The 132,002-nt window shown below is 35.7% G+C and overlaps 9 protein-coding genes and 2 pseudogenes across 34 annotated transcripts in view; 8 read left to right on the top strand and 3 right to left on the bottom strand.

Moving 5' to 3' along the window:
• The first annotated feature begins 10,437 nt into the window (after positions 1-10,437).
• Positions 10,438-15,489, top strand: LOC110810049 (phosphoinositide phospholipase C 4-like). The gene is made up of 9 exons (XM_022036091.2): positions 10,438-11,064; positions 11,897-12,093; positions 12,411-12,546; positions 12,626-12,862; positions 12,967-13,199; positions 13,369-13,486; positions 14,614-14,766; positions 14,840-14,926; positions 15,084-15,489. The coding sequence occupies exons 1-9, from the start codon at positions 10,747-10,749 to the stop codon at positions 15,378-15,380; spliced, it is 1,776 nt and encodes a 591-aa protein (XP_021891783.1). The 5' UTR covers positions 10,438-10,746; the 3' UTR covers positions 15,381-15,489.
• Positions 15,490-16,422: 933 nt separating this feature from the next.
• Positions 16,423-23,699, top strand: LOC110810050 (phosphoinositide phospholipase C 4-like). 4 transcript variants are annotated; one of them, XM_088214194.1, is made up of 10 exons: positions 16,425-16,971; positions 17,260-17,456; positions 17,749-17,884; positions 17,966-18,202; positions 18,309-18,541; positions 18,708-18,825; positions 22,338-22,490; positions 22,564-22,650; positions 22,807-23,063; positions 23,379-23,699. In XM_088214194.1, exons 1-10 carry the CDS (start codon positions 16,639-16,641, stop codon positions 23,476-23,478), a joined length of 1,851 nt encoding a protein of 616 aa, XP_088070320.1. In that variant the 5' UTR covers positions 16,425-16,638; the 3' UTR covers positions 23,479-23,699. The 4 variants fall into 4 exon arrangements, with proteins under 4 accessions (XP_088070323.1, XP_021891785.2, XP_088070320.1 ...); XM_088214195.1 differs by having other exon boundaries at positions 22,807-23,119; XM_022036093.2 differs by lacking the exon at positions 22,338-22,490 and having other exon boundaries at positions 16,424-16,971.
• Positions 23,700-24,864: 1,165 nt separating this feature from the next.
• LOC110810059 (phosphoinositide phospholipase C 4-like) lies at positions 24,865-44,291 on the top strand. 7 transcript variants are annotated; one of them, XM_088214180.1, is made up of 10 exons: positions 24,870-25,447; positions 25,838-25,851; positions 25,935-26,048; positions 26,790-26,943; positions 27,025-27,258; positions 27,360-27,595; positions 38,082-38,199; positions 42,355-42,501; positions 42,582-42,665; positions 43,936-44,291. In XM_088214180.1, exons 1-10 carry the CDS (start codon positions 25,094-25,096, stop codon positions 44,224-44,226), a joined length of 1,746 nt encoding a protein of 581 aa, XP_088070306.1. In that variant the 5' UTR covers positions 24,870-25,093; the 3' UTR covers positions 44,227-44,291. The 7 variants fall into 7 exon arrangements, with proteins under 7 accessions (XP_088070307.1, XP_088070306.1, XP_088070308.1 ...); XM_088214182.1 differs by lacking the exon at positions 25,838-25,851 and adding an exon at positions 43,503-43,573 and having other exon boundaries at positions 24,871-25,447; positions 25,852-26,048; positions 43,936-44,077; XM_022036108.2 differs by lacking the exon at positions 25,838-25,851 and having other exon boundaries at positions 24,871-25,447; positions 25,852-26,048.
• A 2,641-nt stretch (positions 44,292-46,932) lies between these two features.
• On the top strand, positions 46,933-63,714 carry LOC110810062 (phosphoinositide phospholipase C 4-like). Of its 15 annotated transcripts, none has more exons than XM_088214186.1 (8): positions 46,949-48,870; positions 49,276-49,472; positions 50,229-50,345; positions 50,428-51,001; positions 51,162-51,280; positions 60,231-60,380; positions 60,460-60,543; positions 63,361-63,714. In XM_088214186.1, the coding sequence occupies exons 1-4, from the start codon at positions 48,535-48,537 to the stop codon at positions 50,465-50,467; spliced, it is 690 nt and encodes a 229-aa protein (XP_088070312.1). In that variant the 5' UTR covers positions 46,949-48,534; the 3' UTR covers positions 50,468-51,001; positions 51,162-51,280; positions 60,231-60,380; positions 60,460-60,543; positions 63,361-63,714. The 15 variants fall into 15 exon arrangements, 14 of the variants coding, with proteins under 14 accessions (XP_088070312.1, XP_088070313.1, XP_088070314.1 ...); XM_088214187.1 differs by having other exon boundaries at positions 63,349-63,714; XM_088214188.1 differs by lacking the exon at positions 63,361-63,714 and having other exon boundaries at positions 50,428-50,660; positions 50,766-51,001; positions 60,460-62,708.
• A 1,497-nt stretch (positions 63,715-65,211) lies between these two features.
• Positions 65,212-66,235, top strand: LOC148268987 (phosphoinositide phospholipase C 5-like; annotated as a pseudogene).
• A 2,934-nt stretch (positions 66,236-69,169) lies between these two features.
• On the top strand, positions 69,170-73,473 carry LOC110810060 (phosphoinositide phospholipase C 1-like). 2 transcript variants are annotated; one of them, XM_022036112.2, is made up of 9 exons: positions 69,170-70,388; positions 70,729-70,925; positions 71,018-71,153; positions 71,229-71,441; positions 71,639-71,847; positions 72,036-72,153; positions 72,668-72,820; positions 72,915-72,995; positions 73,075-73,473. In XM_022036112.2, the coding sequence occupies exons 1-9, from the start codon at positions 70,077-70,079 to the stop codon at positions 73,375-73,377; spliced, it is 1,722 nt and encodes a 573-aa protein (XP_021891804.1). In that variant the 5' UTR covers positions 69,170-70,076; the 3' UTR covers positions 73,378-73,473. The 2 variants fall into 2 exon arrangements, with proteins under 2 accessions (XP_021891804.1, XP_021891803.1); XM_022036111.2 differs by having other exon boundaries at positions 69,174-70,388; positions 72,915-73,001.
• A 2,282-nt stretch (positions 73,474-75,755) lies between these two features.
• On the bottom strand, positions 75,756-79,884 carry LOC110810068 (putative serine/threonine-protein kinase-like protein CCR3 pseudogene; annotated as a pseudogene).
• Positions 79,885-80,017: 133 nt separating this feature from the next.
• LOC110809994 (Ribosomal protein S18) lies at positions 80,018-82,690 on the bottom strand. The gene is made up of 5 exons (XM_022036015.2): positions 82,480-82,690; positions 82,065-82,396; positions 81,320-81,415; positions 80,773-80,832; positions 80,018-80,682 (listed from the first exon to the last, which is right to left on the bottom strand). Exons 1-5 carry the CDS (start codon positions 82,580-82,582, stop codon positions 80,482-80,484), a joined length of 792 nt encoding a protein of 263 aa, XP_021891707.1. The 5' UTR covers positions 82,583-82,690; the 3' UTR covers positions 80,018-80,481.
• Positions 82,691-107,991: 25,301 nt separating this feature from the next.
• On the top strand, positions 107,992-113,302 carry LOC110810001 (protein SMAX1-LIKE 6). The gene is made up of 4 exons (XM_022036026.2): positions 107,992-108,305; positions 108,646-109,849; positions 110,847-111,093; positions 111,246-113,302. Exons 2-4 carry the CDS (start codon positions 108,663-108,665, stop codon positions 113,133-113,135), a joined length of 3,324 nt encoding a protein of 1,107 aa, XP_021891718.2. The 5' UTR covers positions 107,992-108,305; positions 108,646-108,662; the 3' UTR covers positions 113,136-113,302.
• Positions 113,303-125,503: 12,201 nt separating this feature from the next.
• On the top strand, positions 125,504-128,961 carry LOC110810020 (zinc finger (CCCH-type) family protein). Of its 2 annotated transcripts, none has more exons than XM_088214177.1 (2): positions 125,504-125,734; positions 126,450-128,961. In XM_088214177.1, the coding sequence occupies exon 2, from the start codon at positions 126,487-126,489 to the stop codon at positions 128,563-128,565; it is 2,079 nt and encodes a 692-aa protein (XP_088070303.1). In that variant the 5' UTR covers positions 125,504-125,734; positions 126,450-126,486; the 3' UTR covers positions 128,566-128,961. The 2 variants fall into 2 exon arrangements, with proteins under 2 accessions (XP_088070303.1, XP_021891740.2); XM_022036048.2 differs by having other exon boundaries at positions 125,505-125,734; positions 126,401-128,961.
• A 1,537-nt stretch (positions 128,962-130,498) lies between these two features.
• LOC110810041 (uncharacterized) overlaps positions 130,499-132,002 on the bottom strand; it is a 2,159-nt gene continuing 655 nt past the window's right edge. The window contains exons 1-2 of the mRNA XM_022036077.2: positions 131,279-132,002; positions 130,499-130,947 (exon numbers count right to left, since the gene is read on the bottom strand). The exon at positions 131,279-132,002 is cut by the window's right edge and continues 655 nt beyond it. Coding sequence (XP_021891769.2) covers positions 130,598-130,947; positions 131,279-132,002 — 1,074 coding nt within the window. The 3' untranslated portion in view covers positions 130,499-130,597. The remainder of the gene's footprint in view (positions 130,948-131,278) is intronic.

Here is a 132,002-nt window from a genome sequence, read left to right as displayed (position 1 = left end):
CGGTCAGAGGTGGCTTCGATGAGGTAGAAGTCGACAGTCGACTATCTTTTTCAGTGACTGGTTTTTCTTCTCCAGTTGGAGGCTGGCGGCTAGGGTTCAGGTTCAATGTGATGCGAAATATTTATACTCAGCTCGCGTTAATCTGGACTGTTCATCGCATTTGATCTCGACCGTTCGATCACGTTTAAGAATAAAATAAATCTAAAACTTTCATCGTGATTTGATCTTAACCGTCTGATCACGTTTAAAAAAAATGGATCTGAAATGTTCATTGCGATTTGATCTTGACCGTCTGATCGCGTTTAAAGGGAGAACAAATTCGGGTAATCCATGCGCGCTGGATCGATCCTAAACCGTTCGATCGTGGGGCACACGGATCCCCCACGTGGCATCCTGCGTGACACCGACGTTAGTGTGCTTTGCCACACAGCGTGCTTGCTGACTAGGAAGTCCTACGTAGCAAAAATTTTTTTATTTGCACTATGACCTCTAATTTTCGATATTTCTTTCAAAAACATCCTCCAAACCCAAATTTTTACCCATTTTTTCTCAAAATTATTTTCAATTTTATCTCTAACCTATTCTTTTTTCATAAATTCAATAAAAATTAAAATAAAATTTTTATATATTTAAAATGCTAAAATTGATCTCATGCCAAATTCTGGACCCGAGTATTACAACTCTCCCCCCTAAAAGAAATTTGGTCTTTCAAATTTATTTTCCTATCACTTAATCAAACAGTTGAGGATACTGAGCTCTGAATTCTGATTCTAGCTCCCATGTGGCCTTTCTTTATGTGTGATTTTGCCATAGGACCTTAACGAAGGAAATTTTTCTGTTGCGGAGTACTTTACTTTTTCAGTCTACAATACCTACTGGTACATTCTCGTATGATAGATCCTCCTATAGTGAAATGAGTTCATGGGCCAAGATGTGAGAGGGGTTCGAGTTATACTTGCGTAGCATTGACACATGAAACATATTATAGACCCTAGATAGCTCTAGAGGTAGTGTCAGTCTGTAGGTCAATTCTGTCTAAGATCTTAAATGACTCAATAAATCGGGGATTTAGTTTTCCTCTTTTGTTAAACCTACTATTCCATTGAAATGAGTGACCTTGAGGAACACTCGATCACCTTTCTCAAATTTCAAATCCCTCCTTCGAGTGTCCGCATAACTCTTTTGTCTATTTTGAGCCGTCTGGATGTTCCTCTTACTCTTAACTATTTTGGTTGTAGTCTTTTCCATAAGATCTGGACCGAATAATTTTTTATCACCCACCTCTTCCCAACAGATTGGCAATCTGCAGGGGGCGGTCATATAACATCTCGTACAGAGCCATACTAATACTTGTTTGGTAACTGTTATTATAGACGAACTCTATTAAGGGTAAATGATCATTCCAATGGCCCCCGAAGTCAATAACATAAGCTCGGAGTATATTTTTCAATATCCGAATCGTCTTTTCTGATTGTCCATCGGTTTGATGGTGGAATGCAGTACTAAGAGACAGTTTCATTCTCATGATTTACTAAAAACTAGAACAGAACCGAGAAGTGAACCTGGGGTTCATGTTGGATATTACTGTCACTGATACTTCATGTAACTTGACTATCTATCAAATATACATTCTTGCTAACTTGTCTAAGGGGTCGGTTATCTTGATGTCCAATAAGTGAAAAGACTTGGTGAGCCAGTCAATAATTACCCAAATGGCATCATGTTCTAAATGTACCCTAAGTAATCTTGTCACGAAATCTATTGTGATGTATTCTCACTTCCACTCCGAAATCAGTAATGGCTGAAGTAGCTAGTTTGGGCGTTGATGCTCTACCTCGACCTGCTGATACACTATATACTTAGAAACAACGTCGGCCATCTCTCTTTTCATCTCGTTCTATCCAAGCCGGAGTCATATACTTTTATACATTTTAGTGCTTATAAGATGCATAACAAACTTTGAACTATGAACCTCTGTCATGATGTCCAATTTCAGTTCATTGTCACATAAAACACACACTCTATCCTGAAATTTGAGTAACTCATTGGTAGATACTCGACATTCTGAATTTACTCCCTGTTCTGCATTTTTTCTGAGAGTTGCTAGGATGAAATCGGCGGATTAAGCTTTTTTTATTCTCTAGATAAACTCAGGTTGACCAATCAGCTGGGTTAAACACGTAACTCTCTCCAGGTCCTGAAGTCGTATCTGTTATGCGGCCCCTATTACCTTGCATTCTAAAACCATTAGGTGAGCTAACATATCTGTACTTTTTCTGCTGAGTGTGTCGGCTACCACATTGCCATTACTTGGATAATACAAAATGTTACAATCATAGTTCTCTAGGAGTTCTATCCATCGTCTCTGACGCATGTTGAGATCCTTTTAAGTGAATATGTGTTTCAAATTTTTATGGTCGGTAAAAATCTAAAAAGTCTCTCTATACAAGTAATGACACCAAGTCTTCAAGGTGTGGATAATCGCGACAAGTTCTAAATTGTGGGTATAGTAGTTTTTATCGTGACTCTTCAACTGCCTGGATCTATAGGTTATGACCTTCCTATACTACATCAGAACACAACTCAACCCCAAGTAGGAGACATCACTATAAACTGTATATCCACCTGTCCCGCTCGGCAAGGCGAACACGGGTGTAGTAGTCAATCGCTCATTTAATTCTAAAAAGCTCCTTTCACAGTTCTCGTTCCACTCAAACTTGACGTTCTTCTTTGTGAGCTGAGTCAAAAGAGCAATTAGGTTAGAAAATTCTTTTACAAACCTGCGGTAATAACCTATAATTCTCAAAAAACTACGAATTACCTTGACCGATGTCAATTTCTCCCAACCAAACACTGTCTCAACTCTTTCAGGGTTCACTGACACTTTATCCATTGATATGATGTGCCCTAAGAAGGTAATCTGCTTGAGCTAGAACCCACACTTACTCAACTTTGCATACAATTTCTTTTATCTGAGAACCTGCAAAACCTGAATCAGATGGTAAATGTGTTCCTCTCTGTTTTTTTAATAGAATAGGATATCATTGATAAATACAATAACGAACTGATCCAAGAATTATCTGAAAAACCTATTCATCAAATCCATAAAAATGACTAGTGCGTTGGTTAGTACAAATGACATGACCAGGAACTCATAGTGTTTGTACCTAGTTCGGAAAGCTGTTTTGGAAATGTCTTCTGTCTTGATCTTTACCTGATGGTTATCTGAACGCATGTCTATTTTGGAGAAGACCTGAGCGCCCTGTAACTGATCAAAAAGGTCATCAATCATGGGAAGAGGTACTTGTTCTTGATCATGACCCTATTTAATCCCTTATAGTCAATACATAATCTCAACTTCTCATCCATTTTTTTTGTAAATGTGACTCCAGTACCCCAAGCAGAAATACTATGTTGGATGAACCCACTATCCTGCAGTTTTTTTATTTATTTCCTCAACTCTTCCATCTCTATATGACTCATGCAGTAAGGAAAAACTAAGGTAGGGTGTGTGCAAGCTGAATATCTATGGTGAACTCAACTTTTCTGTCCACTAATAGTCTGAGAAGTTTATTAAAAAATACATTCGGGAAGTCTCGAACTACTTGGATCTCTTGAATACAAATTTCTTTATTAAATTTGTCCAGTGTAGAGAAAACAATCGAGCTAAAGAGCTATGTAATAAGGAAATTGTTATGAGGGAATAATATTCCAAACTTCTATTAGCTTGTAAATGACTATTCGTTAGGAGGCTTAAATTCAATTTTTTTTCGTGAAAACAATCCTCAGTGGCTTGATACATCGCTAACCAGTTCATTCTTAGAAATACATCAAGGTCCCCCATGTTAATCTCTATCAAGTCCATCATGAGTAAAACCGAGTCCCATAGAAGAGGGGTTAGATGTTGCTGGGAAGGGACTGGGTGGCCCTGTAATGGTGCCAGATGATACGGTGGGGGCTCCAAATTGTATTGTGATGGTGTCGGATGATATGACGAAGGAGCAAGGTTGCATCGAGGCGGTGTTAAATTCTCTCGTTGTAGGGGTGGCTCATATTGTGGAAGTGGTGGAGGGTCATACAGTTCTCTCCTCTTTTTCCTGGCCTACTAGGCAGAATCTCTAAAATCTCGAAGAGCCGATCGACATTCTCTCGAAGTGACCCGTCTCGGACTACCCTGTTTAGTAAGGGACCTCTTCTACTCGTGTCTTTGTACTTATTTTTTACAAGCAAGGGTTGGACGATCGTTTGTATTTAGTATTTTTAAGTCTTTGTATAAGGAATGGTTTCGAGAAACGTGACTATGATACCAACTGTAAAAGTCCAGAATTTAAATAGAAATAAAGTTAAATTAAATGTGGAAATAAAATAATAAAGTTATGGTTTATATTCCTTACATAATACTTTAGAATATCCAATAAGATTATAGAAATGTCCATTCTAAAAGAACAAACGAAAATCAAAGAAATAAACGAAAAACAAATAACTAAGCAATCATAGGATGACCTTCACTAGCTTTTGAAGGGAGTCCAGGTAGTGAACTATTCACAACCCTCTTGTTGATTGAGATATGAATCTTGATCATTTTGATTTGAAATAGTTAATGAAATGGTGAGCTATACTAGCCCAGTAAGAATATCACACTTGTAACGGCCCCGGAAATATTAAAATGAAATGAGTATTTAAATATATCAAATGCGGAAGCGAGATCAAAATTTCAGTTAACATCCCTTACACGAAAAATCAAAAACGTACTTAAAATATAAAAGATTAAACTAACTAAGAGAGAAACTCGAAAATAAAACTATGAGTATGACTACAGAGTCTCTAGGCATCCCATTCGTCGTCCTCCTGCGGAACGGGCTCGGGAACCATGTCTTCCTGATCTGAAATGGTTAAATAAGGAGTGAGCTACACTAGCCCAGTAAGAACATCACGATATCTCACCGTCACGGAGGTAAAGGTGGGTAGAAAAATACAAAAAGACCAATAGAGCATAATTTACAACAAACTCGTTTATTAACATGAAAACCTTTACCATCCACTTACCTCGGTGGAATTTATGAAAACAATATAAGAAAAACAATAACATTATCATAATCATTGAATAATATAAGCTGTAAAACATAACACTTATCACGCCTCTTGTAATTCAATCATTGTACAACATATTTTTTTCTCATTTACCAGTCTACTAGTATCCGTGGGGGTCCATAGGGGTTCCGCTACCCGTTAACGTTTAACATTCATAATCAGTTTCCAGGGCCGTCCCCATACCCCGTCCGGTATGGGCGCCAAAACCATGAACCTCAATACCCTGTCCGGTATGAGGGTGAAACGGGCCGTCCCCATACCCCGTCCGGTATGGGCGCCAAAACCATAAACCTCAATACCCCGTCCGGTATGAGGGTGAAACGGGTCGTCCCCATACCCCGTCCGGTATGGGCGCCAAAACCATAAGATCTCCATACCCCATCCGGCATGTGAGACCACAATCCCGGTAGGGTTCCCTACGGACCCGGTCCGTCCACCATCTCCCAGGATATCTAGTCAGGCTGACCCCCATAATACAATTATCAGTCTACACAATCTTTCATTTTCCTTTTCCTCAGTCAACATCATCAATTCACATACAAACAAGCAAAACAGTAATTCATGCCAAACAGACAACATACAGTATCAGTTTTTCAGTCATTCAACCCATGATTAATAAAAACGTAGTATATGCACACAAATCTGTAAAATGAACACATCAAACCTCATTTTGCATTTAAAGCTGTAAACAGGCCAAATAACAGTAAATCACCAATCACACTAGACTCGGGCTCCATTAGCCACCTTAAGCAATTTCACACATTCGTTAATTCAAGAAATACCGTTTTATCATTTTGAACTTTAATACCGTGATAGGAAATAGGGTGAGGGGTCCTTACTTGTTTTCGGGATCCGAATACGATTCACAGTGCGCCTGCAGGCCGTCCCTAATTTTTCCCTGAATTTTTCCCGGGGAACTGAAACACACTAACAGTACCTGCACGTGTTCCAAAAAAAAACCCAAATTAGGCCCAGGGCCTCTTTCGGCCCAAATCGCAACTCCGGCACGGCGGCTCCGCCGTGCTCCGGCGACGGCGCCGCCGCTGGCGGCGGCGAGTCGCCTTGGGTTGGCTGTTTTCGGCCAAATTCGGCCACACTCGCATTGGTCCTTGTCAAAAAACAACCCTAGGGCCCTAGGGGGGCAAAAAAATCACGGAAAAACGGAGCTTACCGGCGGCGGCGCTCTCGGGTGCGGCGGCTCTCCGGCGAGGTTCGTGTTTTGGTGATTCGGCTCCGGTCAACCTGTAGAGAAAAGAATGGTGATCACGGTGATATAAAAATTGCATCGAACGGAGGTCGGGAAGGGCCTCGTCGGAGGCAAAAACCGAGAGGGGGCATGGCGGCGCCGCTGGGCTTCGGCCGCGTATTCCGGCCGTTTGGCCGGGATTTTGGCCTCGATTTGGCCATAGGAGGAATCAGCGGGGAAAAACGAGTCGGGGGTATGAAATTTACCTCGATCGGCGGTCGGAAATTTCCCCGGTGCGGCGGCGGGTGGCGTCGGTCAGCCTCTGGTTCGTCTTCTCCGGCGAGCGGCGGGCGGCTAGGGTTTGTGGTCTGGTGTGGGGGTTCTATTTATAACCCCTTGCCTTTTGATCTCAGCCGTTCATTTCGTTTTAATCTGGGCCGTCCGATCGCGCGATTGATCTGGGCCGTCGGATCGCACCCACGCGGATCGCCAACGTGGCTCCTTTCGGAGTGACGCGGTCTTGCCACGTGGCAGGCCCCGGTTAGCCGGGACTGCTGACCGGGCCTGCTGACGTGGCTGCTGACGTGGCCCCCCCCCCCCCCCCTTTTTTTTTTTTCCTCCTTTCCGGGTGCTACAACACTAATCACATATACGAAAAACTAAAAATTAGTAAATTAGAAAAATAACTAATAGAGCTATTAATTTACTATAAAGAAAGTCATTTATTCCATATTTATGTAATAAGTTTTTTCCAACAATAACTTATAAAAATTCATATTCATCCACTCTTATTTATCACATAGAAGATAACAAGAAACGATCATTTTATATTTTTTCCTGCTTACAAGTACCTCTGGGGTCCATAGGGATATCATCCTACTCGTAAACCTAATATCCAATTAAACAGTTAACCAGCCGTCCCCATATCTCGTCCTGTATGGGTGTAAAACATACCACCACCTTGATACCCCATATTGTATGAGGGTGAATCATATCTCCCAAACCTTACTAGTAAGGGACTTCCCAGCCCTGTTCGAGTGAGGTAATATTCATAGTAGAGTTTCTTATGTACCAGGTCCGTTCGCCCTTTCCCGGGTACCTAGTAAGTCTTTCTTATACAGATTTCCATCAGCATAACAATCAACCATGTAATAACCATATTTCATTTAATACTCACTGTTTACTTAAATAACAATATACTTTAATACAGCTAAATAACCAATGACCAGAATACCGACACACAATACAGGGGAAATAAATAATAAAATAACCAAAAAAACCCTAAAAACTATCAATTGAGTTATGCATAGTATAACAGTAAAAAAATATAGGCAATATAGAAAAATAAACAAAAAATCAAAATGACTGTGAACTAACCGGTTCTCGCTCAACTAGTGACATGTAATTATTTTTAAGGTTCTTTAATTTTTCACAAAAAATACACAATTATTATTTATTAAGCTTCAATTTGCTGTAACGGAGAAAAGAGTGAGGAATTCTTACCCAGATCGGTGTTTCGGGATGTCGCGCTGTCTACTACACTTTCTAAAGGGTACCGGATTTCCTGAATTATTTCTCAGAATCCAAAACACTTGTTACGTACCTAAAAATTCTATAGGAATCCAAAATCAGTGTCTAAAATTTATTTCGACCAATTTTGGGGTCCTGACACGGTGGTGGTTCGCCTCAGCCTAGTCGTTTTTTGCCACTTTTGGCCGGTTTTTGGACGATTTTGGCCGTATCCCTGCAGAAAAACATGTGAGGGACCTTAGTTGACTGAAAAATCGTATAAAATCGAACTCACCAGCGGGCAGGGGGGAGGGACCTCCTGGTGCGACAGCTCCGCCAGTTCTCCTTCGCGGCTGAGATTTTTTCTTCGGTCAACTTGCACATAAAAAAGGTAGTGAACATAATGGTCAAAAAATCACGTGAAACGAGAATTGGAAAGAGGCTCATCAGAGAGGTTTTGGGACTTTGATTGTGGTGGCTTTGCCGAGTTTCACCACGATTTTTGGCTCACCTGCCGTCTCTTTTGCTTTGATTTGGTCATGAGGATGTTTGGAATCAAATTCCAAGTGAGTAACAGAATTTTTACCTTTTTTGACGGTTGGAGGTGGCTCCGGTGTGGTGGCGGTCGACTCCCTTCTCCAGCAACTGGTTCTTCTTCTCCAGCGGGAGGTTGACGACTAGGGTTCGGATTTAATGTGATGCGAAATATTTATACTCACATCACGTTAATCTGGTATATTCATCGTATTTGATCTTGACCATTCGATTGCGCCTAATGAAGAAACGAATTTAGGATGTTCATCGTGATTTAATTTTGACCGTCCGATCGTATTTAAAGAGGAAATGAATCTGGATCATTTATCGCAATTTGATCTCGACCGTCTATGTGTACGGGATCAATCCTGGACCGTTCGATCGCAGGGCACGCGAATCGCCTGCTTGACATCCCTCGTCGCACCGATGTCAGCGTGCCTTATCACGCGACGTGTTCTGGTTCGTCGGAGTTGCTAACTGGGCGGTCTTAGGTAATCAATTTTTTTTATTTGCACTATAACCCCCCACTTTCTGATTTTTTTTTAAAAAACACCTATCGAATCCAACTTTTCACATTTTTTTTAAAATTATTTTCAATTTCATCCATATCTTATTTTGTTTTCATAAATTTAACAAAAATTAAAATAAATTAATTTAAAAATAAATTTTTTATATATTTAAACTATTAAAATTGATTCTAGACTAAATTCTGAACTCAAGTATTACATATATAAATAAATTAAATTAACACTCTCATTATATTATAAATTAATCATGTTATACACAAAATTAGGAGCTATATATATGTATGTTACACGCCTTCCTTATAAACTTTTGACATAATTTTCATTTTAAAAATATGTCATAACTCCTGATGCCAGCTAATCATTTTTAAATTCCAAAATAGAACCTCATTTGGTCAATTTTTAATGTGAAAGTCAAAAGCGTGAAATTAGTTTTTTAAAAATAAAAAATTTCAGACAATATTTTTTAAATAATTTTTTAATACACATAAAATTCTCGTTTGGTTAAATGCCAGCTAATCATTTTTTAATTTAACGTTAATCACGAGAGTCAAAAGTTTAAAAATAATATATATATTTTTTTTAAAAAAGTAAATTAGTTAAATGCATTGTCAACATTTTATTTTGTTTAATAAAATGTTAACGTTCTTAATCATGTCTAATTTGTGTTTTCACTTAATTATTGGTCAAATTTTTTTTATACCTAATGACACGTTATATTAATAAAAATAAACATGTGTTATGTTTATTATCAGCCAAATTTATTTCATATTTACTATAACAAATAATTTATGCAAACTTATTGATTTATATTGTTGAATACAGAAATTAAAAAAGTTCAATATGTATATACTTAAAGAAATTCACATTATATATAAAATGCTTCAATAATTTCCTGGTAATTAATATTTTTTAAGCTATCTTTTTTTATATAATAATTAAATAAGTGCTCATTCCTAGACTTACTAGGAATCGGGACGTCATCAAACTCATAATTTGGCTATGAAAGGATGCGATACATGAGTTGGGCCATAACTCTCGTAAAGAATTGGATAGTTCAAAAAGCATGACTAATTTATTTTAAATTATATTATAATATTTTTATATTAAATTTTATTATTGGAAGACACCCAATAAAATTTATTTAACTTAATAATTTTTTTAAAAATAAAATGTGTACTCTTTAGACTAAATCGTAATAATAGTTGATTTTTAATAAATTAGATATTATTTAATTAATTTTTTAAAATAATATTTTTTATATATGATTAAATTAATCAACAATATAAATAAAAATAAATAATTTTTTACAGGTAGTTAATTTAGCACAAGCCTCTTTTTTATTAAAAAATACAAATTTTGAATTCTCTATAACAAATTTGATTAAAAAATTAACTGGTATTTATTTTATTTAAAAATATAATAAATTAATTAAATATTTTGTTAATTTATCAGCATTTCAGAAAGTAAAAACAAAAAATAGGTAGGTAGACTAAATCTGAAAGCAACAGAAGCCAAAATGTGAAAATAAAAATAAAAATTAGATAAAATAACGAAAATAGATTGACGAAGATAAATCGAAAACTGAAAACCAAAATGGGGAACACATTCCAATCTTTTCTTACGCGTCTCTGTCGATTCACATTGTCAACGTCAGTTTTCAATCTTGTTATAGCTACGCAATCAAAGCTGATCTTCACTAAGCTAAAGCTTTTTTATAAAAAAAACTGACTCCGCCATTTTTATCAGTCAACAAAGAATCTTAGATAATTCCTGTATTAATGGATATTTATATCTAGTCTAGTCTTTGATCTGTGCTTACAGCTACACAAGCTCGCATATTTAGTATACGATAAAGTTTGAACCCGAGTTACAGGTTGAGAAACTGCGAGAGAGAAGGAGATGGGTAGTTACCGAATGTGCCTCTTATTCAAGCGGAAGTTCAGGGTGACGGAAGCGGGGCCGCCGGAGGACGTCAAAAGTATTTTCAGGCGGTACGCAGACGGAGGGACCCAACTGGGGGCGGAGCAACTGCGGCAGTTTCTAGTTGATGTTCAAGGGGGAGGCAGCGAAACGTCGCTGTCAGATGCGGAGAGGATCGTGGAGGAGGTTCTGAGGAGGAGGCATCCCATTGCCAAATTCACCAGAAACACTCTTACTCTCGATGACTTCCATTATTACTTGTTTTCTGCCGATCTCAATCCTGCTATCAATGATCGGGTGGGTACTCATCCTTCTTTCTCTCTCTTCTTTTTTTTTTTTTTTTCCAATTTCTCTCTGGTTCTTTGTTGTATGGTTGCTGAGAAAATGAGGACGAGAAGTGGCAATTTGGACGCTGGATTTACTTGTTAATATCATTTATTTGTTTGCTTGAGTTCATCATCCACCCTACGTTAGAAACTGAAACTTCGGTATTTAATATAATAGCGGATAAATTAGCATAAAAAGATGTTAGTTGTCTTCTTAAATTGCTGTTGTATTGGTGTTACTATAAGTTCCTTCGTTTTCTGGATCTGAATTTTTAAAATTAGGATGTTTCAGTTATAAATTCAAAGTATGTTTGAACAAGAACTTATTTGGAAGCGGTAGTTTCATGAAGTCATTTCCATTTAGCTTAGTTTAAATTTTATTAATTTTGATAGGGTTTAAGAGAAAAATATCCCAATACTGCTTAGAATTTATTTATAATTGAATTTTTAAATTTTCAAACGAGTTCCATAAACATAAATCTTTTGCATAAACATTGATCTTTTGTTATGAACATTCTGGAACAAGCATTCAACGGATTGATAACATTTGAGAATTAATACTTGATTTTCTTCATTGGTTGGCTGCTGTCTGTGGATTCATCAATACTTGAATAATTGTTGTTTCTGTAGATAGGATATACACACACACATATTTACTCTTGGCATGGAGTTTGCTATTCAAGATGGGGTTATTTATATGTTGTTTTTGGTTAACGATAGAAAGATGATTCTGGTTTTACTTTTTTCCATTTCGTCTACACTCGTTGAGCCATGCTAGATATCTAACTACATCTTACATACAGGTCCACCATGACATGAATGCTCCTTTGTCTCACTATTTTGTATATACTGGGCACAATTCATATTTGACAGGAAACCAGCTCACTAGTGATAGCAGTGATGTTCCGATAATAAAGGCGTTGCAGAGAGGGGTGAGAGTAGTCGAACTTGATATATGGCCAAATTCTGCAAATGATGATGTGATAGTTTACCATGGAAGGTAATCTTTTTTAAGCTCAGTTTTTTTGGATGAAAAGGAATAGGTTTTTGTTTTTATTTTTTTCCTCGTATGGACAAAAGGAATAGCTTCGAAATTAAGGCCATTGGCTTAGATAAAAATATAGAGTATCTACAACTGTTTTTAGCTTCAATTAAATTGGAGGGTGTGATTATTGTAGTGCTTTGCTTGATGCTAATAGAGTCAAGCTGGTGCTTTTCATATTTAGAGATATCTCATTGCAAAATCTTTTTGTGATCTCCTTTCAATTTTTTTTTGTTATCCTCCCTGAGCCGTCCTTGATATGTGTTCTGATCTAGGACCTTGACATCTCCAGTGGACCTCATCATATGTTTGCGATCAATTAAAAAGTATGCTTTTTCTGCATCACCATATCCTCTCATAATCACTCTTGAAGACCATCTTACACCATATCTCCAAGCTAAAGTTGCAAAGGTTCTTTTTCTCCTGTAATTCTAGCCACTTATCTTACTTATGACTATATTTTACTGATTAGGAAATTATACTCCTGTAGATGCTTATTCAAACGTTTGAAGGTACACTATTTTACCCTGAATCTGAATCATTAGAAGAGTTCCCTTCCCCAGAAAAGCTAAAGCACCGGATTATAATTTCAACTAAACCTCCAAAAGAGTACCTTGAAGCTAATGGTAAAAACAAAAGAAGTAATTTGGAGAAGGAAAAGGATTCTGATGATGATGCATGGGGAAAGGAGGCAGAAGATACAGCTGAAGAAGAAGATGACGAGAAGGTTAGCTGTGAACTGAAATGAATTACATACTGACTATGTATTTAACCTAAATTTTGCATTTATCCTAAGGTGGTTACTTGAAATCTTGTTCTACTGGCTTACAGAGTGATAGCGATGCAAGTGCAATCAATCAGGATTATGATGTTATGAGCTGTGATCCTGAATCATGCCAACTGGCTGCACCTGAATACAAACATCTGATTGCCATTCATGCAGGAAAACCCAAGAATGGCTTGAAAGAGGCGCTTAAAGTCGAACCTGGTAAAGTTAGACGTCTTAGTCTGAGTGAACAAGCACTTGAAAAGGCTGCTGAATCAAATGGTACAGATGTTGTGAGGTAGTTTTTCATATTAATTTTTATTTCGGGGTTTCTGACATTATATGCTCAGCATCTACATTCTTGAGATTTTCTTCTACTTCTTTCCTTTTATGGAACCGGATAGTAGTTATCAGGTTTGAGACTTTCCACAAAATTTTAAATATGATTTATTATCTGAAACATTCAGATTTACTCAGAAGAACTTTTTGAGGATATACCCCAAAGGTACTCGGTTTAATTCCTCTAACTACAACCCACTAATTGGTTGGATGCATGGAGCTCAAATGGTTGCATTTAACATGCAGGTTTTGTCTCTACCTTCACTTTTTTTAATATTTTTTTTTCATTTTTGAGTTTACTAGGTCAAGAAATCATATATTCTACATCAGAGCTCCACGCTCATTGCATACGGTTTAGCATTTATGCTTCAGAAAAATTTCTCTGTCCTTTCTGATCTGCTAAAATTTTAAGATCTTATTACCATATTGAAATAAGGTTGTAGGGTTTTCAGACAATGAATTTAGCGTTGATATACACCTTAGAGATCTCAGTATTTTATAGCTTTGGTTGCTTTCTAATAAGGATGCTGGAGATGCTGATCTTCATTTGTTCTATCAATCCAACTGAATCTTCTTCAAAAGCTAAAAAGCTATATTTGACCTCAGAATAGCCATTCTTAGTATTATTCTCGTCTGCCAAGGATCAAGTCAAGTCCTGGATCTTAAGCTAGAAGTTTCCAGTTTCCCACCTAGAACTTAGGCAGTATTTGGGACAAATCCAGAATTTTGTCCAGTTCGTTTGTAAATCCACACTTAGTTTAACTAGAAGATGGTAAAAATTCTCACTGAAACAATAATTGGTAGGTGAAATTTGGAGTTAATTGCTTCCAATATATGTAGAATTTCCAAATTATGCCATTTTTTATCATCTTGTAGTTGGACTTGGTTTTGCAAATGAATTCCACAAATTCAATAGATATTTTCTCCAGCTAACCTTAAGGTTGCTACTGTATGCAGAATGTTATTCACCAGTTAAGAAAGTCTAATAAAATGCAAGAAACTTTATAAGACTAAACAAAGGAAACAAAGGAACTGGAAATTTGGAAGGGGATCATTGGTAAGCTTGAACTTGCTTCTTCATTTATTGCTTGCAGATTTTGAATAGACAAGCAAAGTAATCTATTGATGGTAAACTAGAAGAAATGGCAGGAAGAAGGAAGTTATCCAAATTTGTAATGTTAATTTTGGCTTAGATAGCTTCTTCTTCTTCTTTTTCTTCTTTCATTTTTTTAAAAAAAAAGCGACATAGACTTATTATCTACAAGGCACCAAGGAGGTGCCATCTTTAACTTTGAATTGAATGTTAATTAGTTTACATGCATTACAATAATTTTTTTATTTCCAAATATCAACAAGTTTAAGTCCAATGGCAGGGATATGGTAAATACCTCTGGATGATGCATGGAATGTTCAAATCAAATGGGGGGTGCGGCTATGTGAAAAAGCCTGATTTTCTAATGAATGTTGGCCCACATGGTGAAGTTTTTAATCCTAGAGCAAAATTGTCTGTGAAAAAAACTTTAAAGGTGAATATTTTGAAGTTAAATTTGTTCTGCCTCCCAACTTCTTTTATTTAATATCTTATTTGTTATTTAACAGGTGAAAGTCTATATGGGAGATGGTTGGCATTTAGATTTTAAAAAGACACACTTTGATACGTATTCTCCTCCGGATTTCTATACTAGGGTAAGTTGACATTCATTACACAGGACTTTATTTTTCCCCCAGAAACCCTCTGGTCTTATTTCAAGATTTTTGCATTTAAAAGCCAAGCCTCAGCTTGCTGCTCAAGAATGAAATTGTTTTAAACACTTGGTGACTTGATCTTTAATTTGTTTTGCAGATCGGCATAGCAGGTGTACCTGCTGACAAGGTAATGAAGAAAACAAAAACGAAACTGGATCAGTGGACTCCTGTTTGGAATGAAGAGTTCACATTTCCATTGACTGTTCCTGAATTGGCCTTGCTTCGGATTGAGGTCCATGAATATGACATGCATGAGAAGGATGATTTCGGTGGCCAAACTTGTTTGCCAGTCTCTGAATTGAAGACGGGAATTCGTGCAGTTCCACTCTATGACCGTAAGGGAGTTATGCTCAAATCAGTGAGGCTTCTTATGCACTTTGAATTTGTGCACTAGGAGTAGCTTTTGTGATGTAGGGACACTTCAGATGATTTTTTTTTTTTTGTAACTTGTTCAGGTGTCCATTTGCTGGCTTATATTCAATCTTGGCTGCTGTTTTTTTTTTTTTTTCTCTTAAATTCTTTCTACTGTTTTCTTGCGAAGAGGTTACTTTTAGACATGAAAAGAAAGCGCGAAGCAGGGATTCGTTTGTCCTTGTTTCATGCTCCCTTGGTATTATTTGCTTTATAAAATTACGTAATTGGGACAATTATTAAGATGGGAATTTCCAGCATTCCGCCAAATAATGTTGCAGTCAACTCCGGGAGTAGAGGCGTGTCAGGCATAGAGCTGTAACACAGTTCTTGATCATTGAGGGTTCCATGGTGATGAAGGAGGTGTACAAGGCACGAGGCATAGAGAAAATAGAGCAAGTTTTGAGGAGGAATCGCAGATTTAAATTCGTTAGGCCTACATTGCAGAAAGCAGAGAAATAATAAATATTCTGGATACTTTAAAAAATATATATATATATTTAAACCAAGAGTTAGTACTTATCCATTAATACATATACAGTAAAATTTTTGCATTTACTACCTTTAATTAGGAATCAGAAATCAACCCTTCTGTATATTCAACATCTGCCATCTACTCATTTAATTAACCATCTGAATAAGAAATTATTTGTGAAAAGATAAAAAGAGTAACTGAAAAACATTAAAAGGGTTTTACGAAGACAGTGGATCATGGATGGGGCAAAGTTTAAACTAAAAGTTTTTCAAGTCATTTCAATTATTTATTTAATTTTTAGGAGGAATTTAATATTCACATTTCCCTACCAATTTAGCACGTCATGTTAAATTATGTATCATGAATTTAATGACAGCTATGTCGCAAGAGGGAGACTTCGAAGTCAAGTGGTTCTGCTGACGTGGATATTTATTATTTTTAACAGATTTATTAATAAGAAAAAAAAAAAAAAAAAAAAACAATGAAATGTACAGAGACTCATTGAAAATATGAAGAAAATGTGGAATGAAGCTTCCTATTTATTTATTTATGTTTTTTAAGGGCCAGTTCTGCAGTGAGCGAGTGCAAGACAGAGACAGAGGCCCCATCTGCTATGTGCTTTGACTTCTTCTGCATAATTCATCCACCTGCAAGAAAGATAACTGGATTAATCTCTAATTGCCCGCAAACCCTAATCTGTCGGGCAGTGAACCTGAGTGACTTCACCGGAAAAAAGTTGCAGAAGCACATGGCGTGAGAGACAGAGATGGAGGCAAGCTATAGAACAAGGGGCTGGTTCAGAAGTAAACTCCGAGTGACAGAAGCAGGCCCACCGGAGGGAGTGAAGGAGGCTTTTGAGAGGTATGCTCAAGGTGGGACCGAGATGAGTGTCGAGCAGCTGCGGCGGTTTATGGTGGAGTTCCAAGAGGAAGGCGGCACAACGCTGGCCGAAGCCAAGAGGATCGTCGAGGCCGTCCTGCTGAGGGGGCATCGCCACATTCCTAACTTCACAAGGAAAACTCAGAACAACACTCTGACTCTCGATGACTTCCATCATTACTTGTTCTCTGCCAGTCTCAATCCTCCCATTGGTAATCAGGCGAGTACTTGTTTTGTCTTGGATTTTTCTCTTTGGTTTCTGAGAAATATGGAGGAAAAATAAAATGAAAGGTCGAGGAGTGTTTGTTAATGTTTATCATTAGTTTTAAATCTGAGGAACTTCGTGATTTTGATGCTAGTGGAGAAATTGGCATGAGAAAGATAATGTTTGTATTTCTAAATTACCATGATCTAGCACCAAATCAGAAAGCTGAGATGGTTTTACGTTGTTACATTTCGTCTACAGTCATCGAGCCATGCTAGGTATCTAACTATATCTCACATACAGGTCGACCATGACATGAATGCTCCTTTGTCTCACTATTTTGTATATACCGGGCACAATTCATATTTGACAGGAAACGAGCTCACTAGCGATACCAGTGATGTTCCGATAATAAAGGCGCTGCAGAGGGGTGTGAGAGTCATTGAACTTGATATATGGCCAAATTCTGTAAAAGACGATGTGCTAGTTTTCCATGGAAGGTGATCGTTTTTTGAACTCCATTTTTTGGATGGAAAGGAATAGCTTTGCTCTTTTTTTTTTCCCCGTATGGAGAAAGGGAATACCTTAGAAATTAAGGCCATTGGCTTAGAGATCTACAGTTGTTTTTACCTTCCAATTGATTATTGTTTAGGGCTTTGCTTGTTGCTTGCTTATAGGGTCGAGCTAGTACTTTTCATATTTAGAGAAATCTCATTGCAAGATCTTTTTGTGGTTTCCTTTCAATTTCTTTTATCCTCCCTGAGCAATCCTTGATCTGTGTTTCTTATCTAGAACCTTGACATCTCCAGTGGAGCTCGTTACATGTTTGAGGTCAATTAAAAAGTATGCTTTTTCTAAATCACCATATCCTGTCATAATTGTTCTTGAAGACCATCTTGACCCACATCTCCAAGCTAAAGTTGCGAAGGTTCTTTTTCTCCCATGAAGTTCTAACCACTAATCTTACTTATGACTATATTTTACTGATTAGGAAATTATACTCCTGTAGATGCTTATTCAAACGTTTGAAGGTACACTATTTTACCCTGAATCTGAATCGTTAGAAGAGTTCCCTTCCCCAGAAAAGCTAAAGCACCGGATTATAATTTCAACTAAACCTCCAAAAGAGTACCTTGAAGCTAATCGTAAAAACAGAAGAAGTAACTCGGAGAAGGAAAATGATTCTGATGATGATGCACGGGGAAAGGAGGCAGAAGAGACAGCTGATGAAAAAGATGACGAGAAGGTTAGCTTTGAACTGAAATGAATTACATAATGGCTATGTATTTAACCTAAATTTTATGCGTGTATTCTAAGGTGGTCACTTGAAATCTTGTTCTACTGGTTTACAGAATGATAGTGATGCAAGTGCAATCAATCAGGATTATGATGTCATGAGCTGTGATCCTGAATCATGCCAACTGGCTGCACCTGAATACAAACGTCTGATTGCCATTCATGCAGGAAAACCCAAGAATGGCTTGAAAGAGGCACTTAAAGTCGAACCTGGTAAAGTTAGACGTCTTAGTCTGAGTGAACAAGCACTTGAAAAGGCTGCTGAATCAAATGGTACAGATGTTGTAAGGTAGTGCTTCATGTTAATTTTCATTTGGGGTTTCTGACCTCGTATGCTCAGCATACCCATTCTTGAGATTTTCTTCCGCTTCCTTCTTTTATGAAACCGGATGTTTGTTATTTGGTTTGAAACTTTCCGCAAATTTTGAATACGAATTATTATCTGAAACATTCAGATTCACTCAGAAAAACTTTTTGAGGATATACCCCAAAAGTACTCAGCGTAAGTCGCTCAACTACAACCCACTAATTGGTTGGATGCATGGAGCTCAAATGGTTGCATTTAACATGCAGGTTTTGTCTCTACCTTCACTTTATTATTATTATTATTATTATTTTTTATTTTTGAGCTTACTAGGTCAAGAAATTATGTATTCTACGTCAGAGCTATATGCTCATTGCATATGGTTTCGCATTTATGCTTCAGAAAAATTTCTGTCCTTTCTGGTCTTCTAAAATTTTAAGATATTATTATCATATTGGAATAGTAGTTGTAGGGTTTTCAGACAGTGATTTAGTGCTGATATACATCTTAGAGATCTCAGTATTTTATAACTGTAGTTGCTTTTCTAAAAAGGATGCTGGAGATGCTGATCTTGATTTGGTCTATCAATCTAACTGAATCTTCTTCAAAAGCTAAAGAGCTCTCTATTGACCTCAAAATAGCCATCCTTAGCATAATTCTCGTCTGCCAAGGATCAACTCAGATCCTGGATCTTAAATTAGAAGTTTCCAGTTTCCTACCAAGAACTTAGGCAGTATTTGGGACAAATCCAGAATTTTGTCCTCTTCGTTTGTAAATCCACACTTAGTTTAACTAGAAGACGGTAACACTGAAACAATAATTGCTGGATGAAATTTGGAGTGAATTGGTTCCAATTTATGTAGATTTCCAAATTACGCCAATTTTTATCATGTTGTAGTTGGACTTGGTTTTGCAAATAAATTCCACGAATTCAATAGATTTGTTCCCCCACCTAGCCTTAAGGTTGCTACTATGAGCAGAATGTTATTCACCGATTAAGAAAGCCTAATAATATAACGATCCGGAAAATCTAAAAGGAAATAGATAATAACTTAAGTGCGCAAGTAAAATAAAAGGTTAAAATTTACATTTCTTACACAATAACTCAAAAGTACTAAACAGGATTATGAAATTCATTTTTTGAAAAAAACACAAGAAATAAGGAAACTAACGGAAAATAAAAAATATTTAGCATCTATTCGTAATCTTCTTGCGGATCGGATTTTGGAATCTGGTTCTTTTGATCTGAAATGGTTAAATAAAGAATGAGTTACACTAGTTCAGTAAGAATATCACACTATATTATCGACACAAAAGTAAAGGTTGGTATAAAATCGAAAACCACTAATGGAGTATTAAATTTAGTAAATTCATTTATCAATCATAAAATCATTTTTCGTTCACTTAACATAGTGGAATTTATGGAAATAATCTGTAAGAACAATAATATCATACAGACCAATATTTCATGTATAATCAGTCATCATAGTATATATTATAAATTCATATCCATTATCAATAAACCAAATAATAACTATTACTCTTTTCACCAACCTGCTGGTATCTATATAAGTTTATAGGGATGTTCCAGCTACACATGAACCCTTTCATTTATCATTCTCAATTATGGGCTGTCCTCATACCTCGTCCGGTATGAGTGTTAATTTATCAAAGTTCAATACCCTGTCCGGTATGAGGATGAAGCGGGTCATCCCCATACATTTTCCGGTATGAGCGCCAAATTATCAAGTCTCTATACCCCGTCCGGTATGGAGACAACGTTCACGGTAGGGTTCTTTATGTATCCTGTCCGTCCACCATCTCTCAGGATATCTAGTAAGACTGCATTTTCATTTAATCATTTAATCACACCATTTCTTTAACGTTTAAATTTCATTTTTTTCAATTCAACGGTAAACACATGAAATAAACCATGCATGCGTTCAAAGCTATAAAATAAATAAATAAGATATCATCATGCAGGTAAACTGTAAAAACAATTAACAACAACAATAGATAATTTTCAGTTCCGATTCCATTAACAACTCGTAATTAATTATGCATGTTTATTAAAATTACACAAAATACCATATTATTATTTATTTAAATTTCAGTTCTATGATAGAGAATAGAGTGAGGGATCCTTACTCGATTTGACGTCCGAAAAGATAAACTGTTTACTGTGCCTACAGGCGGTCCTTGGTTTTCTTGAATTTTTCTACGGGAACTGAAACGCGCTAATAGTACCTACAAATATTCAAAATAAACCCAAAATCAGTCCCAGGACCTACTCGACCAATTTCGGAATTCCGACACGGCAGTCTGCCTCGGGTTAGCCACTTTCGGCCGATTTTGTATCGATCCCTGTGAGAAAACATGTTAAAGGGGTTCGGTTGGCCGAAAAAATATGAAAAACCGAAATTCACTGGCGGCGGGGCTCTTCGGTGCGGCGGCTCCTCCGGCTCACGTTGTGGTTTGGTGTTTTGCTTCAGTCAACCTGTAGAAAAGAAAACGGTGATTACAACGGTGAAAAAATTATACGAAACAAGAATCGAGAAGGGGTTCATCGGAGGCGTTTTGTGAAATTTTCCGCGGCGGTGAGTTTCGCCAGTGTTTTTCGGCCAATTAGTCGGTCTTTTTGCTCCAATTTGGCCATGGGTGAGTTTAAAATTGAATTATGTGCAAATGGGAAAATTTTTACATTTTTTGGCGGTTGGAAAGGGTTCCGGTGCAGCGGCGAATGGCGGCGGTCAGCTCCCCGACGGCTGGGTTGTCTTCTCTGACGAGGGGTTCTGGCAGCTAGGGTTAGGGTTTGGTGCGGATGGGGGTTATATATATTCATCCGTTTTTTATCTGGTTTGTCCATCGCGTTTGATATGAACCGTCCGATCGCGATTAAATAAGAAGTGAATCTGAGCCGTTCATCGCGATCCAATCTGGACCGTCCATCACGATTTACTATGGGTTGTCCAATCGTGTTTGAATCTAGCTGTTCGATCGTGTTTGGGAGGGAGTGCCTCCAGGCCGTCCGTGCGTGCAGGAACGGACCTTACTTGTTCGATCGCGGGCACGCGGATCGCCTACGTGGCCTCCCACGTCAGCATATCTACCACTTGGCGCGTCTTGGTTGGTTAGGGCTGCTGACCAGGCGTTTGACGTGACATAACTTTCTAAAATTGTAATTTGGTTTATTTTTTTCGATTTTTCTTTCAAAAATATTAATAAAATCCAAATTTTCTCCCATTTTTTTGAAAATTATTTTTAATTTAATTCTCCATCAATTTTTTTTTTCATTTTTTTACTCTAAATAAAATAAAATAAAATAATAAAAATTATATTTATCCTTTGTTTAATTAAAAAAAAAAAAATTGTGGGTGTTACCATGCAAGAAACTTAATAAGATTAAATAATGACACAAAGGAATTGGAAATTTGGAAGGGGATCATTGGTAAGTCTGGACTTGCTTCTTCATTCATTGCTTGCAGATTTTGAATAGACGAGCAAAGTAATCTATTGAGGGTAAACTAGAATAAATGGCAGGAAGGAAGGAAGTTATCCGAATTTGAAATGTTAATTTTGACTTAGATAGCTTCTTCTCCTTCTTCTTCGTTGTCTTCTTTTTCTTGTTTCTTTTTTTTTTTTAGTAAAAAAAGCAATATAGACTTATCTACGAGGCATCAAGGAGGAGCGTTCTTTAACTTTGGATTGAGTGTTAATTAGTTTACATTCATATAATAATTTTTTTAGTTCGAAAGATCAAGAAGTTTAAGTCAAATGGCAGGGATATGGTAAATACCTCTGGATGATGCATGGGATGTTCAAATCAAATGGGGGTTGCGGCTATGTGAAAAAGCCTGCTTTTCTAACGAAAGTTGGCCCAAATGGTGAAGTTTTTAATCCTAGAGCAAAATTATCTGTGAAAAAAACTTTCAAGGTGAGGATTTAAAACTTAAATTTGTTATTCCTCCCAACTTCTTTTATCTAATATCTTATCTGTTATGTGACAGGTGAAAGTCTTTATGGGAGATGGTTGGCATTTAGATTTTAAAGAGACACACTTTGATGCATACTCTCCTCCAGACTTCTATACTAGGGTAAGTTGACATCCATTGAACAAGATTTTCATTTTCCCCAGAAACTCTCTGGTCTTATTTCAAGATTTCTGCATTTAAAAGCCAAACATCATCCTGCTGCTCAAGAATGAAATTGTTTTAAACACTTGCCGACTTAGTCTTTAATTTGTTTTGCAGATTGGCATAGCAGGTGTACCTGCTGACAAGGTAATGAAGAAAACAAAAGTAGAACTGGATCAGTGGACACCTGTTTGGAACGAAGAGTTCACATTTCCATTGACTGTTCCTGAATTGGCCTTGCTTCAGATTGAAGTCCGTGAGTATGACATGCATGAGGGGAATGATTTTGGTGGCCAAACTTGTTTGCCAGTCTCTGAATTGAAGACAGGAATTCGTGCAGTTCCACTCTATGATCGTAAAGGAGTTATGTTCAAGTCAGTGAGGCTTCTTATGCACTTTGAATTTGTGCCCTAGGAGCAGCTTTTGTGATGTAGGCACACTTCTGATGATTCTTCTTTTTTAATTTAATCAGATGTCCATTTGCTGGCTTATATTCAATCTTGGCTGCTGCTTTTTCTTAAATTCTTTCTACTGTTTTCCTGAGGATACTTTTATATGTGAAAAGAGAGCACGAAGTAGGGATTCGTTTGTCCATGTCTCTTGCCCCCTTGATGTTATTTGCCTTATATAATCACCTAATTGGGAGAATTATTAAGATGGGAATTTTCTGGATGTTTATTTTTTACTAGGAAATTTGAAGCGATCATCGGAAAGCATCTGCCAGATGATGTTGCACTCAACTCCTGGAGTAGAGGTGTGTCAGCTATAGAGCTATTACAGGGTTCTTGATCGTTGAGAGTTCCATGGTGATGAAGTAGATGTTCAAGGTAGAGGCTGATAGAAAATGGAGCAAGTTCTGCCAAGAGGGATCATATATTTAATTTCATAAAAAGTTAATATTCACATTTTCTCCCAATTTATTTCGTGAGATTAATTAATTGACATGATAAACATCAGAAAATATTATTTGTAAGGGTTAAATGAAACAATTGTAGGCGTAGAAAAAGGAAGTTTGTGACTCTTGCTACTTAAATACAAGTTACAATGAATGTCAAGAGGGAGAATAAGATAAAAGAGAATGTTGACATAATATGTTAAAGAATATGTGAGAATGAATGACCTAATTTTGAGTGCCACTTTGAGAAAATGGTCTTAATGTTAGTAAAGGCAACAAGTGGAGAAGACAATTTTAGAGAGGTTGGCTACTCATAGACACCATCTTTAGTATTTACTGTCAAAAGAATTGTCTCCGTGTTGAGGTCTTTCGCATGAAAAATAATAAGTTAAAATCCTATAGAAACATGATTAATATTGTAAAATTAATAGATAGAAATAAAATTTATTTTTATGTCAGGTACGTAAAAAATATTATATAAATTAAAGGTATAAGTATAGAAAAAAATAGTGAGAGAATCGGTAAAGATAATGTAAAGATTTAAATCATCTCTGATCATAATATTATCGGATTCTGCATAATGAGTGTGAAGTAAAAGATTATTTAAGTCTGCAGTGACATGATACAACGTTTCACTATCAAATATCGATGTTAAGGGTGTCGTTGGTTCCAAGAGATGCAAAATGTGCACGTGATAGTTATAGAAAAGTAAAACATAAAATATGTGGACGTGTTAATAAAAAAAAACCAATAATGACTAGATATTTTGAATGATAATATGAGCAACAAAAAGTGTAGAGATATCTTTGTAAGTCATTATAGTTAAAAAAATATAAAAAATTGTAAGGAAAAAGAAAAAAAAATAAAAAAAATATCAGCAGCATAGTAACTGTGATATCATATTAAATTGAAAATAATAACTTAATTTTTATTGAATAAAAGTGAAGTATACACACACGCACAATCTTAATTAACGACAATAAAATATTTTAATTCTAATTAGTAACCTAATTTGATTGATTACCAATCACTTAATTTGCAAGATTTTATTTGATTTATAGTAATTATACAGTTAATTCTTCAATTAATATTAAATTATGAATTATGAAATTGTATAATTTAATTAAGTATGGTGAATTAATGATAAATAACTTTTGCGTGCATAGAACCCAGTGCCTGCGTTTATGGAGCTGGCGAGTTATGTCGCAAGAGGAAGACTTGGACAGCCAAGTGGCGAAAATTTATTATCTTTAACAGATTTATTAATAAGAAAAAAAACAATGAAACGTGCAGAGACTGATTGAAAAATTTGAAAATATGAAGAAAACGTGGAAGCTCATTTTTGCAATGAAGCTTCCTATTTCTTTATTTATTTATTTAAGGGCGGGATCTTTTGACCATTCATGAGCAAGTGCACGACAGATGCCTCATCTGCTATGCTTTTACTTCGACAATATTCATCCATTGCAAGAACCTGCGTGACTTTATCGGAAAAAGTTGCAGAAGCTCATGGGGCGAGAGACAGAGATCGAGGCAGTCAGCTCTAGAACGAGGGGCTTGTTCAGAAGTAAACTCGGAGTGACGGAAGCGGCCCCACCGGAGGACGTGAAGAAGGTGTTTGATAGGTATGCGCAAGGTGAGACCGAGATGAGTGTCGATCAGCTGCGGCGGTTTCTGGTGGAGTTCCTAGAGGAAGGCGGCACAACGCTGGCCGAAGCGAAGAAGATCGTCGAGGCAGTTCTGCTGAGGGGGCAACGCCTAATTCCTAACTTCGCCAGGAAAACCCAGACTAACACTTTCACTCTCGATGACTTCCATCATTACTTGTCCTCTGCCGATCTCAATCCCCCTATTGGTGATCAGGTGGGTACTTGTTCTGTCTTGGGTTTTTCTGTTTGATTTCCGAGAATTATGGAGGAAAAGTAAAATGAAAGGTCGTAGTGGGTTTGTTTAATGTTTATCATGAGCTTTAAATCTGAGGAACTTCGTGATTTTTATGCTAGTAAAGAAATTGGCATGAAAAGATACTATCTGTATTGTTAAATTCTCATCCTCTAGCACCGCATTAGAAAGCTGAGATGGTTAAGCCATATACTCAAACAAGTATACCTGATTAACTACACTTGAGAATTAACGATGGATTTTCCGTTTTTATTGATTGATTGTTATTTGTAGGTTTAGAACTTGAAGAATTGTTGATTTCATAAACAAAGAGGCATATATTATTGCAAAGGGTCCTGATATTCTACATAGGGTGGTAATTTCAGGTCCATCATGATATGACAGCTCCTCTGTCTCACTATTTTATATATACTGGCTACAATTCTTATTTGACTGGAAACCTGCTCAGTGGTGAATGCAGCGACATCCCAATCATAAATGCACTTAAGAGAGGTGTGAGAGTGGTGGAGCTTGATTTATGGCCAGACTCTACCAAGAATGATGTCATTGTTTTTCATGGAAGGTAACTGGTTCATAACTCTACTTGTAAGATGAAATTGAATTAGCTGACCAGTAAGACTGTTGGCTTCTTGAAAAAAACAATTCGGGCAATCTACAATTGTTTAAATGAACGTGGAGGGTGCGATGTTCACAATTTCTTTCATGTTGCTTATGGAACGTGGATCAGTTAATACCTATCACATTGAGAAAAACTCATTTCTTTTATTGATGATTAAGTTTCTATTTTATTGTAAGTAAAAAAGATAGGACCAAGTTGAATTCTCGTCATATGAAGACTGTAATTCAGTTTGATCTCACAGTGGATGCAACTTTTGGCTTACCAGAAATTATGGTGGTTGAATCTTTGTCACTTTAGGCCTTTACCATGAAAATGTTTGTATTTATGAGGGGAACCAGGAGCCCCTCATTCAACTTAATATGGGGAATTTAACTGGGGGGATGACAATTTTTTGTTAGACATTTGGGGTTGCTGATCCCAGTTATTTTAGTTGAAGTCTATCCACCAGCTAATAATCTTGAATCTGGATTGAGACATACCAATCTAAGCTTGCATTTCTTCAGAAGATTTGTATTCTCATAGAAGGACCTGTAATATTTAACAAAGAACAGGGAAGGAAGCATCCATATATGGTTTCTGGTTTCCAGGTTTTCCTCACTCACATTGTTGTTATAGTTGTGTTTTGCAAGATGTTTTAAGTCATTTCCTTCATTTTGTTTTTTTTTCCTCCCGGAAATCTCTTAGATGGTTTTCCAAAGTAAGTACCTCAACAACTCAACTGTCACTCATCAAGTGTTTGAAATCGATTAAAGAGCATGCCTTTTCTGCATCGCCATATCCTGTCATAATTATTCTTGAAGACCATCTCGCCAAAAATCTTCAGGATAAAGTTTGTCAGGTTGTTTGCTTCTTCTATGAATTCTGACCATCCAGGTTTCTTTGACTGTTATTAACTGATTGGAAAATTTTACTTCTGTAGGCATTCCGTGGAATATTTGGAGATATGCTTTTTTCAGGAAAAAATTTACAAGAATTCCCTTCACCAGAAGACCTGAAGCACCGGATTATCATTTTAACTAAACCTTCAACAGAGTACCTCGAAGAAGCTAATATTAATTACCAAAAAGATAACTCTCAGACAGAAAAGGCTTCTGATCATGATGTACAGAGAAAGAAGCCAGAAGCAAGAGCTGATCAGGAGGACAATGAGCAGGTTTGCAAACTAAATGAATTAAATGTCAATTTTGTGGTTATACGTGAACTTATCTGCATATCATATGATTTCACCTCATGCCTTATTCTAATTCCCTACAGGATGGTAGTATCATGGATCTAATCAATCACAATAATGAAAATATCGAGGGCAATGATCCAGAATCAGACTCAGTAGCAGCTTCTGCATACAAGTCTTTGATTGTGGTTAATGCAGGAAAACCCAAGGGTGCCTTGGAAGAGGCACTAAAAGTTGAACCTAATAAAGTTAGATGCCTTAGCCTGGCCGAACAAGCTCTTGAAAAGGCTGTTTCGTCTCATGGTGCACATATCGTGAGGTATATGTTCATGTTTCTTTCTTGTTTGAGGCATATCAGATCATATGTAATTGCTTTGCGCAAGGATCTTGGAAGTGGCGAGGAAGAAAAAGTTCCGGCATTTCCCTAATCTTCTCTTTCTCTATAAAATTCTCTCTCTATCTCACTGAATCCCAACGTCCACTCTCATCCAAACTCTCTATTTTCCCTCTTCCTCTGTATCCCAGCACAAAACCTAGCCCTTGAGTCGGCCGCAATGGCCGGAGCAACCTAGACCCACAAAATGACCTCTTCCCATTAAGAAAAGTTTATCTTTATTGGAAATAAATCCTTCAACATTGCCTATGATGGGAAAAAGCTCGATGGTATCAAAATCAGTGAAAATGGTCGCAACATTAGAGTAACTATTACGATGAGCAAAGAGGAAGTTTCTTGGATTGTGAATGCATTGAGTGATTTTTACTGGAAAAAAGGCAGACGAATGTGCGGGAGAAATTTCAAAGGCCGATTCCATTATCTTTCTTTGGCTCTTGGCTGGAATCGAAGGAGTTGATTCTTTGTCCTCTCAGAACTGAAGGATAACTCTGAGAAAAGAATCTTCATCCCAAATGGCTATGAAGCTAGTGGGTGGTAGCACATCATGAGATCCATATTAGAACTTGCTGAGCTCCCTATGGTTAACCCCTTCAAAAAAAGTGACTCTGCAATAACTACCCGAAGTTTGACTACCTCATCCATGCCTTTGTCATCTCGAAAACCTACCATAGTTATCTTCTGCTGTCCAAAATGCAATCACAACACCCATTTTCCCCTTTTAACAATAGAGACTTCTTATGCGGCAGTTCTTGCTTCACTAACTGAAAACCCTACTCGGGTGAAGAAGAATCGGCCCGACCCGACCCTTAACGACTCGACATTTGAAATTCAAAATCTTTCATCTGTCGGGGGAAAGATTGACAAGGCAGCAAGTGATCCGACCCAATCGATGGCCCAAAAACACTCTAAGCGCGAGACTACAATGCAGAACAAAGGGCCCAAATACACCTGGGCGGAAAAAGAGAAATGGACAAATCAAGCCGGGCCAAGTTATAAATAAATTGTCCAGCCCGATGGGGTTCTCTAAGAAGATCCAGTTGGTCTGGAGGAAAAAGAAAAAGCAATTAAGTCCCACTAAAAGAAAATTCTCAGCCAGATCAAAAGAACTTGAGTTGAGTTCATGCCCTAACTTGGCTCCCAATTGTGTTGTAGTTGAACTTAACGACATGGCTGCTTTAGTTTTCTGCTCCAACACCTGGACTTCTTCTCCCTTGTCTAACAATATGTCGATTTTGGAAGAAGAATAGAGATCAATCACGGGAGCTGAGATGGTTGTTCATAGTCTTGACAAGGAGAACATATTGGATAATGATTCACAGTTCAAAAATGAAAGATCCCTACCGGATATATTACGTGCTTTAAACACGCTTATCAGAGACAATCCAAGGTCTGACTCAAAACTCTTCTCTTATTGGTTTTTTAACAATATTTATTGCATCAGTTAGCATCTCGGTGCTTCTTTTCCTTCTCAAGTAATAGGTGCAAGAGAATTCTTTGTTGAGTGTGCAAATGAAGCGGGAAATGCCAATATTGAACCTCTATTGCTGGAGCACAATAAAAAGAAGCAGAGAAACAGTGGCCCAAGGGAACTCAAAAGACTTCAATATTTCATTAATTACGATGGGAGAAACAAGAGGAACAAAGAGGGCGGGGCTGAAATTCAGTGTAGAAAATGCTATAATTCTCCATTCTGTATAACAGAATGGAATAATCCTAGTAGGTGAGATATCATTCTTCTAAAAGGTTAGATGGCATGGTAACAACAGAAATCTATTATCACCTCTTCCTCACATTCCTGAAAAGATGACTAGTTTTCTTCTATAAATAGCACCTTTTGGTGCCTGAAATTAATAAGAGAAAAAAGGGAGAATTTTCTTCACAAAATCTCCATTCACAAAACTTTTCATGGTATCAGAGCTCTGATCTGATAGCTTCCTTTAGCTGAGCCTGAATTCAAATGGCCACAAACGAGCTCAATTCCTCTCCTTCCGAAGTCTCTTCGAGTTCTTACCTCCCCGCAACTCCGAACCACAGCCTAGTTGAGCAAGCATCATTGTTCATCACGGGGTACAAACTGAACGGATAGAAATACCTTCAATGGTCAACCTCCATCTTATTGTTTATTCACGGCAAGGGCCGTGACGATTACCTCACAGGTGAAACTATCCCTTCCGCAACCAGCGACTCAAGTTTCCACGTCTGGAAAATAGAGAATAGTATGGTAATGTCGAAGCTTATTAACTCAATGGTGCCTGACATTGGTGAGAACTTCATGTTATATGAAACAACAAAGGAAATCTGGGAAGCGGCTCGTGAATTATACTCCAGCAAAGATAACATCTCCGCCATCTTCAAGGTGGAGTCGACTCTCCATGAGCTGCATCAGGGTGAGCTTTTTATTACCCAGTACTTTAATTCACTAACCTGAAGCTGGCAGCAACTGGATTCCTTCGAGGAGTATCAGTGGAGTTGTCCAAATGATGCTCGGATGTTTAGACTCTTTGTTGAGCATAAAAGAATTTTCAAATTCTTGATGGGGCTCAACAAAAGTCTGGATGAGGTTCATGGACAAGTGCTGGGAATGAAACCACTACCTAGTATTCGAGAAGTGTTCGCTAAAATCCGGAGAGAAGAGAGCAGGAGGCGGGTGATGATGGGAGAAGCGTAGCCTACCTACTCTACCGAAAGTGCATTTGCACTTACCACGCGGTCTGAATCCCGTGGAAAGAAGGGAAGACCGTACTGTGATCACTACAGGAGACTCGGCCACGTTCGCGAGAAATACTGGAAGTTGCACGGGAAATCCAATGAGAATAAGGCAGAAAGAACAGAGAGCAATGGAAATCGTCAAGGAAATATTGCTGCTTCCACTGTTGAAGAAAATGTTGTAAAAAGTAGTCCGTTCAATGCTGCACAAATGGAGGTCCTTCAACAATTATTCAAGAAGAATTGTTTATCTACTCAGCCTGTGCGTGCTTCAGTGGCACAAAAAGGTAAAACAACAATTGGTTTGACAGCATGTTTTTCAAAACAGGACACATGGGTGGTTGATTTTGAAGCATCAAACCATATGACGGGTAATGTATCATTATTTCAGAATTACAAAACATCATATGAGAATTTCACAATTAAAATTGCAGACGGGCCAATCTTCAGAGTGGTTGAAACTGGTTCCATTGTTTTAACACCACAGTTGACCCTTCATTCAGTACTTTATGTACCAAAATTGGACTGCAATTTACTATCGATTAGCAAACTTTCTGTTGATCAAAACTGTGTTGCTAAATTTGGTTAAAAAATGTGTGAATTTCAGGACTTGGAATCGGGGAGGACGATTGGTAATGTTAGGATGCACTCAGACTTTTATCTCTTTTGAATAGATCCTTCTGGAAGACAAGCTCAAACAGAAGTATGTACAAACTCTGTTCTTGAGAGTTAATCAAATAATAATCATGATATTATATTATGACATTATCGCTTAGGCTATCCAAACTTTTTGTATCTACAAAAGATGTTTCCCTTGTTGTTCAGAAATAAAAATTCACTTTTGTTTTAATGTGAAATATGTCAAATTTCTAAACATAGTTGAAATATTTTTGCAAGTTTGCTACACAAGCCTTCCAAACCGTTTGCATTAATTCACAGTGATGTTTGGGGACCTTTCAGGATTACCAATATATCCGAAAATAAGTGGTTTGTATCTTTTATTGATGATCACACTAGAATTACTTGGGTCTTTCTAATAAAAGAAAAATCCGAAGTAGAAGCCATTTTCAAAAGATTCAATACTATGATCCAAACCCAGTTTCATACCACTATACAGGTACTTAAAATTGATAATGACTGTAAATATTTTGAAATCATTCTTGGGAAATACTTTGAGGAACATAGCATTATTCACCAAAATTCTTGTGTATACACCTCTCAGCAAAATGGCATAACCGAACAAAAAAACATACATATTCTTAAAGTCGTCAGATCCATTATGTTCATTATCCATGTTCTTAAGTTTTTTTGGAGAGAGACAATACTCACTGCGACTTATTTGATAAACCAAATATCTTCCTGTATTTTGAATTTTCAAACACCCTATGATCTTCTCTATTAGAACTTTCCTGATTCACATACCTTACACTCACTGCCACTTAAAGTTTTCAGGTGTTCTGCTTTCGTTCATAGCCACTCACATCTTCGGGGGAAAACTTGACCCAAGAGCCCTTAAGTGTATCTTTGTTGGATACTCATCGAATAAAAAATGATACAAATGTTTTTTTCCATATACACGACGATTCTATAATACAATGAATGTCAATTTCTTTGATAACTAGACTTTTTATCCCACTATTGATATTCAGGGAGAGCATTCTATTTAGAAATATCAAGTGTGAGATGTTAGCATTCATTCCATCTACCCACAAAATTCACCTCCTCTAGAGTCTGATCCTGAACCTAAACCTGTAGCAAAAATTGAGTGTACACTACCTGCAGTAAATGAACTACGTGTTTATACTAGAAGGAACAAAGTTCGTGGGGAACAAGTACTGAAACCAACCAGGACTTGCCATGAATCCGTACCCACTCCAATAGTTAAGGAATCAACAGGTAATGAGGTACTTGTTACTGACTTTACTATTGATATTGACTCACCTATTGCTGTAAGAAAAGGTACCAGATTATGCACAAAATATTCCATACAAGATTATGTATCATTCGGCAATCTATCTCTGAAACATCTTGCATTTGTGAGCAAAGTTGACAACAGTTCTCCAGAACCAAAGACAGTGCATGAAGCTCTTCAAATACCAGAGTGGAGTACAACTATTCAAGCAGAGATTAGTGCTCTTGAAAAAAATGGGATATGAGAATTGTCTGAGCTACCTCTAGGGAAACGACTAGTTGGATGTAAATGAATATTCACGGCCAAGTATAACCCAAATGGGAGTGTAAATCGACTCAAAGCACGCCTTGTGGTCAAGGGTTTACTCAGTCCTATAGTATAGACTATCAGGGGACCTTTGCTCCAGTCGCTAAGCACAACACAATACGAGTACTACTGTCTCTTGCAGCAAATCTTGATTGGCCCCTTTATCAACTAGATGTAAAAAATGCATTTCTAAATGGTGATTTAGAAGAAGTGTATATGGATATCCCACTAGATTTGGAAATAGAAGATCAGTCTCACAAGGTTTGCAGACTCAAGAAATCACTGTATGAACTCAAACAATCCCCAAGAGCTTGTTTTAATAGATTCATTAGGGTTGTAAAACATATTGGGTATAAACAATGTCAATCAGATCACGCTTTATTTGTCAAACATTGTATCTCAGGTAAAAGATCAATTCTGATTGTGTATGTAGATGATATTATCCTCACAAGAGATCATATTGAGAAAATTTGAAAACTTAAAGAGTTTCTAGCTAAGGAATTCGAAATTAAAGATCTTGAAATGCTCAAGTACTTCCTAGGTATGGAAATTGTCCGGTCTAAGAAAGGAATTTCCGTATCATAATGGAAATATGTCATGGATCTCCTGAAGGAAACATGTATGCTTGGTTGTAAACCTGCAGATATGTTTATGGATCCAAAAATGAAACTGGGATCTATAGAATGTGAGAAAACTGTTGACGAAGAGAGGTATCAGAAACTGGTCGGGAAACTAATATATTTGGCACACACAAGACCAGACATTAGCTTTATAATCAGTACAGTAAGTCAATCCATGAATCAACCGTTAGAAATACATATGAAGGCCGTGTACAAAATTTTGATGTACCTAAAAAGGACACCGGGTCAAGAACTAATTTTCCATAAGAAAATATATAGGGATATTGAAGTCTTTACTGATGCTAATTGGGCAGGATCGATAACCGACAGGAGATCCACTTCTGGCTACCGCACATATGTGTGGGGAAATTTGGTCACATGGCGCAGCAAGAAGCAATTTGTAGTATCTCGTAGCAGCATAGAATCTGAATTTCGAGCACTTGTACATGAAATTTGTGAAGGAATATGGTTGAGAAGAATACTACTAGAATTAAAGGCATCTATTGATACTTCTATGAAAGTGTGGTGTGACAATCAATCAACAATCAGCATGGCCAAATATCTAGTGCATCATGACAGGACCAAGCATGTAGAGATAGATCAACATTTCATCAAAGAAAAAATTGAAAATGAAACCATAGCTCTTATGCACATCCCTTCAAATCAATAAGTTGCTGACATCCTAATAAAGGCACTACCAAAACAGATATTTGATAATGTTGTATCCAATTTAAGTTTATTCAATATATATATAAACTAGATTGAGGGAGAGTATAGAAAATGCTGTAATTCTCCATTCTGTTATACAGAGTTGAATAATCCTAGTAGGTGAAGTATCATTCTTCTAGAAGGTGAGGTGGCATGGTAACAACATAAATCTGTTATCACCTCTTCCTCACATTCTTGAAAAGATGCCTAATTTTCTTCTATAAATGGCACCCTTTGGTGCTTGAAATTAATAAGAGAAAAAAGAGAGAATTTTTTGCACAAAATCTCCATTCACAAAACTCTTCATTCAGAATACCAAATGATTAATAAAATTCTTTCATGAAATGTACGGGACATAAACGACCAAAGGAAAAGAACAATCATTAAAGGCTACCTTAACTGATGGAAACCCTCAGTGATTTGTCTTCAATAAACCAAAATGGATACGATAAATAAGAAAATTATCGGCGGTTTCTAGAGGATGGAGGATGTTGGTTGGAATTTTCTTCCAGCCAAAGGTTCTGCTGGTGACGTTCTGATAATGTGGAGGAAGGATCGTATGATTTGCAATGATGTAATTCCGGGCGAGACCACTCTATCTTGTCTTTTCTCTAATTTACCTAATGGAGACCATTGATATTTTTCTAGAGTTTATTGCAGAGGCAACAGTGAGGAACGCAGCATGTTGGGAACTAAACTTGCACATATTAAGAACTCTTGGGGTGACGGGAATTGTGGGGGTGACTTCAACATGGTCCTGAAATGTTCTGAAAGATCAAGTGGTTACATAAGCCCTAAGGACATTGCGGAATTTAGCTCACTCCTTGACAGTTTGGATCTCTATGATCTTCCCTTACTGGGGGAGAAATGGACTTGGAGCAACTTAAGGGAGCATTCTTCTTCTTCAAGAATTGACAGGTTCCTCATCACCACCAATCTTCTTGCTATTCTCCCTAACCTAAACCAGAAAATTCTCTCCAGGCCAACATCTGATACTTCTCCATTCTTTTGTCGTCAGATGGGATTCAATGGGCCCTATCTCCTTCAGAACTGATAATAAATGGCTGGTGCTGGACAGTTTTAGAAAATTGGTTGCAGATACATGGTGTAAGTCAATTATAAAGGGTACAATTAGCTACAGAATTGCTACAAAACTTAAGCTCCTCAAAAGCCGAAATCAAAAGTTGGGCTAATGAAACTGGCAGAAAAGAAGAAGATGACATTAGTGATATTCTGGTAGAAATTGAGGAGTTAGACTGAAAAGAGGAAAGCTTGTTGCTATCTGCTGATGACAGAAAAAAAAGAAAATGAAATTATTGCTCTCCAACAAAATCCACATGGAGACCATATCATGGAAACAAAAAGTCGGAGAAAAATAGATTAAAGATGGTGACAGAAATTCAAAGTATTTCCATGTGCTTTCAAACCACAGACGACATATCAACTTTGTGGAAGAACTCACCATTGGGAATAACAGAATCAAATGAAATAAGGCTCTTAGGGAAGGTGCAAAAAACCATTTTCAGAACCTATACTCTGAACAACATGAACACAGACTGCAGTTGGATAATTTGTCTCTTAATTGCATATCTGAAAGGGACAGAGAATATCTTGAGGATAATTTCACTGAAAATGAAATTCTGTACTGTTTTCGTGAATGTGATGGTGATAAAGCCCCCGGTCCGGATGGTTTCAACTTCAACTTCCTTCAAACTTTCTGGAATGTAATCAAAAGTGATATTACTAAATTCTTCAATGATTTTTATAGTCACAGTACCTTTGTGAGATCTCTTAATTCTACCTTTCTGGTTATGATTCTGAAAAGATCTAACCCTGAGAATATCAATGACTTTCGGCCAATTAGCCTTGTTGGGTGTACATACAAACTTCTGTCAAAAATCCTTACTAAACGACTCTCTAAAGTTCTTGGTAAAATCATTAGTGACTGTCAACATGCTTTTGTTCCCGGATGACAGATTTCATATGCTATTTTGATTGCTAATAAGATTGTTGATGATATTACTAGAAATAACAAAGAAGGTGTTATGTATAAGCTTGACATGGAAAAAACTTTTGAAAATGTTCACTGGGATTTTATTGACTACATGTTTAGAAGAATGGGTTTTGGCCAGAAATGGAGAAGCTAGATCAGATTTTGTATCACTACCTCCACCTTTGTGGTATTGGTTAACGTAGGACCTTCAGCATTTTTCTCTGCTTCAAGGGGGTTAAGGCAGCGCGATCCACCTTCTCCACTCCTTTCTATCATTGTTATGGAGGCCTTACATAAATTAATTGAGCAAGCAAAGAATCTGCATATGCTAAAGGGTATTACTGTTGGCAAGCGAAATAGAACAATTGAAATCTCACTTATTTTTCGCCAAAAACACCCTTATTTTCTGCCAACCGGAGACGCGTTCTCTTATTCTCTTGAGATGCATTCTAGCTTGTTTTCAGGCAGTCTCTGGACTAAAAATCAACTTACACAAGTCTGAACTTGTTATTTTGGGTGCTGGTGATGATGATATGGGCTACCTCAATGCTACACTAAACTGCAGAAGCTCAAATCTGCCTATCAATTACCTTGGTGCGCCACTGGGAGCTAAACATAATGACAGCAAGAAATGGGATCCGGTTATTGGTATGGTGCAAAACAGATTAGCAACATGGAAAAAGAAATTTTTATCCAAGGGAGGAAGACTTACTCTCATCAAGAGCACACTCTCCAACTTGCCTATTTATTATCTTTTGGTGCTCAATTTAGCAACCAAGGTTGCAAAAAAATTAGAAACAATTCAGTGCAACTTCTTATGGAGTGATGTGGACAATGAAAATAAAAAATACCATCTTGTCAATTGGAAAGAAGTAAAAAAACCGGTGTGGGATGGCGATCTGGGATTGAGAACTCTTGCCAAACTAAACAAAGCCCTCATTGGGAAATGGATTTGGAGGTGCTGGAATGAACCAGAAGGTTTATGGAAAAAAATTATTGACTGTAAATGGTCTGTTGACGATCAAAGGAGCCTATCACACATAAAAAAATATAAATATGGCACAAGTCTCTGGAGGAACATCATGAATATCAGCCCAGCTCTTCTAAACTGTACTGACTAGATCATTGGTAATGGTAACAAGGTTCAATTTTGGAATGACATTTGGTGCGGGTTAGTTTTTCATAAGGACAAGTTTCCACAAATTTATGCCATCTCTAGCTTCAAAAATGGTCTTATGAAAGACGCAGTCTCTCCTAGCAGCCTTCACAATTGGAATGTCACTGTTACGAGGAATTTACATGATTGGAAAATTGAAGAATGTGAAAACCTGCTTCACACACTGTCCCACATCCACCTAAAACATCATGATTACAGGCTGCGCTGGAAATACAAGAGCAATGGCTGTTTTATTGTCAGCTCATTTTATGATTTTCTGGATGACCGGATAAATTGCAACCAAAGGAAGTTCCCTGCCAAAATCATCTGGAAATCGGGTGCCCCACCCAAGATATCTTTTTTCGCTTGGGAAGCAACAAAGGAAAAAATTTGAACTTTGGATAATCTAATGAAAAGAGGAATACCCATTGCAAATAAATGCCACCTTTATAAAATGGGTCTGAAATTTTGCAGCCACCTTTTTCTGTGGTGCCCGATCTCTCATAAACTTTGGGCAATGGTCCTCGGCCTATTGGGGTTATCCTGGGTCATGGATAACACTGTCTACGGTGAATTACTTACTTGGGAAGGTCTCGGTAAAAGAAATAAGTTTTTCCAACTCATTCCTCTTACTATATTTTGGGTCATTTGGAAGGAAAGAAACAAGCGTGCTTTTGATGGAAAAGAACTCGATTTTAATACCTTAAAAGACAATTGGTTCAACTATTTTGGTGCTACTATATTAGGCCACGATATTGATAGTAACGTAGACTTTGTTTCTATTGTAGATATAGTTATTGATATGTAATTTTTGTACATGGGTGGTGCCCTCTTGGCACCTGTCATTAATACACTTCTATACTTTTCTTTAAAAAAAAAAAATATCAGATCATATATTCAAAATTTAAATATTCTTGAGCTTTTATTTTTCTTCAACAGATGTTAGTTATTTGTTTTGAAGTTTTGCCTAAAATTCTCATATGATTATTTGCTTGAAATCATTGTCTTAGATGCACTCGAAAGAATATTTTGAGGATATATCCAAGAAGGAACCGGTTTAACTTATCCAACTCTCTGTCACTAGTTGGTTGGATGCATGGAGCTCAAATGGTTGCATTTAACATGCAGGTTTCATCTCTATATTCACTTCTTTCAATCTCCCAGCTAACATTGGGACAGTATGCATTACAGATATTTACTTGCTTTGTTTTTTATACTTATGTGCTGTAAAAAATTTTCTGCTATCCTCTCTCCATCAAAAATATATTGGATGATGATTATATTTGGTTCAATTTTTAGAAATTCCATGTAGTTTCCTGTTACATGTTTTCCTAGGACACTTTGCTTAGTCGGATCTAGTGATATAATTGTAAAAGTATCTTGAGCTCAAGAACTACTAGCTTGCAAAAGTCCAAACTCAAGTTGAGACCCTATATGGAGTTAAACAATCACATTTTCTTCCATAGCAGGATTGGAGTATCACAGTCTTCATCCTTCAAGTTTTTGTGTCCTAATTGAAGCCACATGTTAGGAACTTGGCTTGATTTATGAAGAAATTAATGAAGGAGAGTTGTAGCAGAATAAACCTTGCCTCAAGGATTTATATTAACCTGAAGTTAATCCACCAACATCTTGATCATCACATTTTCTTTAGACCTGCTTACTAATTTATATTATTATCACCACACTTCGCTATGATCTTGTGACAGGTCATCTTGATATAGTGATATTCCATTCATATAGGCCAAGTCTACCTTGAGCGGAATCCATCATAGACTTCTCTTCATGTGGACTTTGCGATCCAAGAATTGGGTCTTGACTTCCAATCATATGGACCTTGCTGTGAGGATCTCCCCTTGTATGGATCTTGCCGTGACCTTCACCACTCATATGGCCTAAACCATGGCCTCTTGAGCTCATGATATCATGAGCTTCTATGTGATCTCTCATGAGGTGGTGAGTTCGAATTGCGTCTTGGTTGTGAGCTCTCATGTGGCCTATTATGGATTGTGCCGCCTTGATCTCTATCATTAGTGTTCCTCTAATTGGGAATCACCACTTCCATCAACAATTCTTTATCTTACCATTAAATGCATTTAAGGCATTCTTGGGAGTCAATTGGCGAAGAATGTCTGGATCTATTAGTTAGGATTTTGGATCACTAGGGAGGTCCCTAAAGCATGGCATAGAGGTTTGCCTATAAGGCACCCACCCATAACTCTTATAATTCTCCCCAGTTAAGAATGATTTTTGTGTAAACAAATAGGCATATGGAGTTTTAAAGGGTCCTCGTTGCCTTTTCAAGATATTTTTAACTTCGCCTTGGACTATTATTGTAAAACTTTACTCAAAGTAACTCGGGCCCATAACACCATCGACCATCAACTTTTTTGGATTCAAAACACTGATGCTCAAAATCTCAAGTTGAAATTTTTGATAGTTTGTGATTTCTTATATATAGTTCAATAATTATATATTTTTTCGATGTGAGATTGAAATATTACAGTATTAATAGTGTAGGACAAAGAGATGTTGAAGAGAAAACTTAGAGAACAGTTATTAGGAAGCAAACTAGGAGTCAGATCTTAATAATCAAAGCAATATATCAATATTTGAATAATAATCATGGATAGTCTACTAAACAACTAAACTGGATCATAACTTATTTGTAGTATGCCAGGCTCCTTAGGAACATGCTCAAGCAAGGAGTCTGGTTGAGAGTCGTTTTAGGGTTTTAGTAGTAGGGAGAAGGAGAAGAGTAAGGAGGTAAGATAGTAATGAAAGGAGAGAGAGAGAGAGAGAGAGAGAGAGAGAGAGAGAGAGAGACAAATAGACAAAAAAATTATGAAAGATTAGGAATTCGATTAGAGAATTTTTCATACAAATTTACATACCTATTCTATTTGAATTTCTCTATTTTTCTATTGATCTCAAGACAAAAGAAAATAACGAAAAACAATGAGAGAAAAGCTGGAAAAGAATCTACCAAAAGCAGTAAAATGACTAGGACAAACCTAAACTTATCTGGGATTATTGATTAATCTCTTAGTTAACTAAGGTAGTACCGACTAATTACTGCAGACCAGGTGATAGCGTACTAGGTTATTGTTGCAAGACATGGACATCTCTGGTATACCTTTCATTGGCTTTACATAGTACAAAAATATAATTAAAATAGGAAATTTAAAAAATATAAAAATAAGTTGAATAGAAAGAACTAGGAGAATACTCAAAAATAAAATTGATCTTTAGAAATTTCCCAAACTTTTATTTCTACTATAAAAGAGAATTAAACCTTCGACCTTCTTTTAGTATAAAACTCCTCGTAATGTTTATTTTCTTTTATTGGTTATGAATTCATGTCTCTTATTGAAATATGCCCATTTTAGGATGTTCATGTTCTGCATCAATTATTTTGTCAATTATGTATACATACAAGATGAGTCCACTGATATTGAAAACTTCCGGTTGTTAAATATAAATGTGAGTAGGGCGTGATACAATTACATATATATATATATATGTAATTGGAATCATGCCCCCTCAAGCTAATTGTAGGATCTCATAGAGATTAGACCTTAATAATTGGAATCATGCAGAAGCGAGCCCTTTAGGAATACTCATATAGGAATTTAGTAAACTTGCATTGTCCGGCAAGAGCTCTGTTAAAAAAGAAGTAAATAAGGATATTAAAAATTAAGTCAATAAGTGTGTTAGAGACAAAGTAAATCAGGTTAGGTAAAAGAGTAAAATTACTCCATCTATAATTAATTGTAATTAATTGCCAATTTTCATTTCTTGTTGTGGAAAATCTGTATATATAAGATTGTAATATTCAATGTATTGACGAAATAGAAAAGAAAAAACCGTAAAAAGGGTTAGGTCAAGCTTCATAGCTGACCATTATGGAACAACCTGCCAACCAACACCACTGACCACCATCAGCAACTGGTCGGCCTTCATTGCTGAAGCCAGAACCCTAAGCTGCATGTCTAGTTGCACATCCAGAACCCTAATCCCAGGGCCAGAATCTTACTGTGTTGCAACTTTGTGACATGATCTCCTCCGTCACCAAATGTAGTTGTGACTAGACGTGACCCTCTCTGGGCCATACAACCAGGCGGTGCTCTGTCAGTCGTGCTCAGATGTGAAGTGCGGTCCCGACTGATCTCTGTCCTGGCGAGATCCCGATGAGAAGCACGATTCCGATGCAACTAGACGTGTCTTCCCTCTTCCAAGCAGCTGCGGAATGCCCATTTGCCCAACAATGATCATGATGCTATGCAGATGCAGTCACCAGAACCCTGACTCTTGTCTATCGCGACTCTCTACAATCAGACACGTGTGCCGATGGCTGGTGCCTCTGTCCCCTGCTGTGCTCGTGACTCTGGTCCAGATCTAAGGTGAGCTGAGTCAAGGTGCCAATAATTAGACCCAAGGGCATCTCTTAATGTGCCAATAATTAGACCCCATTTGTTTTGGGTGAACTGGATGCCCAAGGAAAAATTGAAGTTTCGTTTATAGCAAATTGCAGCTTCAATTGGTTGATCAGTATATGCAAAAGAGCTTGTGAATAAGTCGTCAATATTATATCATCAACATATAAGAGAAGCAAGCCCAAGGCTCCACCTGTATATAAAAATAAAGGGCTTATAGAAAGAAATGAGGGAAGTTGATATCATCAAGCTTGAGGAGCTTGTTTAAGACCATGTAGGGCCTTATGTAGCTGATGAACATAATCTTGGTTATTGGCATCCTCAAAATGAGACTGGCACATGCAGACAATTTCCTTGAGATGACTATTTAGGAATATGTTCATAATGTCCAGTTGGTGAATCAACCACTGATAAGAAAGTGGGAGAGATAAAACATGTACGCAGGTTGCCTTCACAATGTAACTATATATCTTGGAGTAGTCAATCTCTTCAATATGGGGCTTGTGCTGGAATTTTCCAGTTTTCTATCTTTAACTTAAGTTGCTTCCTTATGCTATCAACCGCTAGGATAAGTGTAATAAAGTCAGTGGGGCTTTATTAGAGCAAATCCTGAATGGTGGAGCGGAACATTAGAGGGTATAGATTTGATTCTTCATATATTGCATGTTGATTTTCAACTTTTACCAAATTTATAATGTTTGTTTGGAATCAAAGATAACCCTCCTGATTAGGAATAAACTTGATTCTTCAGCATGTTAATCATGGTAATTTATTTTGCAAACTTGTTATTACATGCATTATAATAATTTTTTAGTCCCAAAGTCAGCAAGCTAATGTCCAATTGCAGGAGCATGGTAGAAGCCTTTGGTTGATGCATGGGATGTTCAAATCGAATGGAGGATGTGGCTATGTCAGAAAGCCTTGTTCTCTATTAAAATTTGGTCCTCGCCAAGTTTATCTGAAAGCAGAAGTGCCTGCGAGGAAAAATTTAAAGGTGAGGATGATTTCAAAATTTGAGAGATCATTCACCACTTCTCTTTTTCTTATTTGCTTTGCTATCTTTTCACTTGACAGGTGAAAGTCTACCAGGCAGATGGTTACCATTTAGATCTTAAACAGACTCGCTTTGAGACACGTCCACCAGACTGGCATGTTAAGGTAAGTTGCTGTCATTAACTATCTTTTGAAATAATTATGATATCTTCATCTGTCAGGATCCTAATCCTGATTTGGATGAAATTGAGGAAGAAGGAAGAATTGCAGCAGAAACAGAGAAAATAAGTGAGAAATGAGAATTTAGAACTGCCGGAAAGAGAATGCAGAGTGGAAACTGAGTGACAATTGATAATTTTTGTATTGGGAGTGTTGATTAGTCTCTCCATACAAATGAGGACCTTCTATAAATACTCTCTTGGCCAAAATAACCCAGAATCAACTAACTGAAGAATAATAAATGAAAAATAGATGTTGAAACATTGTAACAGATACTAATAACAAAGTATTTAACAATAATTAATTGAATTAACAGTAATCATATGTTTAAAACTGCCATATCCTTCTCCTTATCTCTGCTTCTGCCACCTCTTCCCTAACAACCTAATGTACTGCATGTACTGGCGGATCCTGTCATTACCCTCTCACGAAAATCATCCTTGTCCTCAATGATGTGTAATAGCTAGAAGGGATATTAAGCAATCCACCACCATTTTTGAATTCCCCATTCCATTACACTCCACTTGACAAGTTTAAGCATCTGTGATTTACAAAAGTGACATCATATGTACTTGAACATCCTTCTGTAGAGCTCAATCGATGTTGTATTCCAAATTTAATGTTTTTGGAAAACAACCACCTTCCCCAATTGGAGTTCGGATTTTAATTGAATTTCAAACTTCATAAGATTTTGTGTTTGTGGCATCCTTTGTTTTATTTGTTGCCAACACTTGCCTTAGATGACACATTTGATTGGAATTGTGAAATGTGACCTTGTCATAGAATGGAGGTCCGCAGAGCACCAAATAGGATGATGCAGATGGTGGAGCCTCGTAAGGGATCTGTGTGTACATGTATGTGGAGTTTGTATATAGGTTTATACAAATGGGATTGGTGTAGAATTAAGGTTGGGAGAGAAAAACTTATATATATATATATATATATATATATATGGAGCATGTCAGTTTTCCTCTCCCATATAAATGCTTTCTTTTCTTTGTATCGAATATACACAAAGAAATAAAAACAAAAGAAAATCCTGATTAGGGTTTCCTTAAACCACCACTTCTCTATCTTCTTTGAGTCTTCATCTTCATTCTTGCTTCTCTGTGTAGCTTTAGATCAGTCTTCACAATCTTTCTTAGCTAAATCTGATAAATACATCAAATATTAAAGATATCATTGGTGTATATTTACCTTTTAGTCTGTAATGCAGGTTGAAATTGCAGGTGTAGTTGCAGATCAGGCAACAGAAAAAACCAAGATTTGCGAGGATAGCTGGACACCTATTTGGAATGAAGAATTCACATTTCCATTGACTGCTCCTGAATTTGCTTTGCTTTTGATTGAAGTCCATCAATCCGGTCTGTCAGAGACTGATAACCCCTGGAGCCAAACTTGTTTGCCTGTATCTGAATTGAAGAAAGGCATTCGTGCAGTTCCACTCTATGATAAGAAGGGAAATAAGTACAAGTCAGTAAGGCTTCTTATGCGCTTTGAGTTCTGATAATAGGGTATTGTATTTACCAAAACGTAAACAATTAATGCCTAATTATCGTATTCTAGGTTCTATCATGGTTGTTAATTTCAAATTAATTATATGTTTAGGGAAGACCAATATGCTGATAAAATCTATACAATTCATCTAATTAACATGCTTAATCTGGGTGGTTAATAAAGTCAATCGATCAGACGGAAAAACAGATAGAAAGGAATTCACATATAATTTTTTAGTCAAATATTGCAATTAAAGAATATATTTTTTATTTTTTTAAAAAAAAATTATTTTATTTTGTACAGTACTTTAAATCACACAGAAACAATAGTATAAATTCTTGAGTTTTATATACGGAATGAAAGTACATCTTAATGTCATTAAAATTAATTACGAAATTCAACCCCAAAAAAGTAAAATTAATTATGAAAAAACAGTGTATGTATGTTTAATTAAAATCATGTATTCTTCCAATAGTGACTGGAAAATTATCAACATACACTGGCTTTGGAAAAATTATAATATTAGTGATATACACAAATCATAATCGCTTGAGAAATTCATGAAGCAAGAATCCTACTAATAGCCTAAACATCATTTAAATGATATTATATATATGCAGTTTATACATGATATCACAATCTACCACTTGGAGGCAAACAATATGAAAATGAAAGTGATTCCATTGACCAAGAAGCAGCCTTCAATATGATTTTCATTTCTGCCTATATAGGAATATGAGAAAGAATGGAATATATACACAAGGGATTGGTGATTAAACAAAGTATAGATATAAAGGGAAGTTGAGCTGGTTATAAAAATGGAAGATCGTGTCACAAAATGCATTGGAAATACAATGAACTAAGGCCACATTGATTTTTCATTTCTTCGACTTTTGAGATTTTACTGCAAATTTTGAAAAAAGTAAGATCGTGTCACAAAATGCATTGGAAATACAATGAACTAAGGCCACATTGATTTTTCATTTCTTCGACTTTTGAGATTTTACTGCAGATTTTGAAAAAAGTAATTAAAATTAAGCAAGAATCATGAAGATCTTGAAGATGCGTTTACTAGCAAGTTGATCAGGATCACTGAACAAGCGCCACCAAGTGATTTGAAAGCTAATTTTTATGAGTACACAGGTAGTGAGACCCACATGACGTCAGAGCAACTAGGTCGATTCTTGGTGGAGTTTCAGGAAGAAGGAGGCTATGTGTTTGAGGTCGAAGCAGAAAAGATAATAGAACAAGTCTTACAGAGGATGCATCATATTGCAAAGTTCACAAGACGTAGTTTCTTCACTCTTGATGATTTTTACCATTACTTATTCTCACTAGACCTCAATCCACCTATTGCTGATAAGGTCAACACATATTTTTCTTTTGTTTCTTACTTACATTTCCTGTTTGGTTGCAAAGAAAATTATTTTCAGATTTATCAAGGCATGATTGCTCCTCTTTCTCACTCTTTCATTTTCATTGGACATAATTGATATTTTATTGGCAATCAACTCAGCAGCTAAAGCAGTCATGTCCCTATCGTAAATGCGTTAGACTGACATTCTATTTGGATAAATTTTAGTAATAGTTAATTAATATATGGTAATAACAGTAATTAAATGACAATGACGTAGGATGAGAATGACAAAATTTTTTTATATTTGAATGATTGTATATTAATATATATTAATGATGTATTTTTATTTGAATAATAGAATGGTATGGTTGTATTTTCAGTCAAATTACTAATTTACTCATACCTATTATATATAATAGAAAGTAATATATAAAAAGTATATAATAAAAAAAAATTAAATTGTTTATCAATATAATTATATTTATATTTAAATAAATAATTATTACAAATTAAATTTTTATATTTAATAAAATAAATAATAAATTGTGAGAATAAAAATATAATTAAGTATATTATATACGAGTATAAAGGAAAAAAAATTAACATGCTAGTCACATATCACTGATTCGGTAGTTTTAAAATTTATTATAAATTATCGGTCAAATAACGTTTATTATCATTAAAAATTAAAACAAATATGATTTTTTCACATTCGTAAAATATCGTACATTAAAATTCTATTATGTACCACGATCCAAACATGATGTGAGGCGTAATAGCCATATAACTTGATTTATGGCCAAATTCAACAAAGGATGATGTACATGTTCTTCATGGATGGTACGCAGCTGATAGGTCCCAATCGGAAGACAAAGTAAATTAATAAAGAAATTCTCTTCGAGTGAGAATAAACTACAAGATTTTAAATTCACTAATTGTCTGCCTTCCTTACTGCTTGGGAATGGTTTAAATACATAAAAATACAATCACAAACTCCTACTTTTAAGCAACTAAAGATAATGGAGGAAATGGAATAGTGCAGAAGTTGGCCAGAGATCGTGTAGGTTGGGAGTGTAGAAGTTGAGCGGGAGTTGTGGGGGTTGATCCTGGAGTATTGATTGTTTTCTAAGGATTCCTTTTTTTTTGGGTTGCCGTTGGGATCTTATGATCCTATCATTGCCTCCTCTTTTTTTAGAACCTTGTCCTCAAGGTTCAGGTACCTTTGGTCTCTCCGTTCAACTAGGTTTCGCAGGATCATCATTCTCTTCCTCTTTGTTGCCTTCTAGAAGTAATAGTTGGAATCGACGTTATCTATGGCCGAAGGTAAACTTTTCGTCACAGTGGAAACACAGATCTTGTGCTCGCCGACACTGTGCCTCTTCCCAAGATAATCGCTTGGGAGCTGCGACTGTTTCTGCTAGAGCTCGCAGAGTCTGGTCGGATAGGGAGCGCGATCGTGGGTCGGGTTGATTCCGCCCGCCCTAGTCGAGCCTACCTTGACAGCCCAACTGTTCCTCGCGCATGCAGGCCAGACTTATTGCATCCTTCAAGGTCCTAAGCTTGAACATCCTTATCCCTTCTGTTATCTCGGGCTGAAGTCCGCCCATGAAGGTGCCAATTAAAGCCTTTTGGGTCCACCCGTGGACCCGATCGCCAATCCGTTCAAACTCCTTTTGATACTCTCTCAATGGGCCGAGCTGTTTAATTTTAGATAAGGCCTTATCAAAGTCTTCTGCCTCTGTTGGCCAAAAACGTACCCAAAATTCTTTTACAAATCCGGTCCATGTCACCATTCTTCCTTCTTCTTGATAAGTCCGGTGAAGCCATTGCCACCACTGGTTGGTTTCGCCCTCTAGGTGGAAAGAAACTAGTTGGACTTTCTGCTCTTCGAGAATCCCTTGATACTCAAAGAATTGTGCGACGTGGTTGAGCCACTCGGTCGAGTCATCTCTGAAGAAGATGGAAAATTCCAACTTGGCGAGTTTAGAGAAGAATGGCTGTTGGCCATCGTCACTTCGCTCAGCTCCTTCGTCGCGGCTTAATCGTGCTCCTCCATTTCAGTTTGGGGTGTTGCACCTGGAGCCCTCACGATTGATTAACAAGGTCTCCGTTATTCGTTTGAGGGTGTCCTCCATCTGGTGCAACTTATCCGCGACTCCTAGCTCCATTCTACTTAAGCTATCTTGCAACCCCCCCATGCTTGCTTCGAGTTGTTCAATCATCTCCTTATTAAAGATGACTCTGATACTAATTGACAAGTTCCAGTTAGAAGCCAAAGTAAATTAATAAAGAAATTCTTTTCAGATAAGAATAAACCATAAGATTTTAAATTCAATAATTTCATGTCTTTCTTGCTGCTTGGAAATGGTTTAAATACATAAAAATACAACCCCAAACTCCTACTTTTAAGCAACTAGAGATAAATGGAGGAAATGGAATAGTGCAGAAGTTGGCTAGAGATCGTGGAGGTTGGGAGTGCAGAAGTTGAGCGGGAATCGTGGGGGTTGATCCTGGAGTGTTGACTGTTTTCTGGGGATTCCTTTTTTTTGGGTTGCCGTTGGGATCTTATGATCCTATCAGCAGCATTGTTGCTACATAATATATATGCATATATATGTTTGTACATATATAAACTGGTATACAGATTTACTAATCGGAAAAAAAAAAAAAGTAAACGCGCAGAGAGTGGTTGAAAATTTTGAAAATATTAAGAAAATGTGGAACCTCATTTCTGCAATGAAGCTTCCCATATATTTATTTAACGGCGGGATCTTTTGACCATAGGGCAAGGCAGATAGATGCCTCATCTGCTAGGCTTTACTTATTTCGCACTATTCATCCATTGCAAGGAAGATTAGTGGACTAATCTCTAAGTGCCTGTAATATCCTAGTTTGTTGGGCAGTGGACCTGAGTGACGTTATCGGAAAAAGTTGCAGAAGCGCACGGGGCGAGAGACAGAGATGGAGGCAGTCGGCTATAGAACGAGGGGCTTGTTCAGAGGTAAACTCCGAGTGGCGGAAGCGGCCCCACCGGAGGACGTGAAGGAGGTGTTTGAGAGGTATGCACAAGATGGGACCGAGATGAGTGTCGAGCAGCTCCGGCGGTTTCTGGTGGAGTTCCAAGAGGAAGGCGGCACAACGCTGGCCGAAGCCAAGAGGATCGTCAAGGCCGTCCTGCAGAGGGGGCATCGCCACGTTCCTAACTTCACTAGGAAAACCCAGACCAACATTCTCACGCTCGATGACTTCCATCGTTACTTGTTCTCTGCCGATCTCAATCCCCCTATTGGTGATCAGGCGAGTACTTGTTTTGTCTTGTGTTTTTCTGTTTGGTCTCTGAGAATTATGGAGGAAAAGTAAGATGAAAGGTCCGGGTGTGTTTATTAATGTTTTTCACGAGCTTTAAATCTGAGGAACTTCGTGATTTTTATGCTAGTGGAGAAATTGGCATGAAAAAGATAGTACTTTTCTTCTTAAATTACCATGCTCCAGCACCGAATCAAACAGCTGAGATGATTAGGCATATAAACCGGCAAGTATACCTGATTAACTACATTTGAGAATTAATGATGGATTTTTCCTTTTCTATTCATTGATTGTTATTTGTAGGTTTAGAACTTGAGCCATTGTTGATTTCATAAACAAAAGATGCATACATTGTTTCAAAGGGTCTTGATGTTCTACATAGGGTGGTAATTTCAGGTCCATCATGATATGACAGCTCCTCTGTCTCATTATTTTATATATGCTGGCTACAATTCTTATTTGACTGGAGACCTGCTCAGTGGTGAATGCAACGACATCCCAATCATATTTGCACCTCGGACAGGTGTGAGAGTGGTGGAGCTTGATTTATGGCCAGACTCTACCAAGAGCGATGTCATTGTTTTTCATGGAAGGTAACTGGTTCATAACTCTACTTGTAAGATGAAATTGAATTAGCTGACAAGTAATGAAGAAAACAATTCCGGCAATCTACAATTGTTTAAATGAATGTGGAGGGTGTGATGTTCACAATTTCTTTCATGTTGCTTATGAAACTTGGATCAGTTAATACCTGTCACATTGAGAAAAACTCATTTCTTTCTGAGAGGGTGAAGTTTCTATTTTATTGTAAGTAAAAAGATGGGACCAAGTTGAATTGCCTTTACATGAAGACTGTAATTCTGTTTGATTTCACAGTGGATGCAACTTTTGGTTACCAGGTTAATGGAGCATAAGGTTCTTTTCAGAAATTATGGTGGTTGAATCTTAATCACCTTAGGCCTTTTTTCCATGAAAATGTTTGTATCTACGAGGGGAACCAGGAGCCCTCTCTTTCAACTTAATATGGGGAGTTTAACTCGGGAGACGACAATTTTTTATTAAAGACATTTGGGGTTGCTGATCCCTGTTATTTTAGTTGAAGTCTATCCACCAGTGAATACTCTTGAATCTTGATTGAGATACACCATTTTAAACTTGCATTTCTTCAGAAAATTAGTATTCTCATAGAAGGACCTGTAAACTATTGAACAAAGAACAGGGCGGGAAGTATCCATATATGGCTTCTGGATTCCAGGTTTTTCTCACTTACATCGTTGTCATACTTGTGTTTTGCAAGATGTTTTAAGTAATTTCCTTAATTTTGTTTTGTCCTCCCGGAAATCTCTTAGATCGTTTTCCAAAGTAAGTACCTCGACAACTCAAGTGTCACTCATCAAGTGTTTGAGATCGATTAGAGAGTTCTTGAAGACCATCTCACCCAAGATCTTCAGGCTAAAGTTCATGAGGTTGTTTGCTTCTTCTATGAATCCTGACCATCCAGCTTCCTTTGAACTGTATTTAACTGATTGGAAAATTTTACTTCTGTAGAGGTTGCTTGGAACATTTGGAGATATGCTTTTTTCAGTAAAAAATGGATAAGAATTCCCTTCACCAGAAGAATTGAAGCACCGGATTATCATTTTAACTAAACCTTCAACAGAGTACCTCGAACAAGCTAATATTAGTTACCAAAAAGGTAACTCTCAGAAGGAAAAGGCTTCTGATCATGATGTATGAGAAAGAAGCCAGAAGAAAGAGTTGATCGGGAGGAGAATGAGGAGGTTTACTGTAAACTAAATGAATTACATATTAATTCCGTGGCTAAACATGGACGAATCTGCATATTATATGATGTTCACCTCATGCCTTATCCTACTTCCCTACAGGGTGGTAGTAATATGGATGGAATCAATCACAATAATGAAAATATCGAGGGCAGTGATTCAGAATCGGACTCAGTAGTAGTATCTGCATACAAGTCTTTGATTGTGGTTCATGCAGGAAAAGCCAAGGGTGCCTTGGAAGAGGCACTAAAAGTTGAACCTAATAAAGTTAGATGCCTTAGTCTGGGCGAACAAGCTCTTGAAAAAGCTGTTTCGTCTCATGGTGCACTTGTTGTGAGGTATATGTTCATGTTTGTTTCTTGTTTGAGGCATATCAGATCATGTACTCAAAGTTTAGATATTCTTGAGCTTTTGTTATTCTTCAACGGATTAACGTTCTTCGTTTTGAAATTTTGCCTAAAATTCTCATATGATTATTGCTTGAAATTATTGTCTTAGATATACTCGAAAGAATCTTTTGAGGATATATCCAAGAAGGAACCTGTTTAATTTATCCAACTCTATGTCGCTAATTGGTTGGATGCATGGAGCTCAAATGGTTTGCATTTAACGTGAAGGTTTGGCCTCTATATCACTTCTTTCAATCTCCCAGCTTATAACATTGGACAGTATGCATTAAAGATATATACTTAATTTTGTTTCGGTATTTGTGTGCTTTTTAAAATTTTTTGCTATCCTTTTTAAATCAGAAATATATTGGACATTATTATATTTGGTTCAGTTTTTAGTAGTTCCATATAGTTTCCTGTTACATGTCTTCCTAGGACACTTGGCTTACTCGGATCTAGTGATATAATTGTAATAATACCTTGGGCTCAAGAACTACTAGCCTTCAAAAGTTCAAGTCAAGTTGAGACCTTGTATGGAGTTCAACAATCTCATTTCCTTCCGATGTGGGATTGGAGTATCACAATTTTGATCATTTAAATTTTTGATGTCCTAAATGAAACTACATTACAGACCACAATCACAAATTACAATAAAAAAGCTTACAAAATCCAAGATTGCACTAATATGAAGTCACTAAACTAACATATATTTTGACACTATTTGTAACGTCATGAGCTCAAGAACCATTTAGCCAATAATTTCTAATTCAAATTAATGGCTATTTGAAACTTAATCATCATATATATTTTTGATGTATGATTGAGGTATCACAATCTCAACTACTGAAATCTTTGATGTCTTTATGCTACAAATGACAATTCGAAAGTCCACATAGTCAAGGTCACGTTAGCTCAGGATCATTGGATAAATTACAACAATCAAATTCTTATTGGAGCAAAGGCGATGACCTCTCCACAACAACATTAGTTAACCAAATTTTTGATTTTGTAATTAAGCAGGAGGAGAGAATGTAGTGGAAAATACCCTATCTTGAAAATTTTTTATTGGTGCATTCAGATTAATCTCCACACTCCAACTCGATTTTTCTAATGCCATTTTAAAGGAAATTGCTTCATCTCCCACCTTATTGCAACATCCGTGTTGGTGTTTAAGGACAATCAGCATGCCAAGGAGGGTGTGGGAGGAGAAATTTTACAACAACTATAGCCACATTTTGGAAAGGTTTACAACCACAAGGGGACCCCAACACCATCAAAGACTCGTCGGTTTTGGACTCCTCTTCCAAGTCAGTTGGGAATTAGAATTTTTTGTTACGATTCTTCATTTATAAGAAATATTTAGCTTACAATTCTTCAATGAGGACTCACTGGGTTTTAAATACCACTTATAATGTCCTGTATCTACTAACCATTAACCCAACAACTCTCGTATTTAAACCAATGACCTCAAAAACTCAATATTAAGTTGTTACTCTAGGTGATTTGAGCCCTTATGTGGAGTTTGACCATCATGTATCTTTTCAATATGAGATTGAGGTATCACAATCTCTACCACTCAAATAATTGATGTCTTCATCTCATAAATCATAATCTATAGACTCATAAGATATAAGAATCTATCAGTTTATAGTTACTAGAATGGCACATCTTTTTATACCCATTTGTAAACTTATCAAGTTCAAGTATCACTAGCCCAACAACTTTTTTTATCCAAACCATTGGTTTTCAAACTGTTAGTAACGAGAGTGACTTGAATGATATATGGAATTCAATAATTACATATCTTTCTGACGTGTGATTAAAATATCACCAATCTTCATTAATGAAGTCATTGATACTCTCATCTCCAAATGTTCACAAGATCCAAGATTGTAGCAGCAAAAATCATTATGGTGGTACATGTTTTAATAATAATTATCACGCTTTAGTCCCAATAATTATTGACCTAACCACTTTCAGACTCAAAGCACCTATTTAAAAAACTTAACTCAAGTTGTTAGTAATCTTTATATGAAACTCAACAATCACATTTTTTTTCTGGCATGAGATTTGGATATAACGACAATTATTTGGCCTAGACTTTTGCATTATTGTTGGTTAAGAATTGCATATCAGGTTTTCTTTAGGTTTGACAAGGAAATTACTTACTTTGATCTTAAAGAATTGGAAATCTAAATGTCACAGCTTGTATATATATGCTATGTACTTCGAAAGATGATTAAACCATCTAGCATATGCTCTGTGCTTTGAAAGATGATTAACCATCTAGCAAATTACTACTTGTCAAGAATGGTTTGATATATATTATATTTAATATAACAGTCCTATATATACATGTTTTCTAGGACGGAAAAGAAATAGACAATCAATTATAAATTGTGTAATTTACCTTGTACTTTTTAACCTAATTTATCATCTCTTTGACACTCCTCAAGTTGGAGAGTCCATTCCCAACTTGTCGATAAAATATTGTAATATTATATTGTTTAAGTATTTAGTTAGCACAACTGTTAGTTGAGAATTGATAGGCAAGTATGGAGTATATATTAGATTGCTATCAAGTTTTTTTTTTTTGATAAAATATTTATCGATCTCGATATATTTGATCCAGTCGTATTGCACCCACTTGTAAGCGGTGCTTATGATTGACTTGTGATCAAAGTATAGATGCGTGGGGTTTTCCCACTTGATTCTGGGGTCTTTCAAAATTTTTTTTATCTATAATAATTCACATACTTATTGTGCCATTGTCCGAAATTCTAGTTTTACACTTGATCTTGCAACTACATTTTGTTTCTTATTTCTTGAAATCATAGTAGTTGTTTGAGTCCATACAATGCCTTCTTTAGTTTACATGCCTTATTTGATCATGCTTCGTTGTCAAAGTTTGATGGAATATCCATGTAGATTTCTTCTTTTAAACTTTCATGAAAGAAAATATTTTTTAGGTCAAATTATTGTAGTTGTCAATTAAAGTGGACAACTGATGAAAATAAGATTCGCATAGTATTCATCTTGGTTACTAGTTCGAATGTCTCTTAGTAGTCTATCTCATATATTTGTGTATAACCCTTTATCACCAATCTCGCTTTATATCTCTCGATTGTCCCATTTGCTTTATATTTGATTCTACGAGTCTATTTGCATCCCATTGGTTTCTTGACTCTCAGTAAATCCATCATTTCTCAAGTTTAGTTTTTTTCAAGTGTCTTCATTTTCATACACAGTATTTTTTTCATTTTTAATAGGATAATATTTCAAATACTATGTTAGAGATAGAATCATTATTTAAACTTGTGAGAAAATTTCTATGAGTTGATGAATACTTATCAAATGAGACGCACTGTGAGATAGAATACAGATGATGATTAGTGCATTTTCTTGTACTTTTATGAAGTGCAGTGTATATATCATTATCAAATTGTATAAATTTTTTAGGACTTACCTCAATTCCAAGATTAAGGTCAAATTTTTGGACCAATGTTGGCTCAGTACCTGGCATCTTTCTCCTTGTATACACCTGAGAAAACTTAGAGTCTGGTGTGATCTCTTGAAATAATGAATTTCGAAGGTTCTCTTGTGGTAATGAGTTTTTTGGTAGGTTTCAAACATTTTTTTGTGTTGATGGTTTTAAAGTGTGTGGTAAAGGTGGCAGGTAAAAACCTGTTAAGAATTCTAAATTATTATCTTCCAATATTGTCTGCTCTTGAAGATAAGATTAGGTGAAATAGAATTCTTATCCAATAAATATGATGTTCACAGATACATAAAATTTTTAGGTGGGTAGGTGGTAACATTTGTATCCTTTTTTAGATGATCAGTATCCTACAAATACACATCATCGCACCAAATAATAGGCCAAGCTGTGGGGGAGAAATGCAATTCCCTTAACTAATTGGTAAGACCATGTGATGTTCGTGATTGTTGTGACTACTACAAGGTACTTTGGTTCAGGATTGTGTGTGAAAAAATGGATTGTTTCGTAGTGCACAAGATAATAAATTTGGATCCAACAAATATGAAGTATCCAGTTGTTCAACATGTGTTCAGACATTCAATCCAATCGGCATCAGAAAATCTAGTAGGCTATACAGAGGAATAAGAGTATGGTTTTAAATGAAAATCAATAGTACCATGAAATGTAGGAAGAATATGCTTTATGGCTTAAAGAGGGGTCTACACAAGATCTTGTATGAATTGACAAACCTGATTAATAGCCAAACAAATGTTTTGGTCTTGTAAAAGTGTGGCACTGTAGAGCACCGAACAATGCTCTGTGTGATATAGGATCAACTGTAAGAGTACTAGTTCCTTGGACAACTTCCCATGAAGCAGACACAGGGCAGAAGCGGCTTGCAGGGTTCAAGGCCATTATGTCACAGCAAGCCAAGGGATGTTTTAATGTGCCAATAATTAGATCCTTTTTTATATATAAAAAGTATAAAGTATGTGTTAACATGGTACGAAATGAACGGAGGTACCACCAATGTACAAAAGCATTTACATAGAAGTTAATGTGTCATTGACATCTCCATCGCTAGTGATATCATGACTTAGTATAATCGACCCAAATAAATGTATTCACCTATCTATTAGTCTATTAGTACTACTCTCAATGCTATCAAAAACTCTGTTATTCCGCTCCTTCTAAATGACCCAAAAAACAATCAAATGAATAATATTTTTCATATTTCTTTTACATAAAAACCATCTCATGCCCAAATCTCCTTCTTGATCAAACCCGAAATAACCCAATTAATCCCTAATAAGCCATAAATCTTGCACCATAAGTTATAAGCAGTAGGACACCATAAAAGTAGGTGGTCACTCGTCTCCTCAGCCTTTAGACAACATTAGCAACTGTTAACAATGATCCGGCCCATGTTTTTCAATCTGTCCAGAGTTAGAAATCTTTCTCAGCACGCCTCCCACACAAAAAAAAGCAATTATGGGAGGAATTTTTGACTTCCAGATGAGCTTTACTAAAAATTCCAATCTGTTCTCAACTCCCTTGTCACTTAAATATTTGTAATAAGAAGAGACATAAACTTTTCCATCATTTTCCACATTCCAAACAACCCGATCAGCCTGTCAGAAATTTGCTGTGCATCAAGACACTTCAGTAGGTCTTTAAATTTTTCAATCTCCCAATCATTTAAATTTCACTTTACATTAATACACCAGACAATATTTCCATTTATGACCCTATAAGCCTCCTCAACTGTCATTTTAATCGACTTGGCATTATTATAAATTCTCGGGAATCTCCTCCTAAGACACCCATTACCAACCCAGTCATCCCCCCAAAAGTTAATTATGTTGCCTCTACCAATTTTCCATTTTATACATTGATGTTCCTCATTATTAATATTTTCCTCTACAGACCACGCCTATGAGGAAGTTTAATTCGGCCATCACTATTGTCGTGCAAGTGCTCACCCCATCTAGATTCAATAATCCTTCTCCATAGTCGATTTTCTTCCCCCCAATACCTCCATAACCAATTAGACCCCATTTGTTTTGTGTGAATTGGAACCTCTAATGCCCAAGAAAAAATTGAAGTTTCGTTTATAGCATATTACAGCTTCAATTGGTTAATCAATGTATGCAAAAGAGCTTGTGAATAAGTTGACAATATTATATCATCAACATATGAGAGAAGCAAGCCCAAAACCTGACTCGTAGATAAAAATAAAGGCTTATAAAAAGAAATGACGCAAACTGATAACATCAAGCTTGAGGAGCTTATTTAAGACCATCTAGGGCCTTATGTAGCTTATGAACACAATCTTGATGATTGTCATCCCCAAAATACTGAGTCTGGCACATATCGACTATTTCCTTGAGATGACTATTTAGGAACATGTTCATAATGTTTAGTTGATGAATCAACCACTAACTAATAAGAAAGTGGGAGAGATGAAACATGTACGGAGGATGCCTTCATAATGTGGCTATATATCTTGGAGTAGTCAATCTCTCTTTGTACAGGGTTTGAGCTGGAATTTTCTAGTTCTCCATCTTTATCTTAAGTTGTTTCCGTATGCTAAAATCGGTGGGGCTTTATTAGAGCAAATCTTGAATAGACCGTGATTTAGAGAGGAACATTGGAGAGTATAGATTTGATTCTTCATTTATTGCATGCTGATTTTCAACTTTTACCAAATTTATAATGTTTGTTTTGAATCAAAGATAACTCTCCTTGACGCGGGATGTAGAATGATTACTTCACATATCAAAAACACCTCGATCATGAATCCATTATATTCAACAATTCAAAACTTAATTACTTAAAGTAAACCCTCTCTACTCACAATTAACATATTGAAAGGTTATCCAGGTAACTAGAAAAAATAAAAAAAGACACCACGGCTTACCCGATAAGTCGATCGCAATTTCCCGCTCAACGAAGTAGTCTGAAATTCCTACCTTGAAGACACCGGAAGAACTCTTAAAATTAGCTATGCTAATTTAAAGCAAAAAGTTTAATTTGTTGAATTCTAAATATGTGTGTTTTACAGCCAATGGTGAAGCCTTTTTATAGGTTTTCACCTAAACAGTTTTTTTTTTTGTACAGGGAGAGGCAAAAGGCAAAAAAAAAATTAAGAAATCGTCATACACATTCAAGACCAAGAGACACCCATAATATCGTCAGTGAGGAGCTGTTGGAGATCATTGGACACTTAAACATAAGAGTAGAGGCTCATTAGTAGAGAGAAGCTAGCATTTGCCAACCAATCAGTGCATTTATTTCTTTCGCGATAGACATGTTGGATCATGACCTATCAATCCTGCAATAGTAAATGCTTGATCTCACGAACGAGGGCGGCACGCGCATTAGTGTCTTAATCCTCCTTAATAAGTGACTGCACTGCCAAAACACTATCTATTTTCAAAATAATATTATGGAACCCTGCATACCAAATGAGTTGAAGGCCATCGAAAGCACTCCAAAGCTCGGCCTGAAGAACAAAGCGTTGCCAAGCATATGTCAATCTTCCTGCTGAAGCTTCTCAGGCAAGCACCATCCTCATCCCTAATAAGTCCATCATAGCATGCGAGATTGGTAGCAGCACAATAAGCAACATCAGTGTTCACCTTCCACCAACCCTTGGGAGGTTTCTACCAAGTTATAAGTTCTTCCGACCTGTGAGTCATACCTGAAAGAAAACAAAAATTCATATTATTAGCCATGAAAGTATAATCAGTCATGAGGGACACATCTTTACCAAGCTCATCGATGCTGCTCTCACTCTCTTAGAAAATAAATTTATTTCTATGGTTCCACAAGCTCCAGCAAGTAAGGTCAAATATCACTCTCCAATTCTGAAATGTCTTGTACCAGAGTCAATTGTTTTTGAGGTTCAACACGAACCACTCATCCACAGTACCACATAAGAACATTTATTAGGTTTCAGTAGGTATGATCTTCAACCACAACAGTTTAGCCACACTGCAATTACGGAGGACATGATCCACATTCTCAATAGGGTCGCCACACCTACTGCATTTCGCAGTATAGGACATGTGACGTCAGTATCTCTCTCAATTTGTCAAGAGCTTCCCCTTAGCAGCCAACCAGAGGAACGTATGCGCCCGTTGAGCACCTGAGCAATGCCAAATGTCTCTCTAATTCCTATCCGCCGGGTGCCAATGATCGCTCTCCAGTAGGCCGTAAGCCGAGCTAACCGAAAAGAACCCAGAGTTCGTCATACCCAAAAAGCAGGAGTCTGGGATCTTGTCATCTCTAGGGGTTGGTACTGCAGCCATCTGGAGCAACGTGCCCATCGGCAAAACCTGGTGTAGGGCTTCCCAATTCCATTGGCCGGACAACACCACGTAGTCCTTGACACATTTATGGAGATTCTGCTCATCAATAGGTGCAAAAGCCAAAAGCTTAAGCGGCCCCAAGTCCCCTAACCAACAGTCTTCCCAAAACCCAATATTTCTCCCCGATCCAATGGACCATTTGATGCCAACTTGAAGGTCCAGAGATGATTAAGGTTGCGCCAAAGATGGAAGATGGTCCCGTCGGCTTGTAACTCTGCGATTAGTCAGGCCATCTGTACTTGTGGGTGAAGATCTGGACCCATAGTAGATCGAGCTTCGCAACCATAGCAAAACCCAATTTCATCAGAAAAGCTTGGTTTTGCTTGTGGATAGACTAAAGTCCGCCTCCCCCAAGATCGTAAGGTATGCACATGTTAGTACAACTGACAAGATTGATCACCTAAACAGTTTTTTAAAATACAAATAATTGAAAAATAATAAAACAAAACTCTATCTCAATCCTTATCTTAAAAATACTAATTAAATATTATGAGGGATAGATTTATATTAAAATAATAATAAATAAAATTAATAAAATATTGCAGTATTATCACATGTGATTTTTGGATAAAATCACATATAAAATATGCAAAAATGAGTCCTTTTCTCAGTCAGGTTGCTGCCAAGCATGCCTCATGTGCGAGAGGCATGCACGCCAAGCTGCAGGGGTGGGTGCAGCTTGCGCACACGCAATTCGTGTCCACGTGCGCACGCGGCTCTTCGTGCGTGCGTGCCTTCCCTGGTCGTGTCACCTGCTCCTGCAAGTGTGCGGTTGGGTGCTCCGCACACATGCGTGGCCAAGCATGCAAGGAAAGGACTTCCCGCACATCCTGCCTGCCTCCTGCCCAAGCCCAAAAATCCCTCAAGTGCGGGTTCTCCTTGAAATCCTGCAAGCACAGGTAATTCCTGATATTCACATACCCGCTCGCATAAGTGTACCCGATAGGCACCCAGATCCACACGAGGTCCCAGACTTCCCGTAGAGGTGGAATTCTCGGGCCTAGCCTCTCCTTTGCCATGAGGTCCAATGACTTTCTTGTCTCAGTCACCTTTCGGTTCTTCCTCTTTTTCAATCGACATCCAAGTTTAGTTACCGATTCCTGGCCTTGGACAAGCCCTTCGGGAGTGTTTACCATACTACTGCGTAGTCGCTTTGTATCCTTGGGGAAGCAAAACTGCTCTTCATTCTTTATCACATCACTCCTGATTAGATATAAACTTCATTCTTCAGTATGTGAATCATGTTAGTTTATTTTGCAAACTTGTTTTTACATGCATTATAATAATTTTCTAGTTCCAAAGTTAGCAAGCTCATGTCCAATGGCAGGAGTATGGTAGAAACCTTTGGTTGATGCATGGGATGTTCAAATCGAATGGAGGGTGTGGCTATGTTAGAAAGCCTTGGTCTCTATTAAAATTTGGTCCTGGCCAAATTTCTTATTTGAAAGCAGAAGTGCCTGTGAGGAAAATTTTAAAGGTGAGAATGATTTCAAAATTTAAGAAACCATTCCCCACTTCTCCTTTTTTATTTGCTTTGCTATCTTGTTACTTGACAGGTGAAAGTCTACTAGGGAGATGGTTACCAATTAGATTTTAAGCAGATTGGCTTTGAGTCACCTCCACCAGATTGGCATGTTAAGGTAAGTTGCCGTCATTAACTATCTTTTGAAATAATTATGATATCTTCATATGTCAGGATCTTAATCCTGATTTGGGTGAAATTGAGGAAGAAGGAAGAATTGCAGCAGAAATAGAGAAGATAAGTGAGAAATGAGAATTTAGAACAGTAGTAAAGAGAATGCAGAGTCGAATCTGAGTGACGATTGAGAATTTTTGTATTCGAGATGTTGATTAGTTTCTCAATACAAACGAGAACCTTCTACAAATACCCTCTTGGCCGAATAACCTAGAATCAACTAACATAAGAATAATAAATGAAAATAGATGTTGAAACAGTGTAACAAATACTAATAACAGAGTAATTAATTTTAATTAATTGAACTAACAGTAATGATATGTTTAAAACTGGCACACCCTTCTTAGCTCTGTTTCTGCCACTTCTTTCTTAACACCCTAATGTACTGCATGTATTGGCTGATCCTGTCATTACCCTTTCACGTAAATCATTCTTGACCTTAATGAAGTGTAATAACCAGAAATCAAAGAGCAAAGAAGATATATTAAGCAATCCACCCCCATTTTGAACTCCCCATTCCATTACACTCCACCTGACAAGTTTAAGCATCTGCGATTCACAAAGGTGACATTTAATATGTACTCAAACATCTTTCCAAGAGCTCAATGGAGGTTGTATTCCAAATTGAAATTGTTTTTGGAAAACAATCACCTTCCACAAATGGAGTTTGGATTTTAATTGAATTTTCAAACTTCATGAGACTCTGCAGTTGTGGCATCCTTTCTTCTATTTGTTGTTGATACTTGTCGTAGATGACGCGTTCTCAAACAATACTTTTGGTTGAGGAACTTTGACAAATACCGTAAACTCATTCATCTAGCCACCTTCATTTCCAACCCATTTAACATGCTTTGACTTATTTTCAAGTTTATCCATCTTCTCAACCATCTCATATATTGCAGCAACCTCCACACTATATCTTTTAAATTAGATTTTAAGTTTTTTCCACATATGAAAGCATAAAAATCAATAATACATTTTAACACTTCCAAATAAATGGTATGATTGGTTGGGTGGTTTGTAGTGGTTAAATTATTTTTTTATTTTTTTTAGATTTTTCAAACTATCGATTTTGTAATTTTTAACAGTTGAAATTTTTTTTTTTTTTGTTTTACCCTCACAATTATTTATTATTTATCATTTTACTCTTATCCAAATTTTATTATTTTTTATAATAAATCTAATTTATAATTTTAAAAAAAAAATTTATTAAAAATTACAGTTTAAATAATTTTATAAGTTAGATGAATTTTTTTTCTTATATATTTTTATTTAATATTACATATAATATAGACAAATTGATAATTTAATTGAATATATAACCATATTATTCTATCAATTCAAACAAAATAGTTATCGTTAACATACATTACTATACAATTTTCTTAAATATAGTATAATTTGGTAATTACCATCGTGTGCAATTACCAAATTTTACAGTACATTAATTACTCATAAAAAAAAACTAACTAAACACAGCATTAGGATTTGGAGGGGGGGAACGTGTTTTTCTTTTAAGTTATGATACCATGTGAAAAAATATGTATTATTGAATTAGAGGGTCATACAGAGCCTTGGAGGTCGCTAAAAAGAGAAAACATAGAGAAGATAATGATAGGAAGGGTGTTGATGGGGCTGGTGAAGGCATGTGGGAGCTGCTTCGGAAGCTCCAGATTGATTAAGAAGAAAAAACAATTAATTAAAACGTATATAGGAGTTGGCATATTCCTGCCCGTGGATTTGATGACTAGAAAAGTGAAAAGAGAGGGGGGGCCTGAAAGAAAGAAGGAAGATACCTTAAAAATGCTTAAAAGTGTGCATGTAGATACATATATTAATGTCCAAAGAAAAAAGTGGAGGGGTGTTAAAAAGGAAAATTCTTGGAGTTGGATTTGAAATTTGATTTGGGCCTTTTGTTTATCCTTCTTGCACAAATGCCCAGGCTCAAAATTGGTTAGGTGCATAATCTAACTACCTTGATATCCCTTGAAGAAGACATTGAGGTTTTGGATTTTGGATAAGGAAAGTTGTAATATCTCGATCTGGCATGAAGATAAACAATCTTGGACCTTGTTCAGAAATGTGAAATTGTCAAAAAAAAAAAACAAAACAGGGATCCACAGAGCATCATCAAATGGGATCCACGTGTACATGTATATAGAGTTTGTATATATACGTTTATATAAAGGCATTGTATAGAATGAAGGTTGGTAGAGAAAAACTTATATGTGCATAAATGTTTAAAAATTAATATGCAAATTATAATTTATTTTATTTGTTAGTGTAAATTTAAATAGAGTTTATCTTTTAATTAGATTTGATTTATGTTTCTCTTTTAAATATCATGTAATTAGTGAGAGTTTATCTTTTAAAATATTTGGTTTATATTTATTTTTTAGATAATGGTATCTTATTTTTAAAAAATTAATTTATATGTAAACTTATTTAAAATATGCATTAAGTTGTTAATTTTGTAGAGTTAATGAAAATTCGAGTGTTCTTCACTTACAAAAACTATAACAATAAATACTTTCTTTTGTATTAAAAAAAAAAAAACAACCAAAACAAAAGAAAACCCTTACTGATGTTTCTTTAAACAGCAGCCTCTCTATCTTCTTTGCTTCTTCATCTTCATTCTTGCTTGTAGCTTTAGATCACTCTTCACGATCTTTCTTAGATAAATCTAATAAATATATCAAATACTAAAGATATCACCTGTGTGTATTTAACTTTTAGTCTGGAATGCAAGTTGAAATTGCAGGTGCAGTTGCAGACCAGGCAACAAAGACTACCAAGATTTACGAGTATAGCTAGACTCTAATTTGGAATGAAGAATTCACATTTTCGTTGACTGCTCCTGAATTTGCTTTACTTTTTATTGAAATTCATCAATCCAATTTGCCAAAGACTGTTAATCTCAGGGTCCAAAATTGGTTGCCTGTATCTGAATTGAAGAAAGGCATTCATACATCTCTGTAATAGGAAGAGACATACGTACCCCTCAGCAAGGTTTCTTATGCGCTTTGAGTTCGAGTTTGCATCGTGAGAGCATCTTTGTTGATGTTTTTATATTTTTCTGCTATTTTCTCTTTGTCAATCACATGAATATTTCTTCCTTTCTCTGTGTTCAAAACAAATGAAATTTATTTAGACTATTTTATATTTTATTAAAATTGATAAAATTCGAAATATTTTATTTTAATTTTATTTAAAAATTATTAAGGAGAAATTAAAACGAATTTTATAATTAAATTAAATCTAAATTTTTAAATAATAATTTTACCATTATAAAATTTATCTATTAAACTTAAATTTTTTTTAACTGCGTTATTTTTGACATATCAAAAAATATTTTATACTTTTTTTATCGTATTATTAAAAATTTAAGCATATTTTTATTTTTATTAAAAAAAATATAATAGCTAACATAATTATTTTAAATTTATATATAATAGATACTGTATTTATTCTTCCAAAAGTGACTGGAAAATTGTCAACATCTATCTATTGGCTTCAGAAAAACAAAAAATGCGGACCATTTAGGGTTCTATTTGTACTTCACCTGAAAGTAACTTCGGAATATATAGGGAATTCGTTTAATGATAAAACAACGAAAAAAAGCGACTTTACAACAAACAAATTCGAATAATATATATACATATATTTCTAATTCAATTTGCAGATTTGAAGCTAATGACTGTAAGTAATTTAGCTACTTAAATGTGAATCACATGCAGTTAGATGATTATAGTGAAAGATTTTCTGGGTAATCTGTAGTGATAAATATGTCTTATATTTAAATTAGACTATAACTCTACATTTTTACATCTTATAATATGTCTTATATTTAAATTGTATTATATCATATGTGTAGGATGCTCTAGATATCATACATATATATATAAACTAATATTCAAAAGTTGACTTTATTCATTACATGAAAAACTATTTATAATATTATAAGACATAAAAGATTTAGAAATCTAATTTAAATAAAAATATAGAGTTATAATCAAAATAAACCTTATGGTATAGAATATTAATGGCAGAAAAATTATAATATTAATGACAGACACAGATTATGTTATATATATATATATATATATATATATATATATATATATGATATATTTATCCCTTTAATCTCAAAGTAGCTTAGAGAATTCATGAAGCAAGAACCCCTACCAGCAGTCTAAACATCATTCAAGTTACATTTTATATATTACGTATATGTAATCTATATGTAATATCACGATCTACCACCTGCAGGCAAACAATAAAATAAAAAATAAAAGTGATTCCCTTGACTAAGTAGACTTCAATATGATTTTCATTTCTGCCTATAAAAGATATGAGAAAGAATTGAATACATACATATACACAAGGGATTGGTGATTAAACAAAGTATACATATAAAGGGGAGCTAAGTTGATTATAAAAATGGAAGATCATATCACAAAATGCAAAAATTGGAATATGTTATTAAAATTAAGCAAGGATCATGGAGATTTGAAAACGGGGCTTTACTAGTAAGTTAATTAAGATCACTGAACAAGCGCCACCAAGCGATTTGAAGGCCGAATTTCATGAGTATACAGGTGGTGGGACCGACATGACGCCGGACCAACTAGGCTGGTTCTTGGTGGAGTTTCAGGGAAGAGATCATGTATTGGAGGCCGAAGCAGAAAAGATAATAGAACAAGTCCTGCAAAGGAGGCATCATATCGCTAGGTTCACAAGACGTAGTTTCTTCACTCTTGATGAGTTTTTCCATTATTTGTTCTCACCAAACCTCAATCCACTAGTTACTGATAAGGTAAACACATATTTTTCTCTTGTTTCTTACTCACATCTTTTGTTTAGTTGCTAAGAAAATTGTTTCCAGGTTCATCAAGACATGACTGCTCCTCTTTCTCACTATTTCATTTACATCGGACATAATTCATATTTGATTGGAAATCAACTCAGCCGCAAAAGCAACCATATACCTATCATAAATTCGTTGAACAAAGACGCAAGAGCGATAAAGCTTGATTTATGGCCAAATTGAACAAAAGATGATGTTCATGTTCTTCATGGATAGTAAGCAGCATTGTCAGTATATAATATTATATACATACATATGTGTGTATTATATATATTAACTGGTATATAATCCATTGAAGGATCTGAAATGCATGATCTTTTGTTTAGGACATTAACGTCTTTGGTGGAGCTAATCAAATACTTGAAATCCATCAAAGAACATGTTTTTACTGCATCTAGATACCCAAAAATTTTAACTCTGGAAGACCATTTGAACCCAGATCTTCAAGCAAGAGTACCTCAGGTAACTTTAAACTCGTGCATTTAGTGTTATGTTAACTAATAAAGTAAAAATTCTTGCTTGTAAATGATCATACAAACCTTCAAAGATATGGTGTTATCTTGAATCTAAAAGCCTAAAAGAATTCCCTTCCCCAGAAGATCTCAAATATAAAATTATAATATCGACTAAGCTACCAAAACTGTACCTGGAACCTAAAACTTTTAGTAAGAACAGAAAGATTATTTCCGGGAAACAAGACAATTCTTGTAAAAGTTCAGGGTTAAAGGAAATGAAAATATTGAATTATAACAACTACAAGCGGAAATAATTTAGAATTTGGGGTTTACATTCCTTACACAGTAACTTAGATGTCCAATAACGTTACAGGAATATCCCTTTTACAGCAATTTATAGTAATGGAATAAATGGTTAAAGAAAACGAAATAAAAATCCTATGAGGTTAATCTCCATTGGGCAACTCCAAGGAGGTCGGGGAGGTAAACTTTATTCGCAATCCTCCTACTGTTCAAGATTTAGATCTTAGTCTTCTTGATGTGAAATAGTTAAATAGGGAGAATAAGTTACACTAACTCAATAAAAATATCACAATTATCACATATACGGAGAATCAGAGATTGGTAAAAAATCATAAAACAACCAATGGAGTCATCTACTTTCTTAAATAAGTTCATTTAATATAAAAATCATTATTTCATACTTACTCTCGTGAGTTTTCAAAACTGACCTATGAAGATAATAACTCAAATAAAATTGTTATTTCATATCCAAATGAGTAATAATAACAACTTACCTTCTTACCTGCTTACCAGTATCTCTGAGAGCCCACAGGGATCTCCCCCTACGCGTAAACCTAATATCTAAATTATCGATTAACTGGTCGTTCCCATACCCCTCTGATAATGGGCGCCAAATATTTCACTGTCTCAATACTCTGTCCGGTATAAGTGTGAACTATACCTCCCAATCTCTTCTGGTATGAGATTTCTCAGCCCCGTTCAACTGAGGTAATGTTCACAGTAGGGTTTTTCTATGTACCGAATTCATCCACATTTTTCTATGGTACCCAGTAAGTCTTTTACACATATATTTATATCATCAAATAATTACCAATCACATACCAACATCTCATTTTATATTTATAGATCAACAAAACAGTATTTAAGCAGATAATATAAATTTATACCTTAACAATTAAGAAACGTAATTAGAATATTTATTTCAAATCAGTTAACAAATAAAAATAAACAGTTAAGTAATCAATAAACGAGAAAGCAATTAAACCAATAAATCAAAGTACATGTGGTGAGTAAATCGAACGACCTAGCAATAAATGAATAGTGCAAATAAAATAAGTAATTACATACTGACCAATTCCGCTTCCACTGCTGATCTGTAATTAATTTTAGAATTTTTCTAATTTTTATGAAGTACAATATTGTTGATTATTAAGGTTCAATTTACCATAACAGAAAAAAGAGTGAGAGATTCTTACCCCGAATTGGTGCCCGAAATACCGTACTTTTCATTACGTCTCTTATTGGTCCCCAGATTTTCTAAATTTTTTTTAAAAAAATTAAAATATTCTTTACGTATCCAAAAATATCTCAAAATATCAAAATAGGCGTTTTAAAATTTTTTGACCAATTTAGGGTTCTGGCACAGCGTCGCTGTCGTGTTTCGGCGTCGGCTCCACCGCTACAGTGGCAGTTCCTCGCAATCTGGCCGTTTTCAACCAGTTTAGGCCAGTTTGACCGATTTTGCATAAAAACCTACAAAAACCAAGTTATGAGACCTCTATTGGCGGAAAAATGCAAAAACCGAAACCCTACCGGCGAGGTGTCTCTGGATGCGGCGGCTCCGCCATTCCTCATTCGCGATCAGGGTTCTCTTTCGACTAACCTGCACCAAAAAAGAACAAGGAACACAATGGTCAAAAAATCGTGGGAAACGGGAAGCGGGAAGTGGGTCATTGGAGGGGCTTTTGGATTTCAACCTTGACGGCTCGGCCGAGCTTCACTTGTGTTTTTCGGCCCACTCGTCGACCTTTCGGCTCCGATATGGGTATAGAGAGATTCGGGATTAAATTTCAAGTGGAAAGGAGGAAAATCTTATCTTTTCGGTATCGGCAATGGCTCCAGTGCGGTGGCAATAGTGGTCGGTGTCCTTCTCAGACGTCTGGTTCATTTCCTAACCGCCCTTCTTCTTTTTCTATGGTCACTCCTCTGTCAGCTAGGGTTTTTGTTCCCTGCGAAGAGGAGTTTAAATACTCCTCTCTATTCGATTCAGCCCGTCCGTTCGAGTCGACGTGGAGCGAGAGGAATTGTTCGATCGTTGCCTATTTAGGTCGATCACGTGGGCGAATCAGAACCGTTAAACATGATCAATCTCATCTGTCCAATCGCATCTGAAGAGAAAACATATCTGTGTTGTTTATACGTGCGGGATCTGATATGGACCGTTGGATCGCCTAAGCACGTGGATCGCCCGCGTGACATCCCGCATAGACTCGGTGTTAGTGTGTCCGTCACGCGGCATGTTCTGAGTCGCTGTTACCGTTAACGTGGCCGTCCCACGTAGTCATATTTTTTCTTTTTACGATTTTACTCCCTATTTTTAAATTTTTTTAAAAAACACTCCCCTTATTCACAATTTCACCCTTTTTTCTTATAATTGTTTTCAATCTCATACTTAATCCATTTTTTCTCAATAGTTTCACAAAAATAAAATAAAGTAAAAATTAATTTATTTTAATGTACTTATTTTATTAATGTAGAACTTATTTAAGACCTAATTTCAAGATCTGGGTGTTACAATTCTGGTGATCACTCCACGTCAGTCATAAACAACTTGTTAACGAGAATACACGCATAACATCCCCTAGTTTTTATTTCTTTTGTTGACGTCAATATATCAAACATAATGGAGCATTAATTTGTACAACGATTTCCAGATTCACGCAGAAGAATTTACTAAGGATATACCCTAAAAGTACTCGTGTTAACTCTTCAAATTGCAATCCAATAGTTGGTTGGAATCACGGAGCTCAAATGGTTGCATTTAACATGCAGGTTTATGTCCTGTCTTCTCTTCTATTATTAGCCAAATTACCTTTATGTGACAGGTTCTATATTTTTATGTTATATTATAAATATTTGTCCAGTATTATACTGTACTGCAGCTTATGTTACCTAAATCGATAATACGAAATTCTAGATTTCTTAATTTTGGTTTCAGGGGTGGCTGATGATAAAAAGATAAAGAAAAAAAGAAAAAAAAAAGGGTAGTTGGACACCCGTTTGGAACGGGGAAGTTACATTTCCATTTACAGTTCCTAATCCTGCATTCTCCGCCTCAAAGTTCACGACTACAACACGCCTGGGAAAGATGATTTTGCAGGCCAAACTTGCCTGCCTGTCTCTGAATTGAAGCCAGGTATCCACGCCATCCCTCTCTTCGACCGTAAGGGAGACAAGCTTGGCTTAGTGAGGCTTCTCGTTGGCTTTGAAATTTGTTCTAGGTAGATTATTTGGGTATCTTGAGATTCAGCTCTGAGGAAGACAAGAATATCGTACTTTTGAGAAATTTTTATAGTAAACTTAGATTCATCCCTCGTATAGACTAAGTTTCCTTAATTAAACTTAGTAAATCCTTTTTGCCTTTTACGATTCTGTTTTCTATTTGCTTGCTAATTTATCATATAGCACAATCATATACTTCTAGGAGAAATGTTCCATATCATTAGACCCTCATAATATCAATTCAGAGCTTGAATAATTCTTTTTAAGATTATCAAAAAAGAAGTCCATTAAATTTCAAGATTGAAAATCTTGAAAAAGAAACAAAAAGAAAATAATAAAGAGACTTGTCGTACTTATAACAGCCAGATATATTCTCATATATCAAATTTGATGAAAACAAAAGAAGAGAATGTTAACCAAAGAAAGAACAACAGTCTGATCGATGCCATGCCTTCTTGTCAAGCAAAAGTAAAATAATAGTTTCATGCGAACATATTCTCTAATTTTGCCTAATGAATTCATATATATAACCAAACTATATAAATATATAAATATATGCAAATATGTATATGTGTATATATATACCAGCACCAGCTTGAAGGGTCTCTCTAGCATTGGCCCTACAATACAATGTCCAGGGCAACTTACAAGATCTGCTTCTGTATGAGAAGAATTTTCAAGGTCAGGTTCCGTGAGACTCCAGAAGCCATTGAGAAATTGTTCCACAAATACAAATCAGAAAATGAGTTTATGTCCATTGATGATATCCATAGATTTCTGGTTGAGGTTCAGGGAGAAAGGGATGATGCAGAAAAAAAGGAGAAAGCACAGGAAATCTTCGATAAATTTAGACACCATGTTTTCCACCGTAAAGGTCTGAATCTTGACGCTTTTTCTTCTTATCTCCTCAGTGATGACAATTCTCCTCTCCTTCCTCCGCAGGTAATCTTACCCAACTGAGTGTACGTATGCATACTTATATTAGAAGTTCAATGAATTCCAAAAATCACAAAGTTGTCAGTTCACTTGAATTCTGCTTTCTTCAATTAGAATTTTTGATAACTCAATCTTGATCACAATGTTTAGTAGTTTACAAGGTCCATACAATTAACAATTATAAGTAACATTTAATCATGGTTACTATACTAAGCATAAATTACTGCTTGGCAAGATGTATACATATATATATATATATGGTATCTTATTGGATTCAGAAATTGCTTAGTTCTTTATTCCTCTTATATACATATATATTGATTTTGGAAGATGTTTGTGAATCTAGGTGCATCATCCGATGGACAAACCATTGGCTCATTATTTCATGTACACAGGCCACAATTCATACTTGACAGGAAATCAATTCTGCAGTAGAAGCAGTACTGAACCCATTATAAAAGCTCTAAGAAGTGGTGTAAGAGTTATTGAGCTTGACCTGTGGCCAAATGCTGCAGGAGATAAGGCTGAAGTCCGCCATGGCGGGTACCAAGCTAATTAAATTTATTATTCTGTTGAGCGCTACTGTTTACATGAAAGATTAGTCCTAATTACTAAATTCTTTTCAATAACTGTAGGACACTGACTTCTCCAGTGGCTCTCCAGAAATGTTTGAATGCTATTAAAGATCATGCCTTCGAGATTTCGAAATATCCAGTTGTGATAACCTTTGAAGATCACTTAACTCGAGATCTTCAGGCTTCTGTGGCAAAGGTGAGCCTGAATTTTTGTTGCTGATCTTAATAACTATATGACTTTTTTACATAGTTCTAGAGTGTTTAATTACAGCTGGTGGCCAAAACATTTAGAGACATGCTCTTTTGCCCAGGAACCGACAATATGAAAGAATTCCCTTCACCCGAATCATTGACAGGGAAGACAATGATTTCTACAAAACCACCAAAAGAGTATCTTGAAACTCAGGACACAAAAGAGAAAAGGGTCACGCAAAGGATGAAATATACAACGGATGAAGAATTTCCAGGAGATTTGAAGGCCCAAGTAACATTGCATCTGATTCAACTCACATTTGATTTGTAGTTTCTTCCTATTTATAATTCTAATATGCATTTTCATGTTAAAACTAATATGAAAATAGAAGTTGATCAGGGAATTGAATGAGAAATTTGTCAAACCGAACTGGGTAGAAAATATCCTTTTAATAGCATCCTTAACTTTCAATTTCCCATGTGAAGCAGGATTTGGCAATAGAAGAAGCACACATGCCTGACGAAGATGAGGATGCTGCTGCTCCTGAATACAGGCATTTAATTGCCATTCATGCCGGGAAACTGAAAGGGGGATTACAAAACTGGCTCAAAGATAATCCGAATAAAGTTAGGCGCCTCAGCTTAAGCGAGCAGGAGCTTGAGAGTGCAAAAACAATACATGGAAGTGAGATAGTAAGGTAAAATGAAAAGTATATGAAATATTCTACCTAGAAGATCCTTTCTGAAGAACACGCGATTAATCAGCATGCATAATAACTTCTGTATTAACTGAAATATCAATTATCAGAACAGACATTATCTGAAAATGTCCTCTTAAGACTGATCTAAGGATATTAACATTTTATTCTGAATGATCTTCCTTAAGGTTTACTCAGCGTAATTTTCTGAGGATATATCCAAAGGGTACAAGACTGGATTCATCTAATTACAATCCCTTTATTGGTTGGATACATGGAGCTCAAATGGTGGCATTTAATATGCAAGTAAGATGTCTCTCTGGATCAAAGGGGTGCAGCTACTCATAAATTTCTCTTAGTGATCCCACTCTTCTTGGTGGCCCTTCTAAAGACACTTTTTTTCTTTCTATCCAAGCTACTTTGTTTTGTCCAAATTATTTCTCTTTTTGTCTAACTGACTTCCTTTTTTTGTGTCTTGAGAATTTCCCATTTATGAGTATAAGATCCTCATCTATAAATTGAAAGATCTAAATGATTACTTTACAATCAGTTAATAGAATAATAAGTTTTTGAATCGTTTATTTAAAAGAAAAAATTGAAACCTTTATATTTCAGGTTTGTAGGCTATCAAACTCCATGGTCTTTACAACACATTGATACAACCTTTACAATTCTTTTCTTGTTAAATCTTTACAATCATTTTCTTGATGAATCTCCATTTTCACTTACTTAGGAAGTAAGTAATTTCTTCAACCAAACTCGAGTATGTCTTCTTCTGCATCCAGGCTTCTTCAACTCTTTTTCTTGTGTTCTTTGACAGGGATATGGGAAGTATCTCTGGATGATGCAAGGAATGTTCAAGGCAAATGGTGGCTGTGGCTATGTGAAAAAACCTGATTTTTTAGTGTCAGTTGGTCCCAATAATGAGGTCTTTGATCCGACTAAAACGTTACCAGTTAAGAAACTTTTGAAGGTGAGCCAACTTGGACAATACCCTCAACCACACAAGCTCCAAATCTTGATTATTTAGTTGCTGAACACATTCTGTTTTCTCCACATGTTCGCAGGTGAGAATCATCTTGGGGAAAGGATGGGATGTGGATTTTTCTTGGACACACTTTGATCGATTCTCACCACCAGACTTCTTTGTAAGGGTATGTCAATACTGTACTCTATATTTTCATTACAAATGCCAATTGTCTATAAGAAAATGTATGCTGTGACTAGGTTGGAATCGCTGGAGTTTCAACTGATGCAGTTATGAAGTACACAAAAGTTATTCAAGATGAATGGCTGCCAGTGTGGGATGAGGAGTTTGAATTTCCCCTTACAGTTCCTGAATTGGCATTGCTTCGTATTGAAGTCATTGAGTTTGACACTTCTAGAAAACATGATTTTGGGGGACAAACATGTTTACCCATATCGGAGTTAAGAACTGGGGTAAGAGCTGTTAGATTATGCAATCGGAAAGGAGAAGAATATAGTTCTGTGAGACTGCTTGTGCACTTTGGCTTTGTAATTTTTTCTTAAATGTTATTGAGATGGACTTCCAGATTCTGCATTTACTATATATGTTCTTCCTCTGTGTTATCTTAAACCTAATTGATATAAAGCATTTTGATCTTCTTTTTCATCACTGAAATACACTGTATATAGTAATCTTGAAATGGTAGAGCTCATTTTATGCAAAACTGTGAATTGTTAGACATATGTTATCAGTTCTTTTCACCTTAGAAAAGAAGTTGAAAGATGCTTGATGTATACCAAGAAAATCCTAAATTGGAATAGCTTTAGTTCAAGAAAGTTGTATATATTTATTTAGCTATTTACAAAGTTATACAAACTTTTGATTTTCTCTCCAAGTATTTTGATGTTTTCTTTATTAGTTGTAACTATTGCTTATGCTAAGGTTCATAGCTATCAAGAAAAATAATACACATTGAGGTTTGATTATCATTATTGTTATGTTTGTTCTTTTGGTTATTATTCTATCTAAATTATCACGTTCATTCTATATCCTTTTATATTTCTTGAACTTGATCTTCCAATTTCCTCTATTTTATCTTTATTTTTCTGGTTCTAACCTAAATTTTCTTTATTTCTAAACTATTTATATTACAAGTTAAAGAAACACTACTCATTCTACATTCGATGGTATTAGAGGATAATTGTTATACATACCTTTCTGCCGAAATATACTGCTTAAAAAATTAATTTTTCGTACCACCAAGCTACTTAAAAAAATCAAAGTTAAATTTTATATAACGGCTCAAGTAACTACTAACAATTTAAACTTAAATTTTTGAGAGTTAGTAATTTAGATCTAAATTGGGTCAATGATACTTAGGACTTGGGTGTTAAAAAAATGATTAGAACATCAAAAATATATATAATTATTTAGATCTATATAAGAGTTCAAGTTACATACTATCTTAAAAAGAATATGCCAGCTTGGTAACTCTAAACTGGCACAATCTTGAATTTATGAGTTTTTAAATTGTAATTTGTAGTTGTGATGTGTGGTCTTGACGAAAACATTATTGAGTGACAGACATTATAATATCTTAATATCACATGAAAAAGATATGCAATTGTTGAGTTCCATATAAAGTCTCAAATCACATATTATTAATAACTTAAGTTTTAACTTTTGAAAACCAATGGCTTTAGTCCAAAAAATTATTTGGATATGGATACGGATACTTGGACCTGGAGCATCATATTTTGCCTCTAAAAGTAGCTTATTTTTTATTACCTAAAATACAAAATTGATGAATTATATTATTAAACATGAATAAAGTAGTTAATGGGAAACTTTATTTTACTATTTCACCGAGCATTCGGTCTATCAAAATAATCTCAAATTTTCATCATCTAAAATTGTAAACCGATAAAATTCTATTGCTAAACAGGAAGAACCTTATCTGAAAAATGTTTTTTTTTTCCTTTTTAAACAATAAAACCTTATTACTTGCCTCCCAAAACTCTCTTCCTTTGCCTCTCACGTGAGATACAGCAAATTGAGGTCAAAATCTAACATAAGTGACATCAACCCATTATTTTTCTAGATTTGGTGGACGTTAAATTTGTCTACTAAATGGTTTTGGTCAAAAACCAGCCAAAATCCAGCTTGATAAGCCACTTATTTGACCTTAGAATTTCCCCTCACGTTTACAATGGCTTACTCTCCTAAAACTTCCTCTACTTTTTTCCCAAGTAAAACTAGTAGTTTTCAGGAATCACAATTCAAAAGTCCCAAATATTTATTATATATACACAATAGATTAAGTTTCTTGGAATAGTTTGCTATATATGAATTGTGTATTACAAAGAGGGCTGGTGATTGCATCACATGCTCTTCTCATTGATTAGCTGAAAACAAAATATTTTACTCCCACTTTTCATATTTTTCTTCTAGAATTTTCGCTGCTTTCTTTCTTTACCTCTTTGCAGATGGGGCAGCCTGGAAATGATCAAAAGGTGGATCCACTTTCTGAGCCTTATAACAGCTTTACCCTTTTTCCCAAATGACAAAATTTAGCCACAAGAAAAGAAAAAAGCAAAACTCAACCTTTCAGGTAACACCATCCAGTACTACATCTCTCCATGTTCTTGCACATACCTAGGACGGATCTTTGTCCAACTCACCTATATTTGTAGGACAGATTGTCTGCTGAAAATTATTTGTTATGACTTTGCTTGGAATCTAATGAAAATTGCTTCTCCGATTGTTTGTCACAGCACGTCTTTCCAAAACTTTCAAATATATATATATATATATATATATATATATATATATACATATATAAATATACGTACGTGCGTGTGAAATTATTGAGTATGTTGGGAGTATATATTCATTCTCTTGTTTGTATTCATCTGGGATTTGTGTATTATTGATAAATATGTTAAGAAAGAAAAGTGACTACTATTGATGTTATTGAAGATTTACTCAAAAGACATGAACAAAGAGACAAGAACTTGTAAAACATTGAGTTGTAACATATAGATATAATTGACCTCTCAAATTGACTGTGAAGAAATCATGTTAGTATTGAAAAAAGAATAAAAGATTATGAAATTTTTCTTGTAACAGTGCATAAGATTTCTTTCTTTTCATTCTGAAGTAAAGGAAAGTGTTCTAGGAGAGAAACTGGCATTGTCATCCTCACAAAGAGCCAGTGCTTTCTCCAAGTTAGCAACAATTTCAGCAACGTTAGGCCTCTCTTTACCTTCCAATCTGACGCAATGGAGGGCAGTGTAAGCCATTATCTCAACTGCCTCTGCCTCCTTGTCTGGCACAACAACTCTTCTGTCCAGCAGTGTCAGTAGCTCACCTGCGAAGATCTTAGGACTCGCATATTCCACGACCCCCATGACTCCTGTTTCATCCTCTTCAGTTTTGAAAACAGCTTTTCTTCCTGTCAAAAGTTCCAACAATACTACGCCTAAGCCATAAACATCACTTTTTGATGTTAGTACATTCATGACATAGTACTCAGGATCTATATACCCAACTGTTCCAACAGCCTTGGCTGACATGAATTCTTGATCAGGTTCTGGACCCAGAAGTGATAATCCAAAATCGGATACTCTAGCAGTCCAATTGGCATCAAGAAGTATATTTGAAGACTTAATGTCTCTGTGAATTATGGGTGGTACTGCATAGTTGTGGAGATAATCAATTCCTCTTGCAGCATCCAATGCAATTTTTATCCTCATTTTCCAAGAATTCAAAATGCTGCTAGTTTTCTCGGTGTTGTTCCTGCTATGCAAATGATCATGGAGTGCGCCATTGCTCATGTACTCATAAACTAAAAGCCTCTCATCCTTTTCTTGGCAGAATCCGATTAATCCCACCAAATGCTTGTGGTGAAGGCGCGATAGCAATGCTAATTCTGAATCAAATGCACTTTCTTTCTCTTGAAACTTCTTTCTCTTCGCTGTGATTTCTCCTCTCTTGATTGCCACTTCAATGCCATCGGCAAGCTTGCCTTTGTAAACAGTGCCAAAGCTACCACTACCGATCTTATTCACTAATGAGAAGTTATTAGTAGCTGCAGCCAACTCTGATAAGGAAAAAATCCGAGTCTTGTCTGCTTGCTTTGATGATGAGGATGATCCACTTTTCTGGCGCGCCAATCTTCTTGAACTTTGGCGCTTTGAGAATGACCTTAAAGCTGATGCAACAGAGTTATTGTTGTTAATAGTAGCAGCAGCAGGAACCAGGACATTGTCATCTCTAGTTGTGGGCTGTGTAGAGTCGTAGATTTTGTTGTGCAAGAAACTGCATACTCCCATCCACAGACAATATACAAGAGAACAAATCCCGACAAAAGTCCCAACTGATCCAACAGCCAAAACTGTCGGCGAAAGCCAGTTGCTGCCCTTTCTTGACCAAGAATGCGTGCTGTTAGGTTCCTGCTGTGTTGGTGTAGGCGGCAATGGCAATGCAATAGGAAGTTCACTCTGGCATGATCTGCATATATTTCCCGAACCATCACACAGTGTCTCCGAATTTGGATACACACCACAAAAACTACATGAATCTTGAACACAAGGACCTGGAATTATGTGTCCTAAAGGAAGATGATCATTATGGGGAATAACCTCATTAGACCACCCTGGTCCCCAACACACCATTGTCAAAGTCCTTGTTGTTAACCCACATACGAAATCCAGACCTGCAATGATGGACTCAAACGAAACATCTTCTCTGAAACCATAGTAGAATCGATCAAATCGAATTGCTCCCCAGCATACCACCAACCCATTTCTTCTCTTAACTCCACAACTAAAATCTGCTCCCAGTGCAAGACCTGAAAATTCAAAAGGTGAACTAAAAGGAACATCCAGCTGCCCAGATTGATTATTCCCTTTACAGACTAATAAGCCTGCTCTTGTCAGCCCACAAGCATGAGACTCTCCGGCAACCAAGCTTAACATCAACAAATCACCAAACTGTGTTTGAATTTCTGCTCCAATGGCATTACTTCCCCAACAAAAAACTCTGCTATTATTCTTCAGAATCCCACATGTAAACCCACTACCTGAAGTGATTGTACTAAACCTCAAACCAACATCAGGTGATGGAAACCGAAACCTACCTCCTCTCCAGCATTTGGCTACACCAGACACGACCTCCCTGGCACAAACCTGATCAGCACCCACAGCAAGATCAGTTAATGAAACGGTGTCGTTGTAGTATATCCGTCTCGGTTTAGACCTCCAATCACCCGTTACATCATCAGTCCCCCAGCAAAGAAGAGTTGACCCACCGTATCTGAGGCCACAGAAGAAGCTCTGGCCACCGGAGATGGCTTCGAAGGAGATATTAGGAAGAAGTGAAATGGGTTTGCCACCATTGTGGTAGCACTGGATTCTCTGAGTTGGTTCCCCCGCAACAATGCCACAAACAGTCGCAGAGCCGTAGGTGATGGCAGCAGTGGAGGCAGAGCCAAGGCCATGAACATAAACCACTAGCTGACATAGTGAGATGATGACGATGAAGAAGAAGACGAAGAAGGCAAAAACAATGGTGTTGACAGGAAAAGAAGTGATTTTCATTAGATGGATTGGAGGTGGAAGGCAATGGAAGTATTAGTATCCGGTTTCTTCTTCTTCATCGAGAGAGATGAAGAGGAAGAAGAAGAAGAAGAAGAAGAAGAATGAAGAAGAAGAATAGATTAGCACGATGAGAATGATAACAATGGAGTGGAAAAAAGAAATGCACACACGCCTCTGAATTAATGGGGACAGCATGTGGTCCCTGAAAAAACTTGGTGATTGCTGAGATGTTAGTGGTGGGTTTCAGTTTATATATATGTATGTATATATAAAGATCTCTCACGAAAACTCAAACTAAGACTTCCCTCTTTTTAATAAGTTTCAACCCTTTTATTGCATGACACCAAAGTTTTCTTCTGCTATAAATAAGAAGCCTAAGTGCTTATGATTTCACGCAATAGTCAAACAGTTCTTCATGTAAATAAAAGCAGCAATTTTTTTATTTGTAATTACATCTACCAGAGAAAAATAGGAGATAAATTATACTTTCACCTCATTGGATTCACTTTTTTTATAATTTGTTACCACATATTTTTTGAAGAGATTTATTACCATATAATTCATTATAACAATAGGAGATAGACTGTAATTTTCTCTAAACTTGGAGAGATCATTTATGAATCTAGACGTCGTATTGAGATTTGAGTCAAATATGGAAATAATTCCTTCTATAAGAAATTGGAAAAGATTAATATTTTAGACTTGTATGAGTTTATTTTGTGCCGGTTTGGGAAGTGCCTGTAGAATCATGGGTTAACGTCTGTTAGAGAGTCAAATCGTTAGGTTTAAAGATGACAGGGAGGAGAGCTATTTTTATAATACCTTCTGATACCTTACTAATTAATGTTATTGTTTAAGATTTGGCACATAACTGGATTTAATTAATTAATCTGATTTAAACTTGTTAACCTATAACCCAAGGTGATTAGAAGAGACCCAAGAATAATAATAATGACTAAATGTTGTAATTTTATCAAATCAGGGCGTTTAATTTTTTCTTTAATCATATGCTGAATCAATCACCAGTTCCATCAAAAACATATTATCTGCGTAGAACTAAACTGTTCACAGAAAAAAAAATTGCAATCTAATCTTTAAAAACTAAAGAAATTCACAGAGTCCCTCCGTTTAATCTCAAAAAAATTGAATTCTGAATGTCAGATGGTGGCGCTTAACAACAAATCAACAGTCTTTTGATTGAATCATGCATCATAAACCATAATCTACTAGGAAGTAGTCTCTTTCAACTTTCCTGGGACGTAAACCTAATGCTGCTCCAAAAAACTCTCAAAAAATTTTCGTTTGAAAATCGTTTCATTTCATTTTCTATACTCTTGTCACAAGAATTTATATTTCTGAATCCATCTCTGTTATACTAACTTCACGGTGTCAATCACTGTTGTATAATTTATAAAACAAAAAAAAATATATAGACAAATATTGGGAGCCCAATGTAATAATATCACATCTTCTACAACAAAAGTACAAGAATGAATGCCTCGTGTGTCAAATTTTCATTTTGGAACATCCAATGAGCTATAAGATCTAATCAAATCTCACATCAACCACAAAAAACAACGGACAAATGAAATAATTAAAGAACTGGCTCAGCAATCTCACATTTTTTATTTTGAAGTTGAATCAGACGTTTTATTAATCCAAGAAAAGAGGGCAGCAGGACAAGTAGTTGATTGTACATCCCTACCCATAAATAATTCACTCACTAACCAACATTTTATAATGGTTACAACACAGTCAAATATAAAGGCAACCCTCAACACCTAACAACTTCTTCTATGTCAACTTAAAAACTGTGTTATGGTCTGCTACTAAAAAATCTCATGTTGATTTAACGATATACCATTCCTTCCAGAGAAAAAGATGTTTTACAGCAAGATTTGACTGTCACTGCAGTGAGTACATGGTATGTAAATGTGGAACTTACCAATGCACGAGCATCCTTATAATCACGGATCAAATCCAGTTCCCACCAAGTCAAGTTGTAGATCTTGTATCTATGGGGCACGATGTAGAGAAAATTGTCGACCCAAATCTCAGCACAAGCTTCTAGGCTTCGAGAGGATCTTTATCGTATGAGTCAGCTCCTTTATCAAAAGTCTCGTATTCAAAATCCTGATCCAGACACTCCATGGTTTTCCCAAAAACAAATGATTTTGTTCCCATTGTTGTGAAAGGCATCAAACCAAAAGCTCGTGCTGTTTTGATCTCCCTAGCAACCTTCCTCTGGGCCTTTGCACTAATGCCAGTCTAAGGAAAAAGGATGGCCAATTAGGAAAGATTCACACTCAATTGAAAATCCAACAATTGTAGATGATTAACAATTAATGCAGAGATTACCTGCTTCCTCTTGATAATAATTCCAGCTTCTGTTAGGAAGTTTGCTAGAAATCTGACATTCTGCCAAGAACAACACATTCAAATATGTAACTGAATGCTAGGGCAACAGAGATGAAAACAAACAAACAAAACTAAGAAAACTCTGTTATGGAAATGCAGAAAGACTAAAAGACAATTCGGCAAAAATTGAGGCTGGCACCTAATAGCTATCACAGCCTTAAAGGGACCTCTTGAAAACTTTTTTCATGACAATCATACATGCCAATGCATCATATTTATGAAAGGAGCAACCATCAAACCACCAACAGAATTTTAGGGCCTCGCCAGGGCCTTGAGAAACAACAAAGATGAAACTTCAAAACCTCTACCACCAAAAAGGGTCCAATAATGATTCAATGGACTCTTTCCTTGTAATTTGCCAACTCATATCAGTTAATAATCCTTGTTCTGTTAAGGCATTCAAGAGACTTTGATTGGTCTTCATATCAAAACAAGACTGGGAGAGGCCATGGACATAAATTATATGCTAAATCCTCTACACGCTCACCCTGAAATCAGCTTTCCTCAGGACTTCCTCTGTAGTTACTTCAAACTCATTTCTTCTGGAAATCTTAGGTACTGCTGGTTTTGTAAGATCGAGATCCTGCACCAAACCACAAAGTGCTTTAATGAAACAAAACTAACATAAACCAGAAGAAAGCAAACAGTAGCATCAGAAACCAAGCAGAAACTATTTCACTATTATAGATACCACAAAAACAGTAAAGGATACCCTAACATGCTGTGGAAATATCTTCTTCGACAAAGATTTAAACAATTAAACTGTGGATACGCCTAAAAAGCGACCCAGGTTATAGAAGCAAGACTGGTAGTCATTCAGAGAGTATTTGCGCAACTTAACTTTGGTCAACTTAACTTTGGTCAAAGGAGCTTATAACCTCTAGCAGTGCTCCCAATTCTGGTGAAGTAACTTGCAAGTTATAACTTAGGTAGGTTATCTCTTACAAGAGCAATTTCGATCATGCTCTCGTACAATTTTATTTTTAAACCCAACTGGTCCATAACCTCCAGGACCATAACCAAGAATGTATGACATCAACAACCACCATTAAAGAAACAATATTACCAGAAACAAAGGTGAGCTAGGAAACATGTTCATGTACCACGGTATGAAATTATTTTCTTCTAATCTTAAATACTATAAATTTCCTTCGATCTCCGCGTCATATCCAACATCAAAGATCTACTCATGAAACATAACTTTGTAACAACTAAAAACAAAAACGACGCACCTTGATGTCGTAAGTCACGGCATCCCTGAAACTGGCATCGGGTCTGAACATATAAGACTCGTCGTCCACTTCATCTGGGTCGAACTCAAAGGACATAGCCGCCTTCTGCAGCTTCCCCTCCATGCCATCGGACAACGTACTGAAGCTCTCGTCGAGCTCACCGTCGTCCGGAGAATCTCCGGACCAGCCTCGGCCTCTCTCTAATCTGTCGAGCTTCTGGAAGAAAGCATCGGACCTCGCATTGTTCCCTGAAAACCCGCCGAATATCCGCCTCTCGAACTCGTCGGCCGGCTCGAATGAATCTAAACTACTCTTCTCCTCGACTTCGTCAACTGTTTCCAAGCTCCAATTCTCTTAATAACCAACGACAGCCGACAAAATTAAAAAATATATATATACACACACTATAAGGTACCTGGAGATGCATTCGTGGAGAGAGTTCGGGCGACGAGAGGACGACGGAGATGGAGGGAAACAACATCGTTAAGTGACCGAATCGCCAATCTGGTGATTTTCATTTCCGATAAGTAATAGAAATGGTACGATTTGATGGTGAGGTGCACAGCAAATCTGCAGAGAAGCAAATTGAGAGATTAGGGTTTTGATTGGAGGAGGGTTTGGGGAGCGAGTGAGAAGGATGTGATTTTGGGCTTAATGTCCGATAAAGCTAGGCCCAATCAACGATTTTGTTTTTTTCTACGGGCCTCGTTCTCTTCACGCTTGAGTTTAGTTTTATAATAATTAATTTAATTTACATAAAAGTTTAAAATGTTTGGAGCTTTAAAGATTAATTTAATCAACAAACTTATATATGTAAAGTCTATAAATTTATGACCCCAATTTTTACTTATAAATATATTTTCTTATCCATTCTATCAAATGTTATATTATTTTTTATAACTTTATACCAAAATATTGCACATTTGAACATTTTCAATTTGATTGTGTCAATTGATTTTGTTTTACTAACTCAAAGTTAATTCAATGTTAGAGATCAATCGTAGAGAAGAGAGACTCATTATTAATAATTGGATATACATATATATATATATATACATGTATAAATGAAAATTAAGGTTTAAATGTCAAACAAATTAAGATAATTTACTAACAAATTTCAATCCAATTCTATAAATTGAATTTTTTTTTTTTTCTCAATCATGTTTTAAAATGGGTTTTAAAGTTAAATCAATCATAGAGAACCATTAATTATTGTTAAGAATAATCACAAAATTAAGGTTGAAATATCAAATAAATCATCATGGTTAACAAATTTCAATTCAATTTTATATACACAATTTCTAAGTTGAATCAATCATATAATTATTGATTGAAGAATCATAAAGTTGAGGTCGAAATATCAAAGAAAGCATCAACAATTTTTGAACAAGTATGGAAAAACTTCCACGTCATGCTGTGACATTAATATTTTTTATAAATAAATAAATACAATTTCTATAATATATTTTTTTTAACTGAATATTGATTATAATACAATAAACATAATTGTTAAATTAGAACAATAAATAAATAAAATCTATTTTGAACGCACAATTTTATATTAAAAAAATGAAAATATTAAACATTAAAGTAAAATAATAGTTTGATACATTTTGATAATAATAATAGAAGGTTGAAAATGTTGTTTCTATTAATACGAGTACTTTCGTAAATTATAAAAAAATAATAATAATCCATAATTTGACTTTGATATTATTATGCTAATTTTTTAATAATACCATAAAATATTATTATACTGATAAATTTAAAATTGTAGCAACTGGCCAATTAATAAAAATAGTTATTTATTTTTCGGAGGGAATAATTAAATATTTAAAAAATCACAGGATAAATAAAAATACAGAAATATTTATATGCGATAGTCAGATTATAGATATGACTTTGTGGTTTATAAAATTAACTCTGATAATTATATTTCCAGGGGGAGGGTACATATACATATATATATATATATATTGTTGAATAGAATGATTTTTGTATATGAGGATGTGAATTGTGAAGGCAATTATATTCTCCACCATCACATCAAAAAATAAAGAGGCAATATACTTTGATTGACATATGAAGATATGAGTAAGCAGTCGCACAAAATCTCCTCCACTCCACAGAATATGAATTGGGCATCTGTCTTTCTAGGTGTGGTTCAAGTGGTTTCTTTTCTTATTTTTTATATTGAATTTATATATATATATATATATATATCTATTGATATTCTTTCCCCTTTTAGACAAATATATTGATTTTCGAACTATATGTATTGTTTTTAAAAAAAAAAAAATTATTTTTCAAATTAAAGTTTTTAAAAGTATACTTTTTGCCTTTTAAAATATAAAAATTTAGTGAAATTTGTTATAAAACTTTAAAATAAACATGATCCCATATAAGAGATAAAAAAAAATAAATTTTATATAAATTTAAATAATTAAAATTTTTATTATCATAATATATTATAAAATAATTTTTATCCGTTGAGCACGACCCGTTCACTCAATACTATCGGATCACTAATATCGATTTTCGTTTTTGCTCAACATGTTGAGTCTTGTAGTTAAACTCTTTTTTATACTTTTGCACTTAAGGATCGATTTCAGTACTATTCGATAAAACTTTTGCACGTTTTTATTTTTTTTTTAGAAAACCTACGCCTTATAAAAATTGTCTATTCGAAACTGTTTCTTAGTTCATAGGTCATGACATAATATTAAAATTCTAAATTTTTTAAAATAATATATCATTAATAGTTCAAAATTTTGAGATTTAACGGCAAATTTTAAAAAATTCACCTACAGATGTTTTATATCAAATCATTCCAAATAACGTTTGCATCATCTTTATTACTGCAGTTATTGGCACAAAGTTACAACAATTATATATGGTTCAATTTTCTCATTTGTCAAATTTTTTTTACTCATTCTTTTTAATCTAAAATTTAGTAGAAGAGAAAAAAAAAATAATGAGTCCAAAAAACACGGTAAGAAGTATTTTTTCTCTTTTGATATAATTATTGTGTATATATTTACATTTACTGTTTAAATATAATTATCAATAATTACTTTATTTATTTTTATATATATAAAAAAAAAAGAAACACTTATTTCGCTTTTGTTCCCATTAATTTGTCCACTTGAGTGGGTTTAGAAAGAGAAATGTTGGAGTATCCAACTAAGGTGGCAGCACTGCACGAAATCTTCCACAGAAAAGGAAGGTTCTCTTCTTTTGGAATCAATCAAATAGTAGATAATAAAAATAAATTAACTCGATTGTAGGGTGGTGGATTTATATTACAAACATTTATTTTCTTTTCCCCTTGTGGGTAATTTGTATTTAATTAGAAAAAGAAAATAATTTTAATGTAAAAAGTTAAGAGTAAAATATTTTTTACCCCCCCCAAAAAAAAAAAAGGTTAAAACATATTTATATATATGTATATAAATTGGGTTGATGTGATTAAAGGAGAAAAGTAGCCATTTGCTTCATCATCTTTGTTACAATGGTGGAAATCTAGCTGTCCCATTCTCAGCCATTTAGAATTTTCCCACACAAAAATCAAAAATTAAAATCCCAATAAGTTGACCAAAAAACCAATTATACACTCACAACACTGTTAAAAATTATTGAAACCATTAGGTGAAAGTTTTCTAAAATTGTCCGTACAAATCCTCCTAAAATATCCCCTTTCTATTTCCATAAATTGCAGGGTATTTTCTGCAGGGGCTACGAGACTGTACTCACACGAAATAAAAAATATACACATGTATGTATGTATGTTATAGAGGGCAGTCTACCCTAGACCCAGAAAGAGTTTAGGGTAGGTCGTGAGAAATAAAATAAAATTTAAAAGAACAATATTCCAGAGAGGTTGTTGTTTGGTCTGGGCTAAAAAGGGTTTTGAAAGAAGAGGGAAGGAAGGAAGGAATGGGAAAGAGTTCCAAATTAAGAAAAAGGAAAACTTTTTGGAGAAAGTGAGATTCATCGGGCTATAAATTATCCCCCCACCCCCACCCATCCTTTTTCTTTTCTTATTTACGTCTCCATTATTGTCACGTACATCATATCCTCACGCTCCGTTTCCGATCACTAAACCCACGCGCTCACTAATTTCAATACTAATAATCACTAATGAGTATTCTTAATACTTAATTACATAGAAATAAACTTTCAATACTATTTCTTTATATTCAACCAAAAAAAAAAAAAAAAAGTGTGCAGAAGCCTCTTTGTATCTCTTTTAACTATTTTATAATATTACACTTAAATACGATTCACTCACGTATCGAATCGTCAATATCATATTCTCTTAAAATTAGTGTGTGTTTGAATTTTAAACGTTTTAATAATGCATTTGATTTGATTTCGTAGCACATATTTTGTCTCATTTTTTCACGATGTTGGGTACTACGTAAATTTATAATTTATTGACTTAGTTGTATTTAAGTCGTATATTTTCTTGACTCCACCGCTTGAACAGTACTTTTCAAGTATTTAATGCATGTTTGCGCGAATATTTATGAAGAAAAAAATAAAAACAAAAGAGGTGCAAAAGAAATTGGCATTTGCAGAGTTCATGACATTACTTTTGTCGTAGATGCAAAATCAATTGCTTCTTCGCGAATCCCATGTTCTTGTCTACGTACTAATTACAAAAATTATATTATAATTTACATTACTTATTTGCTTAAACAAAAACAAATAGATTATTGGATCAAACCCACGAAGCTTACTCTCCACTTGTTATAATAATTTTGTATATAAAATGTTTTTTTTTTTTTTTAAATTTTCCCGCTGCAGATCAATCTCTATCTGCTACAACCTCCAAAATGATGCTATTAACTTGTTCTGTATCGCATTGTCCTTGTCATCGTAAATCTCTACTTTGAAGGACTGCCAAACAGCAGATATTGGAGTGTGGTTCCACGCGCGGGACAGGTGGGTGAGCCCCGTTCATGACTTGCGAGTTGGGTTCCAAAAGGCGCTCTCCACAGGCATTTTAGCTTTTGAAGGGGGGAAGGAATTGCGTCAGCGCTTTGCTTATCTCAGACTGCGCGTGAAAGTTACGCGAGATTGACTTCCGACATATAGATTATTTATCGCAAAGAGATTTATAACAAGTTTATATTAAATATTTTCTTCAATAAACTTATGTTAAAATAAAATTTACAAAAATAAGGATGTTTTTAATTCATTAATTTTATTATTGAATTATATAAAGTATAACTAAATATATTCACATTTTTATTTGCCTATATTTTATTTTTATAAAAAATTTTCTCGGGGTAATTTCAAAAATTTGGCTTTAAAAGAATTAGTTAGTTATTAAGCATAATAGGCTTGGATTTTATTAATTTAGGCTCGATTCAACTGGACAAGCACTAAATAATAAGTTCAAAATTTTAAGATATTATATATATATATATAACATAATTTTTTAATATTTTTTTATAAATTAAAGTTAAAATTTTACTTTAAAAAACTTCTTTATAATCTTATAACTCTCTTTTTAGTTTATATTCTGTTGTCAAAAAATATAGTGCTCATTTTATTTTTTTTTTCTGTATTTATAAGTAAATCTTTAGAAAATGTTTAGCATTTACGTTATATAAATATATACAAATAATATTTAAAAATTATTTTTATACTAAATTCAAATATATCTATAAAATTACATGGCTAATATGATATAACCTAATCTTATTTTATCTTATAGAATTGACTGAACCTATGAACATTTTTATATGTTGGTTTTTTTTTTTTTAATTTATCATGTACGTAAATTATTGTGCATGCAATACTATTAAATTAATTTAAAGTGATCAAATAAAGTTAAAGATATATTACAGTTTAAAATATTAAATTAAAGTATAAAATTTTTTATGTGTATAAATCAATATATAATTCATAATTATATAATGAATCAATTTATGAATAAATAAAGTTGACAAATAAGTTTATCTATAAATATGCAGTTATTGTAACGCCCAAATAATTGAGCATTTTTGGGATTTTATTATTAATTTTATTTATTAAGTTTAATTAAAAAAAAAAGCGCCACGTCAGCGGCCTAGTCAGCAGCCCTGGCCAACCAGAACCTGCCGCGTGGCAAGACCACGTCGACCCAGGGACGGGCCACGTTGGCGATCCGCGTGTGGGCGATCAGACGGCCCAGATGCGTCCCCGCGCGCACGGACGGCCCAGATCAAGCGTGCGCACGGACGGCCCAGATGCAATCGCATGGACGGCCCAGATGCACACACAAGGACGGTCCAGATTCAATCAAAAACGGACGGTCCAGATTAAATCAAAATGGACGGCTGAGATCAAAAGGCAAAAGGGTATAAATAGAACCCCCACACCTGACCACAAAAACCCTAGCCGCCTGCCCTCGCCGGAGAAGACGAACCAGACGCCGGAGGAGCCGGCCGCTGCCACCCGCCGCCGCACCGGGGAGATTTCCGACCGCCGATCGAGGTATATTTCATACTCCCGACTTGTTTTTCCACGCTGAATTCCCCTGCGGCCAAATCGGAGCCAAAATCTCGGCCAAACGGCCGGAAAACACGGCTGAAACCCAGTGGCACCGCCGCGCCCCTCCTCGATTTTTGCCTCCGATGAGGCCCTTCCCGGCCTCCGTTTGATGTTATTTTTATATCACCGTATCACAATTCTTTTCTCTACAGGTTGATCGGAGCCGAATCACCAAAATACGAACCCTGCCGGAGAGTCGCCGCACCCGAGAGCACCGCCGCCGGTAAGCTTCAGTTTTTCGTGATTTTTTGGCCCCCCGAGGGCCCTAGGGTTGTTTTATCACAGGAACCGATGTAAGTGTGGCCGAATTCGGCCGAAAACGGCCAACCCGAGGCGAATCGCCTCCGCAAGCGGCGACGTCGTCGCCGGAGCACGGCGGAGCCGCCGTGCCGGAATTGTGATATTGGCCGAAAGGGGCCTTGGGTCTAATTTGGGATTTTTTGGAACACGTGCAGGTACCAGTAGTGCGTTTTAGTTCCCCGGAAAAAATTCAGGAAAAATTAGGGACAGCCTGTAGGCGCACTGTGAAGCCGTGTTCGGACCCCGAAACGAGTAAGGATCCCTCACCCTATTTTCTATCACGGTATTAAAGTTCAATAATGATAAAACGATAATTCTTGAATCAACGAATGTGTGAAATTGCTTAAGGTCGCTAATGGAGCCCGAGTCTAGTGTGTTTGTCGGTTAACTGTTATTTGGCATATTTTACAGTCTTAAATGCAGTATGAGGCTGATGTTTTCATTTCATTGTTTCGTGTGCATATTTTACTGTTTTATTGATTATGGGTTGAATGACTGAGAAACCGATGTTGTATGTTGTCTTGTTTGGCATAAATTACTGTTTTGCTTGTTTGCGTGTGAATTGATGATGCTGACTGAGGAAAAGGGGAATGAAAGGTTATGTAAATTGATAATTGTATAATGTGATCAGCCTGACTAGATATCCTGGGAGATGGTGGACGGACCGGGTCCGTAGGGAACCCTACCGGGATTGTGGTCTCTCATACCGGACGGGGTATGGAGACCTTATGTGTTTTGGCGCCCATACCGGACGGGGTATGGGGACGGCCCGTTTCACCCTCATACCGGACGGGGTATTGAGGTTTATAGTTTTAGCGCCCATACCGAACGGGGTATGGGGACGGCCCTGGAATCTGATTACAAGTGTTAAGGGTTCACGGGTAGCGGGACCCCTATGGATCCCCATGGATACTAATAGGCTGGTAAAAGAGGAAAAATATGTAGTGTAATGATTAAATTACAAAAGGCGTGATAAGTATTATGTTATACAGTTTATATGATTTCATGATGATGATAATGTTATTACTTTCGTATATCGTTTTATGAATTTCACCGAGGTAAGTGGATGGTAAAGGTTTTATTATTGATAAAAGAATTTGTGGTAAATTATGCTCCATTGGTCTTTTTGTGTTTTCTACCCACCTTTACCTCCGTGACGGTGAGATATCGTGATGTCTTTACTGGGCTAGTGTAGCTCTTTCCTTATTTAATCATTTTAGATCAGGAAGACATTGTTCCCGAGCCTGTTCCGCAGGAAGACGACGAAGGGGACGCCTAAAGACTCCATAGTCATATTTATAGCTTTTACTTTTGAGTTTCTCTTTTAGTTAGTTTGATCTTTTATATTTTGAGCACGTTTTTGGTTTTAGTGTAAGGGATGTTAATCGAAATTTTGACTTCGCTTCTGCATTTGATATTTTTAATACACATATTTCATTTTAAATTTCCGGGGTCGTTACAGTTGGTATCAGAGCCGCATTTCCTCGGACCCATCCCTTACACAATAGCGCCTTAAAGAAATACTCACCGATATATCGTTACTCAACCATTCCTTGTGAATGCAGGTACACGGAAATGAGGAGAGGAAGACCCCCACTAAACCGAGCGGCCCAAGATAATTCGCTTCGGGAGGATTTAGACAGACTATTTGAGATGGTGGAAGCTCTCGTAGCTACCCAGAAAAGGCGAGAGGAGAGAAGGGAGTTACCCGGACCTCCTCCGCTATCGCAGGTTGAGCCCTCGCTACAGCAGGCTGATCCCGAGCCACCCCGGCAGGAGCCTGCTCCTCCACAGTACCACCCGGCACCACAGCCGCGGTACGACCCGATACCATAACCACGGTACCACCAGGCGCCGCCACAGCACATTCTAGTACCCCCACCACATCAGCAGGTGCCACCACAGGGTCCCCCAGTTCACCCTCAGCTGGCCCCAATCCCTCTACCTCGGGACCCCGCTCATTCCTTGATCGACCCCGGCTTCATAGAGATGCACAGAATACTGAACCCTTCTACTTTTGCATGGGGATCCTCTTTTGAAGAGGCCCAATACTGGCTGGCAGAAACTGAGAGAGCTTTCGAGACCTTAGGAGTAGTTCCTGAGCAGAGGGCTGCCATTACCTCCTACATGCTGGTAGGGGAAGCAGTACGCTGGTGGGAGCTCAAGCGGACCACCCTGCCTACACCAGCTACTTGGGAGCAGTTCTTAGCGGCCTTCCACGCAGAGTATCTCCCTAAACACATCCAACACCTAAAGGAAATGGAGTTTGCTCAATTGGTCCAGGGAAACATGACAGTGTCGGAGTATGCCCGTAAGTTCCTGGAGCTGGGCCGACATGCCCCGGAGACATTGATGGATGAGGGCCGAAAGGCCAAGAAATTCCAGTGGGGTCTCCGCCCGGAGAGCAGACAGCACTTACTGGTGATGGAGCTCGAGACATATTCAGTAGTCCTGGCAAAGGTGCAGATCATAGAAAGGAGCTTCGACACCCACCCTCAGCTAGCGGGGAGTTCCCGACCCTCAACCCCGCTCCGCAAGCCAGCACTTACCATGCCTGTCCAACCCAGTAAGAGGCCCAGACTCGCCATCCAGGCCCCTCCTCAGGCTACGGGGGCAGCACGTGGGAAGATCTGTCAGTACTACGGCAGGGATCACGGGGACCGACCCTGCTACCGCCTCAACAACACCTGTCGCATATGCGGCAGTACCCAGCACTATGCAAGGGAATGCCCTAGGAACCAGAATCAAAGAAGGCCTCCAATCCAGGGCAGAGTTTACAATCTTACCCAGAAGGATGCCGACGCAGACCCGGACGTGGTACATGGTATGTATACTATCTCTAGCCACATTGTTCATGTTTTGTTTGACACTGGTGCATCACATTCTTTTGTTGCACATGTTCTTGCTTCCAAAATTTGTGTATCACCTGATAGACTTGATTCATTATTGCTTGTATCTACCGCTGGGGGGGAGACATTGTTAGGAGATGTTATCTACAGGACATGTGTCGTGGAGATAGCACATAGGAAATTGAGGGTAGACCTGATAGGGTTAGACACGGGGGATTTTGATGTAATTCTAGGAATGGATTGGCTAGCGGCGTATCACGCCACCATAGACTGCTTTAACAAAAAGATTGTATTTAATCCTCCCAACGAGGAGCCATTTACAAGTTAATAAAATCATTCAGTACTGATTTCCCCTGATGGCAAGTTTTCTTAATTCCCAGTGCTTTAATCTTGTATTTTCTCTAACTAAGTAAACCCAAGAAAGAAGTTTGTATCCAAGAGATTCCAGTAGTCCGAGACTTTCCAGACGTATTTCCGGATGAACTGCCCGGTCTACCAGTGGACAGAGAGGTCGAGTTCACCATAGACTTACAGCCAGGTACCTAGCCCATCTCGGTTGCTCCTTACCGAATGAGCCGCATCGAGATGGAAGAACTAAGGAAACAGATCACTGAGCTACAAGACAGTGGTTTCATTAGACACAATGTTTCCCCATGGGGTGCCGGGGTTACTTTCGCAAGGAAGGGAGATGGAATGTTGAGACTGTGCATTGATTACAAAAGGATAAATAAGGTAACAATTAAGAACAAATATCATCTCCCCCGGATTGATGACCTTTTCGATCAGTTGCAGGGTGCATGAGTCTTTTCTAAAATAGATCTATGATCAGGTTACCATCAGGTAAAGGTAAGAGTAGAAGACATCCCCAAGACGACATTCCGAACCAGGTACGGACACTATGAGTTCCTGGTCATGCCGTTTGGGCTAACCAACGCCCCGGCCATCTTTATGGATCTAATGAACAGGATCTTCAGAGAGTTCTTGGATCAATTTGTCATAGTGTTCATCGATGATATCTTAATCTACTCAAAAAGTAGAGAAGAACATGTTCATCATCTTGCCCAAGTCCTACAGGTACTCAGGGAAAAGAAGTTGTATGCAAAATTGAGCAAATGTGGATTTTGGCTCGAGCAAACCGCCTTCCTAGGACATGTTATATCAAAAGAAGGGGTATCAGTGAACTCCGAAAAGGTTGAAGCGGTACTTGGTTGGAAAAGGCTGATAACAGTTAAGGAAATTCGCAGTTTTATGGGGATGGCAGGTTATTACCGCCGGTTTGTCGAAGGGTTCTCTAGTCTAGCAGCTCCTCTAACCCGACTCACAAAAAAGAATGCAAAGTTTGAATAGAATGAGAACTGCGAAAGGAGTTTTTCAGAATTGAAGAAGCGACTGATTACTGCACCCGTGCTGGCTCTACCGAGTGGATCAGGAGGGTATACAGTTTATAGTGATGCCTCCTATCTGGGCCTGGGTTGTGTCCTGATGCAGCATGGAAAGGTTATAGCATATGGGTCTAGACAGCTAAAGAATCATGAGAAGAACTATCCTACCCATGACTTGGAGCTTGCCGCAATCATACACGCATTGAAAACCTGGCGCCATTATTTGTATGGAGAGACCTTTCAGATCTATACCGATCATAAGAGTTTGAAGCACATCTTCACTCAGAAGGATCTCAACATGCGTCAGAGAAGGTGGATGGAACTCCTCAAGGACTATGATTGTGACATCCTATACCATCCAGGTAAGGGCAACGTAGTAGCCGATGCCCTCAGCAGGAAAAGTGCAGGCACCCTAGCCCATTTGATGGTTTCAGAATGCAGGTCCATTGGGGCCACGCAGCAAGTTCGACTGCGAGATCTGAAGATGGCCACTTGTTTGGGCCACCTAGCAGTCCAACTCGAGTTAATCCAAAGAATAAAGGAAGCTCAGTCCGTCGACCCCGCCCTAGTAACCCGCAAGAAGGATGCAAAACAGAGAGTGAGTTCAGAATTTCAGATTTTACCGACGGATTGATTCGTTTCAAGGACAGAGTGTGTGTCCAACAGACAACAGTGAGTTAAAAAGAGACATCATGACGGAGTCCCATAGTTCAAGGTTTGTCATGCATCCAGGAAGTACAAAAATGTACCAAACTATGCGACCTCGGTTCTGGTGGAACGGGATGAAGAGAGATATAGCCGACTTTGTATCTAAGTGCTTGGTATGTCAGCAGGTCAAAGCAAAACATCAACGCCCAGGTGGGTTACTTCAGCCTTTACCGATTCCAGAGTGGAAGTGGGAACATATCACCATGGACTTCGTATCGGGACTACCCAAGGCATGATCAGGACATGATGCTATATGGGTAATTATTGACCGACTCACTAAGTCTTCTCACTTCCTGGCCATCAGAGTGACTGATTCTTTGGACAAGTTGGCAAAAATGTATATCCGGGAGATAGTCAGACTGCATGGAGTCCCAGTGACAGTGGTATCCGACAGGAACCCCAGATTCACTTCTCGATTTTGGAATAGTTTCCAGCAAGCTATGGGAACAAAACTGTCTCTTAGTACTGCCTTCCACCCCCAAACTAATGGACAATCAGAAAGAACAATTTGTACGCTTGAAGATATGCTCCGAGCTTGTGTCTTTGACTCCGGGGGCCATTGGGACGACCATCTACCCCTGATAGAGTTTGCCTACAACAACAGCTACCAAGCAAGCATCGACATCGCTCCATATGAGGCGCTATACGGGCGCCCGTGCAGGTCACCGATTTGTTGGGAGGAAGTGGGCGATCGAAGATTGTTCGGCCCGGAGTTGGTAGAGGAGACCACGTCCAAGATAGTTAAAATCAAGAAGAACATTCAGACAGCTCAGAGTAGGCAGAAGAGTTATGCAGATACCCGGAGGAGAGACCTGGCTTTTGAGAAAGGCGACCGGGTGTTTCTTAAGGTCACTCCTTTCAAGGGAATTAGTAGGTTCGGCAGGAGGGGAAAATTAAACCCCAGATATATTGGACTCTTTGAAATCTTAGACAAGATTGGTACCGCTGCCTACAGACTTGCACTGCTTCCTGAGCTCTCCCGGGTTCATAACGTGTTTCACGTATCTATGCTACGCGGAGCCGCCGTGCTGGAATTGCGATATTGGCCGAAAGGGGCTCTGGGTCTAATTTGGAATTTTTTTGGGACACGTGCAGGTACCAGTAGTGCATTTCAGTTCCCCGGAAAAAATTCAGGGAAAATTAGGGACAGCCTGTAGGCGCACTGTAGAGCCGTATTCAGACCCCGAAATAAGTAAGGACTCCTCACCTTATTTCCTATCACGGTATTAAAGCTAAATAAATAATTAAACTCTACTGTGTGACTTTATAGATGTATAATTTATTAAGGTTGCCAGTGGAGCCCGAGTCTGATACAGTGTCGGTCTGTTATTGTTTAATCTAATTTTCAGTATTAAATGCAGTATGAGGTCTGATGTTTTCATTTCATAGTTTCGTGTGCATATATCACTGTTTTATTGATTATGGGTTGAATGACTGAAAATCCGATGTTGTGTATTGTCTTATTTGGTGTCAATTACTGGTTTACATGTTGTGTATAATTGGATGATTGAGATTAAGAAAAAAGGCAAAAAGGTTATGTGAATTGATAAATAGAAAATGTGGACAGTCTCACTAGATATCCTGAGAGATGGTGGACGGACCGAGTCCGTAGGGAACCCTACCGGGAACGTGGTCTCTCATACTGGACGGGGTATGGAGACCTTCGGTGTTTTGGCCCCCATACCGGACGGGGTATGGGGACGGCCCGTTTCGCCCTCATACCGGACGGGGTATTGAGGTTCATGGTTTTGGTGCCCATACCGGACGGGGTATGGGGACGGCTCTGGAATCAGGTTATAAATGTTAAGGGTTCACGGGTAGCGGGACCCCTATGGATCCCCATGGATACTAGTAGGCTGGTAAATGAGAAAAATGTATTGTTTAATGATTGAGATGCAAATGCGTGGTAAGTATTTTGTTATACAGTTCATATGATTTCATGATGATGATAATGTTATTGCTTTCAGATGTTGTTTTATGAACCTCACCGAGGTAAATGGACAGTAAAAGTTTTTATGTTAATAAACGAGTTTATTATAAATTATGCTCCATTGGTCTTTTGTGTTTTCTATCCACCTTTACCTCCGTGGCGGTGAGATAGTATGATGTCTTTACTGGGCTGGTGTAACTCATTCCTTATTTAACCATTTCATATTAGGAAGATATTGTTCCCGAGCCCGTTCCGTAGGAAGACGGTGAAGGGAACGCCTAAAGACTCCGTAGTTATATTTATAGTTTTTATTTTCGAGTTTTTCTTTTAGTTAGTTGGTTCTTTTATAATTTGAGCACGTTTTTGGTTTTAGTGTAAGGGATGTTAATCCAAATTTTTATTACGCTTCCGCATTTAACATTTTTAATACACATATTCCATTTTAAAATTCCGAAGCCGTTACACAAAATCTAAAGCAATGTTTAATGGACAAGTGGGCGATCTATTTATATTTTTTTTAATTTATTTTTCAGACGTTTAAAAGTGAAGTTAAAAATTATTTATTTCAATAGTAGAAAGTGATAATAGTAATTTAATTTATTATTAAATACCTTTATATAACATGACTAGCCATTATTATTTTAATATCATAATTTTAAATTATAATATTCCTTTTGACTGTAAGAATTTTTTTTTGTCGTATTAGCTTTCGGCCAAAAGTTACTCATGAAAATCTTAAGAAAATATTTGATTAGTTCAATGCATTTAATTTATTGCCAATATGTTTATTAAAAATCCGTTCGCAATTTATTAAAAATAAAAAAGTACCTTTTTTTTTTGTCGGTTTAACTAACTAGAAGCATATTAGATTATAATCTTTCTTTTTTTTTTTTTTTTTATTTATTCCTTTCACGTTTTAGAATTAAACCATATCTCAAACTAAAATATCTAATTATGTTTTACTATTTATGAAATTTAAAAGTTATGACAGTGTGTGATTAATTAATATATTTAACTATAATAATTTTATTTTTTTAAAATTATACATAAATAAATATGTGCGTAACAATAAAAGAATTATTAATATTTATATATTTAATTTGAAAATAATAAATTTAAATATAATTAAAAGTATAAATTTCATTACTTTATATGATTAAAAGTGTTTATCAAATTAATAGTTTAATTTAATGATATCGAATATTTAAAGTTGAATTTAATATCATTGAACTTTTACGTTTTTTGATATAAAAAAATACTTTAAAATAATTAATTTTTTTTATTTAAGATAATCAATAAAATCGGGCATACAAATGTAATGTGTTTTCTTATTAATTAATCTCGATTAAGTTCTTCATTAAAAGTGAAAATGTAACAAAAATTGGGTTTTAATTGTAACACATGGAATAAATATTGAATAACAAAATATTTTCAAATCAAAATTTAGATAAAGGAATTTTTATGTAGAGAATATCTAAAGCATGGATTTTTTTTATTTTTATTTTTCTGCTTTGAAGAATAATTTTAAATTTAGGGAATATTTCGAAAAAGTGGCTTTTACATGTGAAATTCGACTTGGGATTTGCATTTTCATATAATTAAATTAAAAGTTAAAGATTTAAAAATAAATAAATAAATAAATAAAAACAAAAGAACTCACGTCAAATCAACCGCTTTTTTTCCACTGAGACGAGGAGAGACGGAACCAAATTTGGGTGACTCCACGATTTTGGATTTATCCCCACCACCACCACCACCAGCAGCCAAGATCCACTGTTCTTCTTCCCGTTTCCTCTCAACACGTGTCGATATTCCATTGGTGGTGACTCGGAAGAGGATGAATGTCGATGACTCATCGCTACGCGCCAAGCACGTGACACATTGGCCCAATCTATCACCGTCAAGTGGGCACCCACATGAAAAGGAGACCGTTGATTGCTGCGTGGGATTACACATTTCATTATCTGAAGCTTTTGCTAATACGGCACGGCTGTCTCAACAGTCCAACTTTAATCCTAATTTATTATGTCTTTCTTATCGCCCTTTTTTGAAAAATTATTATTTTATTTCTCATTAATTTTTTTGTTGTTTAAATAAAAATGATTTTCTGCTGCCATAAAAAATAAATTACCAAAAAAATTAGCTATAATTAATTATCTTAAAATTTTAAATTACCCAAAAATTAATTTATTATTCAATACATTCTATACGTAATCAATGATTTATCTTATATGTATACATTAATATAAAAAAAATACTGAAATTGACACACGTCAGTTTTAGATAATTTTATATTTAAAATAATAATTAATTAATTAATTATTGTGTTAATCTATAACTAATTTTAAATACATTAAGATAAAATAATATGATAACATAAAAGATAGTTATCTATTTATTTAATGTGATAATATATGATAATTATCTATGTAAGTATTTTAAATTTAAAAATATAATTTGAGTATGACTATATTTTTATATGATTTATTTTTATTATAATTATACAGTATATAAATTCTTAATGGCATAGTTTTTTGTTTTTTTTTTTTTACAATTTTTGCCAAAAACTAGATAGAGCAATAGTTAGAATGATTTTAAATGATCATCATTTTATTATTTGTTATGATGATAAATTAAATTTATATAATTATTTATAAAGTTAATAGAATAAGGACAAAATAATATTATATCAACGTAATCTTATTGTATACAATGATTTATTTTTAATATAAATATTTTAATAAAAAGGGTTTTTATTACAAAAAAAATATATTTATATTTAAGATTCAAAAAAGTTGTAATAGATGACTAAGACATGCATTACTTTAAATTTCTTTTTCACATATTGAAAAAGGAGAAACCATTAGACATTTTAACTAATCCATGTTCAATCAAATGTTGGACACACTCAACACTCAACAAATATTTTTAGTTTGTTTTATATTTATGTATTCATATGAAAATTTGCAATTTTAATTTATGGTGTGTCTTTTTAAATCATTTGTACTAGTAGAGTGTTTGAAAATTTTATTAGATATGAGTACCTAAAAAGTTTGATATGAATGTTGAGGCATTTTAAGGTGTGATGTGAATCAATTAATCAAATTTAAAAGTTATTGAATTAGTAATTTAAATGAAATATAATATATAACCGTATACTAATTATACAAAATAATTCATTCATATGTTTTTTCCATATGTTATTTGATTATAGGCCAGTTGTAGTCCTTGATAAATTATCAAAATTAAAAATGATCGATTGTACAAAAACCCCATTGTTTTTTAGGTCAATATTTATAATTTTATGGTATATGTGAAGACCCGGAACGTAGAAATAAATTCATAAATTAAATGCGGAAGCGATTAAATGAGTTAGAGTTTACATTTCTTACATAATAATTTAGAATACTTAATAAGATACCAAGAATGTTTATTCTAAAAAATAAACAGAAATTAAAAAAATAAAACGAAATGCAAATATCTAAACATCCTATGACAAATTTCAATAGCACTTAAAGGGAGTTTGGGTAATGAATTACTCACAACCCTCTTGTTGATCGGGATTTGAATATTGATGCTCTCGATCTGAAATAGTTAATGAAAGAGTGAGCTACAATAATCCAATAAAAATATCACACTAATCACAGATACGGAAAATTAAAAATTGGTAAAAAATCATAAAAATAACTAACAATGCCCTTACTTTATTTACATACATTTAAACTGGAAGATATTCGTTTAATACTTACCATAACGAGATTTCCAAATATAACAAATGAAGACTCATATTCATATACTTTTAATTTTTACATATAAGATAACTTTCATTTCTGACCTACTTACTAGTACCCTGAGGGTCCATAGGGGTGTCCCCCTACCCGTGAATCCGATATCCAGTTTAAACAATTAATCAATTGTCCAATATCTCATCCAGTAATGGGTCCCAAACATTCAATTACCTCGATATCCCGTTCGGTATGAGGGTGAACCACATCTTTCAAACCTTTATGGTAAGAGACTTCCCAGCCCCATCCGACTGAGGTGACATTGACGGTAGGGCTCTCTATGTATAGGGCTCATCTGCCATTTTTCAGATATGCAGTAAGTCTTTTACAAATAAATTTTCATCAACAAATAACTAACAAGCGCATACAAATCTCTCATTATATACTCAAATATCAATCAAACACATTTAAGCAAACAGTAGGATTTCATACATCAACGCTTAAGAAATGTAATTGAGGCTTTTATTTCAAATCAATGAATCAGATAAATATCATGTTCAGACAATCAATAAATGCAAAAAATAATTTAAAAGTAATAATTTTAATCATACAGTGGATCAATCAAGTAAGTAGAACAGTAGAGAAAAATAAACGAGAAATCAAGATAGTTGTGAAATAATTAGTTCCGGTTTCACTAGTAACCTGTAATTATTTTTAAAATTTTTTAATTTTTCATAAAAATATGAAATTATATATTGTTAAGTCTCAATTTACTGTAACGGAGAAAAGAGTGAGGGATCCTTACTCGGATTGGTGTTTTGAGACGTCGAATTATCTACTACGTTTCCTAACGGGTACCGAATTCCCTGAATTTTTTATATGGAATCCAAAATACTCGTCACATACCTAAAAATACTTTAAAAATCTAAAATAAATGTCCAAAACTCATTTCGATTAATTTTGGGGGTTCGGCGTCGGCTCTGCCGCCCACGACGACAGTTTGCCTTAGCCTTACCAATTTTGGCTGGTTTTAGCTGTATCCCTACAGAAAAACACGTTAGAGGCCTCAGTTGGCCGAAAAATCACCAAAAAATCAAACATGCCGGTTGGTGGGGGGGGACTCCGGGTGCAATGGTTCCGCCGGTCCTCATTCGCAGCTGAGGTTCTTTCTTTAGCTATCCTGCACATAAAAGGATGATGAATACAATGATAAAAAAATCCTGTAAAACAGGAATCGAGAAAGGGCTCATTGGAGGAATTTTGGAATTTTGGTTGGTGGCTTTGCCGAGCTTTACATGAGGTTTTTGACTCACCTGTCGTCCCTCTTACACTGTTTTGGTCACAAAGGTGCTTGGAATCAAAATTTAAGCAGGTGGAGAAAATTTTTACCTTTTTTTGCGGCCGGCGGTGGCTCCGATGGTGTGGCGGTCGGCCGTTAGCCTCTTTCTCCAGCGTTTGATTCTACTTCTCCTATAACGGCCCCGGAATTTTAAATGAAAATGTATATATAAGAAAAATTCTAAGTGCGGAAGCGGAATAAAATTTTTGATTAATATCCCTTACACAATAATCCAAACGTACTAAACGTATGAAATAATAAACTAAATAAAGTAAATACTAGAGATGAATGTTATAAATAAAACTATAAAATCTTTAGACATTTACTCATCGTCTTCCTGTGGGACGGGCTCGGGAACCAAGTTTTCCTGATTTGAAATGGTTAAGTAAGGAATGAGCTACACTAATCCAGTAAAGATATCACATTATCTCACTGTCACAGAAGTAAAGGTTGGTAGAAAATAAAAACGACCAATGGAGTATAATTTATAACAAACTCATTTATCAATAATAAAAATCTTTACTGTCCACTTACCTCGGTAAGATTCATGAAAACAACTTATGAGAAACAATAACATCATAAATATTATAAGATCATGCACACTCTGTAACATAGCACATATCATACTTTTATATTTCAACATCAGACAACAAATTTTTTCTTTTATCAGCCTATTAGTATCCATGGGGATCTATAGGGGGTCCCCGCTACACGTGAACCATTCACATTAATAACTTAATTCCATGGCCGTTTCCCATACCACGTTCGATATGGGCGTCAAAACCATAAACCTCAATACCCCGTCCGGTATGATGGTGAAACGGGCCATCTCCATACCCCGTCCGGTATGGGCGCCAAAACACATAAAGTCTCCATACCCCATTCGATATGAGAGACCACGTTTCCGGTAGGGTTCTCTATGAACCCGGTCCGTCCACCATCTCCCAGGATATCTAGTTAGGCTGTCGACATTATCTATTTATCAATTCACATACCTTTTTTCATGTCTCTTAATCTCAATTATCTAATCAAACATAAACATGTAAACCAGTAATGGACACCAAATAAGGCAACACAACATCGGGTTCATAATAATTCAAACAATAATAAATGAAACCGTGATTCATGCTTACGAAACCATATAATAAACACATCAGGCACCATACTACATTCAAAACTGTAAAATAAATCAAACAACACCTGACTGAAAAATACATCAAATTCGGGCTTCATTAGCAACCCTAATTAATTATACATATATATTAATTCATAACATACTATTTTATCAATTATTAAGCTTTAATGCTGTAATAGAAAATAGAGTGAGAGATCCTTACTTGTTTCGGAGTCTGAAATTGGGTTCTCACTTCGCCCACGAGCAGTCCCTAGATTCCCTGAATTTTTTTTCGAAAACTAAAACACACTTCCGGTACCTGCACATGTCCCCAAAAAATCCTAAATCAGACCCAGGGCCTTTTCAGCCAATTTTAAAATTCTGGCACGACGGCTCCGACGTGCTCTGGCGACGGCGCCGCCACCCACGACGGCGATCCACCTCATGTTGGCCGTTTCCGGTCGTTTTCGGCCGAATTCAGTCAAACTTGCATTGGTTCATGTGATAAAACACCCCTAGGGACCTCGGTGGGCCAAAAAATTCTAGAAAATCGAGACTTACCGACGGCGAAGCTCTCGGGTGTGGCGACTCCTCCGATGCAAGTTACGATTTGGTGTTTTGCTCCAGTCAACCTGTAGAGAAAAGGACGGTGGTCACAATGGTTTAAAAATTACATCGAACGAGAACCGGGAAGGGCCTCATCGGAGGCAAAAATCGAGGAAACCCGCGGCGGTGCCACTGGACTTCGACGGTATTTTTCGGCCAATTGGCTGGTGCTTTGGCTCCGATTTAGCCACAGGGAGGTTCAGCATCGAAAAATGAGCAAAGGGGAGAAATTTTACCTCCTTTGGCGACCCAAAAATCCTTCGGTGTGGCGGCGGGTGGCGGCGGCCGGTTTCTCCGGTGGCTGGATCGTCTTCTTCGGCGAGGGTTCTGGTGGCTAGGGTTTGGGGTTGGGTGTGGATGTAATTATTTATAACATTCCCCTTTTAATCTAAGCCATCCATCACGATTTAATCTGGACCGTCCGATCGCGATTAAATTAGAAATAAATCTGGGCCGTCCTTGCGTGATCAAATCTAGGCCGTCTGCACGCATGAGATATGGGTTGTCCGCACGCATGAGATCTTAGCTGTCCGTGCGCGCGGGAACGGATCTGGACCGTCCGATCGCGCGCATGCGGATCGCCCACGTGTCTCCGTCCCCCGTGGCTTCCCGCGTCAGCGTCCCTGCCACGCGGCGTATCCTGGTTGGCTGGGGCTGCTGACGTGTCATATTTTTTTAAATTGCTTTTTGACCTCCGGTTTTCGATTTTCTTTTGAAAAACACCATCAGAATCCAAATTTTTACCCATTTTTTCCAAAATCAATTTCAATTAAATCCCAAAAATAATTTTACCCCATTTTATCATTATTATTATTTCTATTTCTATTAAATTAAATTAAAACATATTATTACAAAATAAATTAATTATTAAAATGAAATAAACCAAAATAATTCCAATAATAATAATAAAATAATAATATAAAAAAAAGGTTTGGGTGTTACATCTCCGCCGGGGGCTGGCGGCTAGGGTTTAGGTTTGTGTGTGATACGAAGTATTTATACCCATCTCACGTTGATCTGGACCGTCCATCGCGATCGATCTCGTCCATCCGATTGTGTCTAAGGAAAAAACGAATTTAACCCGTTTATCGCGATTTATCTCGACCGTCTGATCGCACCTAAGGAGAAAATGAATCTGGGCTGCCCACGCATGTGAGATTGATCCTGAGCTGTTTGATCGTAGGGCATGCAGCCAGCGTGTCCTCCCACGTGGTACCGATATCAGCGTACTTTACCACACGGCACGCTCTGATTCGTCGAGACTACTGATTAGGCAGTTCTACGTGGTCGAACTTTTTCTTTTTACACTTTAACCCTCTGTTTTTAATTTTTTTTTTAAAAATGCCCCATAAACTCAAAATTTTACTATTTTCTCCCAAAATTATCTTCAATCTCGTTCCTAATTAATTTTATTTCAAAATTATAATTAAATAAAATAAACTAACTTAAATAATTTTTTAATAAATAATTTAAAAAATAAAAAATAAAAAAATATCTCAAGCCGTTTTTTCGGGCCCGGATATAACAGTATACTTATAGATTAGTTAGTTTATACTTTAAAGATTGTACTTTTTTAATCATTACAATGTCTATCCCTAATAATAGTTGGACATATTTATTATTTCTATTATGGGTTTTGAAGTATTATACTATTAAGATTATAGCGAGTTAATAGTAAATAAATTATATTTTGATATGTATTCAAATATTTTTAATTGTTTTGTAACACCTGAGTCTGAAATTTAATATCGGGATAATCAAAATTATATTAATAATAAATTTTAAAAATTTTAATTTTAATTTTTTAGAAATTTTAAAGAAATAAACATTTTGGGTGTATTTGAAAATAATTTTCAAAAGTCAGAGCCAAACTGAAAATAAGAAAGGACCTATTTGAAAAAAAAAAATTGAAAAATTGGGGCAAAAATAAAAAAAATAAAAAAGTGACCACGTAAGACCACTACGTCAACAGAGGGACCAGTCACCGTGTGTTGTATGGCAGACACACGGATATGCGTCCACATGGGAAGCCACACGGGCAATCCGCGTACCAACCAATCAGACGGTCCAAATTTACTCTAGTGCGCATGAATGACCCAGATTCATTTTTCCTTCAAGCGCGGTTGAATGCTCCTAATGCATTTGATCGTGCGATCCTAATTTGTTTCCCAAATAAGATGGATCTAACGACAAAGATTGAGCCACGCATCCTTAAATGGATGACCTAGATTGAAGGGAGATGAGTATTTAAACTCTTCTTCCACCGAAACCCTAACCCTAGCCGCAACCAACTCGTTAGAAAAGAAGAAGAAGGGCAGCCAGCCACTGTCACTGTCATACCGGAACCCTCGGCAACATTGAAAGGTGAGTTTCTTCTTTACTTTCAATTCACATTTTGCTTCTAAGCCACCCCAAACCCATATTAGAGCTGAAAAACCAAAGGAGAAGCTGAAAATAGAGGGTGAAGCTCGGCATAGTTGCCGTACTCGCGACTCAAAACCCTTTCGGTGAGCCCGGATCCCCTTCCCGTTCCCTTCTATTTTTTGACCATTGGATTTCTGACTTGCTTCTGGTGCAAGACGACCGAAGAAAAATATTGAATGCGAATGAGGAACAACAGAACCACTGCATAAAAACTCCACCCGCTGGTAAGTCTTGATTTTTTCTTCTTTTCTGCCAACAAAGGCCACCTAACCTTGAGTTTTGTAGGTTTTCGCATAGGACCGACCAAAACTGGCCAGACCGAGAGGAGGCACTGTCGTAGGCGACGAAGCCAGCATCGGAGCACGGCGGCATCGCTGTGCCAGAAGCGTAAACCGGCCTCAAAAAATTTTAAACCCTTTTTTTGGCCATTTCTTGAGTATTTTTGTGATATTGGACGCGTGTTTTTAGTATTTGCAAAAACTCAAGAAATCTGGGAAATGGGAACCACTAGAAAGTGTAGTGAAAAAGTAGTATTTTGAACACCAACTCGAGGTATGAATATCTCTATCCTTTCTCCATTACGATTAATCAAAGTTTAATAAATAATAAACAGTAAAATTTATAAATATTGACAACTCCTGATTAATTAAATACAAGTCACCGATTGAGTCGGTAACTGATCAGTATATAATTATTCTGTTTTATCTGTACTGCTCATTTACTACTATGCTATTTTGTTTACTTACCGTTACAACATGCACTTTAATTTATTAGGTTTAATTGATTTCTCACTGATTAGTTTACTCAACCATTTGACCCCTATAAGTTAACTAGTTTAAATGAATTTATTGATTTCGCCTTCTTTAATTATCGTATATTAAATTACATTGTCTATTTAATTATCGTCCTATTGTTATGTAACTATAAAATGAGATTGTTGTATGTAATGGGTGGTTAAATGATGATGTGGGCATGTATGTATTAGTTAATGTTATTAAACTAAAAATGCTTACTGGGTGTTATGTAAAAGAATCTACAGACTTTGTACATAAGGCAAACCCTATCGTGAATGTTATCTCAGTCGAACGGGGCTGAGAAGTTTCATACCGGAATGGGTTGAGAAGTATTTTATTCACACTTATACCGAACGGGATATTGAGGCGGTAGTATATTTGGTGTCCATTACCTGATAGAGTATGGAGACGTCCGGTTGATTAATAAATTGGATATTGGGTCCACGTGTAGTGGAAACCCCTATGGAACCCCAACGATACTGGTAAGTAAGTAAGTAAAAAAGTAAAGTATGATTATTGTTGATATTTTATAATGTATGATGTATATTACTATTCTGGTTCTTTCATTCACAAATGGTATATGCGAAAGTAAGGGTGAGTAAGAAATGAATGTTTTTAAAGTTAAATGAATTTAATTAAAAAGAAAAATAGCTCAATTTGTTGTTTTGCAATTTTTACCAATTTTTAATTTTTTGTATTGGTAGTAAGATGTTGATATTCTTACTGAGTTAGTGTACCATATCCATCTTTATTAATAATTTCAGATTATGATGATCAAGATCTGGATCCTGAGCAGTAAGAAAGTTACAAATTAAAGGTTGCCTCTCGTTTTCTATCAATTGCGCAGCGAAGGTCGACTCCGTAGGTTTCTAGTTATATTTTTATTTCTGCTATTTTAATTTACTTCAATAGATATTTTCGTAATTCTACTGAGTATTCTGATTAAATTGTACAATGAATGTAGAATTTAAATTGTTAATTGATTATGCTAATATTTTATAAATTTTAATATTATTATTCGATTAATTTTTGGACCTTTACATTTTTTTTAATTTAAATAAAAATATTGATTTTGTAATTAAAAATTAGATCTAAATACAATAATATATTTTAATATATAATTTTGTCTATTTTTATTATTTAATATTGTAATTTTATGATATAATAATTCAACTAATGGATAGTGGATTAGTAATATAATCCATCGATGTCTTATTCAATTCAATGGGTAATTATGTTTTAGTAATTAAAATAATATAGTTTTATCTTGATTTGCCAATAAATTTGGTAGAAATTAAATGGAATGGAAGTGTCACGAAAGATAGGGTGACTTCTATAGCTTTTTTAGTTTGTTCATACTCAAATTTCTACTACAATAAATTCAACAACAGCCTCTAAATATGGGCAAAGAACTAATTAGTATTTTATAACAAAATAAAATACAAAGTAGAAAAAAGTAAATTGCATTTAGATATTTCCATTGTGTAGATATTAAATGCAATTGAATTAAAGCTGCGTTTTACTGTCAATGTATGCATATATTGCAATTATTTGATATACAAGAATTTGTTTAACTATGTTTTAATTTAATGATAGGGAGCTATTTATTTATTATCAATTATAAGAATAATATAGTTTTATATTTTTTAAAATAAAAAGATTAGATGAGGTATTAAATAATTAAAATTAAGCTAACCAATAATATGTTTCTTCAGTCACGATCATAATAATTTATTATAACTAAATTCAATTTATTCATCGTAATTTTACTATCAGCATACTAATAATTTAAATTATAAATTTAAAATTAATCAATAATATAATTATTTAACTTGTAATATTCAAATGTAACGTGGACGATCTTAATAATTATATTGATGTTATAATTTAGAGCACAGTCAGATATAATTAATTGCAAATAAAAATATCTTGAGATTCCAAAAAAGTAAATAAATAAAAAAGGTGGGGTTATAATAAATAGAGAAGAATGACAACGAGGAAAGGTTCTACTTTTTGCAAGAAAGCGACTTCATATTGTGTGTGGTGGTGGTGGGTTGAAGGGAGCTTACTGCTCCTCCTACTCCCTCTTCTATGCCACCTTATCACTTACATATATAATCCATACAAATTTAGCCCTGACCCATCTCTGAATACCCTAATTACAAAAAATAAAGTTTCATTTTAACCCCCGAAGCTCGACAGTGACTCCCCTCGCTTCCCCCAATTTGCTTCAATGGACACGGAATCTATCATATACCCACATACCCATGTAGGTATATTAATATATATTTATGGGGTTAAAGAAAAGAAATGTGGACTAATGGTGGGCGAGTTTAATAATTACAGTAAAGTATTGGGGGGAAGCCATTGATGGAGGAAGGAGACCTCTGATCTTTCTTTAGGGGGCCAATCTGGGAAAAGAGAATCTATACTCACCATGTGTTTGTTCTTTGTGCTATAAGAAATGGACCCACACTTGAAACCAACAAACAAGAACAGTAGCCATTACTACTACTACCACCCCCAAGTCAGCATCCTATCTCTCTCCCTCTATCTCATTCTTCTTCTTCTTCTTCTTCCTTTTTCTTTTTCTCTTTCTCTTTCATCTATCTTGTGCCAGTACCCAATAAATTATTGCAAAAAGTTGATGAAGTAAACACTCTTTCAATCTTTTTCTGTTCCCCCATTTTTTTATTTCTAAACAAACAAACAAGACAAACAAAACGAGCTGCGCGCATAAAATTAAAGGGGAAAAAAATCGGATAAACAGACCAGACACGTAATTCATTGTTGGGTGGTGTTTGGTTGGTTTTTTTTTTTATTATTACTATATTTTAATATCTGGGGAGGCGGGTGTGTTTATATAGGTGTGTGCTGGCCGGCGATGCCGACGCCGGTGACCGCAGCGAGGCAATGCTTGACGGAAGAGGCGGCGCGTGCATTAGACGATGCTGTTGCGGTTGCGCGTCGTAGGAGTCATGCGCAAACGACGTCGTTACACGCTGTGTCGGCTCTTCTCGCGATGCCTTCGTCGACGCTGCGGGAAGCTTGCGCACGCGCGCGAGGTAACAGTTACTCCGCGCGTCTGCAATTTCGCGCTTTGGAGCTCTGCTTAGGGGTGTCGCTTGACCGGATGCAGTCGTCGAAGTCGGTGGAGGACCCGCCGATCTCTAACTCGTTGATGGCGGCGATTAAGCGGTCGCAAGCGAGCCAGAGAAGGCATCCTGAGAGCTATCACTTGCAGCAGATGCACAGCAGCAGCAATAGTGCCAACCCGACTGCATCACTTTTAAAGGTGGAGCTCAAGTATTTCATACTCTCGATTCTCGATGATCCGATTGTGAGTCGGGTTTTTGAGGAAGCTGGGTTTAGGAGCTGTGAGATAAAAGTTGCTATACTTCACCCACCTATGACCCAACTTGCTCCTCGATTCTCTCGAAGCCGGTGTCCACCCATTTTCCTCTGTAACTTGACGGATTCCGACCAGGGTCGGAGAGGATTCGGCCTTCCTTACTACGGCTCTGAAGATTTCGATGATAACTGCAGGAAAATCACCGAAGTGTTAGCTAGAAAGGATAAGAGAAACCCGTTGCTTGTTGGGATTTCAGCTAGCGATGCTTTAAGAAGCTTCAGCGACTTTATACAGAGAGGCAAAACGGCTGTTTTACCTCCAGCGCTTAGCGGTTTGAGCGTAATCAGCATCGAAAAGGAAATTATTGAGTTTGTTGATGGAAACAACGAGGAGAGTATGGATTTGAAGCTTAAGGAGGTTGGGCAGATTCTGCAGCGTTGTACTGGGTCTGGCTTGGTTATGAATTTTGGTGATTTGAAGGTGTTATTAGGAGAGGATTCTGCTTCTACTTCTAGCGATGCTTTAAGCTCTCTGGTTTCTAAATTGACAAGCTTTTTGCCTATTCATGGAGGGAAGTTGTGGTTGATGGGGGCAGCGGCAAGTTCTGAGACTTACTCAAAGTTTTTGTCCCGGTATCCAAGTATAGAGAAGGAATGGGATCTGCATCTGCTGCCTATCTCTTCTTCCAATTTACTTGATAGGGTTTCTTCTAAACCCAGGTGGATCTTTCTTTCCCTTTTGATACTCTTATCATTTGTTGTATTTTTTTCTATTCTGTTATCTAGTGTTGCTTCAAAAGTTTAAAAGCAGATGCACAATATAATTGTTTATTTGTATGAATAACTGAGCTCTTCTGCAGTCAATCAGATGGCAGCAGCAGGATATGGTGCATTTTTAATATAGTTTTCTTTTTCATTTTAATATAATTTTAAGACATATTAAATTCATGTAGCCAGATGAATAGTTCTTGTTTCTAAATTGGCAAATTCTTTCCCTCTGCTTTCAAAGCTTTGCCTCATCGGAGGAGAACGACTCTTTTTTTTTTTGGTTTTAAAAAAAACTCTGAGTGAGCTTTTCTAGAATACATGTATATAAAATATAGAGTATGCATATATAAGAGTAAAAGAACCTCCGGTTTTAAAGGTTTGCCTCATGGAAGGAGAAATAATTTTTCTTTATGTGCTGTACAAAATTCAAAATTACATATAGTACACCATTGTGGAAAAGCCTCTTCAGTCAGTACTTTTGTCAAATCTAGTTGACATGGTCTTCTATCATAAAATCCCAAGACGTACATATGTAAGGAGTGTTCTTTGCTTGACTGAGCTATGCAGCTATTGGTATTTTATCTGCACACACCTGTTTGTGGATCTTTTTGTTCCGATGATTGCCCAATCTTGTGTTACTACCCTTACTACCCTTACTGAGGCTAAAATGGGCACTTCTTGCATTGTGCTTCCTCTAGTTAGGGTTTCGGCATTATTTTCTTTCTCTAACAGACATAAGTGAGGTATCTAATCCGGGAATGACATCCAAGAGCATTCATGAATTTAACAATGCATGAAGAAGTCTTTTGTAGCATGTTAAGATTGGAGCTGTTGTAAAATCTGTTTACGTCAGATGCATGTGGCTATATTATCCACGAACTTCAACTTCTGACCTTTTTCGTTTAATCCATTGGGTCTCACAGTTCCGTGCTCATTGATACATTTTCAGCTTGATGAGGTCCTTTGTTCCGTTTGCTGGGTTTTTTTCTACACCATCTGACTTCAGCAGTCCATTTAGTAACTTGAATCGATTTACACCTCGATGTCACTTGTGCAACGAAAAGTATGAACAAGAAGTTGCTGGAGTTCTAAAGGTGGAATCAACCATTTCAGCTGCTGATCAGTATTCTGATAGTTTACCTCCTTGGTTGAGAATGACAGGACAGAGCACAGACAAGGAAGTGGATGTGACAAAGGTGTGTTAGCCCTCTCTAGTTTTAATTTTTTTAAAAACTCATCTGCAGTCATGCATAGGGAGAATTTGTTCTTCCATTTTCAGTTTTTTTATCAGTTTTCAATCATTCCCTGTCACAGTAGGTATTTAAGATTTGCGACTCATTCAGTGCAGGCCAAAAACGATGGAGTGACATTGAATGCTAGAATTGCAGGACTGCAAAAGAAGTGGAATGATATTTGCCAGCGTCTGCATCACATCCAACAATTCCCTAACTTAGACATTCCCCAGGCAAGATCCCATTCCCCAGCTGCTGAGGGCTTTCAATTTGTTGCTGATAGGAATGAAACCAATAGTAAAGATCGCTCCATAGATGAAAGTGAACATGTGATAAGTCCTTGTATAAACATGGCCATGCAAGACAACCTTTTAGCGAAGCAGAAGATACCAATATCTCCAACCTTTGTGGCTGAAAATATAAGTTTCCAGCCTAGGCTGTCGGTAGAAGTCTCAAGAAGCGAGCAAAAAGAGAGATGTTTATTACCTCCTAATCCTGTGTCCAGTGTGAGTCCACTTGGTAGCTGCACAACCTCTTTGTCCATTACCTCTGTCACTACAGATTTAGGGTTGGGGACTCTTTATGCGTCAGCTAGTCAGGAGGCCAACACTCCAAAATTACAGGATCATAGAGGGCAGCTTCAGCACTACTCAGGTTCCATATCTACTGAGTTTGAATCAAACAGTGAGAATACTTCATACCAGAATGCCCATTTCTCTTCCTGTTCTGGTCCTACATCAGAGCGGTTAGATCCCGGAGATTCCAAGGCAATTAGCAAATTTCTTGCTGAAAAAGTTGGCTGGCAAAATGAAGCCATCTATATGATTAGTCAAGCTCTATGCAGATGTAGAACTGGAAATACAAAGCATCGGAGGTCAAATTCTAGAGGAGACATTTGGCTTTCTCTCCTCGGACCCGACAGAGTTGGAAAGAAAAAAATTGCCTCTGCACTAGCTGAGATGATTTTTGGGAGCCAGGAAAATTTAATCTCAGTGGATTTGATCTCCGAAGACTATGATAGCCAGTCGAACAGGATAATTGGTGGCCAAGAATCAAATGATTGTGAGGTGAAATTTCGGAGAACGGTTGTTGATTTCATTGCTGGGGAGTTGGGTAGGAAACCCAATTCAGTTGTCTTCCTAGAAAATGTTGATAAGGCTGATTTATTGACCCAAACCAGTTTGTCGCGGGCCATTAGGACAGGTAAGTTTCCGGACTCGCATGGGAGAGAAAGCAGCACCAACAATATGGTCTTTGTAACAACATCAACCATCATAAAAGGTGATAAAAATGTTGTTTTGAAGAAGAACCCAACAAAGTTTTTGGAGGAAAGAATACTCGGAGCTAAAAGCTGGCAAATGCAAATAAAAGTCAGTAGCAGCTCTGAAGATGCTAGGAGAAGTAATGACATGAACGTCAGAATTAGTCTAAAAGAGGAAACTCTCAATGCAGCATTTACAAATAAAAGAAAATTGATAGGTGTCAGCACTTGTACAAACCCAGAAGAGGAAGGACAACAGAGACGGGCTACGAAGATGCTGAGATCCTATCTAGATTTGAATCTTCCCGTCGAGGAGACAGAAGAAGACATCAATTCCCAGGAAGCTGACAGTGATTCCATCTCTGAGAACTCGGAAGCTTGGTTGGAAGACTTCCTCGATCAAGTAGATGAGAAGGTAGTTTTTAAACCATTCAATTTTGATGCTCTTGCTGAGAAACTCGTCAAGAATATCCACCAACATTTACAGAGGAGTTTTGGGCATGAAACTCTGCTGGACATCGATCAAGAAGTAATAGTACAAATGCTTGCGGCTGCTTGGTTATCAGACAAGGAGAGAGCCATTGAGGATTGGGTCGAAAATGTCCTTAGACAGAGCTTTACCAAGGCCAGGAGGAAATATAAGATAACTGCTCAGTGTGTTGTGAAATTAGTTGCTTGTGAAGGGGCAAGTGTGGAAGAGCAAGCCCCTGGAATATGCCTTCCTGCAAAAATTAATCTGAGCTGATTCTTTTTTGTTCACTTATGTTTTGTTGTAAGTAAGTGTATAATGTAGCTCTTGGTACATAGCTTGAAGGGATCTAAAAAGTCTCCTTTGGCTCCCATAGGTTTTTTTTTTTGGTTACTAGTTTTGTAAGAATGTATAATGTTATGGGGTCCATATACTAACCTGCATTTTCTTTTTATCAATTGAAACAAATCATGCAGGTAATTAGATAAATAAATAAATACAAACATATTTATTTTTCACAGACATCAAACTAATTTTTGTTTTGAGAAAAAATTTATGATAATTTGATCTTAATGTGTGATGAAATTATGAGGACTCTGTCAAGAGAACATCACTTAGATGAAATAATATATATATATATATATATATTTATATATTTGTAGAAATTCAAATATGAGTTCAAATTCCAATCTAATCCAGCTTTAAAAGTAAATAAATAATTTTTATCAAGACATTAGTTTTTATCATAATGATAAGGTTTTTGTGAAATTTTGTAAAATAATCTCTCTGGGCTCCCACAATATTTGGGCTGGGCTGTAACATTACGATACAAACTAAGCTTAGAAGCCCTAATTTCTTGAACCAGATGCACATATTTTGGGCCAGCTTCTATCCACTGGGCTGTGGGCACTGGTTAAAACTTAAGCATGGTTCTTTTATGTTAAATTTAATTACATTATATTATGTTAAATATAATTCATATTTTTCCACATTAGATTAAATAAAAAAATGCCCAGTGTTTTCATGTGATATTTTTTAATCCACATTTCTTTGTTAAAAGAGAGTATACTTCCTTTTGCTGTATAAAAATATGCTATAATTTTAATTCTTTAAAATATATAATTAAGCTTTGAAGTAAATTTATTGGAGGATATCCGATAAATATTTTCCATTTACTCCATAATAATAATTAATCAATAAAGAAAAAGGTAAACCTAATTAACTAATTAAAAGTTAAAAATGATATTAAAAAATTAAACAACTAGTTTTCTATGTTATGTTATACTAAAATAATAACAATAATAAGTTATAATTAAATTTTATAGTGATTGATGGAATTCTATATATATTTTTAATTTTTATATATATTAATAAAATTACATTGACATATTTGTAATATTAAATAAATAACATGGTGTTGTGTGGGTGGAAGCTTTTTAACACCATCCGTCATATTATTATTATACACGGCTACCCACACCATGATAATTAAAAATTTTAAAGCAATAAATTTGTTTCATAAAATGATAAAATTGATTTTAAATGACCATTTTTTTTTTATTTAAAAAAAAGCATTATGCATGCAAAAATTCATTATTCATTTATTACTATTAATATTGGTTTAAAATATTATTTTTACTTTATAATTTTCGTAATTTTTTATTTCTCTGCTTCAAATCAAGCAGGTAATAAAACGTACCGTAGTGAAATATTAATTAGAAGTTTAAAAATTAAATTATAATAACAAACATTAAAGATAGATGATGGGCTCGGGGCTTAATTGGGCCGATGGGCTCTATTTGATTTAACATTTAATCAATTTGTTTTTGATAGAAAACTGAGCTTGAAAAAATCTTTTAAGATTTATTAATAAAATAAATTAAAACATCAATACAAATTTAAATTTTAATTAAAAATATCCCACGACCCAATCCTAGGCTCGCCTAAAAAAACTCAGTAAAGTCAAGTTAACATTTTTAAAATATTAAATTATCGAGAAAAAAATTATAGCTTTAAAAAATATATATTTATTAAGATTTGGAAAATGTAAAAATATATTCGACGGCGAATTACGTCTAACACGTCATTTTCCTATTCTGAAGAGGCCAATGAAATTAATTCACTTCTGAACCATTTTGTGGAGTTGACTAAACGGTGTAAATGCTGTTTCTGCCCAAAAGTTGCTGACTTTGCCGGCTAAATAACTTTATTATTATGCAACGTGGCATTAATCTAGTGGATTTCTTATCCACTGTCAGGTAGGGGGCGGCTACTGGGAAACAATCTAGTACGACAGAGAATCCATGAACCTATGTAGTTTATCCATTCAGAAGACGCCACGTGGAAACATATTGAGAAAAATGTTTTTAACTTTTCTTGCAAGCTATTTAGTCTCACATGTGCTGAAGTCAGCAATTCTGTTACGTTTTATTTCATTCAACAACAATCCATTTTCTTAACACTCAATTAGTGGGCAAAATCTGTACCATGTTGAGATATTCAATTTTTTATTTATTTTTAAAAAATATTAAGAAAAATATACCATCACATGATTGATATATATTTATTATATAATCTTTAAATCGAGCTTAAAACTAAAAATTTAATCTTTATTTATACTGCTTGATAATTGAACAAGATGCAATACTATTAACTTTTTTTTTTTCTATAATATATAATGAAATTTAAAAATTAACTTTAATTGTTTTGAATGTTGTTATATTTAAATTTTGTCGAGTAAGAATGATAATATAATACAAATATTATATAAATTTAAAACAAACTAACATCTCAATTATAAGTTAATTATACATTCAATTAAGAATAAATATTTCTTTGATTTATTTATTAACATGTAAAAACATAAATCTATAGTTGTGAAATTGAACACATAAGTAAAATTGATTCAATTATAAATTAAATGTGATAAATTATGATAACGATTTTTTATTTATTTTACCTAGCTTTAGTATTTTATCTATGTTTTAGAATGAAAAATGAACATGTAAGTTCTAAATTTAAAATATTTAATTGAATAAAAATATTATAAGAATATGATTTTGATGCATTACTATAAAAATAAGACAAATTTAAACGAGAGTATGCAACTACCATATAATCTTATGTCCCACATAAAGATTAGCATGCCATAATCAAAATTGTGCATGCAAAAAATAATGTTTTAATGTTAATCATCGTGATCTTTAAAAAATTTATTATAAACGTATTTGATAGTATAAACTCTATTTATATAAATGTTTAAAAGTATATATCTTGCATATTTATATGTAAAAATTTTATTTTTAAAGTTTTCTATACAGCACGTAATTATATTAAAAATATTAATTAAAAGATAAATATTATATCACTCAATATGATAAGATAATTAGTCATAATGTAAAATATAATAGGAGGATTGTTAGGTACGATATAAATTTAAAAATGTTTCAAAATAATTATCTATTCCCAAATTTTATATATAAAAAAATAAAATTAAAATAATAATAATTATCTATTTACATGTCCTAAATATAAAAATATGTTCACCATCATTTCACATTAATCTTGCAAGTTATTTGTAAAAAATTAGGGTATAAGCTTCTATAAAGATGTAACTTATGTTCTTAAACTGATGTATTGATTTAATATTCCCAATTAGGTTTTATTATTATTATTTTTAATAAATATATTGATTTATTATATATAATAATATTAAAATTTGAATTTATCGATGAAATTTATAAAAAAATTATTCACCTCAAACAAAAAGTATTGAGATAGTTTTATCTGACGTAAAGATACTATTTGCTATCATAAATAAATTCACTTTTATATAATTATTATTTATAGAAAATATTATTTTAGTTCTCTATGTAGTATAAAAATTATTCATACTTATATTACATACATAATAGTAAAATTATAGTTAATTATTTATAGAATAACATATAAAAATAAATCATATTCATCTTGATCGTGTTATCGTAATAAACAAATTATTCAAGAACATCTTGTGGTTTATTTTTCGTTTGCGTTGATTATTTGGATGGCCATTATCATCTCGATATACTAGTTGGCACTGATAAACTTTATGATATATATGTATATCTGTTCCGTGATTTACGTTTCATTTATTCTAAAAAAAATGCTAAAACAATAAATATTAACACATATATTTAACAAATGTAAAATAAATATTATAGTATATTAACCAATTCTAAATTCTCGTTAAGAATTATATTTCATGAAGTTATTTGGTTTAATTAACTTATTATCTAAAAATATTAAAAACGAAATTTAACATATTATATACAGAGTATTTAAAAATGGTATTTTAATTAATTGATGTTTAATCAAATTATTATTGGGAATTATATTTCAATGAGGTTATTAATTGGTTTGAATTTTCTTTTGGGTCCGTTAACGTATGAACTGGGTTAGAACAGATTGCAAAAATATTTATTTTTCTATATGTACTTTTTGTGATTAATATTTTATGCATTATTAAAATTATTTAGTAAATTTAAAATATAATATTAAATAGACAGAAATGTATTTTATGCGGGTGGGTGTTTTTGCTTTCAACAATATCGATAAATACATAGTATGATTGTAATGTGTAATGCGTCTTTCCACCGTCGAAAACGACGTCGAACGCCTACGAGTTGATTAGGGATTTTGGGGTTGTTTTCGTGGACCCCACTCTTTCGCGATCTTAAATGTCCACTTCTGCTTTTGGTGGGGTCCTCCTTACTGGAGCACACCCCATAGACTCTTTTTTCTTCGTGCTTGACGAATTGGCAGTCAATATTGGAAACTTATGATGTAAAATCACAGCCGTTCAAATGTACAACAGAGCTTGAATTGGAATTAAAATTAGCCTGTGTTATTTAATTACGAAGGAGAGGATTTTTTTAAAAAAATATATAATTAAAATGGTAATTTTAAAAATAATAAAAATCAATAGGATTTAAATAATTCCGATTTTATTTAAACGTATGAATGATGAAAGTTGGGAATATATAAGTAATAATGAATTTAATTTAAATATATAGTCATTTTTAATATTATTTTATTTCAGTTTCCGATATATTGTTTATGTTATTTTATTTTTTAGTGCTGAGTGTGTTTTTGACTAATTCTTGTGTTGAATTTCTATAAAATTTGATTAAAGTCAAGTTATTTACACTTTTATTAGAAGATTCGCAAATCGTAATTTCGCTGCAAATAAATCAAACCCTAACTTTGACTTATAAATCAACACTTTTTAGTGAAAAATTGAATTACTGGAATTACATTATCTCTGTTATATTAAAAATATAATACATAAATTTTCACCAAATACAACTTCGTCAGGGTCTCTTACTTTAGAACATGTATTATTTAAATTTGTTGTTATTTTCTCCTACTTTTTTTTATACAAAAATATAATATATAATTTAACCACTGTTTTTCACTTGAACAAATCATCACAAGAACTACGTAAATTTTATTTTTGAAAGCGATAACGTAATACCCGGATTCGCAAATAATTTTAACATTTTGAATTTATTAAAAAAATTATTTTTAAATTAATTTATTTTATTTTTTTTATTGAATTATAAAAAAACAAGTTAGAAATGAAATTAAAAATAATTAAAAAACAGGTAAAAATTTGAATTCGGGAGGTATTTTTAAAAGAAAAATTAGAAACTGATAATCATAGTGCAAATAAAGAGAATTTTACCACGTAGAACTGCTCAATTAGCAACCCTGACGAACTGAAGCACGTTGTGTGGCAAGGCGCGTTGATGCAAGATGCCACGCAGGTGATCCCGCGTGCGTGGACGGTTCGAATTTATTATATTTTTAAATGCAATCAGACAGTCAATATTAAATCGGGATGAACAGTGCAGATTAACGCGATATGAATATAAATATTTCGCATTACACTGAACCTAAACCTTAGCTGATAGCTTCCCTTTGGAGAAGGGAGCCGACCACCGACCGCCTCCGCACCAAAGCCACCTTCGATCGCCAAAGAAGGTTAAAATTATCCTATCGGCTTGGAATTTGATTTCAAGCACTCCAATGGCCAAATCGAAGTAAAAAGAACGATGGGTGAGTCAGAAACCGCGGACAAAACCAGCGACCTCCTCTGATGAGTCCCTTCCATCTTCCATTTCGTACGATTTTTTCACCGTTGTATTCACTGTTTTATTTTCTACAGGTTGATCGAAGAAAAACTCCAAGACGTAAAGATGAGTCGGGGGAGCCAGTGCACCCAAAAAACTCCACTATCGGTAGGTCTCCGTTTTTTGATTTTTTCGACCAACCGAGTTCCCCTAATTTTTTCGTAAGGATACGTATAAAGTCGATTGAAACTGGCCAAAACCTGTCGAAAAACAGCCAAACCGATGCAAACCACTGTCGTGCATGGTGGTGTCGTTGCCGGAGCATGACGGTGCCGGAACTTCGAAATTGGTCAGAAATAAATTTTTTCACCGATTTTAGATTCAAAGGGTATTTTTAGGTACGTGACAAGTGTTTTAGATTCCGCATGGATAATTCAGGAAACTTGAGGACTGCTAATAGGTGCAATAGAAAGTTTAGTATTTCGAACACCGATTCGGGTAAGATCCCTCAACATTTTCTCCGTTGCAGCAAATTGAAACTTAATAATTAATAATTATATATTTTTATAAAAAATTAGAGAACTCTAAAAATAATTATAGGTTACTAATGGAGGCGGAACCGGTTAATTCACAGTCATTTTGATTTTCTGTTTATTTTCATATATTGACTATATTTGTTTACTATTATACTGTGCGTAACTCAATTGATGGTTTTTGATGTCTTTTTGGTTATTTCGTTATTTTTTTCTCCTGCATTACGTATCGGTATCCCGATCATTTGTTATTTGAAATGTGAAACTATATTATTGCTTAAGTGAACGGTGAGTATAAAATGAGATATTGCTATTGCATGGTTGATTATTATGCTGATAGAAATCTGTATAGAAAAAACTTAATGAGTATCCGGAAAAGGGGGAACGGGCTTGGTACATAGGGAACTCTACCGTGAACATTATCTTAATCGGACGGGGCTGAGAAGTCCCTTACTGTAACGGCCCCAGAAATTTAAATGAAGATGTATGTATTAAAAATCTTAAATGCGGAAGCGAAATAAAAATTCTTATTAACATCCCTTACACAATAACCATAAGCGTATTCAATGTATGAAAGAATAAGGTAATTAAAAGAAATATTCGAAATAAAAACTATAAATAGAACTATAAAGTCTTTAGGCGTCTAACTCGTTGTCTTCCTGCGGAACGGGCTCGGGAACCACGTCTTCCTGATCTAAAATTGTTAAGTAAGGAATGAGCTACACTAGCCCAGTAAAGACATCACACTATCTCATTGCCACATAAGTAAAGGTTGGCAAAAAATAATAACGATCAATGGAGCATAATTTATAACAAACTCATTTATTAATAATAAAAACCTTTACTGTCCACTTACCTCGGTGAGATTTGTGAAAATAAAATATGAAAACAATAGCATTATAACCATCGTAAAATCATATACATCTTGTAACATAGCACATGTCATACTTTTATACTTCAGTAATCATACAATAAATTTATTCTTTTACCAGCCTACTAGTATCCATGGGGATCTATAGGGGGTCTCCGCTACACGTGAACTATTAACATTAATAACTTGATTCAATGATCGTCCCCATACCTCGTCCGGTATGGGCACCAAAATATATAAGGTCTCTATACCCCGTCCTATATAAGAGACCACGTTCCCGGTAGGGTTCCCTACGGATTCGGTCCGTCCACCATCTCTCAGGATATTTAGTCAAGCTATCAACGTTATCTTTTTATCAATTCACATACTTTTTTTTCATTTTTCCTGTTATCAATTATCTAATTATACACAAACACGTAAACCAGTAATGAACACCAAACAAAACAACACAGCATCGGGTTTTCAATAATTCAAACCATAATAAACGAAACTGTGATTCATGCATACGAAACCATAAAATAAATACATCAGATACCATGCTGTATTTAGACTGTAAAATACATCAAACAGAAACAGACCGATAAATACATCAGGTTCGGGCCCCATTAGCAATCTTAATTAATTATACATATTTATGATTTCATAAAATGTCGTTTAATCATTTATTAAGCTTTAATGCCGTGATATGAGATAGGGTGAGAGATCCTTACTTGTTTCGGGGTTTGAAATCGGCTTTATAATGCGCCTACGGGATGTCCTTAAATTTCTTGAATTTTTTCTAGAAAATTAAAACGTACTACCGGTACCTACACATATCCCAAAAAATCCTAAATTAGACCCAGGGCCCCTTTTCGGCCAATATCAGAATTCCGACACGGCGGCTCCGCCGTGCTCCGGCAACGACACCGCCGCCCGCGGCGGCGATCCGCCACGGGTTGGTCGTTTTCAACAGAATTCGGCCAAACCTGCATTGGTTCCTGCGATAAAACAACCCTAGGACCCTCAGTGGGCTAAAAAATCACGAAAAACAGAGACTTACCGATGGCGGAGCTCTCGGGTGCGGCGGCTTCTCCGACGCAAGTCGCGGTTTGATGTTTTGCTCCGGTCAACCTGTAGAGAAAAGGATGGTGATCACAGTGGTATAAAAATTGCATCGAACGGGAACTGAAAAGGGCCTCATTTGAGGCAAAAATCGAGAGAAACTGCGGTGGCACTGCTGGACTTCGGCGGTGTTTTCCGGCCGATTAGCCAGTGGTTTGGCTCCGATTTGACCATAGGCAAATTCAGTATCGAAAAACGAGCCAAGAGGATAAAATTTACCTCGTTTGACAGTTATAAAACCCTCTGGTGCGGTGGCGGGTGGCGGCGGCCGGCTCCTCCGGTGAGGGCACTGGCGGGTAGGGTTTAGGGTCGGGTGTGGGTGAGGTTATTTATAACATTATCCTTTTAATCTCAGCCGTCCATCATGTTTTAATCTGGGCCGTCGGATCGCGATTAAAATGAGAATAAATCTGGGCTGTCCGTGCGTGATTCAATCTGGGTCGTCCGTGCGCGTGAGATCAGGGCTGTCCGCATGCGTGAGATCTGGGCCGTTCGATCGCATGCACGCAGATCGCTCACGTGGCTTCGTTTCGTATGGTCTCCTGCGTCAGCTTCCTTGCCACGCGACGTGTTCTTGTTGGCTGGGGCTGCTGACGTGACACAACTTTTCTAAATTATATTTTGACCCCTGGTTTCTAATTTTTCTTTCAAAAATACCCCCATAATCTAAATTTTCACCCCTTTTTTTCTAAAATCAACTTCAATTAAATCTCAAAAATAATTTTACCATATTTTATCATTATTATTATTATTATTATTATTAAATTAAATTAAATTAAGTTAAAAACATAATTATTATAAAATAAATTAACCATTAAAATAAAACAAAATCCAAAAAAAGATTCCAATACCCAAAAATAAAAAAAAATTATTTTTTTGGGTGTTACACTTACTATAAAGGTTTGGGAGATATGGTTTACTCTTATACCGAACGTGGTATCGAGGTAGTGACATGTTTGACGTGCATACCGGATGGGGTATGAGGATGACCGATTAATTGTTTAATTAGATATTAAGTTTACGAGTAGGAAGACATCCCTAATGACTCCCAATGATATCGGTAAGTGGGTAAAAAATGTAAAATGATCATTTTTTTGTTATTTTCTATGTGATAAATAATTGTGCATGAATATGAGTATTCATAAGTTATTGTTGGGAGAAACTTGTTACATAAATGTAGAATAAATAATTTTTTTCATAGTAAATGAATTTATAATAAATTAAGGGCTCTATAGGTTGTTTTTCTGAATTTTACCAATATTCGATTTTTCGTATATTTGATTAGTGTGATATTCTTACTGGGCTAGTATAACTCACCCATTCATTAATATTTTAAATCAAGAAGACTAAAATTCAAATTCTGATCAACAAGAGCGTTGCAAATAGTTCACTACCCGAACTCAATTCAAAAGGTAGTGAAGGTCGTCATAGAATGTTTAGTTATTTGTTTTTCGTTTATTTATTTGATTTTCGTTTACTTTTTTATCTTATTGTCATTCTAAATTATTATGTAATAAATATAAATCATAACTCTATTATTTCGTTTCTGTATTTAATTTATAATTTTATTATTTTTATTTATGTTATGCGTCTTTACCGATAATGACAACCTTAAAATTTTATAATAAATTCAACGAAGCTGCTAATTATATGATAATTAATTGCGATTAATCTAAACTTCATCATTTAAAAGTTATTAAATTAAACAAATAAGACATGAGAAAAAACATAAAGGGGAAATATTAATTGTTACAAGTAGCAGTTAGCGAATGTTTAAAATCTAGTTCGTTAATTTATTATTTACAACGTGAAAAATTTAATGTGTATTCATCAATAATTTTTAACTTATAAAAAAATGAAGTTCTTCTAGAAAAGTAAGGAAGTGCCTTCTTCTTTTTCTTTTTGTTGGGTTCTTAATGGAAATTGAATTTCATTTGATGTTCATTTTAACATTGAGTTAAATTGTAATTTTGTATGTTTTCATATGAAAATTATTTTTTATTATGTTATAATCATGAATGTATATTATATAACAAAATAAATAATTTTTAATTTTTTTGTACGTAAAAAGCAGTTATAATATATTTAATAACGTTATCTTTTTGTGCATTAATTTTAATCCAAGATTTATGGAGTATAAATGTGTTGGCCTTTACCGAGTATAAATGTATTGTCCCATAGCAACTAAAGTGGTAGTATAGTACAATACATACAGTTGCTACACATATATAGTTCTGAGGTAAAATGTAATTACGTTTTTTTTAATATATATTAATCATATTAATATCGATAAAATTAACGATGCATAAGAATTATTTTAAGCTCTATTCGCAAGCACCAAATTATGAGTGAATTAAGTCTTTTAATTATTTTGTATTTTTAATTTTTATTTTTATCATCGATGTTTAAATTGTACTATAATTAGGTAAATATTTTAATCACGAAGACGATGCATATCCTTGATGATCTATGTTTTCTAAATAATTATTTAATTTTACGTATTTAATGATTCAATAATAACTTAATATATATATATATATTCTAAAGATCGAAACCATCAAAGGTGTTTGAGGAGGGGCCTCATCTTTATTATTATTTTTATATATTTAATTTCTTATATTTAGAAGTAGTGTATAATAATTTTATGTTTCATTAATCGTGGATAATATTATGATACACTTATATCCTAATGATTATAGGATAGGAAGAGGGGGATAGAGATGAAACTGGCATGCCAAAAGAATTTGACGATGGGAGGACACGTGGCGGGTGAGTTAGAGAATATGAAAGAGTTAAAAATATCAGTTTTTTACTTTTTTTTTTTTTCTAATAAAAATATATACTATATAAAATATGACGTACAATTATTATCCTGATATTTACATATAAATCATATCAACAAAGTTTAATAATAAATTTACTTAAATACTAATATGACTAAGTCGTTATTTATAAATTAATTATATTATATTATATTTTATTCACTCATTAACATACTATATATTCCTAAACTAAGATTTTCGAGTTAAATCCCGTATAACATATTAACTATACATTTGAGGTTAAAATTAAGGTTGTTAATAGTCATTAAAAAAATTAACTCATCTTTTAAGGATTAGGTTGATTTTTTTTTCTTTTTTTCTCTATTAGAGAGGTGGAGGTTCAATTGCTACGACTTTTTACTATTGGGGCTGTAAAAAACATTCGTAAAAAATAACATTCATAAATAATTAGTAATTTTGTCATCATTTTTTTGTTTTGTAAAATCTTTTTATCACCCGCAGGTAAAAAATAATTGGGATGATTTATTTAAGTGCTAAATATCAAAATTTAAATTCAATTATTTTAAAAATAAAAAAGGCCAATTTTTTTTTTTTTTAAATTTTTATTGTGAACCTTAAAACCAACGACAGGCTTGTTCTAGAGACCATCGAAACGCTCCGATTCGTCGATGCTTTCCAAATAGCCTCAGTGCACTTGTCACAACGATATCCAACTACGTTTATTATACTCACAGCCGCCCCTTATTTTCAACAACGACAAGCAAATCATCAATGCCACTCTGCACAGTTACCGTAAATCATAAAACGCCGGTGTCATTTACGCAAGTGACAGGCAGTGAACTTATCAGAATTTCACAACGAATAAAGTAGTTCATTTTAAAAAACATGCTGACGGTGCAGGGTTGTCCACGTCATCCACCCGAAGCCAAAAACGCGTAAGGCGTGACAATCCGGAATCTCGATGGGGCCCACCTCGGCTAATGCCGATTCTACGCACCACACGCCACGTGTCCATCTTAGACTCGTTGTCAGTTTAGATATTAAGAACCTGGTGGGCCCAGTTTTTTTTAAACATTGGCATTTGCATTTCATTTGCATTTGAATTTGAATTTCATTTTTTAAGAGGGAAGTAAAGTTGGGGCTTTTTGTTTTTGTTTTTTTTTCTTTTTTCTCTCCCCTTTTTCTAAAACATAAATTATTTATTTTATTTTTTTAAAAAATTTCCTTCTGGGTTAATAACAGGAGTCATTGGAGTAGCTTCACAGGCTCTTCCTTTTTGACCTTTGATAGAAAAAATAAAAAAGAAAATAAGAAAAACACCCAATAAAAAGAGAGACGAGAAAAGGTCTCTCTCTCTGTCTCTCTCTCTCGGCTTTGGTTTTATAGTAAAGAAAAGCAGTCGTGTCATAGAAACTGAAGAAACAAATTCGGGGTTTGCTTCTGGCTCTGGTGTCATTTTTTGCTGTTTTGTAAGGTATGTCGCTTTTGGTTTCTTGGGTTTTCATTTGTTCGTTTCAGTTGGTGAGGGGTTTTGCTTGGTGGGTGAGAAAATGAGGGAAAAAAGGGATGGAATTTGGAGAGATGGTCTTGTATTTTGGTTATTTCTAAGTTTGCTATTTCTGGAATTCTGGGAGATGTTAGTGTTGGGGTTTTATGTTTTCGTTATTTTTTAGGAACATAACAGTTGAGATGTTGTGTAAATGTGATCGTTGAGGTTTTTTTTTGTTTTGTTTTGTTTTTTTTTTAAATACTCTCTTGTTTGTTAAGGTGGTAACGGATTTCTGTTTAGTTATTAGGTTAATTTTAGATAATTTTTTTTACTGTTATCGAACTTTTTTTTGATTATTGGGTGTTTGGAGATTTGAGCGCTTATCTCTGAATTCAATTGTTATTGTTATTAATTTTTTCAGTTCTGGTCCTGTTTAGGTTCATTAATTTTATGAATGATTGATCTTTTGTTTTGTGGGTCTCTTATTTATTGATTCATTTATTTATTTATTTTTTAAAATTTCCAGTATTGGAAAATCGATTCTTGTTTGGATTGTAGGAAAAAGTTTTATGCTTTGAAAAGTTGAAAAGATCCACGTTTTCTATTATCGTTAGTAAATGTTTTTTAATTCTTTGTCATACAATTTTGTAGAAGCAGATTGTGAGAGGTGTCTGAAAAGTAAAGAGATCTCCATGTGCAGCGGTTCAAAGAGGAAACCAACTCAAACTGGTTATATTATGGAGGGTAAAGAAGATGGATTTTCCTTCAATTTCTCTGTTTTGCTTGAATTTGCTGCTGCAAATGATCTGACTGGATTTAAGACCGCTATTGAGGAAATGGGTCTTGATATTGATAAATCAACTTTATGGTATGGGAGGAGGATTGGCTCGAAAAAGATGGCCTTTGAGGAGAGGACACCTCTTATGATTGCTGCCATGTTTGGAAGCAAAGATGTGTTGAATTATATCATCGAAAGTGGTGGTGTTGATGTTAACCGGGTTTGTGGCTCTGATGGGGCCACCGCGCTTCATTGTGCTGCTGCTGGTGGCTCTGCTGCGTCCCCTGAGGTTGTCAAGGTCCTGCTTGCTGCTTCTGCTGATGCCAGTGTTCTTGATGCTAGTGGAAACAGACCTGGTGACCTGATTGCTCCAGTTTGTGATTTGGCTTTCAGTTCGAGGAAGAAGACATTGGAGGTTTTGCTGAAAGGTGCAAGTGGTGTTGAGGAAACATATGACTTGCCTGATAAAGTGGTTAATGAAACTGATGTGCAAGAACAGCTTGAGATTTCGACTCCTAAGGTTTCTGAGAAGAAGGAGTATCCAGTTGATCTTACCCTTCCAGATATAAAGAATGGAATTTATGGGACTGATGAATTTAGAATGTATACTTTCAAGGTCAAACCCTGTTCAAGGGCTTATTCCCATGATTGGACTGAGTGCCCATTTGTTCATCCTGGGGAAAATGCAAGGAGGCGTGATCCAAGGAAATACCACTATAGTTGTGTCCCATGTCCTGAATTTCGAAAGGGTTCATGCAGGCAAGGGGATGCCTGTGAGTATGCACATGGTATCTTTGAGTGCTGGCTTCATCCTGCACAGTACCGGACACGGCTGTGCAAAGATGAGACAAACTGTACTAGGAGGGTATGTTTCTTTGCTCACAAGCCAGAAGAGCTGAGGCCCCTGTATACCTCAACTGGGTCAGGGGTGCCTTCTCCGCGGTCATATTCAGCCAGTGGCTCTTCACTTGATTTAGGCTCCATTAGCCCCCTTGCTCTTGATTCTCCATCCGTTATAATACCTCCTACATCAACCCCGCCTTTAACCCCTTCTGGTGCATCTTCTCCTAGGGGTGGAAATATGTGGCAGACTCAGTCTAGTTTTGTTCCTCCTACCTTGCAACTTCCTGGGAGTAGATTGAAATCTGCTATCAGTGCCAGAGATATGGATTTAGACATTGACCTACTCAACCTAGAGAGTCAACGTCGTAGGCAGCAGCAGCAGCAGCAGCTAATTGATGAGATATCTGGTCTTTCCTCCCCATCCAGCTGGAACAATGGCTTCACATCTGCCTCGTCCTTTTCTCCTTCTGTTGATCGAAGTGGAGAGCTGAATAGGCTTGGTGTGAGGCCAACGAACCTTGATGACATTTTTGGATCTCTTGATCCTATGATTTTGCCTCAGTTACAGGGAATCTCTCTTGAAGCTGCAGCTTCTCAGCTGCAGTCTTCCGCTGGGATGCAGATACGCCAGAACATCAACCAGCAGCTCCGCTCGAGCTACCCAACTAACCTCTCACCATCTTCAGTAAGAGGATCTTCTTCATCCTTTGGCATTGATCCATCTGGGTCATCTGCAGCAGCAGTTTTGAGTTCAAGGTCAGCTGCCTTTGCAAAACGAAGCCAGAGTTTCATTGAACGAAGTGCAGTGAACCGGCATTCTGGGTTTTCTTCCCCAGTTTCTTCAGTTAGTACAATGACTTCCAATCTTTCGGATTGGGGTTCCCCGGATGGAAAATTGGACTGGGGTATCCAGGGAGAAGAGCTGAACAAGCTGCGGAAATCTGCTTCATTTGGGTACAGAAATGGTGGAAGCAGTTTATCTGCAGCTACATCCTTAATGCCTGCAATAGCTGATGAGCCTGATGTATCTTGGGTTCAGTCCTTGGTGAAGGACACCCCTCTAGATAAACCTGGGCAATTTGATTTCGAAGAACAACAGCAACAGCAGCAGTGTCATCTTAACAGTGGTGGTTCAGAGGCACTTCCTGCTTGGGTGGAGCAGTTGTACATGGAGCAGGAACAGATGGTGGCTTAAAGAAAATTAGCCTCTTTAATGGTCCTCCGTTTAACCTTTTTAACTAGTTTCTTTTGGTTATTTTTTTAATCTTTATTAATATTCATCAAGACCAGTCGAACAAGAGGGAGAAAACAAAAAGGATATGCCCATAAAAGTGTCTCAACAAATTGAGCAGTATAAAACATTTCTGCAAATGCCTTTAGGATAAGAATTTTTAGTCTGTAATCTTCTTGTTGGATTCCTGTGTTGGTTAGAGTTTTAAACTTCATTGTCTAGTAGAAAAACGTTGTGGGTCAGAATGATAATCTGCTGATGATAATATATAGGGATTAAATCAGCTCATACCCCCACAAGTTTAATGCTTTCAATTTGCAATTGAAATCTGGAATACACCATTTCCTTGGTTTGTTATTATTTTTTTCTTTCATGGTGGGTAGTATACAGTATGTACCCAGATATTTTACGTTAATGAAGCTCCTTATCCTATATATATATATATATATATATAAATATATATATACATGTTCTTCGCAAGTTCTGATTACCGAAACAAGATTTTCTTTGTGTGGTGATAAGATTACCATTCTACCTTCTTTTATCTTTTCGAAGTGCTGTGAACTTAATTACCTTTTTGAATTGTCTATATTACTTTCGGCATTCAAAAGTGTAAACTGATGATGTTGCATTGATTCCATGAATCTCAATTGAGATGGTTATTTAGCACTAGTGAGAAAAGGGTATTCCTCTAAGTGTTACCTTGTCAACTTTTGTGTCATCTCATCAACTTTTTCTTTTTGTCTTTGGAAATTAGTGGGATGAGCACTAGAAAGAAACACAGGAATTGACAGAGCTGCTAAGTTGAGAGGTTTATCAACATATGTATACATACATATGTATGTTTATTCCGTTTTTGGTGATGAATATATGTAAAGATCAAATTTTTTGCCTGGGAAAATAGAGGAGCAGATACCTAATCCAACTGGTTTTGTGCTAAAATCTAAAAGATTAAATCTCTTTTTATTGTTGAGATTGAAAATTGGGTTGAAATTTCATCCACTCAGGCGATGAAACTTTGGTTGCTGCCACTTCCTATAGGTTGCTTTCCCCTTCTGGTTTTGGTTTTACCCTTGTAAAAACCATATATGCCAATTTACCAACTTTCATAAATTAGGGAATAAATGAATTGTATGGATTAGAAATTGTGATTCTATGGAAATTGGATTTGTCAGGATCTCTCTCTCTCTCTCTCTCTCTTATTTTTGGAATTAATTGGCCGATTTCAAGGTTCATAAATTATCCACACAAAAATCAAAATCATTGGTATTATCAAGATTCTTCCTGTGGTTGTTTGATATACGTGCTTATATGTATATTATATATATAGAGGAATGTTTAGTTGTAAGTATATGGTTAGACACATACACAGTAGTACAATATAAATAAATAATTAGTTAATCTTTTTTTTTTCCATCAACTTACATTTATTTAAACACAGTGCTGTTTATCACAATATAACAAATTGCTTACGATTCATACCTACTCGTTACTTATAGTTGGAATTTTCTTTACTTCATTTATGATTCTTTTTCCCAAAAAAATAATTTATAAGTTGGCATCTTGGAATTTGAGTCACACCAAGCTTTTGACAATTATCCATCTACCTAAATTTATACAGATGAGATAGGTCCACATATAAGTATATGTTTATATATATATATATATATATAGACATAAATATGCATATATATGATTTTAGAATAATGACATGATTGATGCTTAAGGAAAAGCAGGAAGTCTTAAAGTAGTTGAACTGATTATTTAATATACATTTTGAACTTTTTCCATGAGATTTAAATGCAGAATATTTTGCTAGGTACATCATTAACTGCTATAACCTAATGATTCTTGCAGAATTTAAATTTAAATTCTTCTTAATTGACCAAACAAGAACTAAGAATAGAAACAAAAAAGATTATTTATCATATATTAATTTACAATTTTACATGTAAAAAAAATTAACAGGGTGGATTCAAGTCTTAACAACAACTTACTAGTATAAGGCTTTAATGGGAAATTTAGTAAGTTGAATCACTATCTCCTCTAACATTTGATCAAGAATCTGTGATTCAAAATCTGCATTTAATTCATCTTGAATCTTCAAAACTTGTTTGTTTACCCAATTTGATTCCGCAATCTCAGTTTCAGTCATCCTGCAAATTTCACCCCACATGTCTATATAAATCTGGTTTACCCCATCTCTTGTTCTTGATCCAATTTTGTTTGGTGTTAAATCATCTTCCATCAAATTGCTACCAGCATTTTGGGATAATTGTCTGTAGATTTGAAGCTCTGGGCAAAGTTTCCTTCTTGGGTTTGACTCTTCCTGTCTTGGATCTTTCTCTGTTTCGAATAATTTACAAAAGAAGTAAGCATTTTAGAACACAAATTTATTTATGTTAAAAAAAGTAAAAAATTTGAGTATTATTGATGGGAGTTTTCCCTCATTACAAAATGTCACTTGAATTTGTTTAACCAAACGAAAAAAAAAAAAAAATACAACATCGATAGTGGTAATTGAAAAATTAATAAAATATTTTATGATTAGGTATGTTGAGATTACTATGAGATATGATAATTAGAACTAACACTAACTATGATTTAAATGTGAAATCATAGAAAAACTGTATAATCAAGGCATATCATGAATGAGAATTGAATTTGATTTACTAACCTGATGTGGGTAATTCTTGATCAATGATGAATTTATCAAAATCAAGAACAGAAACAGGGCTAGAATCCTCTGAGCTGGTTTCATTTTCAATGCTCTTATCCACGAAGTGATGCCTTTTCTGCTTCTTCCTCCTCCTCCTCATCATCTTCTTCTTGTTTGATTCAGTTTCACTTAGAACTTCCTCATGATAACTGGTTTCTGAGCTGCTTAAACCCCTCGAAGCAACATTAATTTCTTCACTATAATTATCAGATGAACAACAAGTGTTTGAATTTTTAGTTCTGCTAGAATCTGCAGCTTCTTGCATAGGCTTTACAGAGGCTTTGCTCTCTTTTGATAAGTTCAAAAAAGTCCTGTTGTTCCTTCTGATCAACTCCTCTTTTTTCTTTTCTCTGTTTTCAGATTTCTCTTTCCTTCTCTGCTTCAATTCCCCAAAACCCTTTTCAGATTTCTTCTTTTTGGGCGTGAATTCTCTTCTTTCATTTTCATTCTCAAAGCTGAGTATGAAGAACTCCTCTGTCTCAAGCTCAACAAAACTTGGCATCTCTCTAAATGATAACGACGATTTGACCCTTCTGTGGAGATTTTTTTGAAAGTGATCCTCATTTTCTGATGCTTTGTAATCAACAGAATTCAATGATCTGCTTCTTGTGATTGAATTAGGATTCAGTTGGGTATTAACCAAGTTGATGTTTGGCATTGAATCCAAACCCATAAGCCTTGC

This window comes from Carica papaya, chromosome 2 (assembly GCF_054855325.1).
Source record: "Carica papaya isolate Zhongbai chromosome 2, ASM5485532v1, whole genome shotgun sequence".
Classification (NCBI taxonomy): domain Eukaryota; kingdom Viridiplantae; phylum Streptophyta; class Magnoliopsida; order Brassicales; family Caricaceae; genus Carica; species Carica papaya.
This window is presented reverse-complemented; position numbering and strand designations above follow the sequence as displayed.

What these genes read in the sequence shown, in the direction of transcription:
- LOC110810049 (XM_022036091.2), top strand. Translation starts at nt 10,747, where the DNA reads ATGGGTAGTTACCGAATGTGCCTCTTATTCAAGCGGAAGTTCAGGGTG. An exon ending in TCCAAGCTAAAGTTGCAAAG is followed by an intron (nt 12,547 to 12,625) that starts GTTCTTTTTCTC and finishes ATACTCCTGTAG; the next exon opens with ATGCTTATTCAAACGTTTGA. An exon ending in AAGAAGAAGATGACGAGAAG is followed by an intron (nt 12,863 to 12,966) that starts GTTAGCTGTGAA and finishes ACTGGCTTACAG; the next exon opens with AGTGATAGCGATGCAAGTGC.
- LOC110810050 (XM_088214194.1), top strand. Translation starts at nt 16,639, where the DNA reads ATGGAGGCAAGCTATAGAACAAGGGGCTGGTTCAGAAGTAAACTCCGA. An exon ending in GTGCTAGTTTTCCATGGAAG is followed by an intron (nt 17,457 to 17,748) that starts GTGATCGTTTTT and finishes TTTCTTATCTAG; the next exon opens with AACCTTGACATCTCCAGTGG. An exon ending in ATGAAAAAGATGACGAGAAG is followed by an intron (nt 18,203 to 18,308) that starts GTTAGCTTTGAA and finishes ACTGGTTTACAG; the next exon opens with AATGATAGTGATGCAAGTGC.
- LOC110810059 (XM_022036108.2), top strand. Translation starts at nt 25,094, where the DNA reads ATGGGGCGAGAGACAGAGATCGAGGCAGTCAGCTCTAGAACGAGGGGC. An exon ending in TTCAGGATAAAGTTTGTCAG is followed by an intron (nt 26,944 to 27,024) that starts GTTGTTTGCTTC and finishes TTACTTCTGTAG; the next exon opens with GCATTCCGTGGAATATTTGG. An exon ending in ATCAGGAGGACAATGAGCAG is followed by an intron (nt 27,259 to 27,359) that starts GTTTGCAAACTA and finishes AATTCCCTACAG; the next exon opens with GATGGTAGTATCATGGATCT.
- LOC110810062 (XM_088214191.1), top strand. Translation starts at nt 48,535, where the DNA reads ATGGAGGCAGTCGGCTATAGAACGAGGGGCTTGTTCAGAGGTAAACTC. An exon ending in GTCATTGTTTTTCATGGAAG is followed by an intron (nt 49,473 to 50,228) that starts GTAACTGGTTCA and finishes GAAATCTCTTAG; the next exon opens with ATCGTTTTCCAAAGTAAGTA. An exon ending in TTCAGGCTAAAGTTCATGAG is followed by an intron (nt 50,346 to 50,427) that starts GTTGTTTGCTTC and finishes TTACTTCTGTAG; the next exon opens with AGGTTGCTTGGAACATTTGG.
- LOC110810060 (XM_022036111.2), top strand. Translation starts at nt 70,077, where the DNA reads ATGTCCAGGGCAACTTACAAGATCTGCTTCTGTATGAGAAGAATTTTC. An exon ending in TGGTGGCATTTAATATGCAA is followed by an intron (nt 72,154 to 72,667) that starts GTAAGATGTCTC and finishes GTTCTTTGACAG; the next exon opens with GGATATGGGAAGTATCTCTG. An exon ending in CAGTTAAGAAACTTTTGAAG is followed by an intron (nt 72,821 to 72,914) that starts GTGAGCCAACTT and finishes ACATGTTCGCAG; the next exon opens with GTGAGAATCATCTTGGGGAA.
- LOC110809994 (XM_022036015.2), bottom strand. Translation starts at nt 82,582, where the DNA reads ATGAAAATCACCAGATTGGCGATTCGGTCACTTAACGATGTTGTTTCC. An exon ending in CCGTGACTTACGACATCAAG is followed by an intron (nt 81,416 to 82,064) that starts GTGCGTCGTTTT and finishes GGTTTGGTGCAG; the next exon opens with GATCTCGATCTTACAAAACC. An exon ending in TTATTATCAAGAGGAAGCAG is followed by an intron (nt 80,683 to 80,772) that starts GTAATCTCTGCA and finishes CTTTTTCCTTAG; the next exon opens with ACTGGCATTAGTGCAAAGGC.
- LOC110810001 (XM_022036026.2), top strand. Translation starts at nt 108,663, where the DNA reads ATGCCGACGCCGGTGACCGCAGCGAGGCAATGCTTGACGGAAGAGGCG. An exon ending in AGGGTTTCTTCTAAACCCAG is followed by an intron (nt 109,850 to 110,846) that starts GTGGATCTTTCT and finishes ATACATTTTCAG; the next exon opens with CTTGATGAGGTCCTTTGTTC. An exon ending in AGGAAGTGGATGTGACAAAG is followed by an intron (nt 111,094 to 111,245) that starts GTGTGTTAGCCC and finishes CATTCAGTGCAG; the next exon opens with GCCAAAAACGATGGAGTGAC.
- LOC110810020 (XM_022036048.2), top strand. Translation starts at nt 126,442, where the DNA reads ATGTGCAGCGGTTCAAAGAGGAAACCAACTCAAACTGGTTATATTATG.